Here is a 132,423-nt window from a genome sequence, read left to right as displayed (position 1 = left end):
TGACAAGAAAAACGCATTTCTGGAGGTCAAAATTGGCGTCAACACCACAAGGCGATCGAGTAACGTTGATCCAAAACCAAGCGAAAGACGGATGTCGAGCTAAAGAACATCACGCAATTTTTTCATCGTATCTATTTATTTCTTTCAATCGCTTTTAGTAACATAGCTGCGCTCTCTGCTTCAATGCAAGCTTTGTTGCGCTATCCCCTTCCCTGCCGCCCCCGCCGCCACGCCATCGTCTGCTGCTATGTTATGAGTTTATGGCGTGATCACAGGAAAAGACGACCGCGACCATGGCTTCTATGACACATAAGAGCAGCAAAGCGCTACGCCTGGTAAGCGCGGAGCACACCGATGTCACCGATTCACTCATTCGTCAAGCTCTACTTCAATCAGGGCTGTAATGAACCAAAGAGTCACTTTTTTTGTTATTTTTCTCTTGAGCTCTATCATGTGACCCAACAGCTTACTAGAACAAGTGTGGGCAAATGCCATGCATTGGGTTCTTTTTGTCATGGAGAGGCTTGTACTGCCCTCTAATGTTGCGGTTACGCCAAAAAAATAATTTTTTATTTTATTGTCAAACATAAAAGCAAAATGCTGCACGTTATTTGTATGCTCCATGATCGCTGACTTGGAAGCAGTTGAAACTATATTTGTTTCGGTAGGAAACATGCTTTAAACAGCGTGCATGCGAAACTGCGCCTGCTGCAAATTGGCGGACATTTCGAGGCGCCAACCGCCGGGCAATTTCTTGCGCTATTTTGCTTGTATTTTGCGACAAAAACAGCCCCAATTTTCAAGCTGTTACGTAGCATTTCGTCAATTTTACGCAAGCTGAAGTTGCCAATGCATGACGTAATCGTTCCCGCCAACTGTTTAACTTACGTCATGCATTCTCAGCCAATCACAGAGAGGGCGTGTATTACAGGCATTGTTGTTGAATAGAAAAGACAGGCCTACGTTGTCATGTGTGGTGCTTTTAGTCTGGTTTTTCATTGCCGACCAAGAGTTATGCGCTTTCAGTAAAGAGGAATAAGGCAAACTATAGAACTGGCGACCGGAAACGTTACAAAACGTCAAAATGACGACAACGCACACAACCGGTTTGTCAACCAGAAGCACGTGACCAAATTTGAAAGCCAATCAGAGTAGACTTCCGGCAAATTGCCGGCAATTTGTGCAGTCGAGGATAGGCCCCCTGATATCGTCCGCAAAAAAACTGCCCACAGTTGCTAACACATTGTTAATGCGTTCCAAGGCGTTTCCACGAGTTCGGTAGCGACCGTACAAACAAAAAATAAAACCTCAAGAAATATTCAATGCGTTCAAATTGTTGGTATCATGGAGCAGAAAAAAGGAACAGAAAGAAGCCCTTTGCGCGTACTGTTTCATAGAGTGCATCATTTTTTTTTTCATGGGACCTCCTTCCGTAATACCCTTTTTTTGTAAAAACTCTACTGAACTACTTAATAAAACAATGCCAATGTCAAACAAAAAAAAAAAAGAGCAAGGAAAAACGGGACAAAACACTCGGCGCGCGGTAAGTTCCATTGGCTTACGACGCACAGCACAGGTACAACAAAACAAAAAAAGCGAGCGTGCGTAAGTAATTTCCCGTGCAGTCTTGGTAGGCCTTCAGCCTATGTGGAGACGTTATGCCAGAATGAATTGTCATTATTGAAAAAGTACCTGCAGTGAATGTGATGCTGAGGTTGTAGGTTATAGTCTACTTAGGCAGGAGACTCCGCAAAAGCCATAAAAAAGCGTTTTCGCAAAATTATATACAGAAATATTCCGCAATATGCTTCCTTCATACTTTGTGTGACCATATCGCACGCGATTGCATTTGTTGCGTCCAGGTGAGCAGACTGGGAAGGCGCACGGTAAAGGCAATTTGTTTCACCAAGTTCCGATCGCATCGGTACGGTGGTAGTGACTCAAAAAGATAACGGGAATATAACGGTTGTCCTCACCGCAAGCTTTGACCTGGGACGTGTGCCATACCGAATTTCGATTGTGTTGGACTTGTAAGCAACCCCGACGCAGCTCCTAGAAGCGTGTTTCAAGTTATTGTGAAAAGGCTACAGCCACTGAAAAGGCTCCAGTCGAATAGTGCTCCCTTTTCTGGAAAAACATCGTTTTGCCGCAAGAATGACGGCGCTTCCACGCAGAAAATGGCCCTGTTGGGGTTTTCATACAAATTCGAGCCTTCTCGGTGAAATTTTCCCGTGCATAGACGAGCTTCACCCAAATGGAAGCTCCTCGATGTAAAGCAAAAGTACGCAACGATTCCGCATTGTTAAATTAAGGAAAATCCTCGAAAATAAACAATGGCAGTAGAGCAGGCGGATATGGCCGCAGAATGGTTTACTTGTGTTCGTTGACCAAGGCGCGGTTGTGTACCGCATTACCAAAGCGCGGTTCCAGACTTAACCGCGAGTTCTCGTTGCCGGCCGGTGTTATAGGTAGTGATTGGTACGATCGGCATTGATTAGTACGAGTGCTAGCTTTTATGCAAGCATTCGCACGCCACTCTGCGAGCGAAGCGAAGCTGGCGTGTTTGGTCATTAAACTTAGCTCCACCTGACGGAGCGCGTGGTCCCCACATGACAATTTTTTGGCATCCCGGCCCCCATTGTCATCGGCTGATATGGGTCGGTCGCTATTTATATGTAAAGCTGGTCATTGGAAGGGCTACCCTCGTCTGGACTCTGCGGCACAAGATAGTAGCGCTCGCAGCATTGTAATCCTCAATAAGCTGATACAGGGGTCTTCTAAATCCTGCGTTCTGTAGCGACCAGTTACCCTTATATACATTTCTGCTCGCAGCCTTTCGCACTGAGCATAGGCCACTGCGCATACAGGACTGCCATATGCAACGCTTTTCACTCACTCCTCGAGATGGTGTTACCCGCCGTGTAGTAGTATTGCCACGGCCAGCGCGATAACTAAAAGCGTCACTTCATCAGATCAGGCATTAAATATCTAATGTGTGTGCAGGCAACGTTTTTTTGTTCTTTTGCTTTGCGGGTAATTGGAGGCCCTCCAAGTTGGCGATATGCGTTTTAAATCATTTTGCATTTTCAGATAATTGAGAGGTTTTTCACACTTTGCTGGTAATCTACCTCCAGGAGGCAGAATGACTCCTATGTTTCGTCAGAGTTTTTTAATGCTGCCTAGACTCTTTTCAACGACTTGGTTTTGTACCTCGAAAATTTCCCTTACAATTTCTTCTAAACGTTTTGTTCCTAACGCTCTAACTGACCTAACTTGCAATTCGGTGAACCGGCAATTAGGTGAAAAGACTTTTCAAAACTCCAAATTGATCCTCAATTTTCCTAGAAACTAAGACTTTGTTCTTTGGATTTTTTTCATTGGGAATTGATTCCTTGTTTATGAATTTTGGGACATCCTAGTCCTAACGCTGCATATTCTCAAAATCTCCTTTAGCTGTTTTCAAAACTTGCTCATGGGTCCAAGGTTACAAAAATAAAAACACAGTTGTAAGACTGTTTTTTATGGAGGGGCGAAACATGTATAAACGAAATATTTATATCCTGCAGGGATCTGCTTTCTTGCTTCATCATCATCAGCCTGCCTCATCCACTGCAGCGCAAGGGCCTCGTTCATAGATCTCCTATAACACTGTTCCTGTGGAGAGGCGAAAGCTATGTCCAAAAGCAATTACTTATATTTTGCACGGCTCTCCTTTCTTTCTTCATCATCATCAGCCTTTCTACATCCACTGCAGCGCAAAAGCCTCTCCTATACATCTCCAATTAACCCAGTCCTGTGCTAACTGCGACAAATTTATCCCCGCAAACATTTTGATCTCATCTGCCCATCGTACTTTCTGCCACCCTCTCCAACGCTTGCCTTCTCTAGAAATCCACTCTGCTACCCTTAATGACCAACGGTTATCTTGCTTCCGCATTATACTCCCTGCCCACACCCATTTCTTCCTCTTAATTACTACTGATATGTCATTAACACGAGCTTTTTTTCCCTGAACCACTACGCCCTCTTCTTGTCCTTTACCGTTACACATATCATCTCCCGTTGCGTTGCTCGCTGAGTCGTCATCAATTTCACGAACCTTTTTGGTGAGCTTCGAAGTTTCTGCCGCGTATGTGAGTACCGGTAAGATGCAGCTGTTATGCACTTTCCTCTTCGGGGACAATGGCAGGATGCCATTCATTATATCAGAATGCCTGCCGAATGCACTTTACCCATTCTTATCCTCCTAATTATCTGTGCCCCGTTGTTTGGATCTAGAGTCACTACTTGGCCCAAGTAGATATATTCGCTTACCACTTCCACTGCCTCACCACATATCTCAAACTCCTGTAGTCTCACTAGCTATTGAGCATTACTTTTGGTTTCTGCGTATAACTTTTTAGGCCCAAGATTTTATTCTGCGTGTCCAGTGCTTGACCGGTGCTACTTTGCTTAGCCGAAGCTAAAACACCTGGCTAACACTAACATAAGGGTGGATACTTTCAGCCCCGATTGAATATCTACTGGGATGTTTGACGTTGTTTGTGAACGGTTTGTAAGAGTGCGCAGCCTCGGCGTGGCAGTATGTGGTGTCCTGTGGGGGCAATGGCTATATTTTCTGCGCGGTGACGTGGGCTTCAGAGAGTTCGTCTGCAGTGTTGTACAGAACGAGTGGTAGTAATCGAGAAGTTTAAGTACTTGTGGGCGTAGCTAAGGCTTGTTTGTAAGCTCTGAGGTGATCTCTGGATTCGTTTGTGCGATATCATGAGTAGGCAGTAAGGCAAGAAACGCGTAAAGCATCATACAAACGGAGACCGGAGTTTGCGTTCTTTGAAGAGAATATCTTTATAGTTAGCGAAAGGGAAATTTGGTGGTCTTGTGTGCAGAATAAAACGCCTCTGGTGGAACTTCGTGCGCATGCCTGAAACCAAGAACACGTTTGAGAGCAGTTAGAAATAATACAGAGGTTGCGTGGGCTTACAGATGGCATCGCTGTGCTCCAATCCACAGCCAGTGGTAAGTGGGAACGGCGCATGGGAGGCAGTTGAACACACAGTGAGACAGCGGCGACACGTTACGGCTTCGCTGTCTGTGCGGAATGCATGGGCGCAGTTTTTCATTATAACCTATTTAGATTTACAGCTCAGTTCTAATTTAAGAGGCCAAATATAAAAATTTAATCACCTTCTGACTACCCAGTAAAACAATTGATAAAGCTTTGTGCACCCCTCGGAATGCTTGTGATGTGCCTTTAGTTGTCATCATCATCCTCATCAACAACAACCACAACCTGTCTACGCCCACTGCAGGGCAAAGGCATTTCCCTAAGATCTCGAATTATCCCGGTCCTATGCTAATGCCGACCCACGTGTCCCCGCAAACTTTCTGATTGCACATGCCCATCTACCTTTCTGCCACCTCCTGCCACGCTTGCCTCCTCTAGGGATCCACTCTGTTACCCTGAACGACCAACGATTATCTTGACTTCGCCTTACATGCTCTGCCCACGTCCATTTCTTCTTAGTTTCTGCCTAAGGTTTGCCGGATGCCAATATTTCATTTGTTTTAAACTGGCGCGCAAGAGTAAGAATACCTTTCCTTGAACTTGTGCGCTTCTCGCCCCAGAACGCCAGCACATCTTTTCTGATCAAGCATGACAGGTATGAGTAATAATTGTACCACTCATTTGCAGAGTCCCTAGAGCATGTTAATGTATGTAGCGTACCTATTGTGTTACTGAGAAGGAGTAGGTGTACAACTAAGAAGCGCTTTCAAAGCACATGCCCATCACCCAAACATATTTTGACTCATCTGGCCTGAGTGGTATAATAAGTCCATTGGCGAACTTTCTATTAGCTACGCCTAACCAAAAATTGAAGCATGAGTTTTTGGAACGAACTGCCATTGGCTGCGAAAGTGTGCATTACAGGCCAGTCATAGCTTTTGCTATAAAAATTTATTACTTGTCCTGGTCTCTTTTTAATTTCTTTGACAAATATAAATACTCTATTCATGAAAAACAATAGAGCCATTTTTCTAAATCACAACCTGTCTCTACATGCTTTGTGGGTACCCGGACATACAGGTATCCGGCTCAATAATATGGCGGACGCACTAGCAAATTTTGCCTTAGGCCGCCCAGCACTACACAAGAGTCCAAATTAGACAACCATAACTGTGGCACGCCCTATGCGAAATCTCTTGCCCAGTGGACAGTACAACAGTATTACGGGTAGACTGCAGAGTATGCTCACTTAAAGCTTGAGTGGTGGAATTGTTGTTTTCGCCAGTTTAAAGTGGCCCTCATAGCTTTGCAGTGCCGCCTACAAAAAACTAGTGTATATTTGAGCAGGTTTGGATTGGCATGCCTGTTTTGTAAACAACTGAAATCCTTAAAACCCTATGTGTTTAAATGTCGAGCAAAAAAAACTTTACCTAACGTTTTCATTTCAACTCCTTCTACTTGAAATAAACACCACCGTACTTCTCTCATTTAGTGCTGACAGCTTAAGCAAAGCAAGAAAAATTCACTGCTTCTGAATACATCCTCGGCACCGGAAACCTTATATTGCCGCGAACCATACATTGGGTTTGTTTGTTTGTGTTTTGCTTTTGCCGCCCGGCTGCGCCGGTCTGTGTTATCTCTGCGCCAAGGGAAGCGCGTGTTCCATTCTTTCTTTATGTGCCGCATGTGTTATCTGTTGTGATAGGGAGAGCATTCCGATCTAACGTGAACAGCCCAGAATAATCTTCTTGGATCTACTATATTCTCGATGCGAATCGACGTTTCGAGAACCACGCGCGCCAAAAGATAAAAAGCCTGCAGTGCAGACGCCGGGGCATTCGATTCGACGACACTCGCCTGTGCAAGTCACTTTGTTGACCGCTGCTTCGCCGCCTCTGTATTCTTTTGAGTTGTTAGGGGAGCACAAGTTCGCTCCAATAAACGTGTTTCTCATTCAAGACAACTGCATCGTCCTTTTCTTCGTGACAATATGCTAATTCCTACAAACATTTGGAATTCCCCCGCTCCACGGAGCATGTGTATTGTTTTTAGGTCACCCATCAATATTTCCCAGTTCTGAAGAACGTGTGCCCAAATAATTAAGTCTCTTAAGCCCTGAACCCTCCCTGTCAGCGTGTTTCCGCAATTACCATAACGGAGAAGAAGTATCGATGTAGTAGGCGAGTCCCGCAAGCCAAGAAGGTTGTCTCCGTTGTTTAATTCTCTCGCACTGGGAGAATTCCCGCAAGAAATGCGCCTGATGACATGGATGGTGCCTTGTGCTAAGCGTTGTCTTTTGTAGGGGTTTTCAAGGGTTTGAAGTAGTTTTCTCATAATAAGTAAATGGTGGTGGCCCCAAAGCAGTAAAAAAGAAATAAAACACGTTCCCACTTCTGCCCCAAGGCAGGACGCGCATACGTTTTCAACATCACTGCAACAATATTTTCGCTCAAATGAAAGTATTTGACTGTCGTGGGATACATCCATCCCTAATCCCCACAATGTCCGGCCATGATATGGGTAACCATGCTCACAAAAACACGCTGTGATACAATTCACAGATAAAATAAAAAAGGACCATTGAGAGTCTGCATTTCACCAATGTCGGGATGTCCAAGGCACGCCGGATGCGGATGAGTTCCGCCCAGCGCGGTGGCTCAGTGGCTAAGGCATTATGCAGCTGAGCACGTGACGCGGGTTCGATTACCGGCAGTTGCGGCCGCTTTTCTGATAGAGGCGAAAAGCCTAAACGCCAGTGCGTACGAAATTTCGGCACTCTAAAGATCCCCAGGTGGTCAAAATTAATACGGGCCATTCACTACGGTGCGCCTCATCGCCGGCGCTGCGTCGGCGCCGTAAACACTAGAATCAATCAATCAATATTCGGTTCCCTTGTGAGTACAACCCCGCCACTTCCTCTACGCATCCTGCGCCGCCTACTGGTTCGCATACAACACTCCTTCGGCTACTTCCAGCAACTGCTAGGAGAGCCCCGCTGTTCGGCCTCAGTAGCGTAACTGCTAGAACCACGGGTGGTGGCGCCGACGGCCAGAAGAATTATAGCCTCACCAGTGCAAAACAAAATTTAAAGAATCGTGATTTTTTTTTATCGCAAAATGCTCCCTTAGCTCAGTTGTGCGCATTTTGTGAGGTAAATAAGGGTAGTTATCTCGTAGGTCGGTTGAGGGTTGGGGTGCGTCATCCAAAACGTGCAATAGACCTTTCCAGAAACTGCAGCGCCGCTCCTTCCCCTGGCGGGCCCGCGCAAGGCGTCTAGGGATTGCGTGCGCGCGCTGTGCGAGCGGCGACGGGGTGGTCGCGCCACGCGCCGCGTGCGCTGAGCGAGCCCGTCAAAGAACAAAGTTTAAGTGGAGTGAAATGCTGCGCTGACAAAGTTATGTTGCGCATCAATTAAAACATTTTTAAACGATAGAACCCAAAATAAGAAATAAACTCCGAATCCTTCTTAAACTGGCTGCACCGAATGAGAACCCTTTGTCGTCTGCTAGCGATGTCGTCTGCTAGCTTGCAGAGTGGAACCAGCTGCTGCCAGCTGAAAAGCATCTTCGCGCTTCTGGCTGCCCACGGAAAAAGAGAAATTCCTCAACACGAGGAAATAGAAAACAAATGTGACACTTGAGCTCCCCGAGAAAAATACAAATGAGCAGCTCTTGCTTTCGGCGGCCCGCGAAGACCCGATTGGGAAAACAAAGAAGCCCATATCGTGTGCAGACGTTATTCGTGATGCGTTTTCGCGTGTGTAAAGCTACACTCGTTTAGAACCTGCCTTAGCGTTTGTAGTTTACGCAATACAGACGATAAGGCTCCAAGGAAGCTGCAGGACGCAGACAAACGTGCTGTGTGGTCGGTTGAGACAACAATAGAGAGTTTTAGCTGACCGTTTTCGACGGTCCGCTCCGGTATCGGCGGCGCGCTCGGCCCAACCGGAGCCAATGCCGTTCGCGGCCAAGCGCGCCACGCATGCGCAGTAGCGCTACCGCTTGCTATCGGAGCGGAGCGGAGCCTGTAACACGGTCAGCTAAAACTCCCTAATTAACACGCTACGAGACCGGCATGTTTCATTTCACAAGTTTCTGAAGGACAACAAACTTAAAGAAGAATATGTTCGCCGGATAAATCGCCAGGGTCGTGATGGCCGATTCGCTTTGTGGGAGCCTTCCGAACATCAAAGGATACGTGGAGCCTATTTCAACGCGAGCATACGCAAATGTTACATGGACCGTATGCGACCATTTTTCCACACCGGGTCTTCTTCGAGAGGTGTCCTCCGGTAAAGACAGGTAAGCCCAGCATCACAACGTAAATTATGCTGTTTATATGTTTTGTTTCCTAGCTGCCGCGAAGTGAACGAAACGCCGCCCTCCTAAGCGCCCGTCCCGCTTCCAGGCATCCAAGACGAACTAGTGATATGCAGTACTTTCGAGATACTCCTGTCAGCTCAGGGTAATCGACGCCCGTTTTGTAATTAATTTGAGCACAAAACGCGTAACAGAGAGATAAAGCAATACTTTCGCTCCAGTAGGCAACGATGCGGTTTCTCCAACGACAGCGACTACCCGCAGCCCGTTTCCTGCGGCATTGTAGGAACGGGGTTTCTGCTGTTGTGAGTTCAGCATTCCGACTATTTCTTTTCCGTCGCTTATTGTGGAATTAATATTTCCCACTTTTAGGTGTGGTGTAATTCCTGTGTAAAAACAAAGGTGCCAGCTAGTCATAGCTGACCCAGGATTCTTAAACGAAGATTAGCTCCATGAACGTGGCGCTAAATTGCACAGACCCCCATGTTAAATGGTCATCGTCAACTGACAGTAACGGAGGAAACACGCACACGGCAGATCGCCAACCCGAGGAGACACGTTGAGCGAGCTATTCGAGAAATGAAGAACTTGAGAATACTGCGGTATATTTTCCCAAATGTGATGGCTGACATGCCAAACCAGATATGAAAAATTTGTTGCTACCTTAACAACTTCACACATGAACCACTTCTCAATCGATAAGAAAGCAAAATGTCAACTGTGTGTGTTTTGTAATAGATCCCTCTGAACAGTCTTACCTTTTGGTTGGTATTGGTTAGTTTTGCTAACGGAATAAAAGTGTACGTGTCGTTTATTGCACTGATACCATACTGGAGCTGCCTCGTCTTTTTTTCGACTGAAATAAACATTTCTATTTTCATATTTACACACAGCCGAAACCAGCAAAAGAGCTCAGGATTGCACAATAAGTCTTGCCACCTCTTAGGCAACAGTACTTGAAACAAATACAGACATAGTGTAGCATGAATCGATGGGACACACACTGCAACTCCCCAAAATGCAGCCATTTGTTGAAGAAATGCGGGCTGTGGTAAGAATGCTGAAGTTTTAAAAAGAAGCCAGCTATCAGAACAGCTGTCCAGGATAGCAGGTGTTCTGCATGAGACTCACAATGTTAAACGGTGAAGCTGCACCGTCAACAAATGCTGCCTCCACAGACGCTGTCGCGCACGGCACTGTTTGGCACGGTAGAGGTACATGAAGAGTTGCCCGGGCGGCAGCTGCGGTGACTGCTGCGGCGCTCACAGACCCCAGGCTGCTTTGCGGCCACGGTTCGGGGGCACGCGCAACTTTCCCGAAAGGTCTATTAACGTTCAGCATTACACAGGATGTGTCTGGCTTGTACATATCACAGAAAGAAATATCGCACGCCGCATGGGCGCGAGACCTGGAGAGAGGGCCCATTTAATCGGTCAATGAACGAACGGTTCCTTGAAATAAATCTACGCTGAAAACCTTGACGCAGCACACAGAAGAAACTGTTCAACTAAGGGCTGAGATTGCTTCCCTGAAGAAAGTTCTGGCTGAACAACCAACTAATCTGATTGGCTTGGGAGACAGAAGCCATCGACGTAATCTTCTAATTTTTGGCATCTCTGAAACGGTTGGCGAAAAACACTCCATCGTTAAACAAAAATTCTTCCCCAAGTGTTTCAAGAAAAACTGAACGTGACCGCTACTACTGTAGGAAGAATTCACCGGATAGGTTAGAAATCTGCCAGTAAGCCTAGACCATGTGTGTTAAATTTTTTACTATAACGAGAAAAGGCACGTTCTGAAGAATTGTTCGTCACTAAAGGGCACAAACATTTCTGTCAACGACGACTTCACAAAGGTTACAATAACGAAATGTTCCAAGTTGTGGCAATATGGAAAGGAGTTTAAGGAGCAAAGCCACAAGGTGGTCCTTGATTATAACATAGTACGATTAGATGGCAATTTATACGTGTGGAAAGAAAATTTATCCCAACCCAGGCGCGTTAACGAAAAGAACCCGGAGATGAAGTCTAGTTTTCGTGCAGGTACATCGAGGGCCATGACCACGCCAGGTACTAATTCTGGAAAAACAGCCAGTTGATCCGAGCGAAAGCAACAGGGATCACTGGAATGAACGCATGAAGATTTGCCAATAAATCGGGTAAACTGGAGCAAACGCTACTTCTTTACGATCCACTCATTTTGGCTGTTACAGACACGTGGCTGAATTCCCAGATCAGTGATTCTGAAGTTGTTCCCCCCTCTCACAAAATAATTAGTCGGGATAGGGAAGAGCGAGGAGGAGTTGGGGCTCTGATATTGAAAAATAATATCAACTGCGTATTAGTTGAAGCTACACCCAACCATGGAAGCCCTTTTTGTCAGATTAACTACCTCAGTATTTCTTTTTTGTTTGGTGTCGCGTACAGGCCACCAAAACGTCCTTTCATGTATGTGGAATTGCTCTCTTGGTATGTCGAGCGCGTGCTGAGAGACAGGAAAAAATGTATTCTACCAGGAGATTTCAACCTTCCATTATAGATTGGAATGCACTATCTGTATCTGCATCACACGACACTGCGAGCGCGCAAATTCTTCTTGAAACTATTTTCTTTCACAACTTAAAACAGCAAGTCATGGCACCTACACGTGTTCCTGACAACACAAAAGATATTCGACTTTGTGTTTATCAAATCTTTTTATGGAAATTGCTTTGTAGAGACTGCAACCGGCGTTCCCGACCCCACATTTTACACGTAGCATTAAACGTACATAGGAAAGGAGTGGTGTTGGTGATTAAAACGTATCGTGATTATCTTGGGGCTAACGACGAGTCGAATCATGACTATCTGCATTTTTCTTTGCAAGGTTTTTCAGGCGGTGGGGGCGTCAAATTGCTGTGGGATCAGTTTAAAAAGATTCTCGCGCACTGCATAACTGAATAACTACCGATCTGGTGAAAGAAAACACAACCTCAGAAACTATGGATTACGCGAGAAATTATTCATTTAAAACCGCGCATTCGTCGGTCACGACAAGAATCAACACATAATCAGAATTACCATGAACTACGCTGTATACAGGATGAACTGACACTGAAGTTATAAAATGCACGATCATCTTTTAACTACCAAACACTTTATTGTTTCATGAAAGATTCCTCTTAGAAGATTTCGCGTTTTCTTTTTTAATTCTAAACATACCGTTGATCAACTAAGCATTGATGGTATTGTTACAAATAATCTTCAGAGTATTTGTAACAATTCAACAAACGAACGAACAATTTCAATCTTCCTTTAAGGAGCCCGAATTACACAGCTCACAAGGTACGATACCCCCTTTTTGTTTCAGTAGACCACCGATGGGAGATATTACTATTAGCCAGGCAGGAATATTTTCCTTTCTCTTGACACTATTGTTAGGAATTCACGTGGGGCTGACAATATACGCACGTGATGTCTGCAACGGAACTCCGAACTAGTTTGCGATTACCTCTGTGTACTCTTTAACGCCTCTCTTCATCAGCGTAAGCTACCAGTATTCAAATACGGTGATACCGTTACTGTTACACTGTTCGCTGGTGACTGTGTTGTTTATTCGGGTATTAATGATATCTCTAGCCAGATGGTGCTTAATGAGAGCATTTGTAAGGCTGCGGACCGGTGCGATCGGAGTAAAATGCGGATCAATTTTACTAAAACAGTATGCATGACAATAACAGCAAAGAGAAATCCCCTACCTTATGTCTACAAAATTAGTGAAGAAATCACTCAGAATAGCTCATCTACGAACGACTTATGATTAACGATTAACATCAATTGCAAATTGTATGCGCACATCGACAGTATCCACAGGAAAGGATTCAGAAAACTGCTTTTTAAGGCGGAAATTCAGAACATCATCAAAACCTTCAAAACGTGAAGCCTATCCCACTCTGGTCACACCAGTCCTCGAGTATGCCTCCTTTGCATGGCACCCTTCCTGTGCCAAAGATATTGCCTGTGTTAAAAGGATACAAACATTGGCGGCAAGGTTTAGGATGTCTAACTACTCTAACTAGCGACCTTCGTCATCTGTAACAATCATGTTGGAGCAGCTGGGATTGGAACCACTCCAACCGCGTCTACCGTTTGCAAGACTAAAATAATTCTTCCCTCTGTATACCAGCAAAATTAATTTATGTAGAGATGCGTACATACATAGCGCGCCGCTACGACAGTGCTGCCTAAAGTATTTGGAAATAAATAAATAAATAAATAAATAAATAAATAAATAAATAAATAAATAAATAAATCCTTGAAGTAGCTATAGTAACCTTCTGCTAACACATAGGTACAAGGCGGTACTTTAATGACGCACTCAGCACCACCTACCTAGTCCTTCGCATGGAATGCTTTGTCTACTCCGTTGAACAACTGCTAAACGCGCTCCGCTGTTCCACCACGAGTTGCCGAGAAGTATAGCCGCGGTATGTGGTGTGAGTAGCTAGGTTCGTGCCTCAGCACTACGGATGTTTTTTTTTCATACTCTTGTGATTTCGTTTTTAAAGTATTTTCTTCGCTCAATTCTTTTTGTAAATAAGGGTTGTAACGTATGAAATAGATTGTTTTATTGGCGAGGTGAGCCACATCAACACGTTTAATAAACGTTCTGCAGCGCGCGGGAACTACCGGCGTGTAACGATGTCGTAACAGAATATCGGTAGCTCGTGTGTGACCATTTTGCTATATAGGACTGTCCTCCCGTTGATAGCGCCGCTCCAGTTCTCGAACACAACGGTCGAATGCCACGGTATGAGGGCGGACACACATCTGCTTCGGAGGAAGGCTAACCGGATTTATTCAAGATGGCGGTCGCTAAACATCCAAACCACCGTGGGCTCGGGACGTACAGAACAAAAAACGAAACCGCAAAGCCCCATACTACAATCTCTTTCTGGTATATTGTAGTGTGCAATATTGTGCGGTGAAGAAGCTTTTATTCCTGGAGATTGTCAATGTCATTGTTATATGTAGGTTGTGCATCTTGCGTTGCCATACCAAGGAGACCTTGGCGGCTATAAATTGCCAGCCGCCGTAATAAAGCCAGAGCTAGTTGTTGGCTATGTTGGCGGGGGTTAGTTAACCCGCTGTCAACGGGGGCTTCCTCGGAGCCTCTGCCCGGGCACCGCATTTGTCTCGCAAGAAAATGGCGCTTCAAGCGCGTGCTTTTCTGAAATTCATTGTTGGTGTGGCAACCGGATTGAAACTAGTGGCGAGGGTTTGACGCTATGGATTTAACGTGAGGTCACATAGGTATTTCCTACAGCGGGTTTCAGCAGGTACTCCCGTTGCGTCTGATTTATTCGTTTTTATTTTAGGTGTTTCGGCGCCATACGCCACCCACGCTGCTCACCGCGCACCGTACCGATGAGCATAGACAATCCACGTTTGCGACGCAGTGTTCCGGAGTGAAACTACCATTTTCTCACTCCTTTCTATGCAGACAAAGAGTATTCGGTGAAGCTCCCTGTGTCCACCGAACGTTCAAGCATGCGAGAAATCTGTCTGATGGATTCACGTTCAGATACTGGGGATGAGACACTTGTTTTTGTAGCATTTATGTTTCCACAGGGCAAAATGGATGAAATAGAAACAACGAAGAGGCATGATTAAGACTATCTGCCAGCTTGTGGCAGCCGAAAAAAATACAGTGCGCCGCCGCCAGACCTGCATAGCAGAAGCACATAGCAGACGCCAACACATTCCATTCTAAATAAAAAAAGCCTTCTAAGCTGCGGAAGTTTGTAGACAAGCAGTTATGCTATTATAAAAGCAAAGAACGTGTTACTTATTACGAGTGCATATCTGATACATAGATTGAGTAGCATGGCGCCAGTGGACGTCTGTGACCTTTTTTTGCAAGATTAACCCCAAGGGGTAGGTTAAGAAAAAGAATTAAGCAGAAGAACAAGAAAGGGTAAAAAAAAAAACACTTCCCAACGTGAAATTATCTTCCCTCAAATCTTGACAATTTGGGATCAAAAACGGAATTCTGGATTTTTTTGTTGAGTACCAGTGTCGGCCGCACTGGCAGAAAGACTATCGGGTTGGGTTAGTGTGCAGCTGTAGCGAAAATAACGGTTCAGCTTCGGTTTCCTGTTCGCGTCCAGTGCTAGTGCAAAACCAAGATAAGCACATGAATCTCTTACAGTGGTGTTTTGTGAAAAACTGAATCCACCGAGCGCTTGTAGCGGGAAGATCGGAATACGTGCGCATTCGGAATAATTGTAAAAGCTGGCTTGCTTCGTTTTGTCATCGTTTTCTGCTTTTTCGAGAATGGATGTGCCCCACAGGACGGTAACACAAGGACTTCCTTTCCGACTGAACCTGCGGCACGGCGTCAAATGATACCCGGATGCCTATAGAGAAACCCTAGCAGCCAGGCTCCGCTACACCTTGGCTTTGTAGAATAGCGCGTCGGGCATGCGCGCCTTCGGCACTTTTTTCGGAAAGAAGATCGGTTCCTACAGTTCTGCGTTCTGTGAATATTAACGCAGCTTTCAAAATACTACCTACTCCTTCACACAGCGAACTTTTCTAGCGCCTCGGCTACGGCCATTTCTACATCTTACGTCCGAAGACAACTGCTCAAAAGGTACAGTGTGTGGCTCATTTGTCTTAAGCTACTACTGCTGCTACGGCGCTTGTCGACACACAAAGTGAGATTAGCGTTTGAGTTTGTGTAAACAAAACAAAATTATTGATATTATACCAGATTAGGGATTTAGAAGTGACGCCGTTTAAACTTATCTTCAGCCAGCAACAACTCTTTGTCGGCTAATCGTTGGCTCTGCGCGTGCTCGGTCTGTCACCTCCCATTTTGCGCACTTTTGTCTGTTCCTTCGTCTTGAAAATTGCCAGAATGTCACGAGGAACACACAAATGTATTCGTCTCGATACTGCGCATGTGTGAAAATTTTTTTTGATACCTTTCTCTCACTGAGCCTGCTCAGACCAATGTACATTAGCGTTTACTGTTCGTGCCGCAGCCGTTAAAACCGTTTACATCCCAAATGTAAAAAATATAACTCCGCCACGCTATATTATGCAACACATTATCATCAAAAATATTCCACACGTCGGTATAAAAAGTATCAGTCTGCCACCCTCAATATAGCCCCTTCGGAGCTGCTTTCTCGCAGGTGCAGAAGGCTTTATTTCCAAGAAAAGGGAGATTCTGAATGCAACGCATAAGCCCAGAAAGATACGTAACGTTTCGTCAACTGATCAAGCATTGAACAAATCACCCGAAATTACGTACGGGGCTGATGTAGAATTGTACGTGTATTTCATAATTAAATGCGCTTCGCTCCGCTGTCTTTTCAAGTGCCCAGGCGTAGTTCACCGAAATTGCGATGTTTACACTATCGCAACACTGTAGTGACTTTTTGTTAGCCTGTTTTTTGTGTTTCGTGCAGTACGTGGCAGTTAAAGGTGGGAACACTACATTTTGTGTTCAAGCATAAAGCATATGTGCCCATCGACGCAGAGGAAAAATAATGGATGGGGCTTTGCTCAGCTAATCCTAGATATGCAAAGAAAAAGCTTGGCTTATCCTGCTGAAGTTTCGGCTGAACTTGAATAACCTTTATTTAGCTGTAATTATTATACTAATCGCCTGAAACCTACCTTTGTCTACGACAGTGGTCCGGTTCCCAGCGTTTTTCCAGCCGAAGGGCTCGCCGGGCGATATCCGCTGTGTCGCCAGAGGCCACTCGCTGATTACGGCTGAAATCCCCCAGATCCAGCGCAACGCTCAGGGAAGACAACCCCGCGCCACTCTCATTGATGGCCAAGTCGGCATGAAACAGCGAGTCACGTGGTCAGGCGCGGACCAGCTACGGAGAACGCATGCTCCAAGCTGGATACGGTGGCGGAAGGGGCGAACCCGTCCGTCGGCGGTGCCCGTCCCGGCGATTCACTTGATGCGGTGCCAGGGCTAAGACACAGATGCGATTAAATATACGGTCGCATTTCCACGGGCGGAAAAACCGCTAGACGAGATTATTAGGGCTTTGCTTTAAAAACAGCATTTACACGCATTCTACGGTGGGTAATTTCACGCTTTCAATAAATGCCACCTAACCAAAAAAAATTCCCCCGCATTTCCCCGAGGGGGAGAACGTGAAAGTGCGAATGCACGGTTGTCGGCCCGCTTGCGGCGCTTGCGCTCGGCCCCCGCAGCCCACCGCCTCGCCGCCTTCTCTTCCATCTCTTCCATCGGGTTTGTAGTATCACGTGTACACCACGCAGTTATCAAGCCGCTATAACGCCGCTGAGTCGCCAACGCACGCCGCTGACGACGTAGTTTGAATGCGCTAAAGATATAAGGCGCGTCACTAACACTGATATCAGCGTCGCGTCCGTGGCTTGGTCGGTAGAGCATCGCGCTGCGGCCGCAAAGTCCTCGGATCGAAACCTGGCGCCGGATGCTGTTTCTTTTTTAAATATACAGGACCACTGCGGACGCCGCCGCCGCCGCCGCCGCCGCCGCCGGCGGTGGATGGTTTGGGGTCGCTTATAAAGTGCATTAGCACTTAAAATAAAGCTCCACGTGAACATGAGCTCTCACATGATCCTGATAACTGGACAAGCTTAGTAGAAACGTAGGCCTGTAATTTAATATGCAGAAAACTAAAGTAACAATCAAAAAATTTACACCATCCTCCCGCGATGGGAACCATGGGATAGATGCGACGCATCGGGGGTTGCCGTTGCGTTTCCGTTATGTTAGCGAGGTCACCGTGTGGATTGCTGCTGTTGGTATCCTATTTACGCAGCATGTTCACCCCCGATGCGTCGCATCTACCCCATGGTTCCCCTCGCGGGAAGATGGTGTAAATTTTTTAACCGAGCGCAAGCTGCGCGCTAACGCACAGCTGGTACGGCGACGGGAGCGAGCACAGCCGAGCGCAAGCTGCGCGCTGACCGCGCTGATGCAGATGGCGCTGCGGTGAGAACGGCGGAGCGCGCAGCTGCCGCACCGAGGAGAATGGGGGAGGGATCGCCGCGACAACGCGGGACAAGGCGAGTTAAAGAGATGCGTCGTATCTAATAACCTCGGCACAGCGGTTTGAGATCATTTGAGAGGCAGTGGAATTCGTAAACGACTTAGGCAAAGTTGGGACCCCGGATCCCAACCATGAAGAATAAGAATGGGGTGAAGTGCATTTAGCAGGCATTCTCAGAAAAAAATGGCCCCCTCCCATCGCCCCAAAAGAAGAAAGTGTATGACAGCTGCATCTTACGGGAACTCACCTACGGGGCAGAAACTTACAAGCTTACTTGAAGGGTTAAACTTAAATTGAGGGCGACTCAGCGAGCACTGGAACGGAAAATTATAGGTGTAACATGAAGGCACAAGAAGGGAGCGGAGTGGTTCAGGGAACAAAGGTGTGTTTAGGATATGTTAGTAGAAATTAGGAAGACGAAACGGCCGTGGGCAGGGCATGTAATGTGACGGCAAGATAACTGTTGGTTATTAAGGGTGACCGAGTGGATCCCTAGAGAAGGCAAGCGTAGCAGGGGGTGGCAAAAAGTTAGATGTGCAAATGAGATTAAGAGATTCGCGGAGATAAATTGGTCGCAGTTAGCATAAGACCGTAAAAATTGGAGAACAATTGGAGACGCCTTTTGCCACGCAGTGGCTGTAGATAGGCCGATGATGATGATAATGATAATGAGCGTGAGCTCGTGGGGGTTGCGTAGCGCACCAGAGTAAGCCATCAGACTACGTGATGTTCGTCGGAGCTGCTGAGGTGACACACGCCGTGGAGGTGGTAAGTGCATCGACTACGGTTGTACCGCCTATTTTCGCGTCGGTAAAGCACGTTCAAACAGCAGGCACACCAAAAAGGGCTAAGCACAGTACTCGTACAATGCAGCAAAGACAGCCAAAAGCGAGGAACTTGGCCGTTACTCCAAGGGTGCCGTGGCCTTCCAGCTCACGTTGTAAAATACGATGTAGCCTTTCACAACTAACACAAATGAACTCGTCATCGTTTAGCATTCAATCCACTTGTGAGCTGGTTTTTTATTATTCAGGGCGTGTTCAATGGCGTTTCTGACACATTTTAACAGCAGAGTTGTTTTGAGCACGTGGACGCGGGGTTGACTCCCGACCGCGGTGGCCGTTTTGCTGATGGCGGTGAGAAGCAAAAAAAAATTGACACCACCTTCCCGCGATGGAACCCTGTGTTGATGCAAAGCATCTTGGAGGTACCGAAACGATCACGAGATTGGGTATCCAAATAACGGAAAATGACGGAACTCCGGACGGCGCAGCGTGACTCACCGAAGCAGCAACTCAGGGAGCGGCGCGTGGACCGGGTTTATTATATAGAGCAGATGGAGTGGAGAGGAGGAGATGAGAGAGGAGACGCACATGCGCGCTTATCGCGTAGCTGCGGTGATGAGTAGCGCGCGTGCTATCGCACCGCTAGCGTGAAGAGGGGGAAAGAAGGAGCAGCGCGCACGCTATCGCACAGCTGGCGTGGAGAGAGGGAGAGAGGCGAAGCGCGGGCGCTGTCGCACAGCTGGTGGGGAGAGGTGCGGACGGACGACGTACGGACGACGGACGACAGAGCCGAGAGCATGAGATGGTTTGCATCTGAAACGCTCGTGTGTACGAGACTTCGGCGCACGTTAAACATCCCCAGGTGGTCAAAATTTCCTCCGGGGCCAGAAGCCCAGCACGGCATTCGCCCAGCCGAGTAGGCGGAGCCAAGCCTCGCCTAGGTATGATGCCATCAAGCGTGCCGGCGCCGCAGAATCTTCGAGAACTGTTCCCAGGGTTCATGACCTGATCTCTCGCGTGCTCTTCTCCTCTCTCATTTACGCGCGTTTGGGCAGGAATTGAGAAGCACAGAACAGCTCTCGCTACAAACGCCGAGTTCGCGAAGACGGTTGGCGCTGGTTCTAGCGCGTGCTAACGCGGTCCACTTTGGGGCAGATTTGCAAGCCTGCGAAAAAACGACGAGGACCTGGCAGCGGCGAGTGCCCAAATCCATATTAGGCTCAACAGCCGGGTCTTGGACGAAGGGAGAGGAGGCGCAACCTCTGCTGTTTCTCCACTCTTGCATCACTAGTGCAAGATACGCCACTTTTTATGTATACCTCCGCAAAGAACAATTCCACGTGCATGTTTCTAAATCAAGTAACTTACTAGTTTTGTTTGCGTACTCATCTTCCTTTTTTTTCCCGACGCTATTTGTGCGCAAAGCTTTGTTAGAGTGCCGTTGTACAGGCTGTGTGCAGTGGCGTTTAACGCATGCGGGAAACCGTGTGTGTGCGACTCGAAGCGCCATGTTGCCAGGCGCTGATAACCATATAACTTGCCAGTGGTTACGCCGGGCTCCAGACGATGGCGGTACATGTCTGAACTGGCGCCCGAAGAAGCACAGAACGGTCACTTGGGGCCCCATTCTCTAAAACGACGGGGCGTCGCTTTGAAACGACGGGGTAGCGCCATGCAAAAGCATGTGTTCTGGGGTTGGGGCCGTCGTTTTAACAAAGCTGTGCAAGAAGCGTGAGCCGCAGAAAAGCACAATGGCAAGGGCGCGAAGCGACACCCACTGCTCCCCATCGTTTCACTTGTCGCTTCGCGCCCGTGCCACTGTGCTTTTCTGCGGCTCACGCTCTTAGCACAGATTTGTTAGAGCGACGGCCCCAACCACAGAACACATGCATTTGCATGGCGCTACCCCGTCGTTTCAAAGCGACGCCGCGTCGTTTTAGTGAATGGGATCCCCTGTTTGATGTTTGCTAATGTGCCCCATCGAATGGAAAGTAATACCGAGCCGCCAAATATTGTTCCTGCAGCACTGCGATCTACGTATCACCGGGCACGGTTTAAATTGTCGCACGACTAGTCGGTAACTACCGTACTTACCCGATTCTAACGCGCACCTTTATTCCGCAAAAATAGGCCGAAAAATTGCATGCGCGTTAGAATCGGATACGAAACCGAAACTGCCGAAACAGCTGAAATTTCGTTCCACCCATTGCCATCACCATCCCAAGATGGCGCCAAAGCTTTTAGCAACAATTTTTCGGATCAAGGTGCCTAGGCTTTTCTTTTTTCGGCGTTCACACAAATCGTCAAATTATTCCACTTGCGTGCTTGATAACAGCAATGGCAGCAGAGGCAACGAAGGTGCGCCGCTTCCGCGGCTTACGAGCGGCTCCCACGCGTTCACAACGAGCGGTTGGCTGAAGCGTATGCCTCTGGAGAAGCTCGCGGAATGGGCATGCGAGGCGTGGGCCACGATCCCATCGAACATGGTTAAACGTTCGTTCAGAATTGTGGCATAACGAACGCGCTTGACGGCACCAATGACGAGATGTTGTGGTCAGCAGAGAGCGACGAGGAGTGAGATGAGTGAGATTACTTCGGGGAATAAATCGCCCGTTTCTCTCGCATTCGTTTTCCTTGCTCACAAAGTTCCTTGCGCGTTACAAACGGAGGTGCAAGTTTTTTCGGTTTCTTTGCCTGGAAAATCGGGTGCGCGTTAGAATCGGGGGCGTGTTAGAATCGGGTAGTTACGGTACTTATGCGCGTACGTATATGCGCGCAACTATGTCGCGATGGACCAAGTCACGCGTGAAAGCGATCGGCCCTGGAAAGTTTGTCCCTTATTCAAGGAGAACCACAGGCATATCGTTGCCAAAAATGTTGCCGTGCGGAAGCCAAAAAATGTTGATTTGGTAAAAGGGCGCTTGCGCCGGCTGTGGAGCTGCGGGCACGGCACGGTTGCGGAGATGCCCTCGGATACATTGGCTGCTGCGCTGCCATCGTATCCAAATTGACGTACGCGTGAAACATTTCGTCAAAACCGTTATTTGATTTTAGGGGCGCAGCTCCTAAAGCCATGGGTCTGATGCATACTAGCTTTGGATATCAAAGGAGCCTTTGATAATGTTAACCACCAAGCCATTCTTCGAGGACTAGCTTCAATTGACTGTGGCCAGAGGCTATATAACTATGTTGCGGCCTTCCTGACAGGACGCACGGCAACCATCGGAATAGGCCACCTCCGTTCAAGAACATTTAAAACAATACCAAAGGGCACTCCACAAGGTTCGGTGATATCACCGCTCCTATTCAATATAGTAATGAAAGATCTCCCTCGATTACTCAATGACATCCCGCATCTACGGCATGCGCTTTACGCAGACGACTTGACCCTTTGGACCCCCACGGGATCAACGGGGGAGCAACAAGACGCCCTTCAACTAGCCATTGACAAGGCACACGAATACCTTCGAGCCCGAGGACTACAATGCGCCCCAGAGAAGTCAGCTCTGCTTACTCTAATATCTGGGAAAGCTACGCAGAGGAAGAAAAGCATCCCTGAGCCCGAGCTCACAATACAGGGCAAACCAGTTCCCAGTGTGCCTCATCTGCGTATTTTAGGGCTTGTGATTCCCAAAAATGGATCAGGAATGCATACAATTGCCCCTCTCAACCGCACTTTCAGCTAGCTAATGCACCTCATACATCGGGTGTCGAATAGAAGGTTTGGCTTGCTGGAGTCGGATACCCTGCGCATCATACAGGCACTGCTCATCAGCAGGATCGCATATGGCACTCCCTATCTTGCCCTTAAAACAACGGAGAAAGCCAGATTGAATACTATAATTCGACAAGCTTACAAGATCGCCTTAGGACTACCGTCAAAGACATCAACAAAAAGGTTGCTCCAACTGGGAATACATAATAGTTGGGAGGAGATAGAGGAAGCACACCGAACCTCTCAGCTTGAACGACTGAAGCTGACTCACACTGGAAGGACGACTTTACGACAGCTAGGATATGCGACACCACCCAGGCAAGACCACAAGATACGTGTTCCATTAGAGATTCGACAGCACATCCGAGTTCTACCGATACCAAGAAACATGCACCCCGTTCATAACAAGGCACGCCGCATCGCTAGAGCTAAAGCCGTCAACGCCAAGTATGGAAATAACCCAACAACAAGATTCAGCGACGCAGCCACATATCCGAATCACCCAGCACACGCCGTCTGCGTTGTTAACGCGGCCGGTCAGGAAATGACAGCTATGACTGTGCGTACTGCCTCAACAGAAGCTGCAGAGGAAGTTGCAATTGCCCTGGCTGCCACGACCAGCGAGGACTTTATAACAATACTAACTGACTCGCAAGCGGCATGTCGAAGTTATCAGCGGGGGCGCATCTCTACACCAGCACTGGCCATTCTGAAAAATATTGCAGAACTACCTGATATGGAAATCGTCTGGGTTCCTGGGCATGAATCCATCGACGGTAATGAGGCGGCTCACACCGCTGCCCGCGCGTACATACACCGGGCCATTACCCGAGACGGAATGTTCTCTGCTGACATCAAAACGGACCCACTTCTCCGGTACTCAGACGTCCTGGGACATTATAGGCTCGGCAGAAGAGTATTCCCACCACCTCATCCTCAATTAAGCAGAGAAGAAGCCACCACTCTTCGGCGATTGCAGACGAATTCTTATCCCCACAGCACCCTCCTCCATTCCATCTACCCGACTCAGTATCCCTCCCTTTGCAATTTCTGTGCAACGCCGGGCACCCTGTACCACCAGGTATGGGAGTGCCAAAAAACTCCAAACCTACCCCCAATCCCCTACCCAACTTTTGAGCAGTGGATGGCTCGTCTGGTCGATCCGGACCTTGGACACCAGCAAGAACTGGTCAAGAGGGCCTGGACGGCAAGTCGCAGCCTGGGTATCCCGGAATAAGGATGCCCTCCACCGGGCGAGTGCCCTGCCATCAGCACATATGCTCAATAAATGTTTATTCTCTCTCTCTCTCTGTCCATCCCTTGTGTCTCGTGGTAAGTGACCGCCGCATGCTTTCGGAGATGTCGCAAAGTGGGCCGCGTTGCACGCGCAAGAACCGGCTGCAATCGGCAGCGGAAACTCGGCCCCGGGAGCGCGAGCTTGTCTGTGTTCGCCAACGGAGGCGCGAGCGCACGTGCACTGCGAGGGGGAGACCACGCAAGAGATCACGCCACGAACGCAGGCAGTCGTTCTCGGAGATCGAACGAGACGCAAGGACCTTTGCTCGTTTCCTCACGTCTTGTTCGGGCACAAGTGCGCCCTAAATAAAAGTTATTTCTATACCGTTGTGTCCCATCCTACGTGGTAAATTGTGGTTTAGGTGCGGGGTAGTCCTCGATGGCGCGGGGTCTTTCACCAGGTCTGGGCCTGGGAGCATTGACTCCGAAAATAAAAGTTGATTTGTACAATGTACGCACACAGTCTTACGTCTTTCTTAATGATTTACTGGGCGAACTTTCACGGGAGAGTTACGGTTACCGATGATCTCCCCCTCTCGAGCTTCGCCCCACTTATCATCATTCATTCCGTGGATATGGCGTGATTTTTTTTTACTCAACCACGCATTAGGGGGCACTTGTGCGGACATCCGTGGTCGGAGGCAACTGCAGCGTCGGCCTCTTGAGCGCCGCGTCGGCGTTTCACTTCAGTTCGCAGCCGCAGCTTTTTTGCGGTAATGCAAAGTTCTCGAGTACAAGGAGATAACCACCATATAATGTGAGTGCGATTAATAATAGATTTCTATACGTTACAACCGAGAATCAGTGTTCAAGCGGGCAGACGACATACGCAGGGGTTTTTTCTGTAAGATGCGGGCGCAAAGCGCATGGGCGTGCACAGCGGGCATAGCATGGCGGTTTTCAATGTTGGCAAGCAAGAAATCGTCCGCTAAACCTTTGAGAGACCACTATCTATGCTCCCAGAAGAGACATATATGTAGGACGTCTAGTCGACCTGTATGCACTCTACCAGCACTTTTAGTAGTTCGAATGGTTTTGGCGTACACATCTTTCGTCGTCAAGTTCGCCATTACATTAAACACGTAGATGGAGCTGGTGCTTTTATCGCCGCAGGAAAAACTACCGCAGCAGTACGCTTGCACCCTGACTTTCTAATCTCAGGCTCTCAACTGTTTGTATAATCTCTATTATCTATAATCACCCCACTTTTATGGTAGTTTCTCCTGCACTAAGCGATGTCTCTGGCAGACTGGAGGGTGCCTAACTGACATTCTGCAGGAGTGCGACAGCAGTTCTTCTAAACTTTCAGGCGACATTTCATGCATAAATTACCATCAGTATTCCTGTTCCCGTCGTTTTCAAGTGTGTAGCTTGATAGGACGGTACAACAATTAAACCACCAGTGTGGTTCTCAGATGCTGAGATTAGGCGACCATTGCGCCAATGCATTATATCGCCTCTCTGCCAAAAAGTGCTGAATTAGCTACGACAGGGGCAGCTGCGGCGACGACGGCATAGCTTAGCTATTTATTTTGGAAAATCTTTCTAAGTTCCCAGGGCCAAAGCATTAGATCTTCGTTTTAAGAACTGATCTCCACTTAGTTGCTGGATGGCGCTTCGCCACTGTCGCGGCCGGGCGCGCGCACGGCCACCGGAAGTTCAAAGGCTCGTCCCGGAAGTCAGGCGTCTGCTACGCTTCTCAACCGCTTATAAGCGTCCCCGTTGGCGCATTTTGGCATTTTGTTCTCACTTTACTGCATTTTGGCTATACACATCGCGTTCAGATCGCAACTTATGCTATACCAAAACATGTGGCGTTAATATGAAGAAAAATTTATTGCGAAGAAGAACAAAAAGTTCACCCCACCTCCCCGAAGGGAATCGTGAGGAAATGCGAATGCAGATGTCGAACACGTATTTCGGGGTCTTCCGCTCGCGTTGGCGTTTCGCAGCGGCTTCCCGAGCACGGAGTTCGGCGTCGGCAGCTCGCTTCAAGCGCTTGCGTTCGGCATCACGCGCTCTTCGCTTCGCAGCCTTGTCTTCCGCTTCTTCTTCTCCTCCGGTTGAAGATGACGTTGAAGCCACTACAGTGACGTCACCTCCAGCGAGAGGTGTAATGCTCGAACTGGATTGTATTACACTTCTTGCTCGAGGTACCGTTGCCGGCAGACATTCCATTTTGCGACCGAGCGAACGGGAGAGTAAGGCGAGCGTCGACAGGAGAAGCACCGAAGCACTGCGCCTACCCTCGCCTACACTCTCCCACACACGCGGGAGCTCCGGCGAGCTCCCGCGATGCGAGCGCCCTCACACGCCCGAGCGCGCTCCTCCTCTCCACTCACTCGCCGCTGATCCGCCCGCACCACATGCTCCGGTTGCTAGGGGAGAGGAGGAGCGCGCGCGCTCGCAGCTGTTGCTATGGGAGAGGGGGTGAGAGCGGAGAGATAACACCTGCGGGCGCGTGGACGCCGCACGGCGCCTGACATGGCTCGACTAAGAAATGCATTCGCATCTAAAATGTCACTTGGCTGTTGGTTTGAGAGGATAGGACGCAGCTCGAACGCGATTTATGCTAGCGAGCGGACTTTATGATTCGTGTTAAGCTGCTCGTCTTACAATAAATTAGCAGTCGTGAAGGAACTTGTGTTATTCGAAAACAATAAATTAACAGCTGTGAAAGGACTTGGATTATCCGAAAATCAACTAGTTAAGTGAGTTCGATATCAACACGGAGGAAGCTGCCTGAAACAAAAGAACCGATTTGAGGTTTGCTACGTGCCGACAGAAAAAACCCTGAAAATGACTGTGCGCCGCTTGCTCCTATTTTACCCTTCAAGGTCAGTACATCGGAATCCTTTACAGTATGAATTCAAGCATATGTGTAGTCTTGAATGTGAACATTTTGACAGACTTTTGTCTGTTTGGGAAGTTACTATATTGAAATGTAATTATGCTCCAAACAATACATAGACAAAAACCGACGTTTCGAAGCCGGCTCGGCGTCTTCTTCAGGGGTGACTGGGGCCACGCTGCAGCTGCGTCTTATAGTCTTTCACTGTTGCTGCCCTCGCAGAAAGCCCTTCGCTGCGGCACGTAATCCGTGTGTGTACTACACCGAAGGGAGAGTACCAAGCGAACGATTGAGGTTCCCAGGGGTTCGTTGAATATGCCACGACTCAAGGAAAGGCCGCTTCCTCCCGTTCGTTTCCCTTTCGAGGATGGCTGTTCCTGAGTTGTCACTTTTGTGGTCGGCCACTTCACAGTGTTCGGCGACTGCGCTCCGTTCTCTATTCTTTTTCCGTACGTCGTTTTTGTGTTGCCTAATTCTCTCCCGAAGGTGTTTGCTTTCACCGATGCATGAGGCGTTGCACTCACCGCAGGGAATGCGGTAAACGACCCCGGGCGCCTTATCTATTGTCGGCCGGTCTTTGGGGCGGGGGATTAGGCGGCCTATAGGTGTCGAAGGCTTGTGGGCGATGCGCACTCCTGCTCCTCTGAAAATGGGGGCCAAGGCCTAGCTCGTTCCTGGGATATAAGGCACCGGCACGCGTTTCAGAGTTCCGACCGTTGATGTCCTTGGAGAGTTTGTCACCCTGTTCTGCTCTTTGAGGCGGGTTACGGAGTGAATGAACTTTTTCGGGTAGCCGTTTTTCTGGAGGTCCGCAATTACACGGCTTACTAATTTTTGCGTTCGATTTCGGACGAGCAAATTGCATCAGCTCTGATAAATAAAGAGGACACAACAGAGGCTTTGTGGTTAGCGGGGTGGGCCGAATTAAAATGAAGGCAGCGGCCGGTGTGCGTCGGCTTCCTGTGAATAGAGAACACGAGGCTCTTGCCACCTCTTGTGACTTGGGCGTCAAGATAGGGAATGGAGCCGTCTCGTTCACATTCAACCGTAAACTGGATGGTGGGGTGAACGGAATTTAGGCGCTCTTCCTGGCGGTCAACTGTGGAGGTCTTCACTATGCAAAAACAGTCGCCTACATACCGAAGAAAAAGTTTAGGTTGCGGCAGGAAGGAGCTCAAAGCCTTCTCTTCCACGTATTGGTTGGAGCATAATTAAATTTCAGTTAAGCATATGTGTGTTTGGGAATTATACAACTAGCATCTTAGACAGCTATCATAGCACCACTGAGATACATAACGCAGATAGCAGCATTTCACAAATTTAAAGGAAAAATTGGGTACTTAAAATTTAAAACCTCACACTTTGTAACGTAATGCAGATGTTTTTCCAATTACGTTTCATTGCTTACAATACATGGTTTCAAGAGTCAGTTTGCAAAACAATTCTTCCTCAACCACAGCTTTTCACAGCTCCATGTAGATTTTATTGTGCTCCGAGCTAATTTGTAGGGCGTCATTTTTAAAGCGACTCTGCAAATATACTCCAAAAAAAAGGTAGCGCGTATGCAGGAGATTTCAGTGTCTAAGAAAAGTAGCATCAACTGCAGGGGAAGTTATACGAACGCTAAACAAGCGAACTGCGATGGCCGAACAGTGTTTTTTTTTTTTCAGGGCCGCTATACCAAAATGCCGAGCCATGTCGTACTATACCTTTTCGAGATGCTTCAGGAAAAAAAAAACCTGGGTACGGCGTCAGTCTGTAGGCGAGTTCATGCGCCTGTTTTGTTAAAACACCTGTCAGTAAACTGGTCACTGCAGAGCCTGGCGATGGAGGTCGTTTGTCTCTTCTTAAGTTTGCCTCCCAACGCCGGTATAAATACGGCTTAGAGCGAGGGAATCTGCGTAACAAGAGCCACAGCCTAAAAACGACACTGATATGACATTTGCGTTGCGCTGCGTATTACGAACGTCGTACAGAATATTTTAATACTTCCAAGCGGAACATCGTCCCAGACGACTTCTCTGGTCTGCTTGTGCCGTTAACGGCGCAACAAGCAGGCATTTTTGGCGGAATGCGCGCGAAACCAGCCCATACGTAGCTTGCGCTATGCTGGTATGGCAGCCATTTGCCCGACTTCCGGGACGAGCGCTCGAACTTCCGGCGGCCGCGCGCCGGAGAGCTAGAAGGGCCACCCAGCAACTTTAGTGAAGATCAGTGGTTTTAAGCGCACGCGTTGGGGTGTACAGAAAACCGTGAGCTACAAAGAATAGGGCCGCGAACCGCGGCCCGCGCGCTGGAGAAGGAAGACAACAATGTTGCAGAAAGGGAAGGGGAGCGCCCTGTTCTTGTGACCGGCTTTGCAAGCGGTCTGAAGGCTATCCAAAAGGTGACGAGCATGGGGACAACGTTCAATAGTTTACCACGAGGTCCGAGGAGCTAGGCTTCACATTGCTAAGGGGTTAAACTTCCCCCTCAAGTCTTCTGCGGTTCTCTTGATTACAGTGACCGTAGTAGTGATCATACGGTGCGGGTCTAAAAAACTGCGGTGTCTAGGGCTCTGCTTCGTCACTGTCTCCAGGCTTCTCTCCACGTCGTAAGTCTGCGCTTTACAGAATCATCTTATAAAAGCTGGCACGATTTGACGGCGAGCGGCGTTCCTACTAAACTATTGCTCACATGGCAGAGGGGAGAACTAGTCCCAATGTGTAAAGCCTCTCGTGGGCCACAGTACCTATGCGGTCGAACCCCCGTAGGCAGAACAGAAACACTGCAACTGGGGGAGTAGAATTTGTGACGGTCGGGTTTGAAGGGGGTCCAGTGGTCCGTTAAAGAAGGCCTTAAAATTGACAAGAAACTATTCCAGAAGGCTACTTTTTCCAGAAACCGGGACTTGCACCCAGATAATTGCAGGTGCATTCCAGCTGTTCAAAATGCAGGGCGTTTTCAAACATGACGATATCTTGTGCACTAAATATCAAAAGCATTTAAAATGCATCGGGCGGCCGCCGCTAATGCGTGTGGACATTGTTGATTTCAATAACGACGTACCAGACTCTGGAGGATCTCACGCATGCTTGCCGCAGTTGGCAAAACGGTGGCACGTCATTTTAAATCTATGCCTCATACCAATAGAGTTTCATTCAATTGTGCTTGAATAAGCTCGGGATGCATGTTTGCGCACTTCTGTGAGCCCTAAGGTAAAGGCGAATTTTTCTCAACCCTTTAAAACAAGCGGAAGCAGTACAGGAAAACTTGAGGAGGGGATAGTCATTAAACCTGCGATAGGTAAGCTCGACCAGCTGTTGTTTGTCATCACGTTAAGTGTTTATTCTTTTAGGGAAACATGGATTGTTATAGGTCTGAGAAGAAAACGTGGAGCGATGAACATTGGGCTGGAGTCCCTTGCAAAGAAAATACCTCTGCATCACGTCATGGGCAGATGTCCGTGGCGTGTTTGCTACGAAACACTATTCGGTGAAACGTGGATCCTGTCACCTGAGACTTCTGCATTCTTAGGTCCAGTTTACTGCTTCTCGAGAGACTGGCGTTATCTGTGATCTCAGGATTCCCGCAACGTGTTTTTGTTGCAGGCCACTGAGGATGTATCGCAGCGTGGGACCGTCGCAAGTACTGCTGCTAACATTTGCCCTGCTCGAACTAGCAAACGCTAACCAGTTCTACTCTGTGTTCTACGACATCCGGCTGCTTGAAACCAACAAGGTGTATGGTTGCCTGCAGTGCTTCAAGATGCCCTGCGCTCCAAAGGAAATACTCTCCAAACCTCTCGAGAGCTCCATGCAATGCTGCCGTACATGCACCATCGTTGGTGGGTGAAAACCTTAGCACTTCTTTGCAGTGTTGTATTTTATGTTTGAATTTTGCCCTGCAGTGACACGATGAAAAAGGAAGAAAGGAGACATATTCGGGACATGACTTTGCAGAAACAACCATCCCTCCACAGTATTTTATGATGTCATAAACGATAGGAATAGCTAAGTTAAAAATTCTCAAAATTTTCAAATCTTGTCTACCCATGCGTCGGCATTTGTTCAGCGCTTCTTTTTATCATAATTGTCGAAAGCGATTTGGCTATCAGTAGCTCATTTTTTTTTGCTTTATTTATTTTTATTTCATAGCTATTTATTTTTTCTTTCTTTACTTACCCGTTTTTACTCAGATGCAATGCGTTACACAGGTGCCGCTTTTTCACGAACGTTTTCCTCATTTATGTTTTTGTTGTTTTTTTCTTTTGCAGAAAGGTGTTGTATGAGGTAGACGTTGTTTTTTAGCTCATTGTTATCATTTTTATTGTTCTTCTCTTGTTTTTGCTGTTATGTAATTTTCATCTATAGATTGCAATCAATTACCTTATGATAAAAATAATTGTGCCAACTTCCGCCGTTGTGTGTTTTCGTGAACATGCAGAGCGCAACAGGGTTCGTCCTTTTGCTGAATGTGTATCGATTTTGTTATTTGTTTGAAGATGTTCTGATTTTTGTATTGTGCAAGCGTGGTGTAAGGGATTGATACTTCAGAAATTGATAGATTTAAAGCAGGTTCCCTAAATCTCTGTTTCAAGCACGCCTCTTGTGAGGTTCAGAAAATAGCTGGTTCAAAAAAAGTTGACAATGAGTGAGCCGGAGAGCTTGAGCCTCGGTTCGCCCAGCAGGAACGGAGATACCAGTGCGAGAGGAGGGTGGCAGGAGGTTTTTAAGAACGGGCGATGTAGCTCGCGTCTGGAAAGGAACCCAGCCGAGCCAATCGAGAGTAGGCGGATGCAGCACTTGAAAATCTAGCCCCATTTAGAGGTGTAGCTCTGACGGGGTAAACAGCTAGGGCACTCCTGGAAATGGTTGGTGGTGGCCTGGTGTTTGCAAGCAAGCGGAACAAGCTTCCGAGGGGGCTGTTCAGGGGGTTGTTCAAACGGTGACGGGCATGGCCGCAAAGTTCAAGAGAAAGCTCAACAGAAGATCGGAATAAGGTACAACTGGGCATTCGACTTTACATTTTTAGAAAGTCCCAAGCAAACCCGGCTATTATTTTTGTTGCCCAAATTTTTGCCTATTGGAATTTTTTAGAGAAATGTTCTCCTTTTAAGTTCTTACAGAAATAGATGATCTGACTTCGAGATTGATGTCTTTCTGTGCAGAGGCGTTCCGTTACACGGTTGGTGCGTTTTGTAACTTGTTATTCTGCTTGCCGGTTCCCTTCCTCTCAACTTGGCTACCCCATTCCTTCCCAGCCGGACCATAAAACAAGCATCCCACTCATCATCCGACAGAACATACAAGTAGTACCAATGCTCCGTAATATGCCCCCGAATACAAGAAAGCATGCCGGCATCCTCGAACCGGATAGATGCGCAAACGGCATGAACACCTGCCGACTACCATATACACAGACGCGTCGCCATACCTGTACGAGCCGGCTCAGTATGGGCCACGACTATCCATACAAATTCAATGGAGATAGCAGAAGAAGCCGCATTTGCCCTCGCAGCCACCACTGGAAATGAGTATATAATCATCATTACCAACTCAGAGACGGCGTTCCGCAGCTACCTAAATGGAAGAATTTCAAAACCCAATTCACCTACCGCAATGACACCTCCAATTGCCAAGCACAGAAATTGTATGGTCATCAGGACACACCGCCCTCGAAGGAAACGAAGCAGACCATGCCGCAGCCCGAGAACATTCACACCGGGCCCTCTCCGCGAGGGAACCAAACCATAAGATAGATTAGTATCCAAGGTCCATGCAGGCAGGCTCATCGCAAATACCCAGCGCCGGACCACCGACTGGCCAAAGAAGGCGCCACCATGCTACGAAGTCGTCAAACCAACGCATCTCCTCACAAGAGCGTACTTCACGCCAAGTACCCGACACAATAAACTGCCAACTACAAATACTGCCCGATGACACGCGCCCTATAACACATCGTTTGGGAGTGACCCCACACGCCGGAACTCACACCTCACCCCAATTCCTCCTTTCTGCAGTGGGTGTAGATGTTGACCAGATCTGACTTCTCCGACCAGCAAACGAATGTGGAGAAAGCGAACAAGGCCCGCAGACTCAAGGTGTCCTGGACTGAGGAATCCTCCCACCGGGCTGGTACCCCTAACACCAGTAACTTTATGTTCAATAAAAGTTTGTTCGTACCCCTCCTTCAGTGTTTCAGCTTCTTTCTCTGGGATTTCTTCGGTTTTGTCTCACTCCTACTAGGGAGGTTCATAACATTGATATTTTGGTCTTCTCCAGTGCTTCACTGGTACTACTATTTGTTTATTCTTTTTATTCTTTTAATTAGTTATGTTTTTGCATATTCGACAAACATTTTTCATTTACACTTTTAGGATTTTACATGTGTTAAAAGTGCGGGAATATTGCATTTTGTGCAAGTGCATTTGGTAACACGCTTGGTGAGTTTTAGCATTTTTATTTTGTGTTTTGATTTATTTTTAAGTGAAGCTTCTATGGCGATGGTCAGATACTTTTTGGCGTCCACGCGCGCAGAAAAACCCAATGTGTAAAATCCATCTTATAAAGTTATAAAGCCGAAGCGTATCTCCAAAGGAACCGCAAGTCACTGTTCATGTCGCAGCAAAAACTGCCCTGAAAGTGCGAGTACAAAATACAAGAAGAGAAAAAAACGCATATCGTCATAAAAAACCCATTTCAATGGACCTGCAATACAAACAAACATTTGTGTAAAAATGTTTCAGCGTTTCTCGCTCCCTTGTGGGCATAATTTTTAAAAATAAAGCCATAGTGACCTCCGTTACCAGAACACGAATGTTCTACTCAAGCTTAAATTTCGAAAACCAGCAGTTTAGCTTGGCATTCACATCCAGTGATAGGCTATTTCTAAAAAAACACGCCAGCGGTGTTCTTTGTACATCTTTTACAATTTTTTAGTGGTATTGCATCGTAGAATCCTTCAAATTGGCTTCGCGGATATTTGTTTTGCGCATAGGAAAAGCAATAGAACATGTCATTCAGCAAAACATATTTTGTGTGATCTTTCAAACCACCAATTTGCTCGAACAAGCCGATTCGCGACATTATGCTGATTAGGGCAAAACCGTAAATATGCTTTTTATGTATTTTAGCGGGCTACATATATCAGCCAAAAGCACTTCTATATGTGCAAGGGTGGGCGAGATAATCACGACTTTGCGAAAACACTTTCCCCCTTTTCTTTTGTTAGGAGGATCATTTCCGCAAATCCCGCCTTAGTGAGTCCTTAGCCGATGATAAAATGCACTGCCGAAGTTTGAAGTCTCTAGTTGCAGCAGTTTTTGTCGCGCTTTGATGAATCAGTCAGTCAGTCACTTATTCAGTCAGTCAGTCAGTCAGTCAGTCAGTCAGTCAGTCAGTCAGTCAGTCAGTCAGTCAGTGAATCCTCAAGTCAGTAGGGATAGGTAACAGGCTCACAGGGGAGGCGTGTGGTTGCATAAATTCCCATAAGTTGGCGAGTGCAATGCTACGCGGGATATTTGAACTGAATTTCACAATTTCACTGCGAAAATGGTGTAATATAAAACCTACCACTCGCCTCTTTATATGCTTGTTGGGACAAAATCCTCAAAAGGGTTCTTGGAAAATTTTATGGGCAGCAGTTTTAAGCAAACCGAATTGGATGTATCAAATGGCTGAATCGTTATTGAGAAGTTCGCTAAATTACGTTATATATTTAAAATCATGGAAATTTTTATTACCTTGCCGTTACGAAAAAATCTCGCGAACCAGATTTTACGTATTTGTATTGGTTACATGTGTCAACAAAAACGTGTTCAATATATCAACAGGCCTGCAACTAAAGACAGCATTTTCAATCGAAGTAAAGTTGAAATAAAAGTGTGCGTGTGTGCATGTACAAGTTTTCCTTAATGGTGATCACCGTTAACGCTCAAGAGGGGTCAAATTTCCTGCGACCTTTCACCCAAAATTTGTGTCACTTCTGCGTTCTGTATTAAAAACGTTCTCAGAATATAGAACTTCGCAAGCTGAAATGGCGAGTTTATTCTCAGGAGAAACTTATCACTCCACTTACAAGAATGGTATGACTTAGGCGTTCCACACATAGAACACACCCACAAACCCGGAATTTACTAACATTCTTGGTTGTCAGCTTAGAAGAGATTATCCTTCAACACCGGCATGTAAAACATCGTTTTGTCGGCGCCTTATTCGGTGGAGAACGCGGAAACAGTGGGCAGCTAGAAATCCAGAACATAGTGGACATTTACCCATGTCGTGTGCGCGTGTCATGGCGCCAATGGAACAGCCACTCCACAATGCAGGCTGCAGATGCGGCAACACACCCCGGGCGTGTGCAATATCCAGCTCCTCTTGCACCTTAGTGAAAAGGTGTTCGCCTTTACAGTGAAAAAGAACGTCTACTGTGCACAGCGTGTGCTCTCATACCCCCGTATGGTACCGAACTCCCTGGCGGGTTGTCTCGCCAAGATGAGGTCCTGCTTAGCTGTCTTCGCCTGGGAGTCGCCCTCACGCCAGCTGTGACGAGGTCATGTCCACCTCAATACCATGCCCCATTCAACTCCACGTGCCCCTTTAGCCCCGCTCCTGTTGACCAGGCTCCAGCAGAGGACCTGGTGTGGAACTGCCCTGTTCTGCGAAGCCTACGCGTTGTGCACATCGCCACCTGCAGCCCGCACCCCGGACGTGTGCCAGATTTCACGGCGTGGATATTAAGGTCCACATCGCGGCCCCCTGCTCCCATTCCCTTCGGGAATATGGAGTGTATCTGTACATTTAATTTCCCCTTATGCTGAATAGCAAATTTCCGCAATAAAAAAACTAGCACGATGTAGATTGAACTCACTTTATTAAACTCAACACCAAATAAGAAATCCAATGCTCTTTGTTCTGCTTCTTTTCAGGGGAAGGAAAGGAGTGCTCCGTCTATAGGGAGCACGCAGCGGTTGTCTGCGACGAGCGCCACAAGTGCGACACCAACACCCAAGTGTGTGTGGCCAAGTAGACCCCGTTATTTGGCAGGGGTGAAAAAAAAACAAATAAACATCGCTTCACAATGACTGCACTGCATAAAATGCTCCCAATTCCTGCCGGAGTTGGCAGCCTCTAGTTTCGGGAACTTGCAGCGTTTCAGAACGAAACTTTTCTCGTGCCAGTTCCTGTTTCGTTTCATAAATAAAAGTTTTGTTTCGTTTCACCTCCGGAACCAAAAAAAAAAAAAATAACGGTTCGTAACGGGACAAAACGTTTCATGTTAGTGCACTAAAAAAATTGAGATTTATGAAATTTTTGAAGGACATTGAGAATTATAAAATTATGCTAAAAAATATGAATAGTAATAAAGGTTATTAGCTTGATTGTTTTTGTAAACTATTCGTTAAATACCTCTACTGCACACAAAAAATCCGAGGCTATTTAAAACTCTTTATTTTACAGCTTTTGGTGGAACTAAATGCCGGAAATCCTCAACCTGGCAACAATGTTTGATTGAGGCCCTCTTTTAGATGGAAAATCCTCAATTGCTGTTGGTATTGGGTTGCCCCATTGGGGTGAAGCTCAAAATGTTCAGGTGCGAACACTGCAATCTTCCAGAAAAACAGCGCAATCCACGCAGACGCTGAGTTTTAGTATGCCGCTATGGTCTGAAAACCGAACATTAAAAAGATTAAGAATAATTTTTTTGGTAATGCAAAATACAGCTTTGCGCTTTCTCAGTAAGTCATAACTAAAGGGAGGCTTCGCGCGAATAAGACAAGGACGGTATCAGACGAGACAGGTGATGTCTTGTCTGAAACAAGCGCCTGCCTCGTCTGAGACCATCCTCGTCTTTGTGGTAAGCCTTGCTTTACATTTGTACGAACTAGCCCAACTGCAGGTTTTATTGTTACTAACTCGTATTGTTGCGGTGTTATTGTTCAAGTTTAAAGCGGTTTGCTTCATGGCAAACCTTACAGCTCGTGTTTTTGCCCGTCAAACAGATTGTATGGGAGCAGGTAGTAATGGACAAACATCAGTACCTTCAGACGCAGCAATCTTTATTGCTAACACCATCTTCCTCTACTCCTATTGCACGGGAACGCCTCTTGGAGGTTAATCCTAAGTTTCAAGTAACTGTGCCCCATTAGCCCCCCGCCCAAAGCGGCCACTGGGCGGACCACTCCCAGCGGTCACTTGTTGCACGAGCACAAGTGGCGGTGGCATCTCTTCAGTCCGCCATGACGAATCCCTGGACCGCTAGTGTTGATTGAAAATTTTCATCCCTCTTGGTCTCACACGGTTCTCTCCAACAAGATATGGGTGGATAACATTCACTTAGCCACACTGCTCCCCCACTCTTAAAGTCGTCCTGAAATACCTTCCGCCGATGCATGGATGTACATGCACCCAAATAAAGCAATGTATTTGCAATCTCCTCCCGCAAGAATTTTGTTAAAGCGATGAGTATTAGCTGAGAAATCGTAAATAAAAAACCGCGCATTATCGTCGCTCCGAGTTTCCTCCTCCTTTCGACTTACTCTCCGCTGTTGACGGCGCGCCAGCCTTGCCTCCCATGATGCTGCGCTCCGCAGCGGTGACGTACTTCCGCTATTGCGCTGCTCAGACTGTCGTCTGCTACGGGCAAGCTTTGTTGACACCATGAATCCCGCACGCACTCCGCTCAAGGCTGGAAAAGCGAACGAAAAATCTGGCCGCATGTATGCGGCGGCCTGGCCTTGCCCTTTCGCGGTGTACGTTGCTGGCGGCACATGACTTTTTATCGGCGGCGAACTCGCAGCCGCACGGGTAGGGTCGTGCGCTCGTTCCCTTGATGCACCGCGCACTGTTTATCCAAAAAGGCCCGTATCAGATGTGGCCCCGCTGGTGCCGGGTCTTATTTTGCGGCGGTGGTAATTCCTGCCGGCGGCATGTGAAAAAGACATTTTGAACCGATACAGAACCCGTGCACAAAACGCTTCAATCATGTGACCAGTTCAGCTTGGGGCGACGCGTGGTGGAGAGCGGCAACGTTGGCAAAACATTCTCCGCCGCGGCTCTGAGCTTTCTAGCGCTGGAGCGAGCGCCATTTCTTTGACAATCTCAAACATCGGTTGCCTTGGCAACAAGGCACAAACCGCTCCAGAAGTCAGTTACGGTTCCGTGATCCCGGTTCAGCTTGGGGCCCCACCTCGCGAGATGTGGGCACTGCAGGCGTACCACCCACTCCTATTGGGAAGTGCGAGATGCGTTTGGCATTACAGGAGGCGATGGTGTGTGCGTTGTGGACGCCTTTGTTTCGCGATGAAATGCGACGTTGTGCTTCTGCGGGTGGATAGTTCTTCCCATGGTCTGGATAATCTTTCTCGAGCGACGTACGACTCAACCTCGCATGGGGTATGTGCAGTGTGCGTGGCTAAAAGCCATCGGCTTGTGCGCCAGAGTTAAGTGACTTGCTGTTCGTCCCCGCAAACCGCGCGCGAGGTGAGTACCGAATTTACGACGGGCAGGAGGCAACCCATCCTCTGTCAATCGTGGTTCAGACTTTCAACGCATGTTATGACGTTGTATTCATTAGAAACGCATCTGTGGATTGTTTTGAAGCTGAATAAAATGTATGCGTCAAACCCGGGCATTCGGCTCAGGGCGTTCTCTGCGATTGCACGAAAGAAGTGCCACGGGGCTTCAACGCTTTCTTTATGGAACGTACTCAAGTAAGAGAATATCCATGTCGTGTTATGGCCCTGTTGCATTCAATACAAACGGTTAAGCGTTTGTTTTACACTTGTTTCGTTTGTCGTAAAATGCCCAAGCACTGCGGCACTCCGCTGGCAGATCAGCCGGCGAGCCGACGCTGAGCAGACGACTCATCTCCTTGCCGGAAGTGCGTGAAAAAGCCGCCCAATAGCAGTATGCCTAGCTCATGACGAACATCTGGGAATCGATGATGTAGACATGTGAAGATGGCGGCGTCCAAAAACACGAAGGAAAGTGAGAAAAAAACGACAAACTTTGCAACAAAAGTGTGAGCTTTCCGCTGCGCGTAAAAGAGTAATACTTGGCACAGAGGACGTTGACGACCCAATCTAACGGTTGCGCTAGTTCATTTAGTGTGCTCAAAATGCCTTTCAGGGCCCCTTTAAAAGATATCAGTGTGCCGACCGAGTGGATCAACGCTGGGGTATATTTCTTGCATTGGCGCTGAGATACTATGCAGAACAGTACAAGGGCTTACCATTATTGCACAGAGTTGGCCGCGGTTGGGGAACATGGGCGCCTCGTATAGAACGAAGTGTCCCATGTTCAGCGCTTATGAGAGAGAGAGAGAGGGGGGGGGGGAGAGAAAACTTTATTTTCTAAAAAACCGTATTCCGGGCTGTCGTGCCAGTCTCTTAATTCGGAGACGGCTGGTCCGTAAAACTCCCACAGGTCAGTACCAACACGAAGGCAGTGGGCCGCCAGGAGTCCTTGCGTCAATTTGACATCCACTCCAAGACCCACAAAATTCTTATCTTGAGCTTATTGTTCTGCTGTACACCAGCGTGTTTGGTACAGAACGCAGTCTCCCTTTTGGGCTCTTAAAGGGACACTGAAGTGATTTGTAAACATTGCGGGATTACTAGCGCAAATTGAAGTTCGGAGTCCGTAGGCATTGTTTCGACCACTCTGGCCGCGTTTACGCAAATTTATTTAGTAGAAAAATCAATTAAAAAATGCTGTCCTCCTCTCTTTACGTTCGCCCATTTTCTGTGGCGTTTTCGTGTGACGTCAGCAGGAGATGAGCTGGAAAATGGCTGCGCTACTGCACGGTTCGCCGACCAGTCGACCTACCTATCGAGTCAGTCGGCCCAGCGTTTCGTCCGCCGGCCGCCGACGGGTCGTCGCTATTCGCTCGCTCAATTGAAACTAAGCCACACCTTTGTGAATGAAAGAATGTGCCTTTCCTTACTTTGTTAGTTTGTACACTGTGTCAAACTCAGAGTCCGGGTCGCTCCACACAAGCGCTGCACAAGTGCACATGCGACGCTTCGCTGACTTTACGCTAGTAGGAAAATCTAAGGCCAATTGAAGGAGGGAGAAGAGTCAGCGAAGTCAATATAGGTACTAAGAAAATAAAATCACCTGAAACTTTTACCGTACAGCGCAAAACTAGGGAGCAGGAAGCACTTTTTGCGCTGGGTAAACAAGCACAGCGGTCAGCAGCACGACCGCACATCTGCGAACGCTTTCCCGTCAAAGAAATGCAATTGCTAGACGTGAGATATTGTGGAAGTTTGGGGGACACTTACTGCAGGAGTGATATACAACAAATAGTCACATAAAGTACTTAAAATGCTTAAAATAAATAAAAGTGTAAACTGGTCATACATTATAAACCTTATATAGCCATACCGGCCAAAGCCGGCTCGTGGCCTAGCGGTCTGAGGCGCTGGTCGCAAGTCGCAAGTTCGAATCCACGAGGGTACATGTATTTTTTTTTGTAAGTTGATTTTTTCGTATGCGGCCGATGTTTTCTGATTTGAGTTCACCATTTTTGGGCCGTAACGTTCACTGCTCCACGAGCGAGATCGCAGAACGCGCGCATACTGACAATGACGCGCTAGCGAGTTCTCGTTGGCGTGCTGTTGCCACAAGCACCGACTGCTTGCGGGCAGTGGGCCCAGGCCTGAATCAGCACACCCTTGGCCTGGTACGAACTAGCTTTTTACGAACAGACATGAGTGAGGCAAGCTTCGAATATGCGGGAAAAACGCATGGCGTTTGAGAGTCTGCGGTGACGCGGAGGGTGTTCATCCACTGCGTAGGCCTCGTATAGTGATTTCTACAATTCCAAGCCGCCCTGGGAGGTTTATCTTAGACATTTGACAGCCGACAACATGGCAGAAGCGCGGTACGGCGATAATTGAGAAATCGAGAATGTCCATCCAACAACGCCATCAGATGTCAAGCATGTTGTTTTACAGAACCGAAACCGAAACCGAAACTTTTGATTGCTAACCTTGGGCATCGTCCAATCACGGTGCCCCCCCTCCTGACGTCACAGCCTTTAGTTGGTGCGGCCGCCGCAAACCGCGCATAGTAGTTTTTCTTCTTTCGCGCTTTGTAAAATAATTACCGATTTGTCAACCGGATAAACGATGAATAGTGTGTTAATTAGAGCCAGTCTACACAGTGCAAGCAAAAACGGGAGCTTGACAAATTCACTTCAGTGTCCCTTTAAGACGAAACTTCCTTAGCGTGATTTTGTTTTTTCTGGGAAGCGGCAAAAAACACTCATTCGATTCTTTTTCTCTAATTTACCCACAGGTTTTGCTCGTTTTATTAAACAAATGTGGCTCCTAACCATGCTCTGAAGGTGGTTGGGCTGCAAAGCTGTAAACGACACCCACAACAATTACCCATGCGACGTCAATTGAATGCTGACACGTGGCTCTACAAAATGTGATACCAGAGACAAGTGAAATGTACTTAACCACACTTTCAATTACTGCACAACAACATTCACTGCTGCTTCATGTTCTTCTTCTGGCTGTTCTCTTGGCTTCTTTACTTTCCGTGGTTTATCCAAGCTAGCCAGGAATGAATTGAAGGAGGGGCTATACCTGTCTCCCTTTTTGTATATGAAAACGTGGTGACGCCCCAACGTGATTACTATGCTGTTGGGTCCTTTGAACTCGGCGTAGCTTACGCAACCGTAATCTTTACCGGTATAACCAGTCCTCCTTTGTAGGTATTCACGACTGCTTTATGTTCTTCTTCTAGCTGCTCTTCTGGCGTCTTTATTTTCCATGGTCTACCCAAGGTAGCCTGGAAAGAACTAAAGGAGGCGCTATATCTGTCTCCCTTTTTATATATGAAAGCGTGGTGACATCACTACGTGATTTCTGTGCTGTTGGGACCTTTCCACTCGGAATAGTTTACGTAACCGTATTCTTTACCGGTATGGCCAGTCCCTCTGGGTAGGTATGCGCCTGCTTTCTTAATGATGACAGTTTTCTGCTGACACCGCCACAAAAATTTTCTTGAATGGTAGAGTTATACAGCTTCATAGTAAAAAGTTATGCGGGTAAATCTCGGCGCTTACAGAGTATCCAGTCAACTGTTAATACACTGTGTGCCGTCACCACCTGATTTTTAATTCAGGTCAGACAATTCATCTCTGAGAACCACAAAGCGATACAGTTCAGCAGAACTGCCGCTTCAAGGATGATATGTAGGCTTCTTACTTATCACTTCGTGTCTACTCTTGTTTGTTGATGCGACAATCTGGTTGCACATACTGCGCACATCTACACCTGGTCAGGGTTGGCCTCCATGTTCGGCCGCCTTTATCTGTCTGCTTGATGTAATCATTGTGCCTGCATTTGGAGGCCTCGTCCGGAAGTCTCGATATGCAGAGATCTTTGTATTTTCTCCCTAAGCACTCCTTTAGTGAAGACGCCACGAAATCTCAGAAGGGTCCAAGCAATTAAGTAGACGTTGGTGTTTACATTGTTTTTAAAATATAAAACTATCAGTTGTTGAACAAAATAAAACATACATATTCGCAGTTTCAAGCAAGGCTTGGTGACGGGCACGTCCATGCACCTAAGAGCTGTGAAGAGCTCCGAGCTTGTAAGTGCGGGTGGCCGCCAGTTGCAGAATTTACAGCTGATACTGGAAATTATTTTTGCAGTGAGGTCAGAAAACTGCGGCAGGCGAGTTCAGGTTACCGTGCATATGCCAAGGAGTCCCCTTGTAAAATCGTTCAGAAAAACATACAAGGCGCTGGTCGTTCATCAGAACCCAGTTTGGCTGCTGATTGCACTACAGTTTATAAGATGTCGCAGTTAAGTTGATGCACCTAGTCACACCAAACTCGGCGGTTTTAACGGTACGCTTTAGACAGGTTTGTGCTGCCAAGCATAAAACAGTGCCTGCTCAAAGACAGACGTATCCTGGGCTCGGTATTCTATGACAAAATTTAGGATTGAAGGTGGAAGCCTCCACTCTTTTAAGGGGAGTTCATCTGCGCACCGGCTGTCTCTACTTGCCAATCGGCTTGCGTCCTTGATTTCAGATACGCCCGTAGTTTTTGAGCACAAGCATGCCGTATTTACTCGCTTAATGATCGCACTTTTTTTCCAAAACATTTGGTGTAAATTTAGGGGTGCGTTCTATATGCGGGGTAAATTTTTCGCGAAAAACTTTTGAGCACAGAAAATGCAAGCAAGATGCGGGTCAAAATTTTTACGGTAGGTCTCATGAGCATATTAAAAATAATACTTAAAACATAATAAAATTCCACACACCGCCGCCAACCTCTTTGCAAAGTGACGCGAAATGCAGTGTTCTCATCAATTACGGAACGATTCATGGACTCTATTTCATGGAACGAGTTTGCGGCGAGGTGACAAAAGGCCGACCAGAGCCGCTGTCAGAGTGAGGGACGTCTAAACAGACATGGGGGCCGACGCGTCAAGCAGAGCGCATTTTTTTCTTTGTCTTGTGAGTACATTATGTGTGTTTAGTGAAAATTTCTTCCTCATCAATATTGAACGAATGCCCGCCGATATCGCTAATATCGGCAAGTCTGCGGGAATAGCGTAGCCATCTACGCTTTGAATGGGAAGGAAACAGAGGTAAGCACGGTCATCATCAGCTAGACTTGGCACACGTACCACATACTGATGCGGCAAGTTCAGCGTGCGTTCATTGCGGGGGAAATTTAAAAAAAAAATCGAATTTTGACGACAACCTTCCGGGGTGCGATCATTCCGCGAGGGCGATAATCATGCGAGTATATAGGGTAAATAAGCTGGCAAAGCGACGGTTCACTATTATTTAAGTAAAGACGCTGCTGAGTGCATTACCCAAGATTTCATTTTCGCACACTGTAAATTTGGCTTTCTGATTGGGAATATAATGTATATTCGTAAATATCAATTTACAATTTAAATTTACACTTTACAACGCAAAAATTCAAGTTTACAATGTCAATTTGGCTTTTTTTGGAGGAAGGCGCTGTATGGCTCCCTTTCTCGAAAGTGTATTTTTCCGAGGATACAGCTACGCCTGCCTCATTGGCTATACTTGAGCACACATAGAGGCGTTCGGGAAATAAAAGCAGCTGCGTGACTGCGCCTATTTTTTCGGTTATTTTATTGCATTACTGTAACTATTGCCATACATAGAATCACACGACAAATGACTAAGATGGTCCGCCTTGTACCGTGTCGCCAGCGGGTACGGCCGGCAGGTGGCTCTGCGCCATCTTCAAAGCCTGTGCTCCGCCAGGATACCGGCGGCGCTAGGATCAGCGAAGACGTCCGTAGCGGGAGAGCAGAAAAGGCGCACCTAGGACAAAATGAGCAGACGCCCCTGTTACCCAAAATCTGCGCATGAACGTTGCTGAATGACGTGGAGGAACGTCCGTATATGACTCCCACTAAGGCCTTACTCAATGTCTTTGGCACATGAATTATCCGCGGCAAAGGAAGCCCATCTTCCCACAGAACGTCAATAACGTATGTGTAAGCCTTTTTTAAAGACTTGTAAAAGTGTTTGTGGATTGCAGGGGTCTTGTTTCGCGGTCCTTGTTAAATTTTTTTACATTGCAGGGATCGTCAAGTATAGCGTTCGGTTTACCATTGCGTGAACGAAATGTTTATAAATGACGGCGCGTCTAGAGCACTGTAATGCAGAAGGAACGTAACAACGAGTGCCACTGAGTATTGATTAAATATAAACAGCCCGACTCGTTACACCAATTCCTCAATAATAAAATGAAGCTTTTGATACATCTTGCTATTTCTTCGACAGAGCTCAGTTATAAATCAGTATATAAACCAATCCAAGGATGAGTTACCAAAAGGAGTTATTGCACTCCCGCGAGTCTACGAATAACACAGCTGTCCCCCCTCACCCCCCCCCCCCCCCCCCCCTGTGGGAATACTTTAACGCGTTGCGTTAACGGTCGTGCTTCGCACAAAGCCCGGTTTCGTCGGCGGCGTTGACCATCAGCAAGAGCTCCCATATTTTGCGACGCCCGCCGAAAGCCTCACAATCGTAGGCGCTACCCCAATCGATAGCATGCGAGGAAAGGATCCGGCATGCCAGGGGAGACCCGTAAACACACATTTGAGTTCCTGTGCCATGCGAGCCCGAGCCGCTGGAACTGGAGCCAGTGCGTTGCCACTGCAGCAACTCGGAACGCTGCGACACGGGGAACGAGAGTTGACCAGGTGCGTGCCGCGTGACAGGTGAACGTGACGGCTTGCGAGTAGAACTGGTGTATTTTAATGCGAAAGCTTTTTATTGGGACCGATGGCGTCCTCTCAGAAAAGGTAATACATTTTCTCATAGTATCGACTGGTTGGTCGTCCGAAGTGCTCTTATAAGATCTCTAGACACACGGTGCGTACGTGAAACCAGGATTCCATTGCATCAGCACATTTACTTTAAAATCGCAATAAAGGAAGGATTCTACATAAGATAATAAACGTTTTATTCATAGAGAAGGGGTGTAATAGCTTACCTATATCTCATAAACGACGTATCGATACGCATTTGGAGCGTCTGTAGATGCGTTTAATTAGGCGCGAAACACCATCGCGTGCATTAGCACTTCGTTTGCGATTTAGGTCTTTGAAGGTTTTACGATCGATTAGACGTCCTTTTAGTTAAGGTTTTGACGCAATTATGGAGCATTTTTTATGTCAGAAAGCGTAAGCGCTACTCTCAACATCATTTAGGAACGGATGGTAAAGTTCTTTTTCCCTCGGTTCGTCTCACATTGCAGTCGCATAAGTAAGTCTACGTCAGGGTTCTCATGAAGAATGACTTCGGTGGTGAGCGCGCGGTATATGAGAACGAAAGCCCGGGCCGTTTGCTTTGCTCCTGCAATGCGGTTTTTCCGGCCCGGCTCGTGAAGTGGAACTACGGGAATGATGCCCCGCCCTCAAATGATTGGGTGGGAGAAGCAGGAGTGGAGTGTTTTAGCGCTGAGAAAGTTTCGATGCAATCTGAACGAGGCGAGAGACCGCTATCGTGTTCCAAGTTTAAAGGCGATGTTAAAGCACCCTTGTAATTTTTATGGCACCATCATAATCAACTTGTTAGTGCTTTTTGATAGTTAATTATGGCGCGAAGTATTGTGACCTAATGTGCGTTTAGGCGCTTCCGAACTACCTTGTGGAAATTTTTGCGGATAGCCCTGTCGAAGGGATGGGTTTTTCACGCGTAACTCAATGAATGAGGAGGAACAACTTTTACTGAGCCCATTTCAGGTGGCACTCGCAGGTTTCAGACGGGGTCGTAACTCAATGTAACCCCAGCGAAATATTGAATCCTGAGCAGAGCTTTTTGTACCGGTGGCGCCACGCCAAATTCTCTTTGGCTGTGGGGCAGCGAGCTGTAATGAGAGGCGCATGTGCGGCTCCGACTAGCTAGTCGGACTGTCTGTGGCTCTTACAGCGGCAATAGCTTCTTTCCCTCGCGGTGGTGGCCACCGTGGTATTGATAACACAGCTAGCGACCACGACCGCGCGTTTTGCAGTCTGTGACCTTGTCACAATACAAACCGCCTCCAGCGGCAGTCACAATACAAACCGCCTCCAGCGGCAATCTGTTGTTTCCGCAACAGTTTGGGCGAACTAAGCGAGGAGTTTACGTTCGTAAACAGGGCTGGTAACATACTCAGAGACTAAGCTTCCACGCGTTGTCATCCGCTGAAAAGAAGCACGTGAAATTCTCCTCTTTCATATCTCACGTCGGAATACCTAATTCATTGGGAATCGGCGAATCAGGCACCTGCTTGTCAACGCTACCGCGGGTGTCACCTCCCGGGCGCTCCCACTTACCACGGGTATCCGCGCCACTCGCTGCAGGAAATTAACAGCCGTGCGGTGCGAGCAGCCACTGCTCACGAGCTGCAGCGTGAGTCGCTCCAGCCGAGGGCACCGAGTCACGCACAAGTCGGCCAGCTCGCGCGCACCCACCGCGTTCATGTGCGCCAGCGTCAGTGTGAGCTCCTCCAGCGCCGGGCACAAGGGAAGCAGCGCCGCGGCATCCGACAGGGTCACCAACTCGGCCTGGCGCAGAGAACCCAGCATAGGCGAGGGTGACGACGCAGGGTCGCAGGGCACGGGCGACGAACTTCCGGAGCCGGTGAAAGTGCGCGGGCCACCTGGTTCCCTCGCTGGTGGGAAGGCGGGCAATGGCCGCCGCATGCGGAAGAAGCAGCGCGCGACCAGCGACTCCAGCGCCGGACAAGCGTTGGCCAGCGCCTGGAGAGTCGCGCGCCGTAAGCAATGTTATGTTAGACGTACATCCGTGTACCCCCCGCAAAAGGCCCGGTCACATGTAAACGATGAGGCACATGGAGATAAGTAACGATTTGCCCGTGAAGCCGCAATTCCTTTCGCAGCGTCATTACCATGCAACAACCTCATCAGTGAGAATGATTCGAAGAGAAATTCAGAAGAAAAAGGCTTGTTCAAATAATCAGGCCCTCATGTTTGTGCGTTTATGTCGTCGATGAGCTAACTAGCTGTTCGCATACGTCTCATTCAGTGGCTAGAAGCTCGGAATAGCTTTTGTTCACTGATACTTAATCAGCGTCGTTCGGAAGGCTGCGAACGAAGTGTGGAGGCAATTGAGGGAGTTCTTCGCATAATGGAAGATAAGGGGTTCACTTCTCATTTCTGCTCTTTAAAGGGGTCGTGACGGCAAAATGCATTTGTCTTTGCTTAGTTTTGTGTGCTTGAACGACCTCTTAAGAACATAAATCCCAAATATTTTCACAATTTATTGCTTCTGGAATTTACGAGGCGCCTTTGAAATTCTCGTTTTCAGACGCATCGCAAGCGACTATGCGCGCGTCATCGGTCGGCGGCGCAACAAGAGTGACGTCACGTCAAGTACATTAGAGAGTTCAAGGCGTGACACGTTGTTTGTGTATATTGTTCTGCAAAACTGCAAACCTGATATTTAAAAAAAATAATGCATCCTTTATTCTTTGCCAAAAAACAGTTTTCTATCCACGTGAGCGGTGTCGTGACCGCCTTAGTTGTCTGGCAACCATTGCAGCAGAACTCAGACCTACTGGCTGTTTCTACAGTTTGTAGCCCGTTTCCCTGCAGAATTTCACGTTCTTTTTCCGAATTCTCTTCGGAATCTTAACTTTTTTGGATGAAATGGCACAAAGCCACTCAAGCAAAAAAAAAGTGCCCCATGCGCGGTTCAAATTTGTGGCCTCAGGGCCAGCACAACGTTACGGCCAGCCTTGTCGGACACTTTATTCACTACACTATCTACGCGAGAAGCGCGCGGGCAAAAAACTGCATAAAAGCCTCTTCACAATTGTAACCCAGAAGTCCGTCGTATTTTCATAAATTCTAATCAACCCAGAGCTTCAACCGCCAACTTACTGTTGAACGCTTCGGCAGTAAGCCAAAGGGGAGCGTATACAATAAACGAAGCAGCGCTAAAAGCATTGTTTGTTGCAGGCAACAGGAGAGCAATCGTCGAAATGCGGTATGGTGGGACTCGGCGACTCGGTCCTATATCACTTCTTCCCGCTAGTTTTTTTTTAGGTTGATGAGTAAATGATGGATGGTTTTTAAGTTCCAACTACTCCAAGTTCCTTCGATAAACATGTTTATGAAATAAATTCTCATTTTAAGCGTTGGGTCGTTTATCTCGTAAGGTGAGAAGTATTACGTTCGCGCAACTCGCATTACAGGCTACGTGAGACAGACGCCGGCAATCTTGTGCAATATCGGCTAGCAAAACGGCAGTTCAGACTCGTGCGAAACAACGTAAACAGTTTACGAATGCCCAGTTTAGATTAAACGTGGTTACTGCTGCCTGCACAACTCGCCCGCGTTGTTGACTGAAAGTTCGTCCATGTTGATCAGTCGTATCACAGCTATCAGAAATCAAACATCTCCCGTTCAGTTGCAGGGTGAGTTTCATCATGGGGGCGATGGTGTAGCTTTATCTGACCCTTTGCAAGCGCGCTTTATGCCGACATACTTTGCAGACGAGGCAGAACTATGATTGCCTTCTTACTGACTTGCTGAAACGTCACTTCATGAGTTGAGGAGGAAGGTCTCGGTGAAACCGTAAATGCATTTGTTTGAATATTTGCCGGATATCGGGCAACGACACGGGTAGGAATTGTTTGTTTATTCAGGTTCCAAGGTTATAAGCGCACACACAACACAATGTTTCTGAAAATTTCTTCACGGCCCCTTTAGGACATGCTTAACCCCAGTGGAGTAATATAATTCCTGAAAATGTTCACACAAAGGTCAGACTGCTACTAATCTTAGCATAAATTGTGCTCCACGTCACTAGTCTTTTAAGCCAGCATTGTACAAACGCCTCACTCAATGCATCCACTTCTTCCCTGTTCCCAAATCTTGCTTACCATGAGGAAATCTCAAGGAACAACAAGTGTTTGCGGATTAGTAAAAAAAATTTTTAACAATCGCTCGCATGTCCTTGCCTGCGGTCGTATCTGCATTTCGATGGGGAGCTCCAGGTGACGGAGGTCCTTGGCGACGTCCCCGAGCGCTTGGAGCAGAGTCTCATCCAAGAAAGGCTGTCCGCCCCGACCCCCGAAGCGCACGGTCAGTCGTTGGAGGTGACGCAGACTTGAAAGAGGAGCCAGGTCCCGGGGCACAGTTGCACGGGCCACGAGCTGCACCGCGCAAAACAACAACGTCTGGAAACAACGTCTGGAGCATTAACAGCCGCTCATTAACAGCCGTAGTAGCAAGGTCTGCACCATACGAGATAATTGTCGTAGAGACATAGAAAAACGCGTTGTTCTCAAGTGATTTGGTACTAACAAGCGTCAGAATTTCTTGACTCATTGGTAGCTTTTGCCGGTGCTTTCATAAGATAAAGCTTTTACACACACCTGGACTAGCATTTGCCGTCTTCGAATTCCATGCGCTCATGACGCATATCTCCTCTCCACTTCCGTCTTTACTTCAGACGTGTGAAGCATCACAGGCAATTTCTTTAGGGATGTACAGCAGTTGTACCAGCATATAAACACTAGGAACAAGTGCCTATTCAGTAAGTGCGGCGAATAAATTGTTTTGCGGATGTCGCTGTCACGCACCTTCGCTGCAAGTGAACATGCCGTGGTCTTGTTTCGAAACAACCACACCGATACACCTTCTCTTACACTATATGTTAAGTGGGTGTCAGTTTTCTGCCCGACTTGTCTATTTGTCTTAAACAGAAGCGAAGAAGACAATGGTCAAAAACCCCGCTTAGTGAAACTTAGTAGCCGCTCATTTCCAATTTACTCAATGAGCTCTGAAGCCGAATAAAGTTTCATTTGTTAGCAGAATTACCATGAACTAAAGAAGGCTAATTATGCTTGTATATTTGAGATACCACAATAGATTGGCCATAAATTTATGTAATGGACTGACCTTCCATACAAGACACCAGTTGCTTGCTAAAACAGCTACTTATATAGTGGATATCGAACAATTTGCTGTTACAAACACAAGGTAATATGCGCTTAGTGTGTTTTTTGGCAAGGCAAATTTACTTAATATTCTAATTTTTCTATTAACGAAAAATCGTAACCAACACCGAAAATCAACTGAACTCAAGGTGTGGTAATACGGAGCAAAAAAAAATTCGTTTCAGCAATTTCGTTGCCTGAACTACTGCGCATACTTCGTTTTAAGTATATATACGATTGACATATTGAATTAATAAATTATGGAGTTCATAAGATTTATTCTAGCGCGACAACTTATTTATGTATATTAACAATATTGTTCAATTACCCTTAACTGTAAACAATTGCTCTGCGTAATGATGCCAATGTCTTTTCTCACCTTTTAACCATTGAGTATTTTCACATTTAGTAACCTTATGAAGGTTCAGAACTCCTTAGCATTGAAAACTGGCAAAAAAAGAGCTTAGATGGTACGAATACCTGTTAACTTTTGAGAAAGTTTAATTGGACTAATTAAATTTGCATAAAATGTGCCTCTTCCTGTGCGAACATTCACTGGAATGGGTGTCACTTGCAGTGTGTGTGTGTTCAAGAATGAAAGGAGGGCGCCGACCAAAAAGCTAGTTGTAAAGTCTAAGGTTTCATACCCCTATTAAAGCCTTTGTCAGGCATCTTGCAAGACTGCAGGTGGGAGAGTGCCGGTGTTGCAATCAGGCTTACACTCCGCTATCTGTATACGGAACGACGCGCCACATCGAAACGTGAAGTGGCATTGCTCTTATTTTGGAAGCACCGGTGCACCCGACAAGTGAGTTGTATCAGATTGCCTCGGAAAGACGCTTGACGCCACCTCTTTCTTTTCCGGGTTCTTGCTCCTATTATGCCACCCGGCCTTCTTAGTGCGTATTCTCTCATCTCTGGTGAGCAGAGGAGCAACTATACTCAAATGTCGCACTGCCTGGTACACTTAATTACGGTGCAGTAATGAGCAGCCGGGAATAAACGATAGCCAGGCACCACCGCGCTTTAGAAGAAGGTGCAGGAACGCCTGCCACATGCTTGGTGGGTGACCTCACTCTTTCCCAGTCGAAACAAGTGGCCGCCTAAGAAAGAGGCCGTTGTCAGTAATATACTGTACATACCTACGTTACGTTAGCCCTCACCGTTTCCCCTTTCGCAACTCCCTCCCTAAAAGGTTTACTTTTGACAGAACCCCAATTGCACATCTAACGGTTTATTTGGGCCCTCCGAATCACAAGAAAATCCCCTTTACAGCACTTACTATGACGATCCCCACACCATTTCAATTATTTTTTTATAACCATCGATACAACTAAGGGTCAAACGTTTACCCTGCTCAGCCTCCAAACATCGTACCTGGCGTACATTCGGGCAGACAGTAGCGAGAAGCTGGAGACAGGGCGTGAAGGGCGTAGCAGCGCATTCTGGCACGGGCGCCTCGTGCAGCACTTCCACAGCCTCGAGCTTAGCGAGCATGGGATGCGTATCGGGATGGAGGGTACCAAGGGCCTGCGACACGTCGCATCGGAGCTCACGAAGAGCCGGCATCTGAGCGAGCATTGCGTGCAGCTCGAATTCCGTCAGCGAGCAGCGGTAAACGCTGCTGCACGAGGGCACGAGCCGCCGTAGCGCCACGCTCTGGAGGGCCGGAAAAGGGCCGCACGCTGCCAAGCGCTCCACGTCTAGCTTGAAGTCGGTGTCTAGCAGCACGAGCGACTGGGCGCTCTTTTGCAGCAGCAACGCGAAGATCTCGAGGTCTTGTATCCGTTGCTCATCGCAGCTCCTTTGAAAGCGGTCGTCCTGGCCCGAGCTGGTACTCGGTCCCATGTCCTGGCACATACACTGTATCTGCACAGGCATTTTTCGTGAAGTATGTAAAAAGATACCTGTTGCAAGAATTCAGTGCTGGGCATTCTAACCGCAAGAGTTTAATTTCACAGTTACAAATTCTACGGCAATGTTTTATTGTTCCGTGCGCATTGAAGGAAGGCTATCAGAATTACTCGAGAAGCGTAGCAACTTGTTAGATTGTTGACAGGTTCAGTATGGAACCTAAGTGCAATGACAGAGGTAGCTTTTCATTTCATGAAATAAATAAGAATTGGCGTTATCACCTCTGCTGAACACAATCCCATTTCATACCAACCCTACAAATTACCGACAATGCCACCTATTGATTAGAGGGATTAACGGTGCGAAGGCAATTCAGTGGAAGATTCCGTGATCGTACCAGTACCTTATAGGTACTGGCACGATCAGGCATTCGTAGCATTATTTGTAGCTGCCAGTAGCTTGCCTCCTAAACTTGACAGAAATAGTCTAGAAGGTCAATGTCCGACCTAGCGTGCACTGAATGGCAGTCAGGGGGATACTTGAAAGTATCTTTGTGCCTGTTTCAGGGCGCATTTATCCAGGCACTCACGCTGCGTCAAGTGCCAGAGCCACCTTGCCGTTAGCGGCTCAAAATAAGTGGTGCGCACAACTAAGCTCAATGGCAAGTTCAGACCAACATTCAGCAGCCACAGCTCAACACGTGACAGTCGTGTTTTAAACCTCTGGCTCGAACAATAAGAGTTATTGCCAACTAGGATAGCATTGAGACGTAGAGACGTAGGTAAATGATTCTACACCATCCTAAAAATTAAGTGTGACACATCACGATAGACGGAATTAAATTTCCTTGAGGCAGGGGCTACTGCGTAGGTGAAAACAGGTTAAAGAGAATACCGGGGTTAAAGGGTCACTGACGCAATGCATCTTGTTTTTTTTTGTTGCAATAAGTAGCTAATGACCTACTTGTAACAAGTGCAAACTTCATTTGCTTCAGCGTGCGAAGGCTATTTAAATAGAGACGTTTTCAATGCGACGAGTCGCAGATTAGGTTTCAGCGGGTTCACAAAAACTGGGGTTTTGAATAAACAAAGCTGTATACGTGACCGTCGGGTGGATATCACAGGGCAGAGCTGCCGTAGCACTGTCGTACACGCATAACCGGCAGTTTTTGCGAATGCCCCCTCCCTTACTGATCTCGTGAACCGCTTAAATAAAAAGCGACCGCGGACATGACGCTGTTGCTGCGAGTGCAAATTGCTGCCGCGGCTAGAAAACGACGCGCGACGCTCGAGATGGTGGGGAGACGTGCGCTGGGAGCAGCCGGCGTTAACTTAATTCGGCTTAACACTCCGGCGGATATCCGATTGCCGCTCTCGTAAGCACTGCAGATGACGATTTGTGATGCAACCCGCAGTCGCATCACTAACTCCTTTCTCATATCTGCTGGGACTTGGGTCCCATTTTGTGCAGCGGTAGCAAGCTATCTTTCGAACTACCTGCTGCGCCACTTCACGGCCGTGGCCGCCGCCTGCGCAGCGACCATGCGGCTCGCTCAGTGGGCTTTTCGTGTCCCCGCAGCGTTTTTACGTCCAGTGTATGAAAAAGCAATAAAAGTAGAGAGCCGGGAATCTCGGTAGAACTTAGGTCGCAGAGAGCTCCCCGATTAGCCAAAAAAATTACGCCGCCTCCGCCGCCAACCATCGGGTCGTTCGTTGCTCGAGAGCGGAAGCTCCGACCTCCGATTGAAGTAGCGAGCCGGCGAAAAACGCCGGTAGTACAGAAGCTGCCAACACAAAATCGTGACGTGTTACAATGTTGTTTATTTACAAATATCCAAGGAATGTCGATTGCGTGAGGTTCTCCGCTGGAAACTAGGTTGTGTTTCGCACACTTCAAAATTGATTTAAATATGTTCTCGGCTACATTTGCCGCGGCTATTTTGCAGATGATGTGTGTTCACACCAATTTATCTGGGAAGTAATGCCGCCTTCAAGATTTTGTGTCAGTACTTCTTTGAATAGTGCAGAAACTATGCGGCTGCCAAAAAGTTTCATTGGAAAGTTTGAAATATTGCTACGGCAAGGCCACCAGACATGCGCAGTGATTTCTCAGGCACTTCAGAACACCTGTCTGCATTTTAACACAAGATTTGTTCTTTACACAGCCGAAGAGTTCCATCGTTGGTATGCGCTAGGGATTTCACTGCCCACCTTGTTCACGGACAGGTGCGTAAGCAAGGGCGCTTCGACGGATCCCAGCAGCGCGCGCAGGTCGGCGTGCGTGAGCAGCAGCCTGTCCAGCAGGAGCTGGCGAAGCCTGGAGAGCAAGAAGAGCGGCCCCACTTCCCGCCAGGACAGCTGGCGCATGGGCGACCGGCTCGCCATGCGCTCGGCCACCTGCTGCAGCTCGCTCGCCGACAGACGCCACAGGCCGGCCCAAACGGCCACGCTGTCCAGGCGAAGCAACGTCGACACGCGCTCCGTGCACAACACCAGCAGGGGGTCCACGTGTCTGGGAAGCGCCAAATGAGTTATTTTTTTCTCCTCAGGGGATTAATGGCTTCACTTATGTACGCTCCCCGATCCCGCCCCAAAGAAATACCAGCCCCTCCACAGGAAAGTTGAATGAAGTACGAAAGCTAACATTTCCTCCAACCTTCTCTGTTGACGTGTAGAGATACGTGAGGTGTATGATTGTATATATGTGTGTTTCCTTCCCAATAAAGATTTAGTTGAGAGTCAGCGCCATGTTGTGTCGCCTCTTTCCCGTCGTCGTGTTGCCAAGCTCCGTTTAGGATGGAGGGATACGAACTAGCCCAGCTGCCGATTTTGTTCGCCGAAAGCGCGCCCATTCGATCGTCAGACCTCCAAAGACTCGAATTGCAAACGAAGAGCAGGCCCTTGAGACGATTATTTACGCACTAAGTAAATGCATCTGTCAACAATCTAAATGCGAACCGATACGTGGTTTATCAGACAACGGTGTGCTATTGTGGTCCTGATCAATGCGTGCATTGTCTTATCTAGAACCAATATTTTTCGCGATTTTCCATTTTCCGTTTTGACACGATGGAATGGCGGTTCCCGTCACGCGCGGCGTGTCCAGAGATCATATCAGACTTTTGCGGTCGACAAAATGGCTCGTGGGGAAATGCATTAGTTTTTTGACAGGGCACCATCGGTACCACTAAGAAACATTTCGCTTTGAAAACCTCAACACCAATTGCATCTAAGGCACCAGGGGAAATAATGATGACAGCTGTAATCTTTCTCGCAAATGCATACCGATATAGTGCGAGTTAATTTTTGTCTATGACGTTCTCGCACCTGCTATACAAAAAATGAGCTCCGCATCGGCTTACGTCGCACCAAAAGATCGTGGAAATACTCTGTCGCCCCTTCCATTCAACTACCTCTCCGGTCTACCACATTTGGCGCTGTACACTTTCCCTATAGCTCCGCCCGTGATAAATATTCCAGTTCAATTTTCCCGTATTCGAAATCCTCGCGTGCCATCTCTAGGGCCAGCGCCCTACTTTGTCGTCTGTCCTCGATACAGTTGTACCGCGTTACTTTTCCCTATGCCATCACAAAACCAATTAAACTCGTTTTCTTAAAAAAGGAATCCTGGGACTATTGATCGTTTATTTGATTTTGCTTCAAATATTCCTGAGGTCTATTCTGCGCTGACTAAAGCGGACAGGCGTGAGCCATAAAAGCAGATCTTCGCAGCACAGCACCAAGATGCACGGCAAATTTTATGGCTAGGTGTCAAGTGGCTTAATCACGCGACAGACAGGCAGGCACAATTGGGCGTTAGGCAGCCCAAGAACAACCCTCATCATTAAAAGCAATTCACCATTAACCGGTCATTTCTGCACCCGAATTAGACTTGCTTCGATGGGTAACTTGTGATGGCCACTGCAGAAAGGGCTATAGTATACTTTCAATTCGTCGCCCGTGTGTACGAGTTATCGGCGCACGTTAAAGATCCCCAGCTATTCAAAATTAATCCGGAGCCCTCCACTACGGCGCCGCGCGTGATCGCCTGTGCTGCGTCGGCGCGTTAAACACTACAATCAATCGTCTTTCAATTCGTCGCCATTATAGCCAAGCAGCGCAGATGCCCATGAAGTTATAGGCTCGTTGCATGTCCTTCAATACCGACTTCCTTCCATCTGAAGCAGCTGCGAGTTTCCGGAATATTCGAATCAATTGGAAATCAAAACAGGGGACATGTACCTGTTTTTATGAACGTAGCAGAGCCGTCCATCAAGAACCTCCACGGCGTACATCGGCGATGGGCTCAGGTCCGAGTCTGAATCCAGGTCCACTTCCTTTTCTTCTTCTTCTTTTTCATCTCTTTGCAAGAGTAGGTACCCTCACATAGCAGTTCCGTATGCCCGCTGGGAAATTGGCCGAGAAGAAATTCGTCAGCGGCAACGTTTTGTGACTTCTCAGTGGGGTACCCCAACCCGCACCCGCTACAGTCACCCAAAGAAAAACATTCAATAAATCAATCCCGGGACAAATCGCTCTGGGAATAGGGAAGAATGAAAAAAAAAAACACGGGACACAGCGCTGTTTCTAAGCCCCTTTTTTGCAGCGCCCCCATGACGAATAACTGCGAACTTGCCAACCTGTTTGAGCTACTGCGATTGTGGAAGGTGGTCACTCCTAATATTAAGGTGTTCAGCGCCGGTTGCGAACGATCGTGTAATGTCGGAATGGAAATTCTTTTACGCGAGGTTTATTTTTTCATAGCCGTTGTTACACTCGGGTCAATGTAATTGAAAGTGTACTTACCCAGATATGGTTTCGTATTTTCGTGTGCGCATGGTTTTGGATTGGAGCGTCAGTTTTAAACAATTGATAACGCTGAAACACAATGTAGTAGCCGACGCTAAGGAAAGAATTAAGAAATCATGAACCATGGCGGTGCCGTCATACTGGTTGAGATGTTTTGTTGCGAAAGGCCAATTTTTATCCAGGAGTCACGGAGCTAGAGGGGCTGGGAAGGGGGAGTGGTAGGAGCAGACCCTTACGATTTTATTTGCTATTTATGCACGTACCAAAGGTTAGCAACCCCTTCTTTTCCCCGCTCTCCTGACAGCGGGCCCCGCAAAAGACAGCGGACCATGAAAGGGCTTAAAAGTATTGGCCAACAAACAACACGAAGGTAAGAGGTCACACACAAACACCTCGTTCCAATTTTCTTTACGACGTATAGGGAGTTTTCTAGGCACAAGAAAAGACAGGGTACAGCGAGAAGCTACCCATAAGAAGTGTCTCGTGTTTTTTTAGAGTCAATGTTGCTTACAGCAGTAGACCATTATATTCAGCTATGTATTGCACGCGCTTTAGCTATGATCCTGAATTATATTAAAGTAATCAAGAAAATATTCGGCCCTTAAAGGGGTCGCCGCCCAGACAAAATTCAAGATTGGTTCATTCGAAAGATTGCCTCGTTAGAATAACGCTGATGCCAGATTTAGCGGATACGTCACTTAAATAAGCTACATAATTAAGAAGAAAGAGAAGGGTCATGCAACCCACTAGCATTTCCCGAAATAGAACCTATGACACATTATGGGAAGCTGCGCGAATGGCGGCAGCCGGCAAAATCCAACTCAAATTAAGCAGTGGTTGTAAGATTGCAGAATGAGCTATTCATACAATTTTTATACAAGTAATTCATACAATTTTTATACAAGTAAGAATGGTGGGGTAAACAACGGAAGTTACGAACGCACACGTAAACTCAAAAGCACCGGTGCTTACTGCGCACACTATGCCGCTTAAGCTGCACAGCAGCGCGGTGAGTTGAGCTTACACTGGTGAACTGGCATAAGCGACATTGTCTTCTGTGAGTCTGTCGACACACCGCCGCGCGATGAAAATGAGGTCGGCCGGCCGCATGCACCCGTCCGCAGGTGACGATGTTACGGCCTTTTTTCCGCCGCAGTGACGGTTATGGCGCTGTTCATCGGTACTCAGATGGTACATAGGTACTACTCGCAGATAGCGAGGTGGCGGCAACAGCTCGCAGTTATCTGGGGAGAAGAAGCCACTGAAGAGTTTAGCACCGCAAAGTTGGCACTGCTGGAATTTATTGACGACGCACGTAACGACGATAATCCTTCAACAAGCAACAATACCACGAGTAACGAAATACAAATATGTCGGCATATCGATAAACCAAGGTTAGGCACATCTAAAAACCTATCAGGTTAATTTAAGAGGGAAAGGAAAAAGAAGCAACGCTATCATGAAGAACAGACGATTATGGGGATACAAAAATGTGAATTAGTGAGAGGAATCAGGAAGGGGTTAACGGTACCGGCACTCACATTCTCGAACGCGGTGGTGTGTGCCAAATCAGAGATTCAATCAGGGGTAGAAGTGAATCAGAGATTGGTAGGTCGATTGGCATTAGCAGCGCACCGTAAAACCACGATTGAGGCAGTGGAGAAAGACATGGGACGGGCCTTCATTGAAGTGAGAGAAGGGCAAAGCAAAATATGTCTCGAAGATCGGCTTAGAAATATTGATGACCAGAGATGGGCGGCCAGAGTGTTACGGTATCTTTATATGAAAGGCGTGACCACACAATGGGAAAAAAGAAATGGAACGCTTAGGACAAAGTACATGAAACCGAGAAGCGCAGGGGAAATGATCAGGGCAATGAAAAATGAATTGAAAGAATCAGAATGACCTAGTAAGAGTTTTTGGACACAAAGAAGTCCTTAGATATCTGCACATTTAGGAAAATTTATTCGATAATACCAAAGGCAGTGTATTGCTTTTGGAAGTCCCGGCGGGCTACTTGAGAACGACAACGATTATCCGTGAGCAAGTACGAGATGGGATACGGAACACTTTACTGGGGCCAGCTCATAAAGTCCTATTGCTAGTAAAACTAGTAATAAGTAAAACTTTGAAGATGGTTGAGAACACAAGAAATCTTTGATCAAGGTAGAAACCACGATTTTTGCCAACTTTTCAGCAGAGACTTGCCTTCATCAGTCATAGACACATACATACATACATACATACATACATACATACATACATACATACATACATACATACATACATACATACATACATACATACATACATTAAGGAAGGTAGACACGGACAGACGGACAGACAGACCGAGAGAGCAGCTGTGACCCGTTCAGGTGGCAGAAAAAACTGACACCTTTGATAACACTGCGAATCATTAAACCTAATATCCTGTCATTCTGAAACAAAAGATGCGTAATTATCCTTCTTCGGCGTTTGCATTTTTTGGTCTTCTAAAAAAACTTGGTATTTGAAGAATTGTTTAATGAATCGTCCTACTTAAAATGCAGGAGAAAGATCACTGCGGAGTGCAAAGTAATGATCCGGTTTATTTATACCGTTCAGAAATCTTGAAAAGAATAAATAGTGCTAAACGACGAAACATAAGATGGAAGACGATCAGACACAGTGCGTACTCGAAAAATAATTTCAACCGAAAGCAACTCCATTTTGTAGCTTGCAACTGGCCGTAAGAAAAAGAAAAAAACAGCAGCTACGGGTGATTACAAAGAATATGTACAACACAAGAAAAGACGCCGAATAAAGGATAAACGGGCTGGTAAACATGAGAACATGACACAGGCAAGCAGGCGTTTGCAGTGACGGTAGCGGCAAAGTTTTTTTTCAAGCAATGGTTGTATTGGCTGACTTGCCCCGTTGGAGGCTAGGTGCACCAAAACGCCTTGCCCCAAAGCCAACTTTATCCCCGTGCTTTAGAGAGACAATGATTATGATGATTATACCCTTGAAGGGTCAGGCACGTGCCCCTTTGAGGGATGGGCCAGGGTCCAGGGATAGAGTGTTGAATGTGTCCTGTTACAATCACGGATTTAGGTTTAGATTGAAACCCTCATAGAATTCTCCTTCTTTGCGCCGCTTTCGCTCGCTGTTCGCAGCTGGAGCGGGCGCCCTTGCCCACGTCAATAATCCATGACGTCGAAAAAGGCTGCCTCGGACGAGCGTACACAAAGTCTGCGGCATATCGAAGAGCACAAAGCGGAATAATTCCGAATGTGATTATATTGGGGAAATGATCAATAAAAACTGGTTACAGAACAAATGTTACCCTGCAGAACACGCTAAGGTTTTTAAATGTGGTTCGAGCAACTCTTTAAACCGAAGAGAACTGCGTTCACTGAGCATTGGATTAGGAGCCGCTTTCAATCCTCCATCGTTATTAAAAGGCATGATTTGTTGAATGCGGTTGTCGACAGTCTTAGATTTTGGACACGCATGAAAATGAAGGGAGAGTGCGAAGATCTAAGCGGTTGAAGAGGTGTAGAGCCATGTAAATCAGCAAAGTTAAAATACAGTATTTGGGACAGATAATGCGGGCTATTTGTAGTTTAAAATTCAGAAAATTAGGTCGGAGTGAAACTTTTGTATCAATAATATTTGCGTGAATGAAACTCCGACTATTAGTTTGAACGTTTTGGGGCGAAATACCGAAATCGTTTAAACTTGCTTTTGCACCTTGGGTAAATGTTAGGTAGAAATAAATGATAGCCTAGCGCACTACTTCGCAACCACATTAACATGAAATATATTGGCGAATGCCACCACAAATTGACCTGTTGTTGAATATAACGTCGCATCACGAATTGATGTATTTAATCTATACATAATGACTACATTGTTAAACCCGAAGCTTTTTAGGCACGTTTAATAGGTCAAGCTATGATCTTCTTCAATACTTACAATGGCGAAATAAGCAAACGCCTACAAATATTCTGTGCAGTATTTTTATGCCAATGCAATTGCCTTAGAAATTTATGAATAAATTAGCCAATTAGGCTTGTGGGAGGTATATTGTGTAGCAGACGCTGGAGTCGTAAGTATTTCTACGAGAATCCAAATCAGGTCGACACAACTTCCTGAAGTTCTACGCTTTATGCATAAAAAGGATGGGTCGTTGTACTGACGAGAACGGAACTCATGAATTGGCCTGAGAGACGTCTCGCAACAACAACAAAAATGAACCGGCTGCGTTGCACGAGCAAGAAAAGGCTTTTTATCTGTTTAAATATATCGCAAAGAAATAGTAAATGCTCGCCGGCAGTCATGAAGAAGATAATTACCATAAAAAGAAGTGGGATTTGAAGCATGTAGGGAGTACGTCAGAATATCAATAAATGTTCTGAAAGCTAATCTAGACATGATTGGCCCTTATTTAGATGAAATATTCTATGTTGCCTGCCACTCCGGTAAATGCCTAGATTTAATTAAAAAAACAATTTACACCACTTTATGTGGGTGGCGGCCATAATCATTAATGCAAATGTCGACCCATCTCAGATCTTCCTATACATAATTCTGTATTAAAAACTCATAGCAAAGCGAAAAACTTAGTATTTGGTTGAACATTGTCATTTAACAAAAAACCAACACGGGTTTCAGCAATACAGTGGTGACTTGCGTTACAAATATTATCACAACTCCTTGAATGAAGAGAAAGTTGTTATCGGTGTTTTATTACACAAGGAAAGGTTTTTATTCCTTAGATCATGAAATACTAAGAAAGAAACCGGAACGCTATGGTTTCGATCACCATGAGCTTTTTTCAAAGCTACCTGGAAAACCGTCAGCACTGTGTAGATGTTGACGCAGAGTGCTGCGACTTCCGTCTCATGACCCCCGGCGTCCCTCAGGGATACGTACTGGGACCTATTCCATTTTCAATGTACATAAATAATATTACACTTTGTATTAATAACGCACAATCAATAATCTTCGGTGAGCACACAGTGTTACTAATATCAAGAAAAAATGTGCATGTAGAATCCTCTGCAAATCAAGTACTGAGCAACGGAGCTCAATGGCGATGTCATAATAGACAAGCAATGAACATCTAGAAAACTAAATAGAATATGTTTTCACCCCCAAACAAAAACATTACATAAATCAACGTAAAATTTGAATCCTACTTTTGTCTTGGTCTAACTGTGGAGAATGGAATGCATTTAGCCATATAAATAACATTTTTTTCTTTGTAGAAAGCCTGATTTACCTTATATCAAGCACAACAGCATTTCCCCTTACTAACGTTATTAATGCTGTATTTCAGTATATTTCACAGGGATGAACCATACTGCGTAACGTTGCCGGGGTAGACTTATTTATCGTACCTAGACGCCATCCAACACTACAAAAAAAGAGTTGTCAGAGGTATCACTTTTCGAATCATAGGGAGCACTCTTCAATTTTTCGACAGCTAGCTGTAGTGCCGTTCTTACTCGCCAGAGACTACTAAATCACCTCTATTACCTACAAAATTCTATAAAATAACAACCTTCACGCAAATGAGTTATTTATGGCCCCACGAAGGGAAATCAGACACCAAACAAGCAGACACTTCAACATTCCACCTGTCAAAGATTTCTGTGGTAAACGCACAATAAACTAAAGTGTAACGATAGTATGGAATAGCCTTCCAATTATTTCTGAACCAGAGTACTACTTTCCGTCTTGCGTTAAAAGAATATCGGGAAAAGCGAACCACTGCCTTTTGTATGTTCTATAATTCCTCACCTATAAATATTTCAGCTCGATTTGTTTAACGTCGTTTTGGTAATTGCCATACTTTACACATATTTTGTCGGCACCAATTTGGTTTTCACCTTTTGCTGACACATATTTAATTGTCAATCCTGTGCATTTTGCTTATGCCTTATAACTTGAGCTTGTGTTTCTGTATAAACGTATTGCATGAGCCCAGTAGCAGCCTTGCTAAGTGCCAGAGGCTTTTGGCAGCAAGGGTTTCGCTGTTCAAAAACATGAAATAAAATACTTCAACTGAACGGAACTGGAAAATTTTATAGCCCCTGATAGTAGTGTTGGAAAACTCAGCCACAATTGTTTTGCCATAGACAGTGAATTGACGTTTTCCATGGCGTGCATTTGAGCAGAATGCTGCATTGACCAGCAATGCTGTCTCCAGTATTATAAAACCGGAAATGTTTCAGCAGGATGAAGACAAGGTTGTGCAGAACATGCTGACCATTGCAGTATCTGTGACCAAGTGGGAAAAAAAAAATTGACCGCGTATCGACTCCTCTCGGTGCAAATGTCGACGAACGACGATAGTCTTTCGTGAGCATTTGCCAAGTAAATGCCTCCCTTCGCTTTACCGTTGAGCTCTCTTGCTGTTCGACGTCCGTCAAGTTATTCTTAGGGTACACACGAGCGAGGTTTGCGCAAGTCAATTTCAATTTACCGCGTTCCAGTGCTCCAGACCGAGTGCATTGATGCTGACGCTGCCGTACGGCGAAGACGAGTGTGAATCAAGGCACCCTACTGGAACGTTTATAGAACCACGTTGCCTTACTCCACGTGCGTTCCAAGCGGAACGTTGAACATACCTAGTGGAAGCTTTCATAACTGTATCCGTTTCATTTCTAAAAATGCCTCAAGAAGTGATAGTGGCGCGGGCAACAGTAGGCGACGGAGTGAATTGTTTTTTGATGCAGGTAATGCAGCATTTATTTGAATCAATATCCATGAATGTGTTAAAACGTAACGCCGGAAATATCACTTATGTGTTAATTTTTAGTGGCAAAGCATCTTTTAGTCGACCCTCCGTCGTCCGGCGTCCGAACCTCTCCTCCTCTCCACAACAGCTGTGATAACGCCGCTCTCTCTCCCCTCCTCCTCTCCACACCACCTGTGCGCTAGCGCGCGCTGCTCCTTCTCTCCCCTCTGCACACCAGCTGTCCAATCACGCGCATGCGCGCTGCTGCTCCTCTCCACTCCCTCTGCTCTGCAAATAAACCCGTCCGCTCTCCGCCCAGTTGCTTCTTCGGTACTGCGCCGTCCGATGACTGCAAATGGACGCCAACGATTCCGTCAGCGAACTGGCTGGCACACCCTCAACTAGCGCCAGCCAGCCTATTGTCAGAACTGCGAGCCCTCCGAAGACAAGGCTGCACAGAGGAGAACGTAAATGGCAGCGTCGAACAGCGGATTGCTCGCTTCGAGAACGAGAAGCCGCAAAACGTTCCCCACTACTCGATAAATAAAGAAGACATTTAATACACTAATACACGTGTCTTTACTCTAACAACCAATTAACACGCTACTACTCCACGGCTTTGCATCCCCTCAGGGTTCCCGCGTGTGAAGATGGTGTAATTTTTTTTTGTCACATATATGCCTAATGTTGTGTTCTTGTTCCACAATGTCGACAAGTATGAACAGTTCCACTGGATATAGACGTTTCGATTTGGCTGTGGGTATATAAGCCTATTCTGCAGCTTACGTTTCACTATGGCCGGGTGGCTGAATTGTGTTAGAGACAGGCAGACAAACGTACGTACAGACTGACCAAAATTTTCGCGTTCAAGTAGACCAAGAAACACTATCGTATTTAAAAAGGTACTAGATTTATTGTGGTATAAGTACAAAGTAATCACAGGGGCACCGCCTTCACAATCACGCCTTTCTTGATTTTTAAGATTATGGGATTCTTGTCGATGTTCGGAGGATTCTGAAAAAAATATCGTTGAAAATTTTGTTAAAGTTTATGCGTGTTTGTCCCAACAAACAAGCTAAGAAAACAAATTTCACACCTTATCCCCACTAAAAACCACATAATTGTAATGTTAGAATTTAACAAAGCATCAAAGCGAGGTTGTATGTTCCAAAGCAAGACTTTTTGAGCCAGGCGCGCTGGGGTATAGAGCACAGATTAATTCCACAAATTGCGGGAATTTTTCCACGCAGGTATCTTCACACGTGGGTAGATTTGCTTACAATACAAAACAACTGCCGTGGCTAGAAAAAACATGTGCACTCTGGCAACGTGGCGGATGGTGTCTATTTTTTTGTGTGTTTAGCGAGCTCGCAGGGTAGGGTAATTTTTTTACCAGAGAAATTTGCAAACACGTTAGGAAACTGTTACATGATATAAGGGACTGATCTCTGTAACCCGGTACAAGCACGCTCGTAGCGAGCAGCTCGTTTTGAAAGGGTTCACATTATGAAGGATAATTCTTTTCAAAACAACACCGCAGAAAAAACGCGAGAATTATGGCAGCGGAAACGTGGCGTATAATATTAATACGTTCAAGCGTTGCATTCGACTAAAGCGGGAAGCTCGACTAGAACGTGCCCTGCGCGCACAATCGAGGGATTTTGTATGGAGCCATCTGGTCTTTCGCCATTAAATTCCTGCTAGTTGATGGCGGTAATCTGACCAAAGAATCCCAACTACCACGGCTCGCTCACCATCATCACCACCAGGCACACTCCCTCGTAGCAATTATTTCCTTTAAAGCACACATAAATATCTCGTGTGTGCACCAACTCAAAGACGTACTCATTTGTTTTCCTTTCAACTTGCTTCAAGAGAGTCGGCGAAGTAGAGAGTTTGAAATACTGCCTTCTTTTTTCAAATACAAAGCCCTCGTATAAAGATACGCTTATTATTGGCGCCACAGGCTGCATAGGTGCTGAGGGGGCACTAACAGCAGTAACCACAGTAACCACAGTATGGGCTGCGTTGAATAAATTTATTTCTCGTGGTTTATGTCGAAAATATATGTTGAGAATGGTAGTACAGATTCAGTTGCAGATGTAATGGCCCAAGCAATTATTTCGGTGCTGGCTTTTCTGAATCTGCTAATTGCTATCCCTGCGAAGAAAACAATGAGTATCCGACTTTAGATTTTTTAACGCATCTTAAAAGCGTGCTTTCGCTGAATGGCCACCCATTTCAATCTAATTTTCTTACGTAATGGTAACTCAAGTTGTTTGCGGAGTTTTTTAAACTTTAGTTCAGTCCTCGCAGCGAGCATTGAAATTTCCTGAATATATCGCAGACCTGCGCTCTGGCAATTTGCTAATAAAGCGTGTGGAAACGTCCGGCGCACCTATGCCGCTGCTCCAGGCTATTTTATCGCAAAGTGCGATACATGTCTCATTTCATCTGAGCATCTGCCCGTAAGTGCGTAACGACACGGTCTGCCAAACACAACTTTACCCCCCCAATTGATGTTCACCGTGGTGCCGTATTGGCACAAGTGAACATGTACAGGATACAGTTTATTCACTGTTCTGAAGCAAAGCAGCCTTTGTCTTTATTTGTTCGCATCGTAACCTCAATGTTAACTCTGTTCCATTCCAACTCATGAATTACGCAGTGCACCTGCTAGCAACTGGAACAGAGTGGGGCAGTGTGTGCATATTTTTAAGTGAAACCTTTCTTCGTGCCACCGATGGCACCCTGTCAAAAGCTAATGCATTTTCCCACAGACCGGTTGGTCGGCCGAAAATGTCTCGTAACATCTCCGGACAAACGGCGCACGCGTTCACACGGCCTTTCTTTTTGTCGAAACGGTTACTTGAAAGTCGTTAAAGAAAAGTTTTATATAAGACAATACACGCAACGTTAATGAAGAAGGAGTACAACAGCATGCCGCTATCTCATTAGCCATCTGCAGACATACACTTATCAACGCTTGTAGAGATGCGCTTACTTGTGCGCGAAAAATCTCCGCGTGGGTTTCTTCTCAGTTTGGAATTTCTGTGCTTGAATGTTTGACGATTTATTGCACTATCTTAGGAAAGGTTGTACGCACACGTAGCGAAGGTTTTGACACACTTTTCACGCCGTTTTGAGGTCAGAAAGATTTCGCACATCGCTGACCTTTTACATTAGTTATGGAGGGCTCTTGAGCCCGGGAAAAATACCACAATGACTCGTGTACATTCTGCGTATTCTGTCCGTTGTTTTTAGCATATCTTTCTTTTTAGGGATGGCCTTATGACCTCCCCTTTACACTAGATAGGGCCTAAAGAAGAGCACAATAATAAGGGCGACGCTCAACAGCAGCTGCCTCGCTGGTTTTTCTGTATGCGGCGCTACTAATATTTCCAATGTAAGCTGGCATTACAACACGTACATGTTTCTCCCTCTTAAAACGAACTTAATGGTGCGTCTTGGCCGAAATTCTAATACTTTTATTTGGTGTGGATCGGAACATGCTTCCGAAAGTTCGGCCGTTGCGAGAAGGTTTTTAAAAACAGTACAATGCAATCATTTTGAATGCAGTGAGAACGCATGCGGGAATAGCTCGAGAACGTGCACGTTTGTGACCCACCTTCTCGCTATTCGCAGTCTTCACAATCCTGTACTTGCGAAGCACGTGCGCGAACGTGTACTTCATCTCCATAAGCGCAAACCGCATGCCGATGCAGTTGCGCGGACCCTGTCCAAAGGCTTGCATTGCCATGCTGTTAATCCGCGACTTGTTCTCTGGTAGAAACCTGCAGCCCAGTAGAATAGGAGATGCAACTTGCGATGCGCTGCGCACGCAAGATCTTCTAATGCCCAATGAATACAGTTATCTCCTAGGAGCCCACACATTGCATTGCGTTACTTTTGGGGGTAAACAAGTCACTTCTTTTACAAAAAGTGTTTCAATTTTAGCAAGCACGTTGCATTGCAATTACTGTGGAAGACAAAGATAACTTTGAAGCGAAGGGTACTTAAATTATACTGAAATTACTGTTGCGGGAAATGTTCTTTCTCTCGGTATCGATCGTGAAGTAATTATTAGCTGCATTAAAAATCATTCGTGTGTGGAATATGCGGATTCAAGGACCGGTAGGGTAAGAAGGATGAACTATGGATGGAATGGGAAGGCAGATGAGTGGGACTAAGGTAATTGGAGGCGCCAGAGAACAAAAAGAAGAGATATGGGGGATAGCGTAAAGAGATTGTAGTAACGAAATGAAAAGGTGGAGTAGGAACAAAAAAAATCCCCCCCCCTCCCCGAAGGGGATCGTGCGGAAATGCGAATGCATTGGGTGCACCGATGAGTTCGCTGCGGCAAGCAGTCACGGAGAGAGGCGCGCGCTGCACTGCATTTATATATATTTTTCCGAGCGCATCGAGCGGGGAGAGGGTACGCGGAGAGGAGCGAGAGACCCGCGCAACACGCCCGCCCCGCGCGCGAGCTCTCTCCGCCGAGCTCCGCGATGCGAGCGCCCTCACAAGCCCGCGCGCGAACCTCCTCTACACTCACTCTCCGCTACTCCGCCCGAGCTCCGCGATGCGAGCGCCCTCACACGCCAAGCGCGCTCCTCCTCTCCCCTTGCCCTCCGTTACTCCCGCCCGAGCTACCACCTGCTCCGGTTGCTAGGCGCGCCAGAGCTGTTGCTAGGCGCACTCCGGCCAACGCACGACAACCCCCGACTAAGAAATGCATTCGCATTTAAAAGATGAGGGGAATATCATTGTGAGGAAGGTGGGCAGAGCCCGGTTGGGAAGCCAGTGGAAGGCAAAATCACGAAGGTCAGGAAAGGAGATGAGATAAAGGATTGAAGGCAAGGAGAAATTTGGGGAGATGAGTGGGAGGAATGAGGCAGATTTGGGTATTTGGAGGGGCCAAGGAACAGGAGCATCCCAGGAGGTAAACGAGGAAAGCCCGATAGGGTGCTGGAAAGTATTGAAGCAGGAGATGGGAAGACGGGAAGTGGGAGAAGAGAGGATGCCAGATGTACGATTGAGTGAAGGATGAAAAATGAAGGAGTGGGGAATGGCAGAAATGAATCGACAGAGAAGTGTGAGATGGAACTGGAGGAAGGTGAGGGCCAGCACTCGTAAAGCACATAATAGTGTTACCTGGGAGTGTCATGCTAAACGTTATCATTTTCGACGTCTTTTGCAGGGAAGCATAACAATATGCGATTTTTAAGCCAATAAAGGTACCCAACAGTCACCTTTGTGTTTGTGCATATCAGAGAACAGAGTAGAAGCGCAGCGCTTCCCTCCTTGCTATGCTTTGACGGGCGCTTTCGAAAATTTTAAAAAGTCGTAAGTGTGAGGCTAGCTTCCTAGGTTCTGTGACTTTGATTGGTATGTTCACTCCGTCACTTTCGCTGCTTATTCAAAAATATCTTCACGGTGGACGTTTTTCAATTTTACCTTCGTATTCCTGCTTCTATTAAAACTTCCCAAGCCGTAACTAATTCCAGTTCTTTATCAAGCGTATTGATGTCTTGTTATCCTTGCTACGTTCATGTAAAACGGAGGGACATATTTTTGTAGTGATTTAAGGATAGTAGACCGTGAAACAATCAAAGATTTTTGCAACCACACCTGTCCGGGTCGAACGAGTCTGGATTTTCCCAGTGCCGAGGGTCCCGGTGGATATACTCTACGGCAGCCATGACGGCAGTACCAGCGGGTATGGGTACCTTGCCGTACTGCTTGTCAACCGTTGCCTCACGAGTCACAAACCTGTGGAAGAGGGTATGTGTAATTACGATAGAGAGTGGATGGTGTGGCTTAATGATTTCCTTCGGAGTACAAATTAGAACACATTCCGCTACGTAGGAAACACAAGAGTTTTAGGCTTATTCACACTTTCCTTTAAATAATCCTTGCCCTAACCCGCTAACACTTTTAGTATGCGCCGATGCAGCCCCACCCAACCCAACTATCACATGCTGTAAAAAGCTGCCCTCGGAACTGTGCGAACGTTATCGTCATTGCAGCTGTGGAACCAACTCTAGTAACGAGTATAGCCTAGAGGGACACAAACTGTGGCCGTAATCTAATTTATTTCGCCATTTTTGTTAGAGGTTCTATGTTTACCCATGTAGTTAACTCTTCTCTCGCTTGCTTTCTGAGTAACTCATGATTATTGTTTCAGTATTTTGCCACTTGCACAGATTGGCTTTGAACTGCTCATTGTAAATACGGCGCTTCATGATGTGACCCGAAGAAATTGTATCAAAAGGAGGCCAAGTAAACCCTTAGACGACGATTCCTTCTGGTTATCACGCAAGCGGGCCTCACCTACAAGACGTTTCCTCACAGCCACAGCCGCTGTAACCAATGCTTCTATTAATAACGTTAACAACCTGCTCCACCGGCGAAACGTTATATAAAGATAAATAATATTTTACTAATTCAGGAGTAGGCCTCTAGGCAGAGTGCCGTAAGACACAAATGCAATTGTGTTTAATGGCGTAAAAGCTCCTTTTTGGGTGGAATTGCCCACAATGCGGGTAGCGAAATTCTCGAAGAGGCCTCCAATTAGAAACTCACCACAAACATCGCTTTCCGTTTGTGATCAGTAACCTGTCCACAGCAGTAGGTAGGGAAGCTCGCGACGTCCTGCTTAGTAAAATGCAGCTGGCCAGCATCACTGCTACGGCACATTACGAAGCTTAAACATACCAGTTCATAAAGATGTTTACAAACACGATGTAATATACCTTCAGAACCGGGTTCGTACCGTCATTAGGTGAGGACAGTGGGCACGTTGACATACACAAAGGTTCCACATTTCTATGTATGTCTGGTTTATGCACCCAGTCGTAAGTGCACGATCAGCGTTTAGTTCAGGAAGTTCCTTTGTAGACCCGAAGTGAGCTTAACACAAGAATACGTGGAGGTAGAAGATTAAATTTGGGGTCACCTAATCAATTCTTATAAGCAGTGAATGCGAAGGAATGAATGGCAATATGAGCGCCAGGTGCTCCTAGCTTCGTCTCACGCAGTAGAGTGGTGTCAAAAGCTTTGCATCAGGGAAAGACATTCTGAGCAGTTCATGGCTCTTGAGTATCTTAAGGCCCGTCATACTCACGCGTAGGCCTGAGGGTACATCCGCATCGTCTCTTGAATCACACAGTGCATGTAAGGAAGCTTTTGAATGGTACTGTACGTGATGGGCTCCTGGAAGGAAGATGGAAATAACGAGTAGAGTAACAAACACCATACCGTCTCATGTGACTCTTTGGGACTAATCATGTAGCTAAGGCGCAGTAAATAATACATTTAGCTTCCTTGGTCCGCTGCTCGTCCGCACTAGCTTCAACTTTGCTTTTCTTCTGTCTGCCAATTTAGCATGAGAAGGATGGTTAAAATGCCAAGCTTCCTCTATGCAAACTTAGTTAAATCAAAATCCACAATCAAGCCTCTTAAAATTCAAAATACTGACGGCCAAAGTCCGAAACCGAAGTCCACGTCAATTAAGACAAAGTACAGAGCCAAGGTCCGCACTAAGAAGCTTTGCAACCTGAATGCTATGCTAGCGTGATAGGACAGACGCCGGTTTCATAACTCAAGGTACGGGGGTCAGATTCCGACCAGGGAAAGCTTCTTTTTCTTGAGGCGCGCTCTAGCAACGCCTGCGCGCGGGCAAGTCGTCTCCTCGCCAATTTCTTTCAAACATCTTGGCTTAGAATTTTCCCCCACTCCACTTCACAGAACGGAGTTTTCTGTTAACGATACAGACAGAAACAGCTCAAGCTTAAACAGCTCTGCAGTTAAAAAGCGCGGAGCAAGTGACCGTCGCACTCTTGTTTTTCCTCATACCACGTATATGTTAATCAGTTTTCGGATCAACCTATCACGGCGAATACTGGAAATCACCCCACACGGTGATCCCCAGTACTAAGTGAAAACGATGTTACAAAAGCTTTCGGCAGGTTGTCGAATTTCTATTGTGGAGATCAAGGCATGGCCATTTTCATGGTTGGTATTATTGTGCTGTGCTTTTCTGGCGTCTTTCAGTAAAGCTATAGCTCTATAAAAAGTCGTCCTCTGAGAAGTTGAGCATACTCCTCTACGGAGGCGTCACATACTACAGCATTACTATTTCTACCTACTTAACTCTCATAACGGTGCTGGTTTTATTATCTGCAATTAAAACGTGCGGGTTGTATTACTCGCATTAAACTAATATTCAACTTTTCGGATCATTCTGGGGACAAGGCAGTTGCCTGAGGTATGATTGTATTTCCGAGAATTTTATGTCTATCAGGTCTTCTATTCTCTGCCACGTCCGTGTACCCTCGCGTACCCTGCAAAATTTCAAAGTGGCCTCGAAAATGGCAAGTGTATTCAGTTTGTTTTATCGAACCGCTTATACCGCTTTAGCTCCAACTTCTGCAGTGCGGTTGAGGCGGTTGAGAAGAAAGGTGGTGAAAGAGATAAGATATCTCAATGTAAGTAAGAATTTATTTCATCTAGTAAGAATGTACTTCATTCATGGGTAGGTATAACGAAATGAAGGAATTTCATCACTGTTACTTTCCCCTCCCTCACACGGTTTTGGTCATTGGTGTTAAACCAATCGCGAAACTGGCCGAACCAGGAGTACCTACACAGACAGCAGAAGATAGTCCGGAAGGGTTACATATACCGGGTTTTCCAAATGACGATTTAACTGTCGTCGATGCATCTGTGTTTCGCGCAGTTTTCTGAGTGGCACCATTGAGGTCAATGTGTCATTGTATGGCGTGGAAAATTAGCTGTTAGTACCCCTTTCTAGGCCCGACGTACGAAAGCTGATGGGGAAGACCCGGTGAGGCGGGATTTGATTGTTTGTATGATGATTGATTTCTGTAGTTGTATAACCAAGACCTGGCGAGGAACTTGGACCTGGCACGAATCTCCAAGATGCCGTTCGCAACAGTGCCTGGAGAAGTTACTTCAGTCTTAAGCTTAATAAGCGTGGCTAGGGCGAAATGGCCGTATCATGCATTTATGCTAAGTCCAGACTTCCCATACTCCCTCGCGTGACCTGATGCTTTCAATATTTGTGGCTGAGTAAACTGAGAAGTTTAGTACGAAGGCCCCTTTCAAGTATGCGGCGGCATAAATTCGACGTTAATACCGTATCTTCTTGGTGCAATAATCGGATGATGCAAATTCACTTTAACAAATGTAAAATAAAGAGAGCGTCTGGCGTAAAGCAGTATAACCCGTCTGACCTATTCCCGTACGAACATAACAATGTACATTTATCTTCTGTCTCTGCTTATAAGAACTTTGGCGCCCATATTAGCACTACTCTGCAATGTCATGAATATAATAATTATGTTACTAATAATGCTAATCGCATGTTTGGTTTCTTACGCCGTAATTTCGCTCTTGCTCCAGTGTCTTTAAAGCTCTTACTATATAAAAACCTTCTTAGATCAAAATTGGAGTATCCATCATCGATATGGGACCCTCATATGGTGGTGTTGTCTTAATCCTTGGAAGCCATTCAGAACCGGGCTGCTCGGTTCATTGTCACAGACTACTCACGAACCGCTAGCATCACATCAATTAAACCTTCTGTTCAACTTAGTGACCTCGCTGCTAGAAGGAAAATTGCGCGATTGCGCCTTTTTCTTATGATTTACTTTATTAACCCAATTAAAAAACAGGCTTTCATTTCTGCTCCATCCTAAAACTCCGCACGCAACGGTCACAGGTTCAAGGTAGGGGTTCACAACCTCAACGCAAACCCCTACTTTTACTCGTTCATTCCCAAGACCTGCGATGACTCAAACCACCTCACCGCATTCATCGCCAGCATTCGGGATCCTACATCGTTCAAAACGGCTGTAACCACTGTTGTATGAATTGACCCGCTCCTCTCTGTAGCGCCTTCGGTGTTTGAGAGTATTTTATAAATAAATAAATAAATAAACAAATAAATAAATAAATAAATAAATAAATAAATAAATAAATAAATGAATAAATAAATAAATAAATAAAATAAATAAATAATTTATGCTTGACAGTGTGGCAATTAGTGGTTTTCGCCAGGCAGCCTCCGGGCGTATCTTTTATGTCTCTACAAGTGGGCCACCACCCGTCGCATTCAACATCTCCATCTCCACCAAAAACCAAAGTCTCAACAAAGAAGCCTGCAAAAGAGCGTCCGAAATACTAACAAAAAATAACGAAAATGCGCACACCAGCTATCGCCTTTCATTTAAACAAAATGCATAACTGGCAGAAGTAGCACAAATAATTATCATCATAGCATAAAAAGAGATAATTGCTCGAACGTCATTTAGAATAAAAAACAAAGAATATGAAAATAAGTTTTTTACAAAGATGACTCGTAGCAAAAATATTCATCTTGTAGAGCTCTCCCCCAAACCGAAAACTAAACAAAAAAGCCCGCAAAAAAACGTTCAAAATACAAATAAAAATTATGAAAAATGGTGAACCGCGTAACGCGGTGTATTTACACAAATTTCTTATTTGCCGGAAGTACCACCTTTCATTGTTATAAAAGCGCACATTGACCTAACTGCCGTAACGCAATTTTAAAAATAAAATAAAAATGCCGAACAAAAAACACTTTATAAGAACGTCCGACGAAATGCAAAGAATGCTTCTTATAGATCTCCCCCTAAAAAGGCTAAATGAAAGAATACTAAGCAAGAACCTTCAAAATAAGAATACAAATAGCGAAAAGGAACAAACCAGGTAACGCTCTGCGTTTACACAAAAAATCATAACCGGTGGAGCTAACATTATATTCGTTATATTAGCGTAAACGGGGATGACTTGTTGTACAGATTCTTGAAAAGACATGATGTAAAAACATAGAACAAATAAAAATTTTACAAATGGATCCTACAAATTAGAAAAAACACATCTCATAAATCTCAAAAAATAGAAGACTAAGCGGAAAACCCCGCGAAAGAATGTTCCTATTGCGAATATAAAATAACAAATCGAGCCAACCATAGAGTAGGCCTTCCATCTGCGGAAAAATACATAATTTGGAACGTAAAGGCACTTCATTGGGAAAAATATAAGTTCACTTCATTAGAGAAACAAAAAAGAAAGCTCAAAGGGACTGTGCAACACTAAATTTAACATTTTAAAAAATGTTAAACGCCTGCAGATTTTAGTTAACCAGCACATCCAGTACTTCGATTAGGGGTTCGCAATTCACCCCAGCTAAAAATTACTGATCTATGATTTCAAATAGTCTCGCGGCCCGGAGGATCTGCTTCTTGTTAGTTATCATGTTCACACCTTGCAGACGCCGTTGTTTTAATGTGACGCTTTACTATTCTCGCCATGTGGTTTTGCTGTGGCGGTAAATTGGAGCTTAATTTGAGCGCGCCTGCGCCGTACTTGGCATTTCACCTCGTGGCTCGCAAGGCCGAGCTCCGCCTCCGGCCGCGTTCGCCCGTGCCGCCGGCGCTGCCGGTTTAGCGCTAGGGCTCTCCGCAGCTGGTTTACGCCTGACCACGTGACTCACGGGTGCATGTGTGTGAGAGAGAATAAGCGTGTATTTTACTCAACGAGTGGGTTTGCACTGTAGCTTGAAGGAGGCGTCCTCAGACCAAGACGCCTTGAGCGCGGGCTGCATCCAGCTGGGCCCTAAATTAGAGCGAGGCCGGACCGTCTTCTCTGAGCGTTGCGCGGGAGAGAGCTATTGAACCGTCCTCGGCAAGCGGGGACTGACCACCCCACAGATATGGCCCGGCGAGCCTTTCGGCTCGGAAAACGCCGAAAGCGTTACTACAACCATAGAGAAAGGCGGGCATTGGGCGGATAGTATAAATTTTAAAGCTACATCTTCGGTTAAGCAAGTGAAACGAATTCTTAAGGAGGCTAAGCCAAGCATTCTCTTTGCATATCCAGGGGTAGGTGAGCTAAGCCACGCCCATTTGGTTCTTTTTAATTGCTTGTTTTAATTTTTTATCATTCGTAATATCTACTTATACCACATGTGTGCATTACAAAAAAAAATCTTGGATTGTTCTGTTTCGCTTAGGTCATTTATAGCTGTTTCTTTACGCTGGTTTTGGTCCCTTTTGGTTTCGGCAACTTTTATTGAATATTTATTTGTAATATACTGCCAGCCACCTGTTGGCAGCCAAGGCAGGAGTGGTTACATATTGATACATTCAGCACTGTGGTGCAGCGGAGAACTCGCGTGGTACAGCGAAACACGTAACCGAACAAGTGAGACAAAGTTTTCTTAGTAGAAACCAACAATCCTAAAAAAAATAGCGCGTAACATAGCCGACAAAAGCACTCTTGGTTTTAAGTACATCGATCACAAAGTTTCCGGAGCAGGAACAAGCAAAAAAAGCGCGTAACACACCAGAAAACAGACTGTTGGGTAGGTACATCCCGGCTTCCAAGAAAATACACACAAGTTGAAATGTACACAATGTTTGCCCAATGCGAGGCGATAACGCTCGTTGGCGTCTTGCGGGCCCTGTTTGTTTGTTAAAAGTGCGAAATGATAGATGATACGAATGATTCCGGGGTCACACTTTCAGTGACAGCTTGTGGCAGCGCATTCCGATCCGATATTGTTCGTGGAAAAAAAGAAAAACGGTGAGCATTAGTTTTTGTGCGGGGCATTTCGATTGTTTCGGCATGTTTGTTACGTGTTTGACGCGATGTATTAAACTGCATGTAGGTGTTAAAGGCTATTCCTAAGTTATTGTTAACAATGTTGAACAGAAATTTTAGGCGGTGTATTTTCCGGCGTCCCTGTAGTGTTGGAAGTCCTGATCGGGTACGTAGCTCTGTAACTGAAACACGCCTGCCATACGCGTTGTAAATAAACCGTAGGGATTTGTTTTGAATGCGTTCGAGACAGTGTATGTCTGCTTTCGTATGGGGATCCCACACAACATCTGCATATTCCAATATAGGTCGTACTAAAGATGTGTATGCCAATTGTTTTGTTTTGCCTGTGCAATGTTTTAATCGGTGCCTTAGCAACCACAAACGTTGAATAGCAATTGATGATATGATTCGAATATGTGTGTTCCAGCTTAGATTTGAAGTTATTGTTACACCTAGGTACTTAAACTGGTTTACAGTTTGCAGTGCAGTATTGTTCAGTTTGTAAGGAAATTCGAGGGGGTCTCTTTAACGCGTTATGGTCATTTGGGCACACTTTTTTACATTGAGGCTCATTTTCCAGGCATTGCACCAGTCAGTGATAGCACTTAGATACGTGCTGAGGGCAGTGTGGTCCTCTGTCGTGCGAACAGGAAGGTACACAACGCAGTCGTCGGCAAAAAGCCGACCGCGCACTGAGGATGAAGAAGACAGATCGTTCAAATAAATCAAAAATAAGAGTGGACCCAGGACCGAACCTTGTGGAACACCAGAGTATACGGGGGCTAAGTTTGACGTATTATTAGCAATGTGGACGTACTGACATCTGCCTGACAAATACGAATCAAGCCACCGGAGAATTTTCGGGTTAGCTAATAATTTTTTTATTTTAAACAGTAAATGAGAATGGGAGACACGGTCAAAGGCTTTTTCAAATCTATAAAAACTGCGTCAATTTGCCCGCCTTCATCAAGCGATTTAAAAAGATCGTTTGTAGTATGAACTAACTGCGTTATGGTTGAAAACCCAGGCCGAAATCCGTGTTGATTAGGAGAGAAGTTATTTTGTTCGAAGAATGAGCTGATATGTTTGAAAAAAAAGTGTTCCATCACTTTACTTGCTGTGCATAAGAGAGAAATCGGCCGGTAATTTTTAATATCAAATTCGTCGCCGGACTTGGGAACGGGAACAACTTTAGCCTTTTTCCAGTCTTCTGGAACTTCACCTCGTAGGATGCTTTCTCGAAAAATTACAAACAAAATCTGGAGCACCACTCAGCATACCTAACAAGGAAAGCATTTGGTATATCGTCCGGTCCAGCTGATTTTTTTGCATCGAGGTGGAGCAGAGCGGAGAAAATGCCCTCCTCAGTAACAACCAAATCAGGTATATTTATGCAAGACAGCAAACATTCTGGTGGTGAGTCGACTGTCCGTACAAATACAGAGGAAAAGTAATCATTGAAGGCTATTGCCAAGGAGCGCGGGTCAATGACTTCAACATTATTCACTTTTAGTTTCTTTATTCCCTCTTTTTTGTTAGTTAGGTGCATCCAGAATTTTCTCGGATTAACACTCATGAAGATATGCATCCTTACAATAAAAAAGTGAACTTTAGAGCTTTTGAATTTTTTCCGAAGCTCAGTCCACAGGGTCGTTAGCCGGCAGTTACTGGCTGCGTTGGAAATGCGTCATAGTCGTCTTATTTTACGTTTGAGTTGAAGAATCTCGCGTGTGATCCAGATACTTTGGTTAGCAATTTTTTTTTCTTTTTTAATGGAACATAAGTAATGCACTTCTGCACGATGTTTTTAAATTCAGTCCAGAGCGCATCAACACTCGGTCCGTTGTTGTTGTACTCGGAATGAAATTTATCGAATTCCAGTTCAAGTAAATCTAAAATGCTTTCGTCCGGGGCCTCATTGAAATCAAGATACTTCCGTATCACAGGAGTAGAGGGGGTGCATAGCATGTTGCTGTGGAACAATACTAGTTCGTGATCAGAAATTCCAGGTTGAATTTTTAAGTTGTTATTGTACCCGAGGATAGCCTAGGAAACAAAGATAAGGTCGAGAATTGAACTCGTGCCTGGTGTAAGTCGAGTGGGCATTCTTACTAGCTGCGTTAAGTTGAACAAAAAACCGTGTCGAGTTTTCAGAGTGCCGGCAATTGCAATCAATGCTGAGGCGATCCCAGTCAATTTTTGGCAGGTTGAAATCCCCACACAGGATTACGTGTGTATAGCGTTTGCAATACTCGCTAAGATAGTCGTGCAGTGTTTCAAGAACTGAAATGTCGGAGTTCGGAGGCCTGTACGCCACCAATAAGTATACTGAGATTATTATGCTGAAGGACAATCCAAGTCATTTCAATACATGCATTGTTTGGCAAACACGTATAATCGAGACCATTTTTAGTACTATTGCTACACCTCCCCCTTTTGAACCTCGATCTTGGCGAATAATTTCATAAGAGTTAGGAATAATTGTCGAGTCAGGAATGCCGCTGTGAAGCCACGTTTCCGTGAGGATAGTGACATCGCGATCATGCGCAATGAGGAGACTTTCTAAATCATCAGATTTGTTGACGACACTTCGAACATTTATATTTAAGAGTGAAAAGTGCCTTGAGATACGATGCAGATTAGGCGAAACTGTACCCGGTACGGTCGTGTTTGTGTCGCCATTGTGACGTCACGGTGCAGATAATGGCACTCTCTTGTTGAGCAACTCGTCCCACTAATGTAACTATCCATTTATTTTTATCTTGTCAAACAGCAAAGCAACTTTCACACCACTATCTCTTTCCGCTTTTGCGCTTGCCCATAACTTTTTTCGGATGGCCTGAACGCGAGGAGAAAATTCTTCCGAGATGCTGTATTCCGTGCCGTTTAGGTTGCAGCAGTTTTTGAAGATTTTAACCTTGCCTCTTCCGTCAACCAGTTTTAAAATGACTGGCCGGCACTTGTTCTCGGCTGGTCGCCCAATTCTGTGAATTTGTTCGATTGCGACGTCTGAGATTTTAAACAAATCTTCAAATATATTTTTTGTTACTTGCTCTTCAAGAGATTGTTGAGGTTTGCCCTTTGGTTCCTTGACACCAAAAATTATGATATTGTTTCTTCGACTCCTATTCTCCAGATCATCAATTTTCCTAATTAAACCATATTTATTCATGGAGTGCTTTTATAAGTGGTTGGGGGCTTTTGGTGCTGAATCTTTTTTATGTTCTTTGGTTGTGTGAACTTTGTGTCGGTTTTGACAGCACCGTAGCTACGTAAGCGAAAGCTAGCTTTGTTGCGCGTGTACGCGCTTAATTGTTTTTTTTTTCGCAAATTCAGGTTGTTTTGCCTGATTTAGGTTGGTTTTATCTTCTATATTTCACCCAGGATGCTCTTCTTTTCCTTCTACAGGTCGGTTTGTGCTGTCAAACGTACCCCAAGCCAGTGGGGGCGCCTACGGGTATGGATTGTGAATACTCATCCGGGCACGCTACCCACGGTCTCTTAGAAAATCCCGAGAGGGCTCGCGTATCCCAGATTATCGGCTGCTACCGCCACCGTGGAACATTTAACAGCCTCTGCGTTGCTTTGTGCATTCAGCTGGCGTCCAAGGAACGCGATGGCTTATGTACGCAAAGAAATCCACAAAACGCACTCCAGAGAATTCTGTAAACGCATCCCATTGGCTTCCTGGACATTTATTACAGCGGCAAGCATCATAACTATCAGGAACATCTTCACTAAGCAGCGAGACCTGGTGAACACCGCGAGTACACGCTGGGTATGCTGGCTCAAAGACGCGAGTTAGTCAAAGAAAGTACTCGTGGCAACCATTATGGACGACGAGCACAACGCCGAGAGGCCACACGCGGAAAATAAATGCAACCTGGACTTTCGTGCAACCCACAGAACCCAGTATGTCATGACGCCGGGGAAATCGTTTCAAATGTGGCTGCCTGTACTGCATTGTGTAGTTCGAACATTGACGTTAATAACAATGGGATCATCACTCAAGAGCATGGCATTACGTCAATTTCGGCCCATGAATGGGAGTCATCAATGTTTTTTCTGCCAGGGTTACCGAACATGTACAGGGCGTCAGAGCCAAGGCGACTTTCCACTACTATGTGACACGTTCAAAACTATCAAAAAATATATGCAATGGACGTAATAAATTAATGACTCACATGAGGTTCTATGGCGGAGAACAGCTCTTCTCGCACTTTCTCCTGAACTTCCGGGTAATGGCTCAGAAAGTGAGTCACTAGAGCCATTGTGTTGGAAGTAGTCTCAAACCTACTCCCCAACGTCCAAAGGGTGTTGAAAAGAAAACAAGATAAAGAACGACATTAAAAGAACTGATATCAACAAACTAGATGTTAAAAAAGAGGCAATAAAGACTGGTATAAACACTGTAAAGCTGAGTCTCATACTCTAAAACTTTGTCGACGGCCGCGAATTTTTGATTAGTCGTTTTGAATATTGTTTTTTCGGAGTACCAGTGCGTTCAGGCATGTCTTTATCGTTTACACTATCTTCTTTAAGGCATAACCAGATAATGGGAGCTGTCAATACCCGCTGGTAACCTAATTTCTTTATATTAGTGTGGACGTGCCAACCCTTGAGTTCTATTGCGAAAGATACGAGCGCGGTCGTAAGAGCACGGACGAACACAGCGAAACGAGCACTCATGGCCACAGACTGCCCTCACTTATTTTCGCACTTTTTGTCAAAGTTAAGTACTTTTTGTCCACGGCCAGCAGCAGTACGTCTGCAATGTCTCGCTTTGTGCAGAAATGGCACTTCCCCTTTCTCTCAGCACTAGCCAAACAGTTTATATTCCTCACTAAACACATTATATTAATGGCAGTGAAAGCGGCTTCCTCAACGGCCGCAACAACGAAGGTACGACATGGTGTAGGCGCTAAAAAAGGGAGGGGCACAAAAAAGGCGACAGGACAAGTCTTAGATCCGTATAGCGCAGGACAAGCGCAGAATAGAGCTTGTCCGGTAACCATTCTTGTGTCCAACGCGTAAACCATGTCGTCAAGTACTTACCGAATCACCCAGCAGCAGGTTTGTTTTTGATTAAACGCAACTATCAGTGACAGTGATATAATGCTTGATTGCAGGAAGGGCAAGCATTCTTGAACTTGATAGAGAGGCCGGGACTATAGTCTCTACAACACGCACAGGAGAGCGCTGGAGAGCCAGAAGTACAATTGAGGCACCGGCTCTCATTCAGAAAGCAGCGCGCCAGAAATAGCAATTTGCTGAAACCTAAGACAAAGAAAGCATTGCTTGAATGGCAACAAAGATAACTATCATGAAGAGAAGTGGCATTACGATTGAAACGCGTATCATGGCGTCATAATACAGCGCTCCTGGCCACCATTGCCATAGCTTTTGTATTGTCGTCGAACGGGTTCAGGAACCGTCACATTGTTGAAGCGATATAAATATCAGGGTAAAGGCTCCGTGACAGTGGCAAAAATGGTAATGTTAAAAATAACTTTGTGAAACATTTTTTCCAATGTCGTTTCTCGGAATAAATTTTGGTTGTTAGAAACCAAGACACACAATCTACTTCTCGCATTATTTAATTATGTAAAAGTGTAAATCCGCCCGTTACCCCGACCGAAAAAAGAACTAGTTTTTGGCAGGCAGGCACTAATATAGCATTCGATGGACGCAGCAATGTCAATAGGCTGCAGACGCTTCTCGTAATTGCAAACGCTGCTACGAGAGCAGAATGCACGTAGGAACGGTAAAAAAGATTGACTTGGAGCCTTGGTATATGTAAACAAACAATTCTCACCCAGCCATGAGAATAAAGAAGGCATTCTGCGTGATGTCATCGTCGTCCATGGTAGCTTTGCTTAAAGTGGGCGTGTTGCAGGTACAGTTTTCTGTATGATATGGGAATACGCCATACCGCAAGAAGAATAAATTATTATATTACTTAACCAGAAACCGAAGCCATTTCCTACGATTGTCAAATTGTGAAGGTACTCAAAAAAAGTCTTGATGCTCAATGAGAACGCCCTTTAAAAATGTGAACTGGATAGTATGTGGGTTAACGCGGCAGACGTACTTCAAAAAGGGAAACTTTTGCTGTATAATAATTCCTTTGGTATTGTCCGAGGAAACAAATATTGGCTACACAAAACTGGAAACCAAATGCTTCCTGAAAAATGAAGATAAAGGTGTGTTTCCTTGGTGCTGTGGCTATGGTGAAGCAAAAATTATTGTTACATTTTTTAACCCCTTAATTGCTGGTCTAGCTCATGCTGTTTTTACAGCGATCCAACACAGAATTCGTGTAGGATTCCCAGAAATCGGAAATCTAGAAAGTTGAGCCCTGAACCTTTTAAGACGAAGAAACCAATTCGGGTTTAAGGAATTATAAGCAAAACATCTACCTTTCTCAAGATACATAACACGGGCAAAACCATCCTACTCCACAATTACGGCCCCGCCGTAATGAATTCATTCACGCGGATCTTTCGAGCACATGAAGAAGAAAAATCCGCAGTTGCTTTTTGAACGTTGGCTTTTATAAATCTATTACAGTGAACGTTTTAAAAAGCAAATGCGGATTTTTCCCGCAGTTTCACTATGGCGAACTTCGGTGAATGAAGTTCGCACCAACGAATGTTTTTTTTCGTAACAGCCTTCATTGTAAGCACTATGCCATTTATTATTGTTAGCGGGTTGAACTGATCCATCGCCTCAGGCTATTTGGTAGTTCGTGCTGCAATGTACTAGGTAGCTGGAACAACGCAATAATATTTAGCTGAAATAAAAAATTCACCCGCATTTCCCCGAAGGGGAGCATGGGGAAGTGCGAATGCACGGGTGATGCGAAGGAACTCTTCTTGGCCAATCGCCCTAAGTGGGTATGTGGTGCGGACGGACGGACGGCGGTGGACGCGTGATTCAGGGTCGCTTAAGATAATACTGATTGTGGAATTAAAAGCTATTTAATTCCACACTAGCCTGGTCAAAGTTTCAATGACTTGTGGGCTTGGCGCCTCGTGATCCCGATGTATGCTATAGGATTCAACCAGGGCTTCAATCCCATCTCGGTGAGGTATATTTGTGTACAGAGAAGTTACATCTATAGTTACAAGGAAGGCGCCATCAGGGATTTTTATGTTGTTAATTTCCCATAGGAAGTGGTTAGTATCACGAAGATATGCCGAATGGGTAGCGAAGGAACTCTTCTTGGCCAATCGCCCTAAGTGGGTATGTGGTGGGGTCGCTTTCGCACTTAAAAACTCTTCTTGGCCAATCGCCCTAAGTGGGTATGTGGTGCGGATGGACGGAGGGCGGTGGACGCGTGATTCAGGGTCGCTTAAGAAGTGCATTCGCACTTAATAACAACAAAATGGGTTGCTATCTTGTTAACAAGTGTAGGAACGTGCCTAAAATGACACACGCGCAATCACGACAAGAAGCTTTTAATGTAGAAACTATTCCAACGGACTACGGGAATAATTTCTGTGCAAACGTATTCGCACTCTGACGTAATGCGGGTCATTTCCGGTGTAGCTCAAGGAGCTCCACTCAGGTATCGTCTTGTTATGCGGGTATATGGTATAACTACTGTTAAAATTACATTTAAATCTGCTATTTTTACATGGGTAATTGCTCTCCTCAGTAATTGAAACTCTGAAGGCCAGGTTGCCTGAATAGAAATGTTGAATGCACTCGCGCAGCGTTTAATTTTAGCCGCATTATGCTTGAAAACAAAAAAAGTGCTTGATTGACGTCCATGTTGACGAAAAGAACAGGTTTAATGCCTTTGCGTAAATATAACGCGCAAACATACGCAATAGACTGCTATTATTTATTGAAAATTTATTTTTATTAGATAAATTTTCTAATTTCTTATTCAAAATACCGTTTATGCCCAGCACAGGAATGAGCAAGCGGACATGCAGAGGAATTGGCAACAAAATGACACCACCCGCCGCGGTGGCTCGGTGGCAAGGTGTTGCGCTGCTGAACACGTGGTCGTGGGTTCGATTCCAGGCCACGGCTGCCGCTTTTCTGATGGAGGCGAAAAGCCAAAACGCCCGTGTGTACACGATTTCGGTTCACGGTAAACATCCCAAGGTGGTCAAAATTAATCCTGAGACCTTCACTACGCCGCACCTCGTCGCCTGCATTGCATCGGTGCGTTAAACGATACAATCAATCAATCAACAAAATGACAACAAGTATTTGCAATAGCTACGTAGACCACTCATATACGTTGATACTCCTATGTGTTGATATTATAAGGAACATGTTCTGTCTTTACATCTTAAGAAACGCGCATTTAGGCACTTTTTCTGCTTGCTTCAAACGCACTTACAAGACCGCATTTTGAGCACGCTACCGCGATCAGTGGATGCGTAAAAGAAGACATGAAGGAGCGTGATGAACTAAGCAAAACGGCTCGCTTTCTATGCAATCGCCATCAAAGCCTCTACTCGATATTCCGGTAACGCAGTAAACAAATCCGCACGACCGAAATAAGAACGAACTAACGGAATATAAAATTCTTGGCGCATCTTTAGAATTGCGAAATTCCCTTCGGCCCATCCACCTATTATACAACCACTGCCATGTAGATACAGAAAGATACCAATTCCAAAGTTTGCCGTCACATTCAAATCCCAAAATCATTTACAAAGAATAGTTCTTTTCTTCACTAATCACCATATTGGCGCCATCATATAGCTGCACATTTTCCTCCCCTGATTAGCATGTAATGACAGATCACCATTTTCAAATAGAGTATATAACATTTTTGTGTTCGCGTCTTTTAGGCCTAAACACGGTATTATTTACTTTAGAGGACATGGACATTTTAATTTATCCCATTCCTTCGTCTGCATACGTGTGGCTTGCAGCAGACGCGAAGTAAATAAATGGATGAATAAAAATCAGCTATAGTTGTGCTTATTCGCTCACCGTTAATTGGCCCTGTTTCCAGCTCTCGCTCGTTGTCTTCTGCTGCGGTGAGCTGGTCCGATGTGACAGAATTGACGTCCACGCGTGCATGCTTGGTGTCAATCATCAGCTGGAGCAAATCTTTCCGACGAAGCTGCGAAAATGGTTGAGAACCAGCTGCACGTGTTTCCACTACAAAACCAGCAAGAACGTGAAGTGGTCGTGTTGACTCCAGATACTTGGAAGGGTTTAAAGGGCCCCTTAAAGGGCCAAGTTCGGCCGAATAAATTAACGGTTTGCCCCAATAAGAACGATAGCGACAGTATCTCATGATTAGAAGAAACAATAGAGGTATTGGGCAAAACAGATGAGCAGTGGGGACTTACTAGCCATTTTTAGGTAAATGTTCTAAGACGTCACAGAATCTTGTTTGGGCGATAGCCGGCCGCTGACCACAGCCACCACCAAGAAAAACGACTGGACGAACGTAGCGGTGCATCTACTTACGTGTAAACATATCGCTTGGATGAAAACGTGCATTTCAAAAACTGAGAACTATGTTTTTAGTGATTGACCATATTACGTCACTCCGACCAATAGTTACACGTCACTGTAGCGCAAAATTGAACGTCTTTCAATATTGATTGCCTTTTCCCGGCTTAGAACCGCCTTTGGTGGGTCTAATGGAGCTAAGGGAGTAACCGAACCCTACTTCTTTCGAATTGAAGAAAAGTGAGTTTTCTCTCCGTGGCCGCTTTAAATGTCCATGGCTCCGTGTTTTTTTAGGCCTTTAACAGCTTACAAAACACGGACAGAAGGAGAAATATGCAGGACAGACCGGGCACCTTGTCCCATTTGCAGATTCCCAATCCGAGACTTCGGTGTTCGCTAGCAATGCTTTTTTTGACCCGTGGCCTGCTTTCTCTCTGACACCTTTGTTGGCAGGCTACAGAGACAGAAACTCGATTCATCGAGCTGAGACACATTCAGCTAAAAAATTTGTTATCAAATGCGTCAAAAAGACAAGAGAAAAACAACCTGAAAATATGTCACCTCGAGTGGCGACAAGCTCCCCAAAAGCAAAGTAACATACTGCTAGCGCGTGTCGAGTTGAGCCACGTTTCCAGTTGCTGTGGCTTAGTGCTTGGTGGTATTGAGAACAAAGGGCGTTGCCTTGTTTTACTTTAGACCAAGCTCAAAGTCTCGGTACAACCACAGGAAACTCCTGGTAGTCTCCCACTAACCTTCAGGCTCATCCAAAATCAGGCCAGAGCTCCTGGAGGTATTTGCGTGAGACTTTGCGGTGCATTAGATAGATGCGCAACTGTCTAAGCTTCGGCAACGGTCAAACTAATTTGCGGCGCCGACGGAAGCATTCGCAGTCCAAGGCGAAATTGAAGGCAGTGCTTGGAGCTGGCGTCTATACATGGAGCTGGTGAAGTATGCGATGCCATAGGAGACGTATAGTGAGGTAAGCCCTGCTGCATCAGCGAGAACATGAACAACGTGTCATGGCCTCGCTAGAGCAACGCGTATCCCTTTTCGGCCCAGGAAGATATTCTAGAAAGCACTTCGTCAGAGACGAGTATAGAACGATATGCAACTGAGGCTTCGCTTCAGTTCTATCCCGAGCACTGCCTGGGATTTGCCAATTTCATTCCACTTGCCCATCTGTCTTTATTCGCTAGGCTCACTGATTTCTCAAAGTGAGTTGAAGTTCGCGAAAAATGACGTCATACTACTTGTAGCATGTACTTGTTTTGTCAAGGAACACTACCATCTGTTTTTAACCCCTTTCGGGGTAGGTTTCCTTGCGCCCTTGTTTAGGTTTACATTTAGCATTTTCTCAGAAATAGCGGACGGATGTCTTCTATCTCTTGAAGGTTCTGAAGAGATCTCGTGCTACATGGCAACATTGAACAAGCCTGAACCCTTCGGTGAAGACCCAATTGTTTCGTTCAAGTAGCGGCCGTCTGCTTGGCTGCAAAAAGTTTCATGCGGTTACTCCTTTAAACATGGGAAGCACCGGTATCAAGCAAGCGCAACAAATGGAATGTTACGATCCCCGGTAGAATTATGTCACATATGTAGAGAACAGTTTTGTAGAAAAAACTTCTGTAGCACCCATTGCAATAGTAGACTAGTCAACACTACTATTGTCGCACAGCTAACGTTGAGATCAAACTGAAAGTGGTTATCTCGGAACCTCTCAAAGATACAATCTGTTGGATATTCAGCTTTGTAAAAATTTGACTCGCGCTTCGCTCAACAAAAACTTGTTTTTACAAGTCATCAGAAGGATGTTTTTTTTGTCATCTTGTCTGCGGAGATTGTTACTGGATGACCTTGGTGCTGAACTCCTCAAGGGCTTTTCATTATGGTGATGTTTATATACTCTCATTACCTATTTCAGTGGCATAGCTGACGTATATACATCCGAAGCTACCGTAAAACCAAATAAAATTAAAAAAAGGTGAGTCTTCCCATTCATAAGTGAAGGTTCGAATTAGTTTTATGCAATTGGTTTATTGAGAAGGAGCCAGCCGTCAGTACCTCGCTCAACTGCATCTCAGCCCCACGAAACTTTATATAGCTAGAAAATGGATACGAAAGGTAAAAAAATACCATTCAATTGTGGCGATCTGTGCCGTCAGCTGTAGCACAAAGACAACACACAAAACACAACTGTCACTTGGGTAACTGTTTCTTTTAATATAGTTGATAGCATCGAACAAATGTAGCGGTACCGGCACAGTCACGCAGTCATATTTCTGGACTTTGGCTTTGGTCGAGGCTGGCAACACTTCGAACAAGTTCTTGTGACGTCATCAAGATACTGTGATAAGCGGGTAGTGCGTCGTCCCTACTTGGTTGGATGTTCTCGTGGTAATTGGCAGCATTCTTAATTGGCCAGTGTGGTAGTTTAAAAATAACAATGGTATTTCCACTGTCCCCCAATTTAAGGGGCCATAAAGACCACATACAACTTCGTTCAATTAAACAAATTGCCCACCTTAATACAGTCAGCTCTATTCCAGCCCCGAAAGATGTTTTCTAGCTAACGAATGAAATATTGAAAACATTTATTACTTCTCCTAACACTGACTAAACGTGATCAGGATTGACAATATATTTGCTGGAAATAAAAGTGCAGTTGTCACTCGGCTAACCGCACGTTAACATTCCATTTATACCACCAAACGTAACTGGGTTCACAACTACAACCCACATTCATGTTGCTTGGCGGTGGCCTAGCTCTGTGGGTGACTGTAAGCCACACAAAGAGGATTCTGTGACGTCAGTAGCAATAACCGGAAAATGGTGGGGTCGTCGCCATAGGTTTTTCTAATATCGAAATTACTTTTTTAAAGTTTGGGATAACTGAGGTATCGTTATCTAGACAAACCGGCGTTTCCATTGAATCTGTCTTGAATTTTGTTATCACGGTACCTTTAAGAGGAATGCGAACTCCATACTGTGTGATATTTCCAAGTTATCTGAATTGTTTCACTTGTTTGGGCAGACTTTTGTTTGCAACACATGTTTCACACAGTTCGTGTTTTAGGATTTGGGTGGTTTGATCTTCTACCTTTTGCTCAGGTCGTAATTTGCTACAGCGAAACTTTCTATACCAAAGTAATGCCATAGGTAGCATCAAAACGCACGGCACAAAAGCCAACTTTCACTGACAGTGGGGATGATTGTGGGTAAGGCGAAAAAAAAACAGCATTTTCAGTTGTCGGAATTGGACATGGGTCCCTCGCGTCCCGGAGCCGATGACTATTCAAGTGCGCCAATCCGACATGGTCGAAGTAGTCCGGGTTTGGAGCGGGGTGCATAGACGTGCATAATTAGACGGAAAAATTACGAGCCCCTCCGTCTAATGGCACGACGCTTGAACGCGAAGCTTTCTTTTAGCGAAATCAAATGATGAAGGGTCAAAGTCGAAGCCCCTGTGATCCAAAGGCCACACTTCCTGCGAGTTAGTCAAAGCTCCGCGAGTTTGAGTCCAAATAGTCTGTGAGTCGGAGTCCAAACTCAGACGACAACCAAGGAATCCACAACGAGGAAGCTTCGCTTCTAACCATCGTCGTCTTTAGAACAGAGTGGTGCATAATTTCACAACATTGTTGTAGCGGATCCCCTTACCGAGCTGTCCTCCTGTCGTTGTTGCACTATCAGTTTGCGCTTCTCCTGGACCTCGACGAAGGGATGTTTGCCTTTGTTTTGCAACCGGAGCAACCTCATGTTGATGAACGTAAGCACACACACAGCGCTGGGGAAGGCGGCTGAGCGAACAAGAAAAGGCACGCACAAGCCACTAGTTAGAAAAACCAGTTTTTTGGCTTTTTTGAGCTTTAAAAAAAACGGTTATACGGGCGGTTATACGGGCATGTTTTAAGCACGAGGTCGTGTCGTAACCAGAAGGCAGTAATTGTTAATTTTAAAGGCGCCATACTGCGAATGTTCAGCATGCGGTCATTAGAGGGTGTGTTAAAAATGTGTTGCCTGAAGGCGTAAGTTATCTCCTTAGAACACCACGAAAATTTGGAGTACTGTAGCGCGAAATTTGCAATGAGCATTATTAAGGAACCTTACGAAATACGCCATCAGGCTACTTAAAGTCTAATTGACAGAAAACACATCTTTTCTTAGATACACAAATAACGCGGTTGCATAAGTCTTTGCTAGCAAACACTTAATTATTATACAAAATCACGTCACTTTCAGCTAGTCGCAGCCGCATAGCGGAGGAATGACGTAGATAAGTCTGCTAGTGTGACGTGTTCGTGGACATCTGGAGAGGTCAGCGCGAAAGACGTATACACACTTGCGAAAATAGCGTAGCACTGCTTGCATTGTTTGTTTGTTTGATGTGATTCCCCCACATGGAGTACAATCTTCACCTATTCGGCGAAGTTTTCATTCTTCTGGCAGCTTGTCATTGCAGTGTGGGATTGGCTTAAACCAAAAAAAAAATTTTTCCTTGTTTCTCCGAGAAGTGCAAAAATTTTCCGTTGGAATTTTTAATGGTAATGTTTTCTTTTTTTAGCGTGCATATATTGTTCAGCACGGTGCAACTCATATCAGATACAGACAATTCGAAGGCTCGTGTTGAAGGTGTTGCGTATTGAGCTAACACATCGAAAGAAAAGGCAATGGTTTTAAACAGTAGCAAATTGCTGTATATAAAGTTTGTCCATGGATTTTCAAAATTCTTAAAAATGGGGGACGTTATCGTGACCCCGCCTCAACCAGAGCAGTCGTACTAGCCGTTATTATTGCTGGTGTTATAGATAAATATTTGAACAGACGCCATGATGCCTTTTGGCATGCATCGACCTGAAGCTTGAGCAACAAACAAACTGCGCAAAATGTTGTTCTTCTAGCACATGACCTACTTTATGTGCAAGGGCTGTGTAGCATGTCTAAAATACCCTCCAGAAAACGAAACACTCTCTTGTCCAACTGGTTGTTAGCCTGGGGAGTATGCCGCCCAGCTGTCTTTTAAGTGCGAATGCACTTCTTAAGCGAGCCTGAATCGTCCGCCGCCGTAGTCCGCATAGCAACAGCTGCGGGTGCGCGCGCTCCTCGTCTTCCTTAGCAACGGGGGGAGATGGGCGCGCGCTGCCTGGCCGCTGACATGGCACATACCCACGTGGGGGATTGGCTAGGAATCGGGCGTGAGAAGGGCTAATGCAGCCGCTTAAAGAAGTACTGACACGAAATTTCAAAGATGGGCGCGCGCTGCCTGGCCGCTGACATGGCGCATACCCACGTGGGGGATTGGCCAGGAATCGGGCGTGAGAAGGGCTAATGCACCCGCTTAAAGGAGTACTGACACGAAATTTCAAAGCTGAGATCCGCTCTAGCAATCAAGTACAACGACAACACAAATAGGTGTCTGTGAATAAATGCATCTTTCTTTCTTTGTAGTTGTGTGTGTGTGTGTGTGATCTCTCTTTCGCGAACATTACCCAACCGCGCAAATTCAACTCGTGCATTCGCACTTTCACATTCTTCCCCTCGGGGAAATGCGGGGAATTTTTTATATACTAAGGACTCCATGGACTTTGTACTCACTTAGTACGGCAATGACAAACGATGAGGCGTATCCGAACAGCAAACGGCAAAAGGTAAGAAAAGGGTGCTTCGGGTGGTCCTGCAGGCTGTAGTTAATGCCCATTGCGGTTTTGCAGACGACATCCAAAGCCAAAGCAGCGTACATCTCAGACGCTTCGTATTCAGCACCACTCTCCGCCTTGCGCTCAATCTACGTCACCAGTTTCTCAACAGCATCGAGGACTCCAGAGGACATCTGTTAGGGTAATAACCATGCATTACTGGTGTGTGTACAAAACTGTGAAGTATGTTTTTGTTTGACCAAGTATCAAAAATCAAAGGAGCCGATTTGCGAACACTCCCGTTAGCGAATATATGTTTCAAACGTTTTTGCCTTTAACATTTTGTTTTGATGACCTGGAAATCTTTAACGTGAGACTAAATCTTGACACACAGGCTTTCTCGCTTTTCGCAACCAGCAGAAACCAGCGCCAGCCGCCGCGGCAATTGAACCCGTGGCTGCTCACCAGCAGGTGCGGTAACCTGGTTTAGCGACGAAGACAAATGCATTAACAATGAAAAGTTCGGCTGGATGGTTTACGGAGGTTGGGTGCACTGTACAAGCGTTACAGGACTAGCATTCGTCCTCTGTTGTTATTTCTCCTGTATTCCTTAGGGGTAGAAAAATGTACATAGGAAGAAAAACGATTTAAGCTTATAAAAAGGACTTTTCTATAAAAAGGACTACAGTTTTTCTTGTCATTGCAACCACAATGTTGATGCATGTGGAACACAGGTACTGTGGGCCCTGATCTAAGCTTCTTAATTGTTAAGTTTGTTGGCAACCTCTAGATCTGGTGAAAAATCATGTTGATGTCGGAGCAAAATTGTTTGTTCGTTACTGTTTTTTTTTTTTAATTTTGAAGGGATTCAAGGGCATCATTTCGCTAATACAGAGTGGTGGCCATAAGCTCCGGACCTGCTGGTGAAGGTGGGGGCTCGTGACAGAGAACTGTTAATATTTGTGGTCATAAAATGAATAATGGCAGGCGAGTTCCTATAAATTTTGCGCTTCATCACTGGATATGCCATTTGTCTTCGATATTTCTCTAATATGGCCCGTAACATCCCGTATCCCGGTTTTCCTAATCGCTATGACCAGTAATTGTGGTTCACAAATATAGGAAGGCAGACCCAAAAACAATATTTTGTACGCGCAATCATCAAGCTTCTGGCAGGCGTCACTGTCTCCCCAGGCAAGCAATCTTGCCATGGGAGCCGTTCTCGTGGCAACATGGCAGGGAACTGCTTTCAGGTATGGAAGTTTTCAAGTGCTAAGTAACGCTGTAATTTTGATCTGTCGTTGTGTCTTAAAGATAATCTCCCTATAAACAACGTGCATTTCGAAACCAGAACACCAAATTCAGCAGAATCACGGCTTTGTGTTTTATACCAAAAAATGGACGACATCCCTCCTTGCGAAAGTGGATATCCAGCACAGCTACGGTAAACTGCTACATATGCTGATGGGGAAGAATGTGAAATGTTCCCCGTTGTCTGGGCGCACTTGTCGCGTGCACTCCGTTTCCCTGGCGTCAAATGGTGGGCGCTGACGTGTGCGCTAAACGTGTTTGGCTAGAATTGCTGGGTTCTGCCGAGCCTGACGCAAGCGCTAGCCCTGGAATGACGACCCGCCCCCACCCTCCCCGCCGCTTTAGAGAGCAGCTGCACGCAAAAATTGCCAGAACACATGGGCGGGAGGACTGACATTGTTCACCAGCGCCTTATCATCAATCATGCGGTTTCTATGCTCGTTTTTTGGTTTTTTTATACAAATACTGAGCCCCATGCTGCATGCCTGATTAGCCTGACGCCTGCGCTCGGCGTCTTTGGCGAGAACTGCCAGGTCCTGCCTGGTTTTGGTTTACGACACGAAATTTTCCGACAAAAAACATGCTAACAACCTCGCTGTAAAAAATGGTAATACTTTGGCTTTGGCCGATCACCACTAAGGGGGATGTGCTGCCAGGCACTCGACATTAAAACTGCAGGTGTTCTGCTTTAGAATGACTTTTCGGAACAATGACCGGTTCTTTGGTTACACATCCTCATGCCGCAGACCCTTGCAATAAAGCAAGCGGTGTTGGACGCAATACCGCATTTCTCTTATTGGCCAGGCGCAGGGGTAAACCATTTGTTCATTAAAATATTTTCACTACGCATACCGCGCTTGTTTAAAATTTTCGTGATGATCGTACTAGAGAGCAAGGCACGTGTTTCGGCGGGGTCGTAATTCTGGTTCAGTGGCGGCAGGCAAATATATTCGTAATTGTAAAGGAAAGTTTGACATCCACCTAAATGCAGCCATGCGGCTACAAAGGAAACCTATACAGCTTTCTCGGAAACTTCGCAGTTTCCGAGAAAAATTCCAGAAAAATTCGTCCTGCTCCAGGACGTCTTCAACTGCGAAGTTTCCGAGAAAGCTCTATTGCTTTCCTTTGTAGCCGTATGGCTGCATTTAGGTGGATGTCAAACTTTCCTTTACAGAAACTTACTCCACCTTGGGGATTTCCCCTAAATATGGTTGATTAACACCTGTCCTTCACTTCGAGTTGTTGATCAATTCGCTTTCGCGCTACTAACGACTAGCCTCCTGGTTAGCTCAGTTGGTAGAGCGACTGCTCCGGTTAAGCAGTGGTCCCGGGTTCGAATTCTGGACCAGGACGAATTTTTCTTCAACTGCGAAGTTTTCGAGAAAGCTGTATAGCTTTCCTTTGTAGCCGTATGGGTGCATTTAGGTGGATGTCAAATTTTCCTTTACAGACACTTACTCCACCGTTTGGATTTCCCCTAAATCTGGTCGATTACAACCGTGATTGTCGGACACCCTCCAAAATATGGAGTGTAAAACCTAATAAAGAACTACGGACATTACCCGGTTTTGGTAAACAATATATAATTTCTTAATTTAATTCCAACCGAAACGAATCTTCAAATGGCTGACCTTTCTTTGCATATTTCATGCATAATACTGCACGCACTTTTGGAGCAGATCCAAGCACATATTCACAAACAACAATCACTGCTGCTTGATTTGCTCTCCTCACATTTAGAGAGGGAACAAAATCACTTTGTTGGAATATAAGAATGGCGAAGCGACGGATGCCACCGTATCCACGCACCATTTTAAGCTTGTTTGTGGTGAACGATGGGGTGAGGACGCTCCTCACTTCCTTCCACCGTGTCGATGTGAGCTGCATGATGGACTTGTTGTGTGGACTCGGCGGTCGTTTAGCTTGAAACAGAATCTGGAAATGGGGTAAGTTTATGCTTTAGGCACGAGAAACCCCCCATGAGAACGCAATCAAATGACCAAATCGGAATGTTTAGTACACTTGCATTCATTATCTGCTACATTGGCATTGACCTCGCGACATCGCTCCAGATCGAGAAATTGCTCAAACGTTAAACTGTAGTATCCACCAACAACGTACACATGACGCCGTTCTCTATAGTCCGGAAGATGCGGGAGTAAGGGGCCAAACTTTCAGATGCATTCAAAGTTTCTATCCAGATAACAATTTGTTCTGTCAAGACCGCCGACGGCACAGCCTCAAAGCACTGTGTTTCCCCTAACGTCCGACAAAGAAGTGTAGTTAGGCCCAGTCATACATTAGTAGGGCCCAAAGATACCATGCCAACCGCTGTACAGCTCCTTATATGCGCTGATGACATGTGCATCTGCGCTACAGAAAAGACAGCTTCTCAGGTTCGGGCACACCTTCAGAAATCCACGACCTTTACATGCTCTTTCCTGCTTAAACAATGCCTTAGGATAGCACCAGATAAGGGCGCAGTGGTGGCATTGGCTCGGAAAAGAATGGCACAATGTGGCATTACTTTAAATAGCAGCCCATTTCTTACGCAAGGGGTCACTGCTTTCTCGTGTTATCATCGATGGGTACTTATTATAAATAGCACAATTTTTTTCCATAAAAAGGCTCACTGCAGTTGCCCAGCTTCTGAACTGTGTGGCCGGGAAAAAATGAGCTGTTTCCGTCCGCTCGATGCTACACATCTACAATACAGTATTCCTTGCTTTTTTCGTCGTAGACGGCCAATTCAGTTCAATAAGTGCAAAACCAACCTACGCACAGAGGCCATACAAGCTCTGGGTTTCCACACGTATCTCGTTCTGCCACGGTGGGCCTCAACATCGACAAACATTGGAGTCAGAGGTGATTATCTGGAAACAGCCTATCTTACCCTGGATGTACTCGGGGCACAAATTATACATCTCGCTTTTCTGCCTCATCACCACCTTGCATCTCTGCCTTCAACGAGACCACGGCCATTCTGTTCTAAGGAAGACTCTGCCCACTGCAAATGCCTCCCCTCACGATACACAGCTGCGGCACGATCATCATCACCGCTTTGGTGCCTCTTACAGCCACAGCGGGACCTAATCACTGGAAATAACCAAGTGGCTATTTCACTACGAGATCCCCGAATGTTCTCTGCAATTTTTACATGAAGCCTGCGGAGACCAAATTTATGTTTATACAGATGGCTCGGTAACAACCTCAAGCTCTTCGGGAGCTGTAATCGTGGCAGCCATATCGTATCGACATTGATTTCAAACTTTCTAACGTAACGACATCAACCACTTCATAATTCACAGCTATTTACGAAGTTCTTGCATTCATTATTCTTTATTCAACGGAGGACTGGGTTGACCTCTGCCGCTCTAGGCTGGCTTTTTAGTGCCAGTAGTCTAGACTTCGGTGGGGTTTATATGAACAGTGTTTGGTTGAAGACCCTCATTTTAAAACGTCCTCGTTGGACATGAGTGTAGTAACAATGTCCAATGGCTCCTAAGCCACAGTGGCATTGATGGGAGTTCACGTGGACATAAAATGGCTGAATATACCAATGAAAGCGCCACACTGGCTTACCTCCCGTTACCGCGCTGTCATGATGCACGTTCCCTCTGCCCCATTGCCCTCCAAATGACTCTTGCGCTATTGCATAAACCAGAGTATTCTAACTCTCACCTGTGCTCGCTCAACTCTTTAGTTCCTGTGTGTCGCGTAGCGCCAGAGTTGCGGGTCTGATTGGCACATGCCACGGGTTCAACTTTACCACAAGAAAGCCGGCTTTCAGTGCTGCGCGAGAGACCCCGTTTCCAGGCAGTTCTGCTCAAGTGAGCGGTGGCGGTTGCGGTACGGCGGCCCCTCAGTGGATAAGCAGTAGAATACACCCGACGCCTCGCGGCTCCGCAGCTGCCGAAACACACGTGTGCTGCAGACTATTCCCCGCCGCTGCCACTGGAGCGGAGCTCCGGCAGCGGTTGTGCGTAACGGGCTGCTTCCCCGCAAAACTTTCCAACTGAAGATGGCAAGATGGAGAGAGAGAAAATTTTTTTCTCTTTTGGCTAAGGTCTTGACGGGCAACTCTACTCCACTAAGGTATTGACTATCTGCGGCAATGGAGCGAAAGCTTTGGTGGGCGGGGGGGGGGGGGGCGCGAGGGGGGCGAGCTAACTGCTTTGTTTTACTGCGCTTAAGTACTTCCTAATAAACTGGTTTCGGGTTCGGTTTCGGTGTGATAGATACACATTTGATACAGCTCATTTCTTCGCATGAGCGCCGTAGTTGAGTGTGCCGACCCGCGATCACCGAGCATGCAGGCGTATATGCGTCTGCTTCCCAACGCTTCATTTGTTTGTAAACACAAGTTAACGCTTTTTCGGAAACCTCAGACCGACCGGGTCTATAGGGGCCGACTCCGTATCGTTCAGAAAAGAAGATATTTTTTTCAGCGCTGCAGTTTTGACGGCATGCACTGATTTGTACATTCTTCTGGAGCTCAAAACTGGGTAACACCACCGGCATCTGAAGTGTACTTACATAGCGCGGGCACGGTACACCAAAAGAGCAGCATGCACACATCCTTACACACACGCTCGCATACGCCGGCAAACTGCCTAACTGAACGAATTTCGGAAAGGCAGGGAGTCCCGGTCGCATTAGTCTCACTTTGTCGTACACTTTGCAAACCACTTGCTTCGTTTGTTTGGAGAGCGAAGCTTATAGAAATCCTTTGCGAGGAATGAAGTGGTAAGCTACCGAAAACAGTCTACAAGAAAGCCTTGTTTTTCTCGGAAAGGAACCATTGCGACGCCAGCAGCGACAGCGGTAATCAAAGAGACCCGAAAATCTAAACAAATAATGTTGTCTGTTTTTTTATATTCTGGCTAGTAATTTATAGGCATTATCAACCCAAGTCCAAAACATAAAAACTATGGATTCTTAAATTCTTTAGGTTGCCGCATGCAAATTAATTTACTTGAACTATTTCCCGGTGCACCACGCAATGGCGCGCTTCAGCTCCGTAGCCTTGACTGCATTGCCATAGAAAGTTGTCCCCGAGTATAGGGGAGCTATATGCAGCAACTCTACTCAACCCCTATCTGCAGCACCACCTACCTATTAACGCACCGTTCTCAGACGTCATCCCACTTCGCCGCCTTGGCTAAGAGTTACTTCCACCAACGCTTCCTCCTTCACTATCGGCACGCCTAACAGTCCAGCTTGTGACGTTGGCGCCGCTTAAGAAACGGTAGAAAACCTCTTGTCGCACTCTTCGTGCTTGGTAACACCGAGGTAGCACGTGCCAACAGTACTTTGGAATCCCGACAACCAGCCGTTTACAGCGCAAACAATGGTAAATCGAAGGCGTTGCCCATCGCAGTCACAAAACTCTATAAAGTCCTGCATCGTTTTTTAAGGCTGCATGTTTTCCGGAACGATTCTAGCGACAATTCGAGGGTGCACCGTCTTTTATTTGCCCCTTTGGTAGGTTTAGCTGTTTCGCTTTAGTCCATGGTTTTTTTTTTGTACTTACCTTTATTTTTTATTCCGTCGCTCACCCATTTCCCCTCGATACCTTTTTATATGCCCTTTTCTATCTTTCAGTCCCTGCTTGCTCATTTCCCATGTGTAGGGTAACCAGTCGGACACGTCTTTGGTTAACCTCGCGGACTTTCTTGTGCTGTCTTTTCTTTCCTTCTTTCTGGACAGCTAGGCACGTGCGTGCAAGTATTGGAGCTTCAAAGTGGGCGCGCGCAGGAGGAAAGTTTCCCAGTTCTAGGAATGAGGAAGCAAATGGAACCACAAACAAAAAGAAAGAAAAAAGTATGCAGGCCTTCTCTACGTGATTCGTGGTGCGCGCGGTCAATATGTACACACGGAGTGAATCATGCAATTAACAGAAATGCCTGCCGCAGCAAGATAGTAACAGCAGCATACGTGGGTCGTAAAGTGCCCTTGCAGTTAACAGCGCTAACACGTCAGAGACCAGTCGGATACATCACAAAGACATTGTAACGGGGATTCTGACGAAAAAATTCCAATTCACACTTTTATCTCGAAATGATGCGCATAAGAATTACGGTGCATTGGTTTAGTTGTAACGCCAGAAATGTTCCAGCAGTGTAGCAAAGTGCCTAGATATTGTTGGGAGCCGACTCAGAACGAATGTTTCCTGGATATATTGCGACAAAGGTTTGTGCGAGGATGCCCAAACCTTACTATTACATTCTGTTCTCCGCCACGTATTGTTACTATTAAACGGTTTTTATTCTGGTCCCAAAACAGAAGCACACACCGCGTATTTTACTGTTCGTGGAGTACGTAAATGACAATAAGGTATGGTTATAATGTCGTCGAATCAGCCAGTCAGTTTATTCTGAAAATTCAAAGAATTACGTTTCATGTTTCTTCAATTTAAAGTTTTCCGCTTGTGCTTTCGTAACCTTTTGTGTGCTGCCAAAGAAACGCTCTAACAAAGCAGCTGAACGATGCCATTTAGGGTGCTGTCATATATGCCATAATGCATATTTGGTAGTTCCTTGCAGCACAAGGTAGTTGGAAGACTGAGAAAACGTAGGAAACCTGTTCTAAGTGACATCTTTGGGTGATAAATAAACGTCGCATTGAAGTGTTATTCTTCCTGCGGTTCTTTCACCACCGCAAACCACATGCCGCATATGTCCACTATACGCCAGCAAGAGAAGCTACAATATCCGAGTTCAAAGTGCTGCGACAGAAAAACAGGGAGCCAAGTTACTGCCCTTCCCCGTCATGTAAACAGCCGTACTCAGTTTGATGGCGCAGCGAAGTCACGGCGCCAGCAGGCTAGAATAAATTATGCGGATGTACGCTAGCTCGTTGTCAGGCACTTTCGTCACACCCTTGTAACGTCGGTTAATGTAGGGCAGTTTGATTTCGTTCTAACGAACACGGATGATGACTTAGCTAAAATTACAAACAATGTCTGGCACAAGCGTCTCTCGGGTTGAGGGAGCGTGGATCTTTGATGACTATACCAGACCAAAGGACAACTACACGACAAAGCTTATGGAAAAATTGTGTCACGCAAATGCTTCTTTAATAAATGTGCCACATCTGTAACAAGCCGAGTGACAACAAATAGTAACAAATAATAAATACAACAAATAATAAATCTCTCATACGTGAAAGCAACTTCTGTTGTGCAAACTGTTCACAAGCCTATTATAGTAACACTCCAAACAAAAACTTACTCCTCTGTCAGTGAAATCCTGGAAGTCCTTAATTTGAATCTGTCTGAGAAGGTCAAGGTCGGCAACCAAAATGACCGGCCGATAGCCATTGAAAAATCTGGAAAAATAAAGGTGCAACAAGTAAGAAACAGTGTTTACTGAGATACTAAAATAAGCCTTGAAAGATTGTTTTAGGTGGTTCCTGTGGGCCAAACAAAATTATATAGAAGGCGCCACAGGGCGGTGTACGAATCACTCCTTATAGACTCCACTGTGAATGGCCGTTTTTAGTGTCATTTCAGAAATGAATACAAATTGATGCCTATCAATACGTTCGAGAGGAAGGAGCGTGGCCAGGCAATCCTAACTGCGCGACTCTGGCAGGGGTTGCTGATAGAGTACTCATGCCTAGAATTTTGCCTGTGGAAAAAAATTCGGTATTATTTATAGACAATTTTATTGCCCCACGAAATGCGAAAGGCTGTTTCTTCCCGTTCGAGTAAAGCAACAACTCTTTTTAATATTTTTATTCGGGGCTTCAAGGGGCCCCAAATGCAAAATCACAATTACTTAGATTTTGCACGTAGCTATTAACTACGATGAATTTGTTCTGTCACGTGCTATTTCATCCGAAAAAGTATAGAACCAGTTTTTTTCCTGATATGGCGTTCATTTTTCTCATATGGCCTCTATTCATTAAATTTGTCTCGCAGGTTACCTCTCTTGCACTGACGGTCTCTTTCGTCCTGACGTAAAAGCTTTCAGCGTATGCAGGCGGGTTCCCATACAGACGTAGGCTTGGTGTTAGTAAAATATGTTTACATCTCGATCCTACGTCGTTTTTGCCTTTAGTTGTCTGCTTTGTAAATATTACCTTTTTGATACAACGCAATGCAATTCTGTGTAATATATTCTCACAGTATTCATTCTTAAAAATACAGCAGAGAATCTGCATTTATAAGACTATATAGGACAGCTGCCGAAGCTAGCAAACTTTACAGGCATCCCCAGAAAGCTGTCACTAGGCAGCCCCGCAGAACTTCCCTTCGTGCTTTTCGAGGAGTCTATGTGCATCCTACTGTGGCACTCTCGGCTTGGTGGCGCGCACAACAATTTAGAAAGGTGACCAAGCTGCCAGAGTTCACCAGTGCTAACGGTGACATCATTGGGGAAAATTTCCTAATAAGGATTGCGTTCGTTTTCTTAATGCAGGAGAGGTGTACGACACGATTTCATAGCCTCGGAGGAAATCCGTAAATTGCAGCAAGTATAAGGCCCACAGAAATAAAAGCCTGCCAATGTACATCATCTAGTATGGCAATTTCTCAAATTCGCGAGGTACGCAAGCTTCGCTAGACACCTCCACTGATCCTAATCACTCCAAGAACGCACCCCAACGGATATTGCGCAGTTGAGTGATAACAACGGCTCTATACAAGTGTAAAACTTTAGTGCACCTGTACAACGAGGATAAAAGGAAACACTGCTAGTGGTTTACTTACAATTAATAAGTTATAAAAATTTCGCGAGATACGCAAGCTTCGCTAGATACCTCCACTGATCCTAATCACTCCAAGAACGCACCCCAACAGAAACTCCGCAGTTCAGTGCAAAGAACGGCTTTCTACAAGCGCAACTTTAGTGCACCTGTACAACGAGGATAAAGGAAGCGCTGCTAGTGGTTTCCTTACAAGTAAGAAGTTATAAAAAAATACCTAAACATGAACAATTCAAAACAGCTCAGCCACACAAGCTTCGTTTATTAGAGGCAAGAGGCCAGGCAAGGAAAAACAATACAAAATCTGCTCAACCAACCTTTAAAAGCTTCTTAATGTCGGTCGACGATGGATAACGGTTTCAATTTATTTGTCACCCGGCTGCACTAAATAAAATGTTTCAACTATCTCCGTCGTTGCTTGCGCTCCTTTAGATTATAGAATATTGAGAACTTACTGAACCGTCTCAGCTTGTTTCAAGGCAAAAATGTAGCATGATATACAATTATGGCGGCCATCGATTATTCTGAGCCCGAAAATTGCAATTTTGCGGCCAGTAAAAGGAACATTCACCCGCTAACTACCACACTGCCTATGTTACTGTGGAGCTTCAACGCCGTAATTGTTACTGCAGCTTTGTCTTTCTTGCTTTTAGTCTCGAAATAGAAAAAAAAAGCCTGTGTCAATGCAAGTTGTTTGCGCACGGTCACATAATGTCATTACAAATAGTATATTTACTATATTATCGCACTTTATTACCACTCATGTACAAAATTTTGGCAGAGACAGTGTGACGCAATACCTATAGTCAATAGATTATTGTGTGAAACCGGTGCATGATGAAAAAGAAATGAAGGAACAACCGCACACCCATTTGAAAATGATTATTATATGCTATTTTACCCTGAAGAGAACAATCTGAGCCTTTATGTTAACGGGACTGCTACGAACATTAAAGGATAAAAAGGGAAGGAGATTCTGGTGTCCCGTACCCAACAACATCGCCGTACTTGTCAATCCACGTGTGGTAGCACTGTACCGGTGTCTGTGAAAAAAGTAAATAAAATATGTAATTCAAACAGAACAATTCCACGTGAGAGAAGAAGAAGGAAAACACAACAATTTTACAAGCTTGTATAGATTCAAGATATTATTCATCGCTGATTGCGCTGGGATCCTGCAAAGTATTGCGTAAGTCCAATGGTCTCGCTGACGATATAAGACACAATACAGTAAAGTGTACGGTGCTGTGTGATTGGTACATGCTATTGTCATTCTTTCAACTACGTTCCATGGCTCCTGAATTTTAAAGGCCCTTGCACAATTTTTTTCAACAATTGAGGCGGAAGCAGTTGACGTTTCATCAAGCGCTAAAAAGGAACGCGGGTGTCGTCGTCGGTTTAAAAACAAACGGTATAAAAGTGGTCCCCGCCGTTTCAAGATAATTATTTGAGTAAAGCAACGTTGTGTTCTTGTGAGTATGGACCTTGGACTCCAGCGCAACAGCGACATGCCTTACCGCTTGCGGGTTACGGAATGAGATAGAATGGTGCACGCGCGTGACCGGTGAACTTGACTGCACAATAATAAAACAGGTGCACGCGGAGGACAGCTCTGACAGTGGGGAGAAAGCGAGAGATAAACAAAGTTATTACTAAAGAGGCTGAAGAAGCCAGGGTTTCGCGATTCCGAGAGACCGTGGCGATCAATGCGCGCTGCAGCTCGCGGCGCGAGCATGTCATGGCGACCAGCCAGTCTGATTGCAGATTTGGGTATGGAGCAGATTCGATAAAGAGCAATGGCATGGGGTGTGTCGTACGGCACCTGTGGCTCCGCAACGGTGGCGGAGGGCTCTAATGTGGATAAAAGGCGCGTGAGAATGAGTCACGTGGGAAAAGGGATGTTTGCATTTGGCGCCCCCGGTTGCCTTCTTGGAGGAGAGGTCTGCTTGTTAATTTCTGTGAAAAAGCAAAGAAAGAGAAGCGAAGAAAGAGACGCAAACACGATGTAGCATACAGAGGTCCTTGATAATGTATAGGATTTGACCTTGAAAGTATGTAAGGAGACATCAATTTGTGAGGAATTCTTTACAAAATTTCAAAATTATTTCGAACGTGTAAAACCCTAGTGTATACTACGTAGATTAGTTGCCAGGAGTTATCCAATTTAAATTTTGCTTCTCTACATAAACCAGCGAGTTTAGGAACATGCTCAAAGTGTCTTTGTGCTTTTGTCGACTGGATGACATCACTGAAGCCCAAACTATTGGCCGGCTCACATGTTTCAAGGGGCGCGTACTGCGATTACCAAACCACGCAGTGCCGCTGAATGCTTGCCATAACTAAGGCTCTCGAAGTGTTTGCATGGCAGGAGAAAAGGCTAAAATATTTATTGGCTGGCTTTAAGGTGACCTAAAGTTTAGAAGGATCAGAATGGGGTGGGGTGCATATGGCAGACATTCTCAGATATTGAATAGCAGACTACCATTGTCGCTGAAGGAGAAAGTGTATGACAGCTGCATCTTACCGGTACTCACCTACGGGGCAGAAACTTGGAGGCTCACTAAGAGGGTTCAACTTAAATTGAGAACGACTCAGCGGGCAATGGAGCGGATAATGATAGGTGTAACATTAAGGGACAAGAAGAGAGTGGAGTGGGTCAGGGAACAAACACGTGTTAAGCACACAGGGCACGGCAGCACTGCCAGGATGCAACGTCTCAACCCGTTTGTTTATCTGCCGCAGATAATTGGCGTCCTGCTGCTCACGCAAGCAGGGAGCGAAGACCCGGCTCTGCTATCTGGATTCGACGGCGCACCACTTCCCAGCCACCAAGCGCATCATGTGCGCATTGCGCACTTGGAATCTACGCTCGGCGATTTGCCTGGAAACAGGCCTGCTTCGGTGACTTCATGCGCTGACGCAGATCGCCACAACGTGAAGACGGCGCTGCTGGCAGACTGGAGTGGTATAAAGACTGCACACCCCTCAACTCAAGCCACAGCGCACGGCAGCACTGCCAGGATGCAACTTCTCAACCCGTTTGTTTATCTGCCGCAGGTGAGCAAGCGTTATGGCAAATGTATTCGCTCAAATTACCTATGCCTAATAGTGCTGCCGTGCCCTAGGCAGATGTATGCCCAATTGTGTGGCATGTGTGCCTGTATTAAGGAATTACTATTGCTCAGTGGTGACATTGAAACAAACCAGGGGCCCGATATGGCCAAGATCACGAAACAGCTTCGTGTAATTGCAGATGACATAAAAGAAATAGAAGAAGAACGGTTGAAATCTATTGAAGCCAAACTAGAACAAGTAACGTTACTGGAAAACAAGATCACGTCCTGTGTGTCCCAAGTAACCAATCTTCAAAAAACCGTTCACTACTTGGAGTTAAAAATAGACGAGTTAGAAAACCGGTCTAGAAGGTCAAATTTACTTGTGTACGGTGTACCGGAGGAGGCAGACGAAAACCCCGAAACCCTCGAACAAACTATAAGTGAGCAGATACTTAAAAACATACTAAAGATCAAACCCGTTCCCATAGGAACAATTCACAGGACAGGAAAACAAGACGCTCAAAAACTAGACCAGTCATACTAAAACTCCTCGACTTCCGACACAAAGCAACCATCCTTAGAAACTGCACAAAACTAAAAGGAACCGCTTTCTCTGTTGGAGAGGACTTCTCAAATAGAGTGAGAGACATCAGAAAAAAGCTTTGGCAAGTTGCAAAAGCAAGAAAAGAAGCTGGAGACAAGGTACTTCTTGTCTATGACAAATTAAAAGTCAACGAAGATCTGTACCGATGGGATGAGGAAACAAATGCTATTGCGCTCCTAACCGCTGGCCGTCACAGCATCAACGATGAAAAAAACGACAAAGTGGAAGCACCAGGCGAGCCACAACGCCGGAGCCAACGAAAGAAGTAACATTTCTTAACATGAACACCCACAGCATACTTCAAAAATTAGTACCACTTGAATCCTTACTTCTTGGAATTGAACCGGACTTCGTAGCTTTGACAGAAACGTGGCTGACAAATGAGAGAAAGGATTTTGAGGTAGCACCCCCCAACTACGTTATCATTCGTAAAGATAGGCCGACACGTGGCGGAGGTGTGGCCATCTTAATAAAAAAAGTCCTTTTCTTTGAAATACTTCCTGAGGTTACCGGAGTCGAGGCAATATTTTGCAAGCTTCTCTTCACTTCTCGCCCAGTATTTGTTGGCTGCGTTTATCGCAGCCCATCTTCAGACAAGGATAGCTTGCAAGCATTGCACACGTATATGCATCGGCATGTACTCGGAGCCAGGCTAATCTTGCTCGGCGATTTTAGCCTACCCGATATAAGCTGGCAAACAATGCAACACCACAGTGCATGCTCGGATGTGCTCCTTGATATCATGTTGACATTTAATCTCTCCCAAATTGTAAAACAGCCTACCCGTGTTCAAGGATGCTGTTCTAATGTACTGGACTTGGTGTTTTTAAGCGATCATTTTCCTGCAGATCAAGCACAGATCGTAATTCTTGAAGGCGTATCGGACCATGAAGTTATTCAAGGCTCTGTTTCTGTATTTGACATCCCAATACCGTTCAACTCCTTTACTACATATCTAGACTTTAACCATGCCAATGACACCAGCATACTTGATCATCTTTTCCATGAACTTGCTTCGTTTGAACTACTTGCGAATGATTCAGACACAAATATAGAAATCCTATGGGCAAGGTTCAAAGCGGTCGTAACACACTGCGTTCTTAACTATGTGCCGGCTAAAACAAAGAAAACAAGAAAACATAACCCCTGGATAACGCGTGAAATTATTCATTCCAAGCGTAAAGTAAAGCGCCTCAGAAAGACTTTGAAGGCAAAACCTACGCCACAAATTCGGAACAAGTTGAGTCAAGCTCTTAGTAACATGAAATCCCAAATAAAAAGGTCTAAAGTAAACTATTTTACGAGAACGCTACCCAACTTTTTGAAAACGTCTCCCCAGAGGTTCTGGAACTACCTCAATCCCAAAAACCGTAATAGGCCCTCGGCCCGGAAGAAAGCAAAGATAAAGCTAACTCTCTAAATAACTATTTTCAATCTGTTTTCACGGTTGATGACGGAAATGTGCCTGATGTTGACATTTGTAACCACCAAAATATTGAACCACTTGTTGTGACAAAGTCCGGAGTGCTTAATTTGTTGTTAAAATTAGATACTAAAAAGGGTGCCGGTCCGGACAACTTGCCGAACGAATTTCTTAGGAGATATGCTGAATGGGTAGCCAAATACTTGTGTATACTTTTCAATAAGTCCCTATCAACCTGTTCCCTCCCCCAAGAATGGAAAATCGCAAAGGTAGCCCCTGTTCATAAATCTGGTAGCGAAGCTGACCCATCAAACTTCAGACCCATCTCACTAACCAGCACAACCTGCAAACTACTGGACCACATAATTCTTAAACATCTAACATTGTACCTTGAACAGAATCAGATCTTATCGCCGTTACAATACGGTTTTCGCAAAGGACTATCCACAGTTACCCAACTGGTTGAACTAATTCACGACATCTCCCTCAATGTAGACTGCAGAAAACAAACTGATTTAATTCGATTAGATTTCTCAAAGGTTTTTGATCGGGTGCCACACAAAAACTTGTAAGAAAATTAAAAGCAACAATTGGCACAGGTCCACTTACTGACTGGATAGACAATTATCTGAGTAACCGAACGCAGTACGTGCAAGTCAATCGCGAAAGTACTACCATAGCCAATGTTACGTCAGGTGTACCACAGGCACCCATTTTATTCCTGATCTTCATTAATGATTTACCTGCTGGCATTGGTGTTAATGTGAGGCTTTTCGCCGATGACTGTATACTTTACCAAGAAATTAACGCCCCAGAAGATCATGTAAAAGTGAAAAATGCCTTGCAGTACATATCTAGCTGGTGTGCTCTCTGGCAAATGACCCTGAATGTTAAAAAATCTGTTCTCTTGACGATAACCAGAAAAAAGCATGTATCTGAATTCGTTTACGTTATAAATAACTCTCCCCTTCCGGTAGTGACTGAACACAAATATCTAGGTTTAACTTTAACACAAGATTTTAGATGGGATATCCACATTAGCCATGTCACATCAGCTGCATTACAACGACTGTTTTTCCTTCGTAGAAGTCTCGGTTCTGCACCACATGAAACGAAACTTCTCGCCTACAAAGCATTCGTCAGACCCGTTTTGAATATGCAAACGTCGCGTGGTTTCCCTTTACAAACAATCTCATAAATGCCTTAGAACGAGTACAACGAAAAGCGATAATATTTGTTTATAACAAGTACAGAATAACAGACTCACCCACCGAACTTTTAAAAAAAGCAGGTCTCTTAACAATAAAAAACCGCGCTAAACTGGCATGTCAGAAATTCCTGTATCAATTAATTCACGAACAGCTAAACATAGACAGTTCAAAGTACATGTCATACGCAGAAACAAGGCCAACACGACAAAAGCATTCACAGACACTGAATGAATATCAGTGCCGTACTGACTGTCTAAAATATTCTTTTTTTCCACTAGCAATTAGTGAGTGGAATAATTTGCCAATCAGTATACAAACAGTCAATCATTGGAAACTTTTTCATCCCTGCTTGAATGTTACTTATTGTCTTTGGAATGACAAACTGAGTTTTTTTTGTACACTGTTTGAAGTGCTCACTATTTTTTTTCTCAGTACTAGTTGGTATTCATGTCCTATGGTATTGATGTAGTTATAATTGTAGTGATGTAGTCATAAAATGTATTGCAGTCGGTTTTGTTTCACTCCTATTCCAATATTTCAGTGAGTATTCTTTGTATAAATCTTGCACTTCCACAAAGTATGTACCCTTCCTGCAATAATCCCTAATTGGGATTGGCAGTATGTGTAAATAAATAAAAAATAAATAAATATTAGGAGAGATGAAGAAGAAATGGACGTGGGCAGGGCTTGTAATGCGAAGGCAAGATAACCGCTGGTCATTAAGGGTAACAGAGTGGATCCCTAGAGAAGGCAAGCGTTGCAGGGGGCGGCAGAAAGTTAGATGGGCAGATGAGATTAAGAAGTTTGCGGGAATAAATTGGTCACAGTTGGCACAGGACCGAGGTAATTGGAGAATAATGGGAGAGGCCTTTGCCCTGCAGTGGGCGTATCTAGGCTGCTGATGATGATGATGAAAGTTTATTCGAGTGAACTTGGGCTGCATAACAGACAATTCGGAATAACAAACGTTGAAGATAAGTCAAGCAGACTGAAATCTGGAAGTACAGTTCATTCTGTAACCTTCCTAGGAGGTTGAGCGAACGGTCCAATAAATATTCCCATTTTAGTGGACTGACATAACCTAATACCCTGTATAAGCCTGGCGTCAAAACGAAAAAACCCATTCTCCGCTTTTGGTACAGGATAGTGGAACCGTGCGTGGGCAGCCGCTGACATTAAAACATGAACGCGGTAATAGCTCAACTGTGATCGCGGCCTTATTGGCGATGACTCTGCTGTCTTTACCGCTGTAGTCTGTTGGTGTGACGGCGAAAAAAGAACGCCATCTGAGGAACAATGCTTACATTCTTGTGGACGGCCATTTTAGGTAAATATATGGCTATCAACCGCCTTTGTAATTTACCTCCAAATACGTCACGTCGTTTATCTATATGTCTGTGGGAACCTTCTTATTACTAACACTTCTTCCTGTGAACGTTTATTTCTGTGAGAGACTTTGCTGCGGTTCGGAGAAAAAGTGATAGCAGCATATGGGATGTCACGTGACGTTCGTACGCGACTGGACACACTTGTGAAAGCACCTAGCTAAATGTACAACAAGCCAGTTCGCAGCTTGGGCATGCAGCCGCCTCCTTTTTGTGCGTGCCCCCGCCTTCAGGAACATGCACTGACGTATTGACGTGAAGGCCTAGCAAGTTGTTCTGGCGACAAATTTGAGTTACGGATGATGATCAATAGAAACAAAAACACGATTAAAATCTTTGCAAACAAAGTCTCATTTTGTTTATGACAACTTTCCGCAACACAGCGACAAAATAACCTCTGTGAGGAAAAACAAACCGGGAACGGCACCGAACCGTGCATTGTTCACGGTTCTGCGCACGGCACAGAACCGACAGCTCCTGAATATAATGAAACACAAAAAGCAGAAGTACGTAGCATTTTTTGCAAACTATGAGACTTACAACTCTACATGGGTTTGAGACTTACAAAATTCGTCTTAAAAAGTTAGTCTGCGAGGTGTTTTCTCTTCATTAATACATTTACGAAACCTTCTTTCTTTTATAACCAAAAACATTGTGGATAGTCCATAGTCGCCGGGAATCTTTGCTGTCAGTATTGGTGTGGGGCGGGAACAAATTAGGGGCAAATTTGTCGGTAGATTCTTTCAATTTTTTTTCTCGTCTAGTGAAAGACTGCAACAGTCCGTAGATGGTGCATGCTGATTGTAGAGATGTTCTGTTATGCAAATTCCCAAATAAATTCAAAAGTAACTCTATCGGTACGAATCAAAAACACCCTTCCAGCCAGGTAATTCATCTTATAATTCATCAATATATTTAACCGCGCAGTACATGGGAAAGACAGAAAAATAGCGGACCCAGCTGGGCTATGTAAACACGGTTCAGTAATCTCGGAATTACCTCAGCAACTTCATTGCACATTGGGTGCTTAGCTCACAAGCAGCTTGATCTTTCCTGCTGGAAACTTCGCAATAGCATGCGAAAATTCGCTTGGAAATAGTATCACGAAAATATGTCTTTAACGAGTTTGTTTTAAAAAACGAGTAAATTGTGTCGGCGCTCACATTGATTGGTTTGTTGCGGTATCTGATCGCTCAGCAGAAAATAGTGAAAGTTTACTTACCTTTCTGTACATTTCCAGTATGTTCCCGAACAAAATGTTAGGTGGTGGTCCTGGTATGCCCAGCTTTTTGAAGAAGTTGAAGTGCTCTCTTCGTTTCCTAAGAAGGTTTGGAAGCTAAAATAATATGAGTTTACGCAATATATAGCTCTTCAGAACTAATAATATTTTTTGGTAAAGGCCTCAAAAATACCCTGACAAGGTACTGACAAATATGCAAGAAGGTCAGTAACGTTTCGATACAGAGGTGGCAAGTGCGATAAATAAGAAAGTTATCCGCGCTATAGAGACAGCCGCCAAGCAAAAAGGAAGGAAAACAATCAACCTGCATTCCTACCACAGGAAGTTGAGCATCTTCCTTTTCTTTGGTCAGGGAGTGTGGAAAGAAGACTGATTGAATAAATGTTTTCAGCAATTTATATTTCACGAGGTGTTTTTTTAGAGGACCAGTCCCCGTGGCAGAGACATATTACAAAGTTCCCCGAGCCCCTTTTGTTAACCATTTTGGATAAATTGTCGTATTTGTAAGTGTATGATAATTTTCGCCCACCAAAAGTTGGTGGGCGGTTTTTGAACCTAACCTGAAGTACTGTCTGTTCGATATGAAACAACGAAAGAGAACCGGCCTCCGGGGCTCAGTGGGTAATACACTGTGCTCCTCGGCCTAAAGTGGTTGGTTCGATCCCAGACGGAGTGGCCTTGATTTTTATTTGGGCGAGAAACCAAAACGCCGGTTTATGAATATTTCGGCGTGCGGTAAAGATTCCCAGGTGGCCAAAATTAATCCGGAATCCTCCATACGTTGCTCGTCATAGCCCACACGTGGCTTTGGGGTGTTAGAGACCCAAAAATTGGAATACTTTTTTCTGAACATTTCGCTAATAAAGAAAAGAGCAATGTCGGCACGGGACCCCTTGCGGAAATGTCATGCTGATGACTCCAAAGAGCCACCAGCAACCCGAGAAGCACTAGTGCCTTTGGCTGGGCCGTACCCCTAGTTACGAACTGGATGGACGCCACCGCCCTTTATGCACCGCTGCAGGTAGCCATTTCAGAAGCAGCTCTGCCCGCTTAGGGTATTATGTCGGGGTTGCATTCTTGAGGATGGAGTGCGAACTCGCTGAAGGACAGGCTGCATGCGTTGCTGGTCCAGAAAGCAGCACCTTGATTTGCACAGCGTACTTGTGGGGTCCGGTGGGGTGGGGGTGGTAGCATCTTTTTGCTGAAAGGTTTCATCGCAGCCACGAAAAGAACTGGTTCTCTTTTTTAGAGCAGGGGATCTGACGCAGTTTTTCGCTGTAGATAAAGGATGATGCTCTAAATATAGCTGAGACCCGATTGGCGTTGTCTAACCACATGACCGATTTTCTGCACGGGTAGGACTTTATACGCCTGTCCAATGGGGATGGGTGCAGTTTTTCGTTTTGGTGCAGATTCACTTGTCGATGTAACGCATAACATTCCGTATGTCTCCAGTTTCTGGTTTATCTGGAGACAAATGCTGCCCTTGATGAATCATTCTTACTTAAACAGTACTTCATGACGGTTGAGAAATGTCTATAAAACACAAACGTTTCTCCATATAAGGAAAGCAGTTGTGACCGAGCGGTTGGGATTAGCACGTCGAAATTCTGCAAGACCCCCTGCACCAACTATTGTATTTGCCGTTTTTGAATCTCTGCTAAGAGTGTCCACTGCACACAAAATATTCACAATGTTTCATCTGCCAAACGCATTCTATTCCCATTATGAAGTAAGTGTGCAGTCCTTAGTTTACACGTAGTACATAGTAAATGTACAGCCTTTCACAGCCACCATTGGCAGTGCGTTTTAATTGCTGCCTCTGCTTTGGAACTTCTCTTCCGAACTGCGCTGTCGCTTTACTATTATCTGTTATCCACATAGCCTTCGTTTTAAAGCAAGGGCCATCCAGCCTTTTTTTTGGCCGCGAATATACGGCAACTTGATTGAAGTCGAACAGAGGGTAAGGGACACACAACAGCCGTCGGTTCTAAGCCCGAACTGCAAAGGTATTTGCATCCCGTGGGTGCGATGAACACTTGCATGAGGTGAAGGTTACCAAGCCATGTCGTGATCAGTACAACGCAGTTTTGTCGGTTCAGAAAGTGTGTTAATAACACATTTAGATTCCACAAACAATGTCAGTGCTAAAGTTGACGTCTGGGGTGCCCTACCAGACCCTTGTTTCTAATCTTACGTTCTCATTTAGTGGCAACGTTTGTGGGTTATGTGCGGGGTCAGGGCGTGGTACGTTAGTGTTGTGTAACAGGCTTGGAGAATTTAAACTCTTTTCTGACGTTGTAAATGAATCTTTGACACAGCTATCTTTTATTTAAAGCAGATCGTTTTTTTTTGCGGTTCTCCTTGCTTTCTGGCGTCGAAAGAACCTTTAGTAGAGTTTGAGAAGCTCGGTGCCTTTCTTAGGCAATCACAGACGTGAACAAAACAGATAAATAACATCTGTACTCCATACAAACCATAGTAAATGCCCTGTGCTCGCTGTAGTATACACTTTCCGGAGGCCAATGGCCCAGTGGCATTGGCACTGCCCGCTTTTTGTGTAGGCCTCATGGCTTTAAATTCAAGTCAGCGCAGAGCGCTTCCGGTTCACATATCCCGTCTGCACATAGAATGTTTGAAGTTCTCACTACTGCCGTTAGCAGGTGGCAGTGTATGACCTCTTTTGGGCTAACTAGGAGCCACGCACAGTACTACATCCTTTGCTGTCACACATATTACGCTTATCAAGAAAGGCGACATGTATGCTTACTACAATATTAACATTGTGTCACGTGCTTTTGACACTCAAATCCTAAAAAACATTTCAACGCTATAATTCTCCTGTGTCTCTGTTGCACGCCGCTGCCATCTCCGGGGCCTGTCCATATAGGCTGCCGAAAATCCAGCTATGTGTGCCGCGCGCATTCGTTGGGTGAATTAGCTGAGAGATAACGAAATAAAGTTTCAGGTTCGGACTTTGCGTTTTTTTGTGGATATGATGACTAAGGAGCGTTTTGACAAGCTGCGTGTACATGAAGTATGAATAAACAGAATCTTCTGAGTCCTCACTGCTTTGTCAACTGCACACACTCGTTGACAACAAATGTGCCATTGGCTTCTTACGGTGTTTTTCCAGCTTAGTAAGGCGGTTATAACACGTCATTAACAAGGATAGTGAACAGTCCGAAATAAATTGCACACTGTATTTCCGTGTCCTTTTCCAATGGTCCAGTAGTAGCGAGTTAGCACTATGTCAAGTGCTTAGTTCTTCGTACCCATTTATGGCCTTTTCCGCCACAAATAGACTGAAAATTTAATTATATCGTCAAGAGTATTATTTAAACTATGTGCATGTAATACAAATGAGCATGCTTCCATGCCTCCAAATGACTACCAAAGTAATGTGTAAAAGGTGGTGCAGGACAAGCTTAGGACTACTGTTGATTAAAGCTGCAAAGGCAAGCCTTTTTATGACAACCGTCGGTTTCCGGGTGAGCGTTTATGGCTTTCACGAACCGTACACGCGTGTACTGACAATGTGTTGTTCAGTATCAAGGGAAGTAGGTCTTCCGGTGTAATGACCGCAAAGCAGAATGTAGCTAAATCCTTCATGAAACTTTGTGTTGACAGTGTATTGGTGTGCATGCGTGCATGCCCGGGTCACAGACCGGAATTTGTTTAATTTAAAATGTTTAGTTTTTGTTTGGAGAATTATCGACCATATGTTTTACGACCGCGGCGCCAATTCTTCCAGGTGCACAGACCGGAATTTGTTTAATTTAAAATGTTCAGTTTTTGTTTTGAAGAATTAACGACCACCTGTTTTACGACCGCGGCGTAAATGATTCCAGGTGCACGTTCCTCTCTACTGGCAGGCGGACGCAGGAGTTTCCTCCATCACTAAGTTACTTAGTTCGTTTCTTTGCGCCTCCTTCTCTGCTCACACAAGCGTACTGCCAGGCGCTATGGTAGGCTCTGAACAACCAATGGGAAATGTACGGGGTTTACTTAATAAACATGCGGTTGCATTAGTTCAAGAGGTGCATTGCATCGCTCAAGAAGCCTCGCTGCCAGTGTAGTTTCCTTCGTTCTTTGCAGCTTTCTAATAAAATTCTTCGGAGCGCTATTCTTCAAGTCATCAGAATTAATTTAGTATTCGTCTTCACAAGGCTACCTGTTTGCATTTTCTTCCTGATTTTTATGTCTCGTAATAATTCTCAGAGACCTGAGGGGCCGCCCCACCTACTGGAAGTCTAATAAACTTTCCCGGGAGAGTGAGGCTTCATCACAAAATATTTTAACAGCAGAACTGTTTAACCCAACCAATGCGCCCGGTGTAGGTAGGCAGAGAACCGCGAGCGCATGTGAGCGCGTGTCTCACTGCAGCCCCCCGGAGTCGTCAGAGCTTGTGCGTTGGCTTGCGCCACATGATGTGCCACGCCTTCGTTGTCATCGTCGTTTCGCTACCGGTGCGCCACGGGTCACCCACGCCGAAGCTAATAACGACGAATTTGTGAAGCCATGCCTTCACAATCTACACGTAGAGACGGCCACCGGAACATCTAACGAAGCAATGGTGGTTTACAGACGCGAGGACGCGCTACAAGAGCATTTTCCCTGCGCAGTTGTGCCGTCGCAGAAGACGACGATGAAAGGGGTGACGACAATTTGTGCTGAATAAAACACTGTGTAGACTTAATGGTACTTGATTTACAGTGCCGTCAAAGACGGCTTTGCACGTCGGGGGTCCGGCTGCTGGCTCCCTCTTGGGACCTTCTGTCAGTGTGGGGAGAGGCTAGTTGAAGCCCAGATATGCTGTTTCTCTAGCCTTGCGCCATTAGTGCAAGCTGCCCCAATGGTTTTAGCATTTATATAAAAAGCACGTTATTTTCCTCTCGCTCTCGGGCTGAAATACTTTTGAACCGGCACGGGGGTTTGCGTGTCTCCGTTTGGCGACGATTGAAACCCACAATTACAATCCTACTCCTTTAAATGCGGGGCTCAAGGAGAATGAGTAACGACTTTAGACGGAGAGAAAATCTCCTACATAGGACGGGCAAACGTTACTACTACAGTGCACTCTCATGGCCTCGATAATCCCCTGCGTACAAGTGACGACGGCTCTTTTAACAGCGACGAGATTAGACTGCCAGTGGTCGGCATTCCTGTGTCACTACGCTTACAAATAAAAGGGGATGGAAATGCTGTTCCTGTTATTACTCTTTTATTTCTAGCGCCGTAGACAACGAGAGGTGAACGCACATCTCGTGGTTGTTCAGTTTTCAGGATAGCCATTGTTGGCTAAAGTTCCCCGCATTTTGGTTCTGCGTCAGCAGAAACACTATGCGCCCTCTCTTTGCCTCCTCTCTGATCACGTGCCTGACCGCTTTCTCCGGCTTACAAAGGTGGCGGTTCTCGTCCACGATGAAGCAACAGCTCCATGCTTCATGTGTCTTTGAAGCGCAAGACGTTTGTGTGTGGGAGCTTGTTTGTATGTTTGCGTCCTTGCCTGCGTGCACTGTTGTGCAAAACAGGGCAGAAAATTCAGTCTGCTCTCTGAACACGCAACAACGGCGCCGCAGGGGTTGGCATTGTCGTCACCTCCAATTTTCCCAGCAGTACGGCCAGCCTGCTACGATCAAGACCGGAGTCGCCCACGACTGCAACTCAGTAGCGGGAAAAACCTATTGTCGCCCCGTGTTCGTACCCTTGTTCGAAATCCTGTTTCGCCTGAACTTCGCTGGTCATCCAACTCCGCAGCGCGGAATGGCTCAAGATTTTTTTCGTTGTGCCTACTGTCACACCAAAAAGACAAAAAGTGAGCTTGATAGATTAAGCGACATGTTGAAAAAGCATCGCTCCCACTCACTAACACCACGCAGTAGTCCCATTTTGGTATCACTTACTTCCATGGGGAGGTGCTCTGTTATGTTGCGTAATAAAAACGCGATCAAAACCAAGATTATAGTAAAGCAAGGGTTTACTGTGCTCCGACTCCATTTTATAAATGCCTTGGGGAACGTTGAAGTCAAATGTGAATGCGTGCCGTTTTGTCCTTCAGTGCATAGTACACGGAGCTCTTTGACTCGTATAAAAAAGTTTTATGGTAGCGAATAGCATCGCGATTCATTACCATGTTATATGCCGGGGAATTTTAAGCAAAGAGATTAGTTGACTGGTTCAAGTAAAAAGTATTAATGAACTATCTCAGTGCAATTTACACAATAACTGTTAGGCATATTTGATATCAGTCAATATGTAATGATTGTGTAACATTTACCCGTTATATAGCAGGCACTGGTTGGGCGGCTTTTTTTTTTTTTGCGTGCATCTGACCGGCTCTGACCTCTTAGACCAACGGCGATTGAAGAAGAGGGGAAGATTGTCAGCACGGTCCAAGGCGTCCCGGCCGAAGGGAGGCTACCACGTACAGGGTGTCCTACCGTTAGCCCCTCGACTCAAACAAATACAGTTTATTCACCATCATAATCTGCGGGTATGTTATTTTTTGGTCCCAAAACAAATGAAGTTTGCGTTGAAAATTCAGTGCCTGAATTACATTGAAAGTGCCCTAATTTTGGTTGCGACGATTTTCTTCTTGAGATAAAAATACAAAGTGACGATTCTCATCAAAAGCTGTTTTGCAAATTTATACGGTGATGTGCGCGTCTGTAGATTTCCGCATTTCCTGGCGAGAATTCATATGTAAAACCGGGCCGCGAAATCTGAACTCCAAGCTGTAATTGTGGCAGAAGAGCGTCAAAATCGGTACTTGCACCTACGTGTAACATCGAAGTTGAAATTTGGAAATCAACAGTTGAAGACTAGAATAAAGGCTAGCCGCAGATGGGTACGAAGCCGTTTTATAAAAGGACATTAGTCGAAAAGGGCGGGAAAATCAAGGCTAGCAACACAATCCCAAGCCCGGTGCAAATCTTAGAGATAATGCCTTGCAATGTATTGTGGGACGAAAAATGTTGTTTCCATTTCTCCCTCCGAATTAGAGAAGATAAAGTAAATAAGTGTATAAATCAGCCCAATTAAGCTAGATATATTGTAATGTTATATCAAATGTAGTATTTCAAAACAATAAAGAAAATGAAGCGGCTGCGCATTGCATATTGATGAAATGACGAGCTGGCGATGTTCACGACCACTTTATGTTTAACTGTGATCGTATGTTCTCCTCCGATTGAGCCCGGGTTGCATTCAGAATTACCGGAGGATGAATGACGCGTGTTTAGTGTTGACATTGCTCTTCTTGAGGCCAGAGTAGTTGTTGATAGACAACAACGTTGAAAGCAGACATAAACATGTGGATTGTCTCGCAGCCCCACCTGGCATGACTGAGGTGGTAAAGATTTGGCTGTGAATTATGTCCGTGGAGTTATTAGCCTTCGTAACCTCTCGCGGAAGCTTCGTATATTATTAAAATATTTTGTTTATGCCGGGTACATCCACTTTACGGCGGGTTTTAACGATTTACAGGAAATACTGGTGTCTGAAAATGATCCAGGCGGAAATGCCACGAACAGCGTCGCTGTAAAACGGTGGCGCTTGTATATAGGTTCCCCTGAGAAAGAATTGGGTCAACCTGTTGAGCAAGGATCAAATACTGCTAGGATTGTAGCGGTACTTGGAAGTATCATCGCCCTATTTCAACATGTGATCTCGATTGGGATATTTTAACTACGTATTTTGCAATTGCCTTTATGAGTTCGGTACGAATTCTCCATGATTTTTGCGTGAAAGTCGCCAATGAATATCGCGAACTGACCGTTTACATTCCTTCATGCCCATTGGAAGTCGTCGTATTACCTGAGTACAGCTTCATCGTTCTAGCAAGGTGTTGGTTCTTGGGCCCAATTGTACTATCTTTATCTCTTAGTTTGTGTTCTGTATGTATCACAATGACTGCGACGCCTAGAGCTCACGAGACACAATTGCGGTATACTCAGTTCTATTTGTTGCTACATCACAAATCGCAACACCACTTTTGTTCTTTCAAGATGGTCTTGATAACTGGGAAGCATAAAGTACGACCGTTATTCAAGTCTTCACTTATCTCCCTTGTTTATCCAACTCATCTTACCCCTAGGATATCCCGTGTATTGAAGACGATCTCCTCCAAATGCACAGCTATTTTCACTGTGCACAGCTATAACGCAATATTGCCTTCTTTGAGTCAGAGTAGCTGTACGATACTATTCCCTATTACTAAGATATGCTCCGGCCAAAAGTCGTTCTCCGCAGGGTACTTGTAAATAGGGTTTAGCCGCCCAGTGAGACCTGTGGTGTGCACGTGCGCATGCAGGCACGCACACACAAGGACACAGACACCGACACAGAAGCCCCGACACACCGACACATATACACATATACAGAAGTACGCACATTATATTGTTGCGTCCCGATAGACGCAGGCAAAATCGGCTGTACGGTGTTGCACCGATTTATTAGGGGCGGGGCGCCTAAAATGGAAAGGCGAGATAGCACGTCAAATCTCAGCGAAAATGGCTGACCGAGTAAAGCGCGCGGGATGCGGGGTACGCGTTTGTGTCGTCGTCTTCGTGCTAGCCGGCTTACCAAGAAACCATCACTTGGAGATTGTACCAAGTGCAATTACCCTTACATACCATAAACAGGGGATAGCCCTGCTTAACACACAATCCACGCGACAATATCAAATTAAAACAGTTACACTCAACGTGAAATCGTCAGTAGCGCGTCGCACTAATTTGCCAGTTTCCCCTCTGTTATTCTTGTGAGCACTTTATGTTGATGTTTTTTTAGTTTTCTTACATTCAGTCCTAAATAGCCTTGCCTGATAAAGGAAGATTTGTTCCTACACTCCCACCAGGATGAGCTGTGGCGCCCTCCGTTGACTAGTTTCAGTGTAAGCCTGGCGTTCATTTCCGCAAGTAATCAAGAGAGGGTGCCACAGCACCAGAAAAGGCCTATACAAAGACCATGGATTGAGTTCCTATTACTTTGGGTAGCAATACGTTACTTCATGAAGTTTTCTGTGCGTTGTAGTATTGTGTACTTATTTCCGACCCAGCAAAGGCAGCGTCGAGGCAACGGCGCAGGGCAAAGATCCCCGCCCCCCCCCCCCACCCCAAACACTTTGCATATGAGTAACGTGTGCCTCTGTGGCAATGGGTAGACAGTAGCTTCGTAACTCGAGGAACCCACTTTTAATTCCCATAAAGGGAAGCGCTTTTCTTTTCGAATCTTATATTTGGGTGTGTGACGCTGTGGCCCAGGTCGAGTTAAAACGATAAGTCTGGTCCCTCAAGTTTCCCGCACCTAACAAATATCGTAGAGATGTGGTTTTATAGCCATTACTTTGAGTTAAACCGCAACAATGGCAGCGACGGCAGAACATATTTCTTTGTTCTTTGCAGACGTGCAGCCGAACGTATGAGTAACCAGAGTAAATATCGCAAAAACTTACATAATCCAGTGTGCAACGACCAGGGTAACGGCAGCAATCACGAGCTCCAACATGATGACAGAAAAATTGACTCTCGTTCCTGCGTCAAGTGGCACACATGAATGAACAAAAGGGCGCAAAAGCAAAAAGTAAGTGAACAGTAATTAAAAAATTCATTCGTGCAGACTGGCATAAATGCGGTGTAACATGTCTTAAAGGCGTTGGACGAAGATTTTGCCGAGGCGAGCGTTGTTTGCGGTGAAACTACGCATGAGCGAGGAAGCTTTATGAGCGAACAGCACACAAACTGCATTTCGGCTGACAAGCCTGCTGAAGCGCTATCACCCACTGTCTGGGATGTCTCGACATGGGCATGGGGTATGCCTTCCCTCCCTGTGCTCAGTACCGCAGGTACGGCACAGGGGCTCGTCTGTACCCAACCAGCGCTGCTTCATCACTTATTAGTAGTAGTAATGGTGGTTATATTCAAAGGAAAAGGAGATGAAGAGCACTAGAGATAATATCGAGCTCCAAAGGCAGCTTACCCTCATACACCCTAGTGCGGGGTGAGGAAATAAACTGGTAATGAAAGTGTCCGGGAGAATGTACTAGAGGTGGAGACACATTGGAGAAAGGGGGGAGAAGTTAGGTTAAGAAACCAGCAATGGGCGTCGTTCCGGGCTACCACCGCTGGGTGAAGGGAGTTGCCTCCAGGTAGTGGAGCAGCTCGCCGAAGGCTTCCCGGTGTGTTGGCTAGGTGCCCTTTTCGGGAACAGTCGCTCCTCTATTTTCTCATAGAGAAGGCACTCACGCTGGTCGGCTCTGTGGAGCTGTGCTTTCGGCGCCGCGTGGTGGGCGTAGGCAGACGCAGAGCAGGTCCTACAGAATCTCTGGATGCGGGCAGTTCGCATATGTGTAGAAAGTGCCTGCACCCGTGCCGTTCAGGCACTCCGTCAACTTGCAGCAGTCGATCCGCATGTGCAGCTCGAGGCAGCGAGCGTCTCTGCTGAAGCGTGCAGGCAGCGGCCGCGGCTGCAGGGCCCTTACAACCCATGAGTGGGGTGCATCGCCTGCAGCACACGGGCCAGGACGGTGGTGACGTACCAGGAGACGGAGTTGCCCTCCCGCCAGGAGGGCACAACGTCCCTGGAGACGTTACCGTCTTAATCAAGGTATTACTGCGCACAGCACGCTTCCACCCCCTTTGCACCTGCCTATAAAGGACAACTATGTCCTGCACAATTTGATCAGCTTCAGAAGCCGCGGTGCATGGGCAAGAGTTGTCTTAGGTGACTTTAAAGTCCCTGCGGGCATATAGGGCATATAGGTAGAACGCGGTAGGGCATAGGTAGGGCATATAGGTAGGGCTAGGGCATATAGGTAGAACGCGGAGGCATTGACGTGCCCGTGGGAAAAAACTCCCAGCGCAAACCTTGTAAAGGCAGTTCATATTTGTGAGTACATAACATGCATCACCAGGTTCTGACAGCTGCCAACCTTCGCCACACGACGGGATCATGGGCGTACGTCATGTCGATCGTGCTACACACGTAGAAACAAGTCATTTTTTTAGACAATGATCTTTCTTGGGCCATTTAAAACCGAAAATTTGTGTTTGTTTCTCGATTGGTCTTCCTTTTATTCAGCCACGCTGACAAATAATAGCCGATTCTGAAACGAGACGTTTTTGTAGACAAAGCCTTTCGAAACCGCTAAATGGAGCCCCACACATCATAACTGTCAGCACTGTTTAGGAAAAGACAACATTTAATATGTCTGAGGTGATTACATCAATACATATTAGGAACAAGGCGCATACTAAAAGGGAGAGCACTTTCAAAGTACAGGTGACAAACACTGAATTGAATCAACGTACAAAACGAGGGAATCAATATCTGAAAACTAAAGTTTATTAATACCAGAAAAAGAAATATATTCCTGGTTAACCGCTTGTGCCAACCGCTGCTCGCATCCGTGCAAGTGATTTTTATTTTTTCCGGAGGAAATTTGTTCCTCTCGCAAGCAAGGCAGTGGACGGTAATCTAACCCATCCGTCCTATATTCTTGATATGCTTCCCAAGTTTCCCCGGGTGTTTTATCGTTAAGTTAAAAATTCCGCGTTATCGTCAAAGGCCGGAGCGCTTTTACACTTGTCGCGGTGTATTACCCGCAATGGTCGTAAGCTACAAAGCATGTAGGGCATTTTGAGCACATCATGTAAGCTAAGTCCTGTTTGCCCTATGAAGGTTATTTTGTACCCAGTGCCCTTGGAGCGCTGAACAAGCGTGCGCATGCACGATACTCCCCAACTGTCCTAAGCATCATTCCTTTGTTCTAAATTGCTACATCTCTGCCTAACAGATCACACAACCACAGATGTTGCTGTGCTGCGAAAAAAAAAACCCAGAAGTCCAGGTCTCGTCGCAACCATTCTTCGCCGATGAGCAAGTCAATCAATGAATATAGTGCCTCCCCAACGGTCGTTGGTATGTTTTCGCTTGACCAGCCTCTGCTTTATTTTGCGATAAAAATTTTTCTGCAACAACATCTGTCGAATATTATGGGTAGCAGCTATTTCGGAGCCTCGTAGCTTGTTTATTGATGGTTTTAGCTATCACACGGAGACATGATTTTCTCATCACCTGCGCCAAAGATGATTTGGGTATACCCTACTTTACCAGTTTGCTGTGCGGCGAGCTAAAAGGCAAACGCTTCTGCTTTACCCTCTTGTGGTAGCACCAGAAGGTGTGTTTTTGTTCAATCGGTAGCTTCATGTACTGAAGGACGTTTTTTGACGGCAACTCATAAGTAAATTGTAGCCCTTTATGTGGCGTCCTAAACTTACTCAGCAGTTTGTCGTGTATCTCCCTCTTACTTTGTGTTCGCTTTCCTTCAAGCTGATTGCCATCGAAGATGTATCAACTAGCACAGACCAGATCCATTCTGGTTTACTCTCGATGTTCTGCACGGCACCTAGAATGTCGTATCCGGAAACCAGACTCACTAAAAATTTTCCCACGTGTCTGAAACACTTTGTTACGCCGGCACTGCCAAGGCTTTCCTCTAACTCAGATCATTTTCACAGAGAACAGGAGACAATGACGAAACCGATTCTTGTTCGTTCTCTCTGTGTAATTTGCGTACCCAACCTCACATTGAACGCACAGGTACTCAAGGTAAAACATGGACTGAAACCTATTTGGTACAACAACAAATTTTGCCGGGAAAGGTCCTTGTTCGATCCAATGCCGCGCAGAAGCTTATGTGAAGAACCGTGAATTTTTTGCCGTAAGATATTTTTTGGCCTCAATTCCACGCGTTCTTTTCGTAAATAAAGGTGGCTTAGTATATTTTATGGCGGCTTAAGCTGTGGACACGTGTGCTTCCTAGCGATCCGGTTTACAACGCGGTAACTGGCCCGGTGACGTCCCCGCGCCGCCGTTTTGAAGAACTGGTGACAGGTGCTGCTGGTTTGCCTGCGGCGTGTTTTAATGGGAAGAGAAATTCGAATCGAGGCGTCAAATTCCCCCATCCTGTTTCCTATAGATGACGTTTCCGCACCCGGTGCTGCCATGCGATGCGACCACAAGCAAGAGAATTTGCCCACGTGGCAGACGGGCGCGGCAGGAGAAAATAGGGTTTTCGCATACCGGGTGTTTCGTATGTTTGTATGTTTTCTTTTATATTTTATATTTTATATATTTTATTTAGGATATTGTATTATTTTATTATTTTGTTTGTTTATTACGTTTTATGCTCTACATGTTTTTTATGTCCGTATATGGCGCTCTGTGTCGTCTTCTGTGTTTCGGTCCCTCGTCTTGTGCTGCGCTTCGACACTCGCCGTGGGTGCGGTATGCAACGGGACCTGACTGGGCATGTTGCTTTTACTTTTGCTTTTGCTTTTACTCACTTTGCGGTAACGGCCACTGTTCGGGCGGGAACTGACGCTGTATGTCAAATCTTTTTTAATGGGGTATGCATTGCTTTCGCAATAAAAGAGGGGTTCTTTTTCTTTCCAATTATTTAAAGCAAACACCCATCAGAATGCTGTTTGCAAATATGAAACTTCAGCGGTTATCTTGGCGCTCTGTCGAGGCATAGTGATTGACGTTTAACTCCTAAATGCTATGCTTTATCCGCCAAAGTTGTGCTTTCCTTAGTAGACGCAATATGTTCTTAACAAACACTCCAACATTTCAGCAAATTCCAGTGTGTGCGCTTCGGCGGCTTATAATAAAACGCATTGGGCGGTCCATGGCCTCACAAGTATCCGTTTTGAAGTATGCGGTGTCAAGCACTCTAAGCGAGATCAAAGCTGAGCTGAATGAAAAGATAACCATCGTGTCGCCTCGCCAGACGCACGGTCGAGGCTAGGTTCCAAATAATAGCCGTGATGTCGTGTCCTGTACTGTCATTCAATACTCGTCTTAGTTGTCATGCGTAAATTGCGTGAAGATAGCATGAAATGATCTCAATAGACCGCGCACCTGTGCGGCATTTAAATGACATTCCTTTTGACAGCACACACTCTACAGTTACTCTCGTTAAATGAAACCTTAAGTCGACAGGGAAATATGTCCCGTTTATTCCGATATTGTTAAGGGCGAGATTAGGTAGAGCAATGTACGATGCAAAATGTATGTGCTAAGGAAAACGGCACTACTAGAGCGCAAATTTTGTTGCTTAAAAGTAAACAGGAAATTGTTTTTATTAAATAATTAGAATAAATATTCAACCTGTAACCCACAATAGCAACTAAAAATATTAACAAGTGAGAAACGACTTGATGTTTTCTCTGTCTCCTGCAGCATTTCATTTTGTTGCGCCACCTATAATCCACAGGCTGTTCGAGCGCTGTTTAGAATCTTCTTGCTTGGAGAAAGTCTTCGGCATATATTCTGCCAATGACGCCTTCGCAGGTGCCGCTTTTCACAGCTATCCAACTCGCCGTTCGCTCAGTGATCAGAGCTTTTCGGCTACAACGGTACGTGATATACGGAAGCTGCCTATATTACCTGCGCTTTCCATGGTCATCTCAAGAGGCCACATTCGTGGGTCATGTGCCCCTGATGCCGGGTTTTGTACACTCATTGATTCAATTTCCAAGCTTGAAGATGATAAGTGTGTTGAGGTGTCCCGCCCTGTCACCCTGGAAAAGGCATAAGCTGCCCTCTCTTCGCTTGATGCGAAGACCCTACTCCAGATGGAGTTAGCGGCGAATTCCATCTCAGGTTTTCTGATCTTCGTGGTCCAGTACTCTCCGACATATTCTTGACCACACGTGATCACGGCGTTTCGCTGCTTGTTTTACATGTGGCACAGTGTTCATTCCAAAAACTGCTGATGAACACCTGCCGAAATCTGCAGATGGCTACCAGCCAATATCCCTCTGCAATTGGAAATATAAAATTTCAGCGAAAGTTTCATTTCTTCACCTGCATTTATTCGCCTGAAATTCATCGCCTCGTGGTTTTGTTGGATGCTACCACATATGCGGTAGTCGGTTCAGGAATATGCAAAAGAATACAGATCTTGCTCGCTGTATTTTACAGTGCCGGTCTAATTTGGTTTAACAGTGGCAGTTATACAAAATGACCTTGCGGGACATTCAAACAGGTGGTTCGGGGTTTTTAATTCGCGAATTTTACACGCGGGTGACGCCGGTGATAAGCTGTAACAAGGAATTCAGCTTTGTTTACAAAAATTAGACAACACGACTTGTCAGCCGCTTTGTTTTGAAGCCTGTGGCGACCAGGTCGTCCGTTGGACAGGCCTGCCCCCTACCGACTCAGTTGTGCGCACTCTATACACGATCCTTTTTACTAAGCATAAAGCGAATTAAGAAAATACGAGGATTTTTTTTGTTGTCGTGAGATTGTTTAGTTCTTGCTTATGCATGCGACATCTCGGTTATTTTTAGTGATGCGAAGTGTTGAATAAGCTCTTATATCAACTAGGCGGTTTTGTGACCCGTCTAGAACGGCCTTGAGTGTGGAGAAAACAAAGGGATTTTGGTTTAGCCAAAAGTAGAACGAAACCTTGCAGACTTTCGGGTATTAATTGGAAGAGTGCGTGACTTGAATACGTTGGCGCGCCTTTGCGCGCCTTTCTTTTTCTAATTTACGTCAATGATTTGACTGAAGTGGTTTCTGGTCCTGTTTCTTTGAAATTTTTCGCTGATGCTTGTGTTTTGTTTATGAAAGTTTGTTCTGCAAGTGATGAGGCTATACTACAGGAAGCTATTGACAGTGTTGAACAAAGGTGCAAAGATTGGGATATAGAAATTAGTTCACAAAAAACAGTCTTTCTAAGAATAACGCGTAAAAAGTATCCCAGTGTTTTCCAGTACCACCTTCATGAATTCGTAATTTCAGAAGTTTTATCTTATAAGTATTTAGGCATCACTTTTACTCAAAATTTGACATGGTCCCAACATATTTCGGACATATGCGCATCAGCCTTTAAAATGCTATGTTTCTTAAGGCGAAAGCTTAAGCATTCTCCGTTTAATGTTAAGCTCTTAGCCTATCAGACATTCATCAGGTCAAAACTTGAATATGCGTCTGTTGTGTGGGACCCGCAAACTAAAAAAGATGTCAACCAACTTGAGATGCTCCAAAGAAAATGCGTTCGTTTCATTTATGGCAAATACAGACGACAAGACTCCCCCTCGCAGCTCATGACCAACAATAATATCCCGACACTAGAAACAAGAAGGAATCTAAACCGTCTACTGCTTCTTCACAATATACTCACCATGAAAGTTTCGTTGCCTATACCTACATTCCTTAAGCCCTTAACTATGAGAAGAACGCGTCACACACGAGAGCATGCTCTAGAGCCTATTTTGGCAAGGACTAGTTCATTTAAAAATCGCTTTTTCCCGCGTACCATAGATGACTGGAATTTACTTCCTGAGTCAATTCTAGCAGCTGACCATTTTGCTAGAACATTGGAGCAGCACTTGTCATGTTGAACCGATGGTATTGACGCAATATAGTGATGGTGTATCAGTGTGTTGGTACGATTGATATTGCATTATGGTCGGCTTTATGATGTATATTGTTCATGTGCTGTTTTGTTTTATGTTTTTCCAGGTAGTGTTGGGTTTTTTTGTTGTTGTTGCTGCTGATACCGAGTAGTGACCTTTGTATTCTTCACTTGCCCCTCCTGCTAGGGCCATTTTGTTCTGCAGTATTTTGAAATAAATAAAATAAATAAATAAATAAATAAAAAAACCTTGTGCCGCGCTTCCCGTCAGAATTGAGTTATGACAAGAGCGCATGGATGGCATGGAATGAACGAGAATTTTCGATATTTTTTTGCGCAAGTCTGAAATATTTATGTGCTTCAGGTACTCCACTGCAAACTGGCTAAAGTTCAGGCGCTGCGCAAGGTATTTGCTACCTCCATGTTTGGTTCTCAATGTGAGCCGATGCATACGGATATTTTGTTTCTTGATTGGTGTTTCGAAGTGCTAGGTGGATACATTTGCTTATGCACCTTTCTTGTGTCTCGTTTTTGTGTTGTAAAATTGGCGGATCATGCACTTTTAGTGACTAACCTCCATCAGCGCAGAGGTCACCATTTACCTATTATTGCGAAAGCATTATTGGCCTAGTCGAGCGAGTTTCGCCGTGTCACAATTTTACCTCGGCGTGGGCGACTAGCGGCACGTGTTGGCAATTTGGAGAAGTAGGAGGGCGAGTAGAAAATTGGCTGTGAACTGTCTCCCGCTGTCGCTAATTATAACATGGGGAGCTCCTATGAGCAAAATACCACTGTGCAATTGAAAATGCGCCACATCTGCGGCTTTTTCCGAAATTACAGTGGTTGTTTAAGCGTGCCTTATAAGGTAGTCCACACACAAAATCAAACAGTGTTTTTCCCTTCGGCTCTTGTGAAATGGACCAAATAAATCCATGCCGATTCTTCAAATAAAACTGTGGGCGGACGTAAGGGTTGCAGTGGGCCTGAAAAGGATGTCGTAGGGTGTTATGCCGCTTACAATTTGTTCAATGGGCGACGTACTGCTGTCTATTCGTTTAGCAATGCGGGCCGGTAAAAAAGGCCTCGAATTCGATGAAAAGTGCGTGAAAAACCAAGATGACTAAAGTTACATCGTCAAGCATGGCATGCATGATTGCTGCGGGGAGGCTCTAAGGAACCGTGATAAAAAGGCGCGCCGCATCGCCGGAGTAATTTTTTTATAAAACACGTCATCGTGAACGACGAACGGGATGCGCGTAATAGGCAGTTGGGCCGAGTTGAAGAATAGAGTCAGCGAAGGATTGTAGCGCCGTTCTTGAACGAACGTCATAGGGTCGGGGACAGCATCCGCAACGGTTGCCAAACATTCTTCGGTATGATCTTCGTTATCAGAAGCCGCCTAGACAGGGAGGCGTGACAAACAGTCAGCATAAGCGCGTTGCCAACCTCTCTCATACGACGCTGAAAAGTCACATTCTTGTAGTCTTAGGGCAGAACAAGCCAGGCGGCATGATCGGTTGCGAAGTACAGCGAATGCTGGTCGGTGCGTAGCTATAGTTGTTGAACCGGGGCGGGGACCGCGGGACGTGGGGGATTCGTTTTAATGGCGGATGGGACTTTGCAATAATGGTGATAGTTAAGGGCAGCTGCCAATAGCCACCTCTTCCTCTTCTAATATTTTTAACAATAGTGAAGCGACGTCCATATAAGTAGGGCCGGAACTTTTGGACTTTAAAGACACCGCAACGCAATCCATTTCCGTGACCATATAGTTCCTCTCGGCTTTTGCCAGCGCGCGGCTTACGTACACGGTAACATGATCTGATGCATCCTTGATCTGCACGAGAGCAGCGCCAACACCGAGCCTACTGGCGTCGGTGTGGATATTAATGGCGCAGTGTGGGTTAAAAGGCCGCAAAACAGGTACGGAGGTTAGCAATAACTTGAGTTGGGCAAACGAAGACTCTCAGTCTGGCGTCCACAAAGAGGGAGTGTCTTTTTGCAATAATGCAGTTAGGGAATGAGCAAGTTTGGCGAAATCTCGAATAAACCAACAAAAGTAACAACATAATCCAAGAAAACTGCGGAGGTCCTTTAACGCGCGGGGTGGCTCAAAGCAAATACTGCAGCAATCTTCTGGGGTTCCGGTCAGATTCCGTCCTTGTCATCGAGGAATCCCAAGACTACTGTTTGGCGGTCCCCAAAACGACACTTTTTAGAGTATAGTAACAAGCCGGCTTGTTTTATGCGCAGAAGAACTAGGCCCAGGTGGCTATTAGGCTCTTCAATCGTTCTGCCAAGAATAATCATGTCATCGAAGTAGCCGCCGCAGTTGTGTAATTTCGAATCTTGCAGTATGGTTTCCATTAATCGCTCGAACGTGGCCGGTGCGTTGCACATCCCCAAATGAACTACATTAAATTCAAACAGACCATGGGGTGTCACAAAAGCGTCGTTCTCTTTGTCCATCGGATGCATTGATATCTGCCAATAACCTGAGCAAAGTTCAATCAACAAAACTTATGGTGCTGAACGTTGGCAGTCAATGTAGTCATCTGTTCGTTGAAGAGGGTTGACATACTTCTTTGTAAAGGCGTTCAGTCGATGGTAATCCACGCAGAGCCCCCATGAAGATTCCTTCTTCCTCACCAGTATCACCGGGTCTGTTTTGTACTGACTACTTGGCATATAGGTATGACGTTAACACCCATACTCAAAAAATATTACGCCCATACAAGCACTGACCCTACCTGGGTACTGCCGGGAACTAAAATTCCTTCAGTGGAACCAAGCTGTCAACAGAGGTAGCCACCCATGTGGCTCTTTTTTAGTGCTGTAAATGTCCCTCAAATGAAACACTCTTGCGGGCTGAGCGTCCACATGAGCGTGACTATCAACCATTTATGCCTTCCAAATACTATGGATACTCAGCAGCAAAAAATTATAAGTCTTCCCCTGCTGCTTCAAATGGACAAGAAACAAATGCCATAGCGGAGTATTGCAAGCCGTTTTTTAAGCATGCGTTTCAAAATGTCCCAGTGAAAAACTGAGTGTGTGGTCCAGACACATATGGTCGATCGTTTCTGGCTTGGGACAAACGCGACAGGTAATGGATCACGCCACATTTAAGCCACTGTCCTAAAGCCATAGTTCCACGTCGAGCGTGCCAGTATGCAATTGAACGAAAAAGCTTTTCACGGATGTCGCACAGCCATTGTTTTCACTCGCTTCAACCCATATCTGCCGCCCTCTCATCTGTATCCGGAAGGCGCGGCTCGGACAAGGACCCGTGTTGAATTTCCGATCTTCCCAGGAAAAATGAAAGCCAGCTTCTTGTGTCTGATAAAAGAAGTATCATCTGAGAAAATATTGGCTGCATCAACTGGGCTCGTTGCAAACTCAACATAAGCAGTGCGTGTGTGGTGTTTATAAAAAAAAATTAGAATATACGTACCTGTAATTCGGGTCCTTTGGCGGTGTAGACACTTAGAGCTCTGTAGCTATTGACTTCCACGAGAAGAATCTGCCTCAACGGGCGACCGGCTGTTAACGACAGCCCCAACCCCCGATAAATACCACCTGCATGCTCGTATGTCAGTGTGCCCATCATTGAGTGCATATCCTCCCCTAGTTCATCGCGCTCAGCAACAGTCGTTTTGCACGCGCACGTGCGGGTGTGAAACGTTCTCTTACAACGGAATACCTCTGCGCAAATGGCGGAAGGATAACCCATAGAGCGATGCGAAAGCACGAAGCACAGATGACTTCAGTATTTCTTCCGCTGGTGAACTGTACGCAAGCGTGTTTGTAATGACGGTATTTTTATAGCGGTGTTAAACGTCAAAATGTTGACCTTAGGGTGGGTTTGGAATGTTCGCCGCAAGCTTCGCGTATTTTATTTGGACAATTTCGCGTATTTTACGGGAGTTAGTACAAATGAATGTTAGTTTTTTTTTCCGAGGTGAGCTTCACGCTGCACTAGGAATATGTTAGCTAGGCTCCAAAGAAACTTTGGTAAAGCTGAGCTTTCGAGTTATTTGTTTATTCTTACTTATTTGGAGTCGTTTGACGTTATTTACGCGCACGTTACAACAAACGAATGAGCGCACAATGCGCCTACAGGCACGCTGATATACATAATATTACAGCTCGGTGTTGAACTGAAAGGAACAACTTCAAACGTTTATCAGCTCCTTCTTTGGAAGTCCCCACTTCAACATGTCTCGTAACACAGTTCAGCGGCTTACAACATCAAATTGGTTTTTACTGTTCTGGAACGGTATTCTCGCACACTATAATTCCTTTCATCACCAAGCATGATAAACATGTCAGTTTTGTTTATTTAGGATAAATACTAGATTTCATGCGTTTAAATATGGCGCGTTGCGAGGTGGTACACAAAACAGGGTCTGGGAAAAAAAGAATGCCACAAAAAGTATGAGCGCCCACCGGAAAAACAGAAATGGCAATGCTTGAGGAGGGATATTAAAAACAAAACGGACGTACAGCGCCTTGTGCGCGTTTAGTATGCTTCGCCGCATAGGCAAAGAGCTTCATATACATCGCTATTGGTGTTGATGCACTAGCGAATCGACGCGGAAAAAAAAGTGGCCGTGTATCTGCTCCTTTCGTTGCAAATGTCGTCAAAACACGATAGTCTTTATCGACTTTTGCCAAGTAAACGCCTCCCTTCGCTCTTCCACTCACCTGTCATGTTGCTCTTCTTGCGTCGCGCTTCTCTCAAGTTAAAGACGCGAAAGGTTTGCTTAAATAATTTAAACTTTCCAGCGTTCTACTGCTTCAAACCGGGTGTCTCGTTGCCAACGCTGCCATACGGCGAAGACGCTCGTGAATCAAGGCGCCCTACTTGAACGTTTATAGAACCGCGTTTCCCCACTCCACGTGCGTTGGAAGCAGAACGTGGAACCTATCTAGTGGAACCTTTCGTTGATTTCTTAAAATGACGGCCGGTTGATTTCTTAAAATGACGCCAGAAGCTATGTGGCGCGGGCGACAGCAGGCGACGGCGGAGTGAATTTTTTTTTCCGCAGTTAATAAAGTACTTAATTTGGCAAAAGGAAATCATGTTTGATTTTTTTATAAAGGAACACTGCAAATATCACTTCTGTATTAATTTGTTCTCTTATATTTGCGGAATACCTTGTTCTTCTTCAACAATGTTGACAAGTATGAACAGTACACCGGACTTAGACGGGTAGATTTAGCTGTGACTATATAAGACTATTGGGCAGGCATTGTTTTACTTTGGCCGGGTGGCTGAATCGAGTCACAGACAGACAGATAGACCAAATTTTCTGGGTCTAAGTAGCCCAAGATAGACTATCGTCTTTAAGAAAACAGCGAAATTGCCCAGAGAAGACCCAAATGCCACTCGTCGTAACCGCCAACGAGAGTAAGCGGATAGGGTTGAAGCTGGGGCAGCCCCCCGACGAAAGCAACAGTGAAGTTCAATATAAAA

At 45.6% G+C, this 132,423-nt stretch overlaps 1 long non-coding RNA gene and 2 pseudogenes across 1 annotated transcript; 1 reads left to right on the top strand and 2 right to left on the bottom strand.

Annotated features, from left to right (window-relative positions):
• Nucleotides 1-44,201: 44,201 nt before the first annotated feature.
• On the bottom strand, nt 44,202-103,336 carry LOC144153385 (uncharacterized; annotated as a pseudogene).
• A 951-nt stretch (nt 103,337-104,287) lies between these two features.
• Nucleotides 104,288-105,577, top strand: LOC144153384 (uncharacterized; annotated as a pseudogene).
• Nucleotides 105,578-110,497: 4,920 nt separating this feature from the next.
• On the bottom strand, nt 110,498-130,535 carry LOC144151980 (uncharacterized). Its single transcript, XR_013319025.1, has 3 exons — nt 130,399-130,535; nt 119,973-120,051; nt 110,498-110,594 (listed from the first exon to the last, which is right to left on the bottom strand). It is a non-coding gene; the product is annotated as an uncharacterized LOC144151980 (long non-coding RNA).
• Nucleotides 130,536-132,423: the final 1,888 nt, after the last annotated feature.

This window comes from Haemaphysalis longicornis, unplaced genomic scaffold (genome assembly GCF_048455015.1).
Source record: "Haemaphysalis longicornis isolate Haplotype H1 unplaced genomic scaffold, Haemaphysalis longicornis Haplotype H1 scaffold_9, whole genome shotgun sequence".
Lineage (NCBI taxonomy): Eukaryota > Metazoa > Arthropoda > Arachnida > Ixodida > Ixodidae > Haemaphysalis > Haemaphysalis longicornis.
Note: the sequence above shows the minus strand (reverse complement) of the source record. Positions and strands in the feature narration are given on the sequence as shown.